At 54.8% G+C, this 104201-nt stretch overlaps 3 protein-coding genes across 5 annotated transcripts; 2 read left to right on the forward strand and 1 right to left on the reverse strand.

Moving 5' to 3' along the window:
- The first annotated feature begins 23813 nt into the window (after positions 1-23813).
- On the forward strand, positions 23814-50754 carry ZBED4 (zinc finger BED-type containing 4). 2 transcript variants are annotated; one of them, XM_060025844.1, is made up of 3 exons: positions 23814-23902; positions 25855-25933; positions 45335-50754. In XM_060025844.1, exon 3 carries the CDS (start codon positions 45675-45677, stop codon positions 49200-49202), a length of 3528 nt encoding a protein of 1175 aa, XP_059881827.1. In that variant the 5' UTR covers positions 23814-23902; positions 25855-25933; positions 45335-45674; the 3' UTR covers positions 49203-50754. The 2 variants fall into 2 exon arrangements, with proteins under 2 accessions (XP_059881827.1, XP_059881828.1); XM_060025845.1 differs by lacking the exons at positions 23814-23902; positions 25855-25933 and adding an exon at positions 32880-33045.
- An 8770-nt stretch (positions 50755-59524) lies between these two features.
- ALG12 (ALG12 alpha-1,6-mannosyltransferase) lies at positions 59525-72396 on the reverse strand. 2 transcript variants are annotated; one of them, XM_060025846.1, is made up of 11 exons: positions 72339-72396; positions 69660-69884; positions 69454-69586; positions 67914-68103; positions 67118-67312; positions 66562-66665; positions 65770-65993; positions 65445-65509; positions 65094-65263; positions 64931-65006; positions 59525-64854 (listed from the first exon to the last, which is right to left on the reverse strand). In XM_060025846.1, the coding sequence occupies exons 2-11, from the start codon at positions 69825-69827 to the stop codon at positions 64623-64625; spliced, it is 1557 nt and encodes a 518-aa protein (XP_059881829.1). In that variant the 5' UTR covers positions 69828-69884; positions 72339-72396; the 3' UTR covers positions 59525-64622. The 2 variants fall into 2 exon arrangements, with proteins under 2 accessions (XP_059881829.1, XP_059881831.1); XM_060025848.2 differs by lacking the exon at positions 65445-65509 and having other exon boundaries at positions 67914-68087.
- A 317-nt stretch (positions 72397-72713) lies between these two features.
- On the forward strand, positions 72714-82585 carry CRELD2 (cysteine rich with EGF like domains 2). Its single transcript, XM_060025849.1, has 10 exons — positions 72714-72984; positions 73304-73386; positions 73925-74035; positions 74328-74419; positions 75119-75295; positions 78270-78365; positions 79288-79371; positions 80383-80478; positions 80902-81048; positions 82313-82585. Exons 1-10 carry the CDS (start codon positions 72862-72864, stop codon positions 82360-82362), a joined length of 1059 nt encoding a protein of 352 aa, XP_059881832.1. The 5' UTR covers positions 72714-72861; the 3' UTR covers positions 82363-82585.
- Positions 82586-104201: the final 21616 nt, after the last annotated feature.

Genomic DNA, 104201 nt, shown 5'->3' on the forward strand with positions numbered 1-104201 from the left:
GCCAGAGGGGCCACCGGCCGGGCGATGGGGCGCCGGACCCCGGGGCTGGGGGATCATCGGAGGTGGCGCGGGGTTCAAGGGAGAGGGGCGCCGGGCGGGCGATGGGTTCGCCGGCACCGGGGCTGGGGGGGTTATCTAAGGGGGCGCCGGACACGGGGGCTTGGAGGCCTGAGGGGGCGCGGCGTTCAAGGGAGAGGCCAGCCGGCGCTGGGCAGAGGGGCTGGGGCGCGCCTGAGGGGGCGCGGGATTTGAGGGAGGGGTGCCGCACACCGGGTCTGGAGGCATCTGAGGGGGTGCCAGGCGGGGGAAGGGCGTGAGGGGAGGCCCCTGGGGAGGGGATGAAGAGGTGGGGGCCAGAGCGGGAGAAGGGGGCACTGGATGGGTCAGGCCCGGCTGAGTGTTCGGGGGACCTGGGGGAGTGCCGGGCGTGGGGCAAAGGGAGCCCAGACCACAGCGTGGTGGAGACCCGAGTGGGCGCCCCATGGGGTCGGGCTGGGCCAGGCAGGGGATTGGGGGGAGCCCGAGGGGCCCATGCTGGGCAGGATTATTCGCTGGTGGAGAGGAAGCAGGTGCTGGTAGGGGTGGGGGAAGCAGCGGGGCGCACTGGGGAATGGGGGCTGCAGGGCGGCCCAGCTGGCCCTCCTTCAGGAGTTACAGGCCTAGGATGGGGCCTATAGGTCCGGACCACCCGCTTGCGCTCCAGGTAGAACAGAAAGGGCCCCTGCGCAGCAGCAGTTTAGAGACCTGAGTCTTGGTCGCTGCCACTGGCTGCTTCCACTGTGGCCTTTGCTTCAACGCCAAAATTCAGAGGTTTCATGACAGTTTTCATCCCGAGATTAGTCCCGAAGGGCTTTGGGAGGAGGGAGAAACCTAGATGTTTCCTTGGTTTCGGTGAGGATTTGAGGTTAGTGCAGTGGCCGTGAAGGAGCCCAGCCCTGGGGAAAAGGAGCAGCAGGTGCCCCCCTCCCCGACAAGCAGGGGAGGCCCCTCAGTAGGAGGAACATGCCCCCCAGGCAGAGGCTGGGTCCTTCTGAGCCGGTGAGACCTTACCCCGCGTGGGCAGGCAGGGCGGGCTCCGCTGCTTAGGCTCTTCCAGCAAACGCGCTATCGAGAGCAGGCTGGCCACGTCCACCCAAGTGTCCTAGCTGGGGGCCCTTTGCTGACCAGAACTTGTGCCCCATTGCATCCAGTGTACAAGTAGGAAAGTGAAGGCTTGGAGGGTCACTCAGCCAAGGTCACCCAGTGGTCAAGTTCCTGAGCAAGGTCCCACCTCCAGACACACCCTTGAGCCAAGGTGAGGCAGGCCCAGCAGTGGGCCCCGACCACGTCTGCACCAGAGGCAGGAGCCGCAAGTATGTCCTCCGCTCTTCCAGATGTCTGCTATCTGAGTCAGTGGAGAGCAAGCACACGGGGCCTGCACCCTTCTCCACCCCAGGCAAGGCAGATGCAAACCAGGAAGCTGGAGGCCGTGTTGTGAAAGAAGAGAGACAGGAAACAGGAGAGAGGCGGAGAGGATGGCTTCTCCACCAACCGAAGTGACGCCCAGGAGGAGTGAAGGCATGTCATAGTGGCCTTCTGGAATTCCAAGGATGAAGAGACTAGCCTAGTCAGAGAGGGACTTCTCTGGTGGTCCAGTGGGTAAGGCTCTGCGCTGCCATGCAGAGGGCCAGGGTTTAACCCCACATGCATGCTGCAACTGGAAAAAAAAAAGATCCTACACGCTGCAACTGAGACCTGGTGCAGCCAAATAAATGAATAAATTGTTTAATTAAAAAAATTAAATTGGAAAGAAGAGTAAAGTTATTTTCTAAAAACCCTTCAGAGAGGAAGGATCTTCTTTAATCAGACTGAACCTGATTGTCAGTTGGCAAAGGGGTGAAACTGTCAAAATCCTAAGAGAATTTTTTTTTTTTTTGGCCGCGTTGGGTCTTCATTGCTGCGCTGGCTTTCTCTAGTTGCGGTGAGTGGGGGCTACTCTTCGTTGCAGTGCACGGGCTTCTCATTGCAGTGACTTCTCTTGTTGCGGAGCACGGGCTCTAGGCACACGGGCTTCAGTAGTTGCAGCACGCGGGCTCAGTAGTTGTGGCTTGTGGGCTCTAGAGTGCAGGCTCAGTAGTTGTGGCTTACGGGCTTAGTTGCTCCGCTGCATGTGGGATCTTCCCAGACCAGGGCTCGAACCCATGTCCCCTGCATTGGCAGGTGGATTCCTAACCACTGCGCCACCAGGGAAGCCCATCCTAAAAGAATGGAACCTACAATTCCATACACAGTGAAACTAGCATTCAAGTGAGACAGCAAAATAAAGGTGTCTTCACAACCTGAAAACACCCATACACTAAGTCTCAAAGAGGACGGAAAGACATTCCCAAGCAAAATGAGACGCGAACCCAAGAGAAAGACCTGGACGCCAACAAAGAAACTAGCTTAGACTGCTCAAAGAAAGTCAAATAACAACTTGAGAGAAAATCCCGCATGAGCTCAACATGGCATATGGCAAGGGGAAGGAGGAGCAGGAAGGAAAGGCGCACGGAAGTTCTTGTATAGCTAGAGGATTTTAGAATCGATAGAAAAAAAGTCTGAAATACCCAAGTTTCCATGAGAAAAATGGAAACAGAATTTACAGATTTCAAAACAGCTGGGAGAAAACTGAAATGAAGAAAAATTGACAGTGCCAACAACAAGCAGAAAAGAGAGAAAGAAAAATACATGATAAATGAAGAACACAGCATGAGGTGACAGTAAATTGAAACGTTTGAGTAATCAGAGACATGATGGAATTAAAAATTCATCTATTAAAAGCAGAGACTCGGGCTTCCTTGGTGACGCAGTGGTTGAGAGTCCGCCTGCCGATGCAGGGGACGTGGGTTCGTGCCCCGGTTCGGGAAGATCCCACATGCCGCGGAGCGGCTGGGCCCGTGAGCCATGGCCACTGAGCCTGTGCGTCCTGAGCCTGTGCTCTGCAACAGGAGAGGCCACAGCAGTGAGAGGCCCACGTACCACCAAAAAAAAAAAAAAAAAAGACAGAGACTCTCTAATTAGAATGTAAATACTGTTAAATACGAGAAACACACCTAAAACTGTGGATGGAAAGTATGTGTCATACAACTTATGTTCCTCAGAAGACCATAAAGAGAATGAAGAACCAAAAGCTAGGAAGTATTTGCAACACATACACCTTGCAAATGATTAGTATCCAGGATATATAAAGAACCCTTCCAAATCCATTGGAAAAAGACAAACACGCCAAAAGAATGATGGACAAATCCTGTAATCAGTCTCCTTGCAGAGAAGAACATGGAAAGGGCCAATAACCTCACTAGCAGCTTTGGAAATGCAAACTAAAACCACACTGAATGAGCACAACCATTAAAGTTGGACACATACCCTGCTAGCCAGAGCATCAGGTGGTACATTTATCTTGTAAACAATATGGCATTCTCCAAAGAAATCGGGTGTGTGCATCAGTTAGCTGTTGCTGCATAACAAACCACCCCCCAAACTTTGTAGCTCGAAACCACAATAATCGCTTCTTTCACTCATGGATCTGCTATTTGGGGAAGATTCAGCAGCACAGCTGGTCTACTCCACGCTGCAACCGCTGGGGCATCTCCACTGGGGGCTGGACAGGCCACATCCAAGACGGTGCACCCATGTGGCTGGCAAGCTGGTTCAGGCTGTGGGCTAAGGGCCTGGGGGACGTCCTCGAGGGAGGGTGGCCAGGTTCCAAGAGCAAGAGTCCCAAGAGAACCAGGTGGGCCCAGTATGACTTTTTATATCACAGCCTCAGACATCATGTGGCATCACTTGTGCACAAACCTGTCCAGATTCAGTAGCTAGGGGGACAACACCCCCTAGTTCCTGTGGAAAGAAGTGTCAGAGTCACATTTTAAGAGGAGCACGTGGCAGGGAGAAGTGACTGTGGCCGTTTGGGAAAATGCAAGCTGCCTCGATGTGCACACCTGTTCCCAGCTCTAGGGCTAAGTCAACATACATTCCTAGGTACATCCTCTGCCTACTGCATGCCAGAGAGACCTGCACTGACCCGTCAGACTGTCAACATTCAAAGCAGCGCTGTCTTTAATAGCAAAACCACTGCGGGGGAACCCTTAAGTGTATGTGGACAATAAAATGAATAAAGCGAGATACGTCTACACAATGGACTAGCACGCAGCGATAGAAATGAATGAATTGCACCACTTGGATCCACGTGGCTGAATCTCAGACGCGTGATGCTGAACAGGAGAAATATAATGTCATAATGATAATACAAAGTGTGATTCCGTTTGCACTCAGCAGAGAGAGCTCGGAGTGCATAAGTGTGTGCACACGCAAACACACACCTGTATCTTTTCCGATATCTATAAACAAGCCTTGAGCTCATACTGATAGCTTCAGTTCTAACATGACAGATCTCATTCTGTCCTTCCCCCTTTCTATGTTTATAACTCAACAGGGAGAAGCCTCTATGCTTTCACCTGGTAGCTCCAGCCCGATTGTCTGTCGGGCTATAGCAGCCAGACAGTTGGCCCCAGACGCGTCAAGCAACGCGGCCCTCAGTTAGATGCATCAGCCCAGAGCTCAGCTCTGGGGACGTCCCTGCCTCCTCTGGCTCCGTAGCCCTCCCAACCCCACCCCCACCCCATTATATCTGCAGCGGAAAGCTTGGGCCCGACAAAGGCAAGGACACAGGTATTGGTGCTTTTTCGTACGTTTCTATTTTCTGGCAGAAGTAAGATAAAATCCTTCTTCTTTCTTCTGTCTCTAACCTTACATTTAGTAGACTGTGCTTTTGCAAACAAATGAAACTTTTTTTTTTTGCAGTTCTGTTATTTATTTATTTACTTATTTATTTTTGGCTGTGTTGGGTCTTCGTTTCTGTGCGAGGGCTTTCTCTTGTTGCGGCAAGTGGGGGCCACTCATCATTGTGGTGCGCGGGCCTCTCACTATCGCGGCTTCTCTTGTTGCGGAGCACAGGCTCCAGACACGCAGGCTCAGTAATTGGGGCTCACGGGCCTAGTTGCTCCACGGCAGGTGGGATCTTCCCAGACCAGGGCTCGAACCCGTGTCCCCCGCATTGGCAGGCAGATTGTCAACCACTGCGCCACCAGGGAAGCCCAAATGAAACATTTTTTAAATGGTACTTTCTTACTTCGGAATTCAGGAAAAATCGTTTTTACTGACTATTCAATTTTAATAGAAACCTAGTTACTTGCATAGGTTCAATAGAAATCAGTCCTCTTTTTTACCAGTATATAATTAGACAAAATGATTGTGCCGCTGCAGCCTTAAGCGGGTGTCATATTTGAGAGCACGTCTCCTGTGATTCAGGGTGACACACCCACCTTCGGAACAAGGATCGTAACCTCTGCGTTGACCCGGTGCCCACAGACCCACACCAGTGCCCGAACGACGTTGTATCAGGTCTCAGCTTCACAAGTAGTCAGGCAGACAGGAACTGTGGCAGACACCTAGGTCCTTGTGAAAAGAGAAACTCACCTACACGCACAGGTGCTGCAGGCAAGAGCAACGTGAACCTCAGACATGCTAGCGGCTCAGCCGTACATTCCTCATGGTGGCGTCTCCAGACAGAAGTGGATTTTGCGGCCTTGGTCCTTGGGAAACCCCACGTGGCTTAGTTGTACCGGCCCCACAAGGAGGCTCAGACGTGCTAATTGCCACTTCTTTCAGCACCTGTGTAGACGAATCAGGTCCAAACACAGTAAGACCAGCTTTCTGTGAAGAACAACCTTCGTCCCAAGGTGTGTCTGTGTGGGGGGACTCATAAAAATTTTCCAAAACGTGAATGGGTAAGAGGATGGCGGTGGGTCCTTTCGGTGGGAGGCTGAGTGTGGTCCAGCAGACCCACCACGGGCACTTTTTGATTCTCTAGGGTGTGCCTCTGTTTTACCGCCTACTTACTATTATGATTTTTAATAACACGGTAAGGGTAGATTTTAACTTGTAGAAAATGGAAGGCTAGGCAATGTGATTCTTGTCTGATAGCAATGCAAATGAACTTTGCCCAGCGGTAAGTGACAAAAATTATCTCTGTAGAAAAGATTAGTTGGAAGAGGTTGCAGTTTTACGGCCCTGTAGAACATTAACCAGCTTTTAATCTACATTGGTGAACTTACTCAAGCAAGCTTTTCTTCAGCCACTACAAATCCTTCCCTCTCCCCAGTGTTTTCAACCAGCCTCACCATTACACTGGTTTCCTTGTTAATGATTTCAATAAACCTTGGACACATCCTCACTCTAGAGCCGCAGAGCCATATTTTTAACTTTTGAAAATCGTGCTTTGGCAGCTCCTGCATCTCGCTGCCTCCTCAGCATCTCCGCTGTGATGGCTGACGGACATCCCAAACTTAACATGCCTGATGCTCAGCTCTTGGCCCCCATCCCCGAACTGCCCCCCTGTTGTCTTCCCCATCTGTTACGGGTTGAATTGTGTCCCCCCCAAAAAAAGACAGGTTGGCATCCTAATCCCCGGTGCCTGTGAACGTGACCCTACTTGGAAATAGAGTCCCTGCAGGTGAGCAGGTTAAGAACTCACTGGGGTGGGCCCTGACCCAATGGCTGGTGTCCCTATAGGTAGAGAGAACTTCGGACACAGGCTCCAGGGAGAAGGCCATGTGACAAACAGAGGCAGAGGCTGGAGGGACGCAGCTGCCAGCCCAGGAACGCCAAGAGTGACAGCCACCAGAGCCAGAAGAGGCAGGAAGGATGCTCCCCGACAGGCTTCAGGGGGAGGCAGCCCTGCCGACACCTTGATCTCAGACATCCAGCCCCCAGGACTGGGAGACATCGCGCCTCTGGGGTTGAAGCCGCCAGGTCTGTGGCGCTTTGTCACGGCTCCCAGGGTACTAATCCACCTTCTCAGCTAATGGTGATGCCATGCTTCCCGAGTGAGAGGCAGTCCTACTGTTCACATCTGATCCATCGGCAAAGCCCGATAGCTCCCCCTTCAAAACATGTCCAGAACCAGTCCTCTGTCACCACCTCCTGTTACTACCCCAGGGCCAATCACTGTCATCCCTCACCTAGATTATCTAGGTGTCCAGACTGGTCTGTCTGCTTCCCCCTGGCATCTCTGTAGCTTTTCTCTGCAGAGCAACCCACGTGATACTATCACTCCTGTGCTTGGAATCTCCCAATGGCTCCCCACCTCTCTCAGAATAAAAGCCAAAGTCCTCAACTCAATAACCCAAAAATAACCAAATTAAAGAATGGGCAAAGGACTTGAATAAACACTTCTCCAAAGAAGACATACAGATGGCCAATAAGCACGGGGAGAGGTGCCCGACATTATCAGCCATCGTGGAAATGCAAATCAAACCACAGTGAGGTGTCACCTCACACCCTCTAGGATGCCTACAATCAAAATGTCAGGGCAATTCCCTGGCGGCCCAGTGGTTAGGACTCCAATGCTGGGGTGTGGGTTCGATCCCTGGTCAGGGAACTAGGATCTTGCAAGGCAAGTGGTGCAGCCAAAAAAAGTCAGATAATAACAAGTATTGGTGAGCATGTAGAGAAACTGGAACTTTCTTGCATTGCTGGTGAGAATGAAAAATGGTATAGCTGCCTCAGAAAACAGTTGAACAGTCCCTCAAAATGCAAACCACGTGACCCAGCAATTCCACTCCTAGATATGTGCCCAAGAGAAAGGAAAACACACATCCACACAGAACTTGTACATGAACATTCATAGCAGTATTGCTCATAATAGCCAAGAGGTGAAAACAAACCAAATGTCCATCGACTGATCAATGGATAAATAAAATGTGTCTATTCATAAATGGAATATTATTTGGCAATAAAAAGAAATGAAGTACTGAAATGTGCTACCACAGGGATGAATCTTGAAAAACGTCCTGCCAAGTGAAGGAGACAAAGGTCACATATCATATGATGCCATTTATATGAAATGCCCAAAGCAGGAAAATCCATGGAGACAGAAAGCAGGTTAGTGGTTGCCAGGGCCTGGGGCAGCGGGAGGGAATGGGGAGTGACTGCAAGTGGGTGTGGGCTTTCATCCTGGGGCAGCGGGAGGGAATGCGGAGTGACTGCAAGTGGGTGTGGGGTTTCTTGGGGGATGAGGAAAATGTTCTAAAATTGACTGTGGTAAGAGTTGCACAACCCTGTGCATATACTAAAAACTATTGAATTTTAGTGTTTGTTTGTTTGTTTGTTTGTTTGGCCACACCACATGGCTTGTGGCATCTTAGTTCCTTGACCAGGGATTGAACCCAGGCCACAGCAGGGAAAGCGCTGAGTCCTAGAAACTGGACCGCCAGGGTCCCTTGAATTGTATATTTTAAATGAGTGTACTATAGGGTATGTGAATTATATCTCATTAAACCTGTTTTTAAAATACATTGAATAAATAATTACATAAATTAAAAAATTAAAAATAACACCAGAGAGTAGATAATGTAGACTCATCTCTTCCTGCTCCTCCAATTAAATATAACTTTAAAAACAGGGAAATAATACAAGAGACCAATCATAGACCTCTGGTAGGAAGAGAAAGGTAGGCTGGCTGAAGACCTCGGATTGAGGAAAAACACTGCAGCCCAGAGTCTCCCATCCCCCCACCCCCCAGGAGTATAAGGCTGCCCAGGTCCAGCAACTCCTGGCCAACCAGTGGCTGAAAGCAGCCCAGGCCCAGTGTCTCCCCACCCTCCCACCCAGCAGCTAGGAGAAGTCCATCTATCCTCCCATGGGGAAGTCAACGGAGGTGGAGCAGGAACCCTGGAGGTACCAGGTCTCAGAAGCACCTCCATCCCATGGGTGCAGCCTCTCCCACTCCCCACCCACTGGCTCTAGGCAGCCTGGAGAATCTCTGTTCCCACAGGCAGCACCAGCTGAATTAAGTGGAAGCTCCAGTGGCACAGATGAACAGAACATACCAGAACAGAAATGCAAGGGCTCTGAAAACTAAATTACCATTGGAACCACAACCCACAAAAGGAGGCCAGGATGTGCTGCACCTGCACACAAGCAGGATGACTGCCTGCTAAGATGGAATGTTTCAATAGGACCCAGAGGCTCCCAACATAACTTCCAAACTGTTTAGATGACAATTGGGAAACCACTTGTCAAACCAAGAATTTAAATGAGAGGAAAAACCATCAACAGATGCCAACGGTGAGATGAATCAGATCCTGGAATCATCTGACAGAGATTGTAAAGCAGCCACCACAAAAATGTCTCAACAACCAGTTACAAATTATCTTGAAACAGCAGAAAAATAGAAAATCTTAGTGCATAGAAACAAGTCATTAAAAAAACAAATGGAAATTATAGAACTGAAAAATACACCAACATTTAAAACTCAATGAATGGGCTCAATAACACAGTGAACATGACAGAAGAAAGAGTCCATGAACTAGAGGACAGAAGAGCAGAAATTACCCAATCCGAACAACCAAAAGAAAGTAGACTGAAGGAAACAAATAAACAAACAAACAAAGCTTCAGGGACCTGTGGGAGTATTAAAAAAAATAAAATAAATCTAACGTTTGTGGAATTGGATCCCAGAAGGAGAGGAGTAAGAGCAGCAGGCTGAAAAAAATATTTGAAGAACTTATGGCAGAAACTTCCCAAATTTATAGAATAGATAACCAACAAGGACCTACTGTAGAGCACAGGGAACTGTACTCAATATTCTGTAATAACCTATAATGGAAAAGAATCTGAAAATATATATATATATATGTATGTACAACTGAATCACTTTGCTAACACAACGTTGAAAATCAACTATACTTCAATTTAAAAAAAACTTTCCAAATTTAGCAAAAGACATAAACCTACACATTCAAGAAATTGAGTGAACCCCAAATTAGATAAATCCAAAGAAATCTATACCACACACATGATTAAACTTCTAAAACCCAGTGACCAAAAAAAAAAAAAAAAACCTCTTGAAAGCAGACAGAGAGAAATAACACATTGCCTATAAGGGAAAAACAATTGGAATAACATTGGATTTTTTATCAGAAACCACAGAGGCCAGGAGGAAGTGGCACATTTTTCAAAGCTGAAAGGAAAGGACTGTCAACCATGAATTGTATATCTAGTGAAAATATGCTTCAAGTATGAAGGGGAGGGAATTCCCTGGTGGTCAAGTGGTTAGGGCTCTGTGCTTTCACTGCTGAGGGCACAGGTTCAATCCCTGGTCCAGGAACTGGGATCCCACAAGCCACACGGCACGGCCAAAAGAAAAAGAAAAAAAAAAAAAATGAAGGGGAAATGAAAACATCCACAGACAAAGAAAACTAAAAGAATTTGTCACTAGCAGAGCTGCCCTTAAAGAGTGGCTAAAGGAAGTCCTTCAAACAGAAAAGAAATGATAACAGAAGGCTCAGAGCTTCAGAAAGGAAAGAAAAACAATGGAATGGGTAAGATAGAGGTAAATATAATAATTACCCTTCTCATCACCAGTTTCTTATGTATGTTGGGTGACTGAAGTAAAACTTGTAACACTGTCTGATGTGGCGTTAAATGTATGTGTAAGAAATATTTCAGACAGTTATATTTTGTAAATGGGGATGGTAAAGGGAGTTAAATGGAAGGAAGGTTTCTACACGTCACTCAAAGTGCTGAAATTATATCAATAGACTCTGATACCTTAGGTGTGTATAGTGTAGTACCCAGAGAGTCGTTGGGAAAACTATACAAAATGTTATACTCAAAAACACTACAAAAAATCAAAATGGAATTCTAAACAATGTTCAGTATCCCACAAGAAGGCAAGAAAAGAGAAAGAAAGGAGTGATTAACAGAGGAAACAAACAGAAAACAAATAATAAAAGGGCAGACTTGAGCCCTTATATATCAAAATTGTAAATGTAAGTGCTCTAAATACACTGAACAAAACACACAGATTGTTAGAACGAATTAATAGAAAATCACAACCCAACCATATGCCGTCTACAGATGGCAAACATGATGACATACGTAGGGTAAAAATGAAAGAATGAAGAAATATTTATAATTCAAATATTAGCCAAAAATGTAGGAGTGGCCATAGTATTTTATTTTTTACATATTATTATACACATTATGTATTATTTATTATACATTAAAATCAGATAAAGTAGATTACAAAGCAAAGAAAATTACTAGGAACAAAGAGGAACATTACATAATGGTAAAAGGATCAATCCAGTTGGAAGACATAATGATCTTAATTATTTGTGCACCAAACAACAGAGTTAAAAATATATAAGGCAAAAAATGATAGAGCTGAAAGAAGAAATAGACAAATCTAAAATTACAGTTAGGGATTTCCACATCCCACTCTCAGCAACTGATAGAACTTCTAGACGGAAAGTCAACAAAGATCTGGAAGAACACGACACCATCATCGAGCAACAGGATCTAAATGACATTTACAGAACATTCCACCAAACAACAGGAGAATGAACATCGTTTTCAAGCACGCATGGAGACCGCATCCTGGGTCATAGAACAAACTTCAACAAATTTAAAAGGATTGAAATCATATAGAACATGTTCTCTGATCATAACAGAATCAAACTAGAAGTCAATAGCAGAATACCACAGGAAAATATCCAAATACTTAGAAACAAAACTAAATAAACTTCTAAATAATCCATGGGTCAAAGAGCATTGTTCAAGGAGATTTTAAAAATATTGAACTGAATAAAACAGAAATACACTATATAAAAATTTCTGGGACACAACTAAAACAGTGCTGAGAGGGAAATCTGTAGCACTAAATACATATTTGAGGAATGAGGGAAAGTCCCAAATCAATAATCTGAGCTTCCACCTAAGAACCTACGCTTGCACACACCAAAAAGAGCAAAATAAGCGTAAAGCAAGCAGAAGGAAGAAGATAACTAAATAAGAGTGGAAATCAGGACTTCCCTGGTGGTGCAGTGGATAGGACTCCATGCTCCCAATGCAGGGGGCCTGGATTCGATTCCTGGTCCGGGAACTAGATACCACACGCGTGCCGCAACTAGGAGTTCACATGCTGCAACTAAGGAGCCCACGTGCTGCAACCGAGACCTGGCGCAACCTAATTAATTAATTAATTAATTATTTTAAAAAAAGTAGAAATCAATGGAATTGAGAACTGAAAAACGAGAGAAAAATATTTTTTTTAAAAAGCTGGTTCTTTGAAAATATCAATAAAATTGTCAAATCTCAATCAAGACTGACAGAGAAGTAAAAAAAAGGGAGGACAAATTACCAATATCAAGAATGAAATAGGAAGGACTTCCCTGGTGGTCCAGTGTTTAAAACTCCACGCTCCCAACGCAGGGGGCACGGGTTCGATCCCTGGTCAGGGAACTAAGATCCCACATGCCACACAGCGTGGCCTAAAAAAAAAAAAAGGGATGAAACAGGAGATATCACTCCAGACCCTACAGATGTACAGTAACAAGAGAGATGTGATGGTTAATTTTATGTGTCAACTTGGCTGGGCCACAGGGCCCAGATATTTGGTCAAACATTATTCTGGAGGTTACTGTGAGGGTGTTTTTGGATGAGATTTAAATGCAGATCAGTAGATTCTGAGTAAAGCAGATGGCCCCCATAATGTAGGTGGGCCTCATCCAATCAGTAGAAGACCTGACTAGAACAAAAGGCCGCCCCATGCAAGAGGGACTTCTTCAGGACACCGACTGCCTTCTGATTTCATCTGCAACATCAGCTTTTCCTGGTTCTATGGTGGACTACCTTTGGACTTGAACTTTAACTCCTTCTTGAGTCTCCAGCCTCCCTCATCAGATGTTGGGCTCACCAAGCCTCTGCAATCTCATGAGCCAGTTGCTTAAAATAAATAAATAAACACACACACACACACACACACACACACACACACACACACACACACATCCTATCGGTTCTGTTTCTCTGGAGAACCCTCATACAAAGAAGAAGAAAAAAAGAAAGACAAATTAACAATATTAGGAAGAAAATAGGGGATGTCACTATGCGCCCTCATGCAGTAAAAAGATAAGAAGCAAATACTATGAACAACTCTACAGACATAAACTTGACAACTGAGATGAAATGAACTAATCTCTTAAAAAACACGAACTACCACTATTCACCCAAAATAAAGGATAATTTAAAGAGCCACGTAACTATTAATGAAGTTGAATTCATAATTTAAAGCTCAGAAAAGAAAAATCTCCAGGCCCAGATGGTTTCAGTGGACACTTTTCCCAAATGTTTAAACAAGAATTAACACCAATGCTACACAGTCCCTTCCAGAAAACAGAAAAAAAGGGAACACTTCCAAATTCATTTTATGAAGCTAGTATTATCCTGATACCAAAACCAAATGAAGACAGTATCAAAAATGAAAACTACAGACCAAAGTCCCTCATGAGTATAGACACAAAAATCCTCAACAAAATACTAGCAAATATAATTCAGCAATGTGTGTGAAAAAAACTATACACCATGACCAAGTGGGGTTTATTCCAAGGCTGCAAAGATGGTTCAATATTCAAAAATAAATTAACGTGATCCATCATGTTAACAGTCTAAAGTAGAAAAATTACACAATATCAACCAAATATATTTGATTGATAAGAAAAGGCAATTCAGGGCTTCCCTGGTGGCGCAGAGGTTGAGAGTCCGCCTGCCGATGCAGGGGACACGGGTTCGTGCCCCAGTCCGGGAAGATCCCACATGCCGCGGAGCGGCTGGGCCCGTGAGCCATGGCCTCTGAGCCTGCGCGTCCAGAGCCTGTGCTCCGCAACGGGAGAGGCCACAACAGTGAGAGGCCCGCGTACCATAAAATAAATAAGTAAATAAAAATTAAATAAATAAATAAACTATAGCTAACATATTTCATGGTGAAAGACTGAATGGTTTTCTCCTAAGATCAGGAATAAGGTACGTATGTTGCTCTCACTACTTTTAATCAATCACAGTCATGCTGGAAGTATCATCCAGTGCAACATGACAAGAAAAGGAAAAAAATGCGTTTATCTCTGAAATGAAGAAATAAAACCACCTCTATTTTATTTGCAGATGACATGATTATCTACATAGAATATCCCAAGGAATCTACCAATAAAACTCCTAGAAATAATAAGTGAGTTCAGGCAGGTCTCAGAAGACAATATAAACATTTTTAAAGAATCATTTGGGGACTTCTGTGGTGGCACAGTGGTTGGGAGTCTGTCTGCCAATGCAGGGCACACAGGTTTGAGCCCTGATCTCAGAAGATCCCACATGCTTCAGAGCAACTAGGTCCATGCACCACGACTACTGAGCCTGCACTCTAAAGCCCGTGTGTCACAACTGCTGAGCCCGCGTGCCACAACTACTGAAGCCCGTGTGCCTAGAGCCCGTGCTCTGCAACAAGAGAAGCCACCGCAACGAGAAGCCCGTGCACCACAACGAAGAGTAGCCCCCGCTCGCCGCAACTAGAGAAAAGCCCAGGCGCAGCAACGAAGACCCAACACAGCCCAAAATAAATAAATAAATATTTTCAAAAAATCATTTGTATTTTTACATACTAGCAATGAACACAAGGACACTGCAATTAAAAATATAAGGCCATTAACAGTGTTTCAAAATAAAATTAAAATGCTGAAAATGATAAAATCCTGATTTGAAAAATCACAGATCTAAATAAATGGAGAGACATACCACTTTCATGGTTAGCAGACTAACACTAGTGAAAATGCCAGTTCTCTCCAAACTGATAGACAAGTTAACACAATTCCTATCAAAATCCTAGCAAGGTTTTTTGTAGATACAGACAAGATTATCCTCAGATGTACATGGACTGGGAAAGGAGCTATAATAGCCCAAAATTTTTTGAAAAGAAGAAAAAAGTGGGGGGACTCAGTCTAACCAATTTCAAGACTTATTATCGCTATGGTAATCAAGACGGTGGTATTGGCAGAGGGATAGACACACAGATCAATAGAACAAAACAGAAAATCCAGAAATAGACCCACATAAATGTGTCCAACGATTTCTGACAAACGGGTAAAAGCATGTCAGTGAAGGAAGGATAGCCTTTGCAACAAATTGTGCTGGAGCAATTCGACATGCATAGGCAGGGAGGAAGAGGGGCCGGGGTGGGAAGGAGAGGAGGGGAGGAAGAGGGGAAGGAAACCCAAGCGTTTCACAACTTATACAAAACTCAAAATGGATCATGAACTTTAATGTAAAGTTATAAAACATTTAGGGAAAAATGTAGGAGAAAATCTTTGGGATCTCGGGCCAGGCAAAAAGTTCTTAACTTGACACAAGGCAAAAGACGTAAATGAAAATATTGATAAAGTAGATCTCACAGAAATTTAACACTTGCTCTGTGAAAACCCTGTTAGGAGGAAAAGACAATCTGCAGACTGAGAAAAAATATTTGCAAGCTGCCTACCTGACAAAGGACTAGGATAGAGAATGTATAAAAAGTCTAAAACCTCAGCAGTAAAAAAATAAGTAATCCAACTTTAAAAATCAGCAAGCGATATGAAGAGACATTTCAAGGGAGAACACATACAGATGTCAGTTAAGCATATGCAGGGATTCCCTGGCGGTCCAGTGGTTAGGACGCCACGCTGCCACTGCATGGGGCACGGGTTCAGTCCCTGGTCGGGGAACTAAGATCCCGCATGTCGCATTAGCCTCTAAAACACGATGAGATATCACACCTATTCCAATGGCAAAGTAAAAAGTTATGACACAAGTGATGCTGGCAAGGATGTAGAGAAACGGGATCACTGATACATGCTAGTAGGGATGTGAAAAGGTAGAGCTTGCAGTTTCCTCAGGAAGTAAACATGCAACTACCATATGACCCAGTTGCTGCCCTCTGGGCACCTATCCCAGAGAAACGAAGACTTCTGTTCTCACCAAAACCTGTACACAAATGTCCATAGAATCTTTATTTGTACTAGACCAAAACTGGAATCAACCTAGATGTCCTCCAGCAGGGGATGGCTGAACCAACGGTGGTCCATCCACCCCACGGAACACTACTCAACGGCCATGCTTGAACAAAGGGTGATCCATCCACATCACAGAACACTACGGAGCATCGCAAAGGGATGGGTATTGACACTCACACGACGCGGTTGAGTCTCCGGGGAATTATGCTGAGCAAAGTAGCCAATCCCAAAAGGTTACTTACTATCTGATTCCATCTATGGAACACTAAAATGACACAGTTTTAGGAAGGGAGGACACGTTAGTGGTTGCCAGGGATTAGTGACAAGGCCAGGCAGGAGGGAGGTGGGTGTGGTTATAAAAGGACAAAATAACAATCCTTGTTGGAACTCTTCAGTATCCTGATTGAGATTTCACAAACCAACCTGGCTGATAAAATTGTACAGAATTTAATACACACACACACACACACACACATAAAAGTAAAACTAGGGAAACTGGAATAATATCAGTGGATTGTATCAGCACCACTCTCCTGGGTGTTAGCTGCCACTGGGGAAACCTGGCTAAGGTGTCCAAGGGCTCCTTTGTATTATTTGTGAGAATTGCATGTGAACCTCTAATTATCTCTGTAAAATTTTCAATTAAAAAAAAATCCTAGGGCTTCCCTGGTGGCGCAGTGGTTAAGGGTCCGCCTGCCGATGCAGGGGACGCGGGTTTGTGCCCCGGTCCGGAAAGATCCCACATGCCGCTGAGCGGCTGGGCCCGTGAGCCATGGCCGCTGAGCCTGCGCATCCGGAGCCTGTGCTCCGCAGCGGGAGAGGCCACAGCAGTGAGAGGCCCGCGTACCGAAAAAAAAAAAAAAGAAATCCTATTGCTAGTAATGTTTTCTGAAGAAATAACCAACAAGCAAAGAGCACAAGAGCATCGTGCTCCTCTGAGAACTGTTGATGCCGGGGTACAGGGCACAGTTGGCATCCTCCCGCAGAGTCGTGTGCTCGCCGTTAAAAATTACCCCATGCGTGGCCATAATCAGTGTGTCTACGTGTAAAGAGCTATTTTGTTAAGCGAAAACAGTAGCTTCAAAAAGAGCATATAGTAAAATCTTTTTTTTTTTTTTAATCAACAGCCTTGTATATAAAACCTGGTCAAGATATAGTCTAGTTGTTTTCAAAGTTATCTTGTCGGGGGTATGATCATAGTTAGTTCTCCAGTTTGCTTTATTTTGGTGTTGGCGGGACCGTTAATAGGGGTCAGCATTCCTATTATGATTAGGCCTGCTAGATGAAATACAGTATACCAGGTTACTTTTTTTTTTTTTTTTTTTTTTTGGCTGCGTTGGGTCTTTGTTGCTGCGCGCGGGCTTTCTCTAGTTGCGGCGAGCGGGAGCTACTCTTCATTGCCGTGCGCGGGCTTCTCATTGTGGTGGCTTCTCTTGTTGTGGAGCACAGGCTCTAGGTGCGCGGGCTCAGTAGTTGTGGCTCGCGGGCTCTAGAGCGCAGGCTCAGTAGTTGTGGCGCACAGGCTTAGTTGCTCCGTGGCATGTGGGATCTTCCCGGAGCAGGGCTTGGACCCGTGTACCCTGCCTGCATTGGCAGGCGGATTCTCAACCACTGAGCCACCAGGTAAGTCCCCTGGTTACATTTTTAAATCAAGACAAACAACAGTTTTTTAGTATGAGGAGGTCCCAGGCAATACTTACACTTCTATCTGCTAATCCTGCCACTCCTAGCTATGATCATAAACTCTGAGTCATTTCCATCTTGGGAAATAAAACACAACTAGCCATCATGGACTGGTGGCCTCCATGCCTGACGTCTGGGGGCCAGGGTGTGAGCCTGCCTGAACCCTCTGCCCCAGTCAGGGCCTGCTCCCACCTGGGCATCCCCTTCCCAAGCCCTGAGTCCCATGTGCTCTCCCCAGGGACGCCTCCTGGGATTCCCTCGGCTCTCTCCAGCAGCCTCTCTCCCACGAGGTCATCCTGTCTCCATCTCTTGCCCTCCCTGGACCCCAGGGCCCTTGGCCCTCAAGTCCTTCAAGCCCCTCCTTGATCTGGCCCCTTCCTACCCGGCTCACCGCCCCACCATTCACACAGATGTCTCCCCTGCCCCAGGGCCTTTGCACCTGAGCACTCTGCATGCACCTCCAGCACCCCATCCCAGCCACACTGCCCCTCTTTCCCGACTGGTGGCACTTCTGCTGTTATGTTTCCCTGCCGCCTCCCCTCAAAAAGGTAAGTGAAGCTCTGTTCCCACGCACTCCTGTCCCACCGGGGGTCATCACCACTTGCTAGGCATCCCACCTGCAACTTCTCTCCAGATCAGTGCCTTACTGAACCCTGCCACTTTCTCCCTAACGCCCTCTGGAGTGCCTCCTGCAGGGACTATGGTCCGCACCTCACTGCCACCCCAGTCCTTCAAGTCCCCTCCTCTGCACCCCAGGAAGGGGCCAAACTCCAGCTGAGCACCCCGGGACCTGTCCCACCGCCACTCCCGCGTCCTCACCTTCTGAGCCGGCTGGGTGGTTCCACCCTTGGACCCCGACCTGGGCGGGCTCTCCCCATCCTCTGAGAGGGGGCACCGGTCTGGAGGAGCAGGACACCTGGCAGATGCGGCTCTCCCCCCCCACCTCTCACTGTCCTCCTCTGCCCCATCCAGAGGTGGTTGGTTCAACCATCATTCCCACTTCTCAGGTGGGGGAGCGGGGCCCCCAGAGATCCTGGCTGCAGGGTCGACCGGGGGCCCGGTGGGGGGCCCGTCACGCCATCAGTAAGGGCTCGGGGTCACTGTTCCTTGCATACCTACCCTGCGCCAGGGGGCCCTGGATCGCCTGTTTCCGGTCTTCACTCCCCAAGCTGGCAGCACCATGACATCAACAGCACCTCCTGCGCGGAGACAAGGACCATCTGGTGCCGCCATGAGGTCCCAGGGCCGGAGGAGTTAAGTGCAGGCCCTGCAGCTCCTTAGCCCCAAGGGAGGAAGGCCACGCCCGGCCCTGCGCTCCCTCCGCCCCAGAGAAAAGCCACCGGGACACATCACACGTCTACTGCAAGGGCTGGAGCTCTCCTGCCTCCCACAGCACAGCACGAAGTGATGATGAAACCAGCTCAACAGTGGAAGCCGCAGAGGCACTTCCTCTCTGCTGGGCCTGGGGGCCTGGAGCCCCACTCTAGGCCCCGCCCACCCCACGAGGCCGGAGGGGTGCTGAGGTGATACCTGGATGCAGTGGAAGCCGCAGAGGCTCTTCCTCTCTGCTGGGCCTGGGGGCCTGGAGCCCCACTCTAGGCCCCGCCCACCCCAGGAGGCCGGAGGGGTGCTGAGGTGATACCTGGATGCAGGGGTACCTGCGTGGGGATGGTACGGAGCCTGGCCCCCTCCCCGGCTCTCCGGCTGACTTACTGGGGTGTGGAGCCTGGAGCAGGGTGGGAGCGAAGCCATGGGAAGGCAGGTGGGCCGGTGGGCGGGCAGGAGTGAGTCTGTGGCCTTGGGGTCCTCCCTCCCATCCCCTCAGTCCCTCCCGTAGCCCGGACCCAAGCCCAGGAGGGCTCACTCTCCCCCCGTCCCTCTTCCACCCCGCCCCCCCACTCCAACCTTGCAGCCCTCCAAACCCTGAGGGCATCATCCCAACTGGACTGGGCAGCCACAGAGCACCCAGGGAAAACTTCTCCTCCCCAACCCAGGCTGCCCAAGGCCCCCTTGGGCTCCGACACCCCTGCACCCTTCCTTCCAACCTGCCAATGCCCCAGCTCCTGGGAGGCCTAGGGTGGGCGCAGGGTGGGGAGGGCAAGCCTGGCCTTGAAGGGCCCGCCCCCAGGTGAGGAGCTGGGGTCAGTGTTGCAGAATGACTCAGGGGTTCCGTTCAGAAGAGCCTTGTGGAGGGCCCCCCGGGGGACCCCGCTGATGCCTGCATGGCACGGGTGGTCCTTGCAGGGGTTCCCAAGCCCCTGCCCACCTGGACCCAGAGTCACACCCGAGACCGCCCGTGGCTGGGGCTGTTCTGTTCCCGCTGCCCCGATTCCACACCAACTTCAGGGAGACGCCTCAGAACCTCCCCCTGGGGCCCCAGCATGGCGCCCCAGACCTTGTGTGTACCAGCTCCGCCCCTGCCAGCTCTGTGACCTCGGGGAAGCCCTCACCCCCTCCAGCTCGGGGTCCTCTTCCCCGACGTGAGCAATGACACTGCCTTCTGTGTGGGGTGGGGGGTCCCACGGACAACGGGGACAACGTGGTAGGTGCTTGGCACCCTGGAGCCCCCTCCTGCAGGCTGACGGCTTCCCTTCCACCTGGACCCACCTGGGGTCTTGCCCACGTGGCCTGCTGGCAGAGCTGTCCCCCTCCTGCACACACACACACACACACACACACACACACACACACACACACACACATTCTTGCTGCCCTGAGGGAAAGGCAGGGACGTGTGCTGAGGACAACAGAGGTGGACCCCTTTCACGGTCCCGGAACCACAAAGCCCTGCACTCCAGGAGGTCCATGGACTCTGAGTTCTCAGCTGCAGGGCTGCCCACGGCACCCGCAGCAGGAGACAGGCAGGTGTCCACCCCCAAACCACGGCGCTCCACGGTGCAGCTGCCCTCACTTCAGGCCTGGCCCTCAGGACCCTAGATGCGGTCACCAGGGCCGGGGGCCCAGCTGCTTCCACACGTGACACCATCAACCTCACAGCCCCCGAGCTGGGCTTGCAATCTCAATTCACATTTGAGAAACTTGCCCAAGGTCACGTGACGGGAAGCTGAGCATGAGGTGAACCCCCTCCAAGGACCACAGTGCGGCCCACACGGACAGAGAGCCATCAGGGCCACCGAGGGTGCTGCAGGTCAGTCCTCTGCCTCGGTGGCCTCAGTGACCTCAGAGCAGGTGGTCGGTCACTCTTTATTCCCCATGTTGCCTGAGCGTAGACTACACATCGCGCCCAGTACCAGGCAGGGCACAAACCCCTCCCTCTTTCCCGGGGCTCCAAGTCTGTGCTCAAACTCGGATAAAATCCAGGAGGTCACACTTTTGTTCAGTTTAAATTAAAAATAAGATCCAGCATCTTGGGCACACAGAAAGTGCTCATCAAGGATTTGACACATGAATGCCCCGCAGCAGCTGGCAAGGCCACACGTTGTCCTGACTCACTGGAACAGTCCAGTTTATGTTGGTGCCAGTCTCATGAGTATAGCGCCCCATTTCATGCCCACGGTGCCCCATTTGGGCATTAAGTTATATGGCCACCCTGGGTTCAGAACAAAAATCCTTCCTAGGTGAGGTCAGAGCAGGCCACACCTGACCGAACTGCAGGATGTGAAAGGTACATGTGGCTGAAGGACAGAGGGTGGGCCTGGTGAGTCCCTCGGGGAAGAGCTGCCATTCTGCCAGGAGAATCTTTTATGTCCACATCAGATCAGTGCCGGGCAATGGTGGGGACTCAACCAACCCATCCCGCCAAGACTCAGGGGGTGTTTCCTCTTCTCAGCGCTGGGCATCGTACATCGCACAGGAAGAGAAGGCCCTGCTCTCCTGGAGCGTTCATTCTACTCAGGGAGGCTGACCATGAACAAGTCAACGTCAGAGAAGAATGAGGCTGGGTGGGACACTGCTTTACAGGGAAAGAGCAGGGAGAGCCCCCCGTCCCAGGACAGTGACGTGCGGGCAAAGATCTGAAGAGGTAAGGGGTGAGATGGGCAGACATCTGGGGAGGAGCATTCCAGCGGGGACACAGCCAGTGCAAAGTCCCTGAGGTGGGACCCAGAAGAGGACGGTGTGGCTGGAGCAGAGTCAACGAGGGCCGGGCAGTGCCAGGGCAGTAGGAGTCAGGCAGTGTGGGCCTGGCCACCATGGCTGTAAGAACTCTGGCTTTGACTCTGAGACAGGGACCCCCTTGAGAGAGTCAGTGGAGGAATGACCAGCGGGGGAACCAGGTAAGAGGCTGCTCGTTCATCTAGCGCAGGAGTTGGCAACTTTTTCTGTAAAGGGCTGGATAGCAAATATTGCTAGCTTTGCCAGTCATAGGGCCTCTACTGCAGCTTTTGCCTGCATGGCAAAAGCAGCTGCAGGTGGCCCGTGAATGGGTGGGCACGCCCGTGTTCCAGGAAACCTCGAGCAAGCACACCGACATTTGCATTTCACAGAATTTTCATGTCATGAAATATTATTGTTTCCCCCAGCCATTAAAGACTGAGAAGACATTCTTAGCCCGGAGTCTGAACCAAAACAGGTGGCGGCAGGATTTGGACGGTGACCATAGTCTGCTTCCCCCTCAGCTCTACAACAAACACCCACCACTGCCCTGGGCCAGGCAGCGCCAGCAGGCAGCGCCAGCAGTGAGAACAAAAGAGCAAAACCCTGCTGCCGCTGAGATTTGTAATAAATAAGTGAATTAGAGAGGGTGTGAGAGGTCCTAAGTTCTCCCCTGCCTGGCTCAGGCACAGAGGTCAGGTCCCTGAGGCTGGAGTACAACCAGTGGCCAAGGAGGCAGCCAGAGTTGGGAGCGGGTGGTGGTCGCGGAGGCCCGCGGGAGGGTGGCGAGGGGAGCCGAGCCACGGAGGAGAGGGAGTCATGGAGGCCGCGGGAGGGTGGCGAGGCGAGCCACGTGGGGGGGGTCATGGAGGCCGCGGGAGGGTGGCGAGGCGAGCCACGTTGGGGGGGGTCATGGAGGCCGCGGGAGGGTGGCGAGACGAGCCACGGAGCGGGGGGGTCACGGAGGCCGCGGGAGGGTGGCGAGGGGAGAAGGGCCCCTTACACGTCCGACTCACCCCTCTGAACTAGTCCAATAATTGTTGAAAGACTTCCTAATCATTACATTAAGACTTAGGAAATGAACATATTTGTCTCGTTTTCATTCAAAATAAGCTGTAGTCTAAAACAGGGTGACAAAGGAGAGGCCTCTGGGCCAAAATCACTCTGCAGAATTTATTTGGTCTGCGCATAAATTTGTATTAGGAAACTATACGTGAAATGTCCGGATCTTACAAATACCGAAAGCGAGCCCGAGTTCCGTGTGTTCAGCACCTGCTGCGCTGGGCCTCTCCCGAGCGGCTGCTCGGAAGCCCCTGCCCGCCGGCCCGAGGCCCCTCCGGCGCCGGCCACTTCAGAGGAAAGGGCTCTGTTCACCCGGCCCCCACAGGGGTTAAGTTTTAATCCCTGTTCTCCGGCGAACGAGGCCGCGCATGGCAGCACCTTATCGCCTTAGACTTAAGGGCTTAAGTGCACCCAGCACGTCGCGCAGAGCCCTTCGGAGCCCCTCTGCGTGAAGGACGCGCGGCGCTGTTCCGGGGTAAGCCGAGCTCAGGGCTCCCGCACAGGTGGGCTCCCCGCCCTCTCACCTCCCGAGGCTCCGCGGCCGGCCGCTCTGGGGGTCGCGCCCCGCGCACCTGCCGGCACCTGCGCGCACCTGCAGGCAGAACCGGGCGCCCGTCACGCCGCAGCCCTCGGCGCCCCGGCACGTATGCGTCCGGTCCGCCGCCAACGGCCGAGCTACCAGCAACACCGCAGCAACCCAACCCGCCGACGACTCCAAACCCGCAGCCGCCCGGCTGGCCTGACCCGGGGGCGGGGCCCGGCGCGCTGGAACTGCGCCTGCGCGGTCGGCCCGCAAGGGCCGGGGGATGGGATTGCGCCTGCGTGGTTGACCCGCACCGGCCGGGGGCGGGACTGCGCCTGCGCAGTCAGCAGCACGTCGGCCCCTCGAGCGGCGGGACTGCGCCTGCCCCGTCAGCACCGCCTCGGCCCCTGGAGCGGCCGGACCGGCCGGGCCCCAGGGAGGGACGGGCATATGGGCACTGCGCCTGCGCGCGCTGGTCCCGCCCCCTTCCCCGCCCCGCGCCGCGCGGGGCCCTGGGAGGGGTGCAGCGTCCGGCAGCGTCGCGGGCGGGCGGGCGGTGGTGGCGGCGGCGGCGGGAGGGGCGCGGGGGCAGACAAAGCCGCGGCTAATGAATGGGAGTGAGTCCGCCTGCGCGGCCGTCGTCCGCAGCCGGGCGGGAGCCGCCCCACGCCCGGCGCCCGCGGTGAGTGCGCGGCCGGCGCCGACTCTGCCTCAGCCGCGAGCTCGCGACCCGGGCCCGGCCGTCCTGGCGCGTCGTCGGGCCGGGGCCGGGGTCGCGGGGGTCGGGGCCGGGAGTCCGGCTGGGGGCCGGAGGTCGCGGGGGTCGGGGAGCCGGGCCGGGGCCGCGGCCGCGGCCGGGGTCGCCGCGATGTCGCCTGAGCCGGGCCGGGGGTTGGGGGGCGGGGGCGCGGCCTCCCGTCGCCGGGACCCCGCCCGGGCCGCTCGACTCGACCACGGTGCCCGAGCGCCGGGCCCGCGCCCCCGGCCCGGCTGACAGCTGGCGCGCGGTGGGCCCGCGGACGGTCGCACCCGGGGCGCGTGTTCCGGGCTGCAGGGTTTGGTGGAGGAAACACCTGAAGTGGTGGAAAGTTGGTGCGGACACCCGGCCCGGCCGCAGCCGCGGGGATGGGATAGACGGAGCACGGGCCCAGGGACTCGGGAGAACGCGGGGGCAGAAGTGCCCGGCCGGTGTGAAGTTTACGCGCTGACCACGCGGGCGCCTGTGCGCGCGGGGCGGGACCGGGCGCCGCAGTCGTGGGGGAAGCCCGGTGCTGGGGTGGGGGGCGCCGGACGGCGGCCGGGCGGCTCCGCGCAGCAGCAGACAGGTGCTCTTTGGGCGTCTTTCCTGAAGTCCTTTGCCCTCCGCCACTACAGCGAATCGCCTTACAAGTTACGTTTTTAGGATTTTCCTCTAGATACAGTATTTTATTTTCAGTGCACTTCCAGGAAGAGGCACCCAGGGGCCTTATTTACGTTTGTCTTAGGAAGCAGATGAGACCTTCCTTATTACTACATGCTTCTGATGCTTTTTAGCTATTGTACGTGTTTCTGGGTAGGACCATCCAAGTTTAAGTAGTGAAAATATGAATCAAATTGCAAAGCATAATTTCAAGTGTTTTTTCCAATTGCGGTTGTTTTTCTAGACCGAAGTAAAGGTGGAGTCATTTGTGTATCTTCTTTTGTGTTTTTTCTGTGACCCACACCATCCCTGTTACTTAAGAGAATTGCCAGCCCCCTTGACTCTCCTTGTATTTTGGGTGAATTTCAGTAGACAAATACATGCACCTCTCTGGAAGCAAGTCCCTGCCAAGCTGAGCCGTCAGGAGAAACTTCTGTTGGCATTCTCATATTCCTAAAAAAGGGAAGTTCTTTGCTTTGAAGTTAACTCTGATCAGATCAGTCCATAGGTTTTTTTTTTTCTTCCAGCTTTAAGATCAAGTCCATAGTTTTGAAGAAGCCACTTTAGGTTTTCATGAGACGAGTGTGGTCACGCACCAGTATGATAATGGCGCAACCTTGTGACTTTTTATATTAATTTTTGAGGTTTTCTCTATATCATGGTGATAAAATTAGGAGACGATGAAGGATTTAGTTGGAGTTTTTAGAAAGTGCTCTGAATAAGCCAAATTTCAATTATGAATTAATTTCCATACAAAGTTATCTTGTGAGAGGAAACCGTGTACTCAGGGTTTTCCAATGGGCTGTCTGTGCAGGGATGCACACTTCCTGTAATCCTTAAACAGATCATATCTGCTCATCATGATTTACATTTTCTCAGGAAAAGATCTAGAAAACTTAAGAGAAAGTCTGTGACTCTTCAAGAAGGTAATCTCCTATCTTGGAAGAAAGCTCAGACTTGCGTTCACGTCACAGGTGTTTGCTTGACACCCCTTCCTCCTCCACTGTTCTGGCTAATTCCCGATGGTTTTGGACATGAAAACTCTGCCCTGTTTTTCAGTGTCACCGCACAGAGGAGGAGGTTTGTGAGTAACTCAAGCTGTGCAGAGAATGTTCCTGACGCATGGGGAAAGGTTTTAAGTGAATTTTTAGGGTCACCGATTGAATTCTGTGTTTGCGCGAAGGAGCCGATGCGGAATTTACGTAGCAAAGGAAACGTGTGTACCTATATTTCAGATCCCTGTCTGGCGAGGAGTTTGGAGCGTGGCCAGCACCGGGCAGTGGAGCTGTTGCGGCATGAAGAGCGGTGACGGCGGTCAGTGCTGTCCTTCCCTCTGTGTGTGTGTTTCTCTTTGCCTGGCTTCCGCTCCTTCATCATCTGAACTCTGGTCTGATCTCCTCCTTCAGTGTGAGGTCTGCCTGGCGAGGGGAGGGGGGCAGGTGAGCGACTCTGGGGCACAGTGAGGAGCTTCTGATGGTTGGTTGGGGGCCCCCGTGACTCTCCCTCACCAGCATTGTGTTTCCTTCTGAGCTTCTCTGCACAAGGCTTGCGACTGAGAGACAGCGACTGTTATTCTTCTAGTTACTGTTTGATATTTAAGGTGCTGTTTACATCTCAGTACTTGACATAAGCTGTAGGAAGCATCGTTCGTATGTACGTTTTGTGTTGGATGAATTTAGCTGCATCAAAAGGCACAGTTTGCCTCTAGCCCCGACTGTCCTGCAGCCTCTCGGTCAGCCCTCCCTTCAGTGTCTGGGTGACAGCGGATTTCTTGTCAGTCACCTTCCAGGTGCTCAGCCCTTTCCACAGCCCTGTCTCTCCTGCCCTTCTCCCTCACCCTACTTGTCATTGCCTGACTTTGCATCATTCTGGAATAGTTCACATCACTTCCTAGCTAATTGTTTGATGTGTGCTTTTGGTAGTTCAAATCCTGGAAGGCGTTGTTAGGAATAAAATAAAGTCTTTTCTTCTCACGCCCCCTATTTCTGAGGTAGAGGGGACCAGGAGAGACAGAGGTGCTGGACTCTGCATGAGGTTTTCTCACCTCTCTACTCTGCACCTGGCCCTGTCCTACCTGCTGGGGGCAACGGTGGCTTTTACAAGAAGGCCCTGCCATTGGAGAACTTAACGTAGTGATGGTGGGATGGACTCCAACCAGAGAAGGGAGCTCCAGGAGGAGCACGGGCAGGCGAGGGCGGGGGTGATGGCAGTGTGAGAAGCGTGCTCCAGGAAGACCTCTTTTAGCGGGAGAGGACCTCTGAGCCCCGCCCTGCAGGGTCTGGGGGTGATGGAGTGGAGGCCCTGAGTAAGAAGCAGCAGGGCCTCCACTGCTGTGGGAGAGGTTGGCCCCTCCGTTTGAGCCCATGTCCTGTCGTAAAGCCCCCTTCCCAGCCTTGATCAGGTGCCCGCTGTGCTTGGTTTCTGCTCGCATTCAGGTGAAGGCCTTCCAACCGCCGGGCCCCGCCCTTCCCCCCCCCCCCCCCCCCCCCCCCGCAAAGTCTGTGTCGTAGAAACCACTGATGCTGGGCTGGGCTGGGGTGTGCCCTGCTGACCCGCCGGGTGCTCTGTGTGATGGCTCTTTGGTCTGTGTGCCTGCACCCCGCCCCCACAGATGTAAACCAAGGGACTGCGTTTTCATCCAAGGCCACGGCTAACTGAGCCTTACCTTGTGGCTCTCGTGCCACAGAGACAGCAGCGGAGGGAGCTGTGTGCTGTTTGGTGAGAGCTCCGGTTACTCTGCCGCAGGCCATGTGCCCCATCTTGGAAGTAAAAGGACTCCAAACACTCTTCCAGCAGCTTCCAGCCACGGCAGCAATTTCAAACCTGTCACTGGTGGGACTGCCCTGTACGCCGGGGAAAAGGTGCTGGTATTGGGTAAAGGGACCCTCAAAAAGACAGAGCGGAACAACCCAGATAGCCCTGGTCTGTGACCCAGAACGTTTCAGGGGTAGAACAGGGACCAGCCGCCCCGAACGGAGTCTGTTTGCCTCCTCTGGAATGTGCTTTGTTTCCAGGGTGGCCTTATCAGGTTTTCTGGCCATATCTCGTGGAAGTGGCTCCGGTTCTAGGTCTCTGAGTTCGCCTCTCTGCGGTGGGCTCTGGCTCTGGTCTGGGTCCTCCGCCTCAGCTCGGCCAGGCCTGGGGGGTGGCTTCTCCATGTGAGTGGGTGCTGGTACTTCTGCATGGGAGGCAGTTGACGCTGTTGCCACCCCTGGAATATGTGAGTCATGGCTCTCCACCCTCAGAAGGTGCTACAGTTACTCAGACGTGGACCAGATCTTAATTTATAGCCTTGGTGGAAAGACTACCACGTCCAAGGGCGAGCCAGGCAGGGGTGCCGGCGGCGGCGCTGATGCCCTCGGTGTACTTGCAGCTCTTGGGGAGCACGTGGACTTTGAGCTGAAAGCAGATACACTTCTGTGTTTTAAAGGCTGTGCTGTGGAGAGTTGGAAGAACAGTCCGTGGTGCTCTCCGACCTGCCCCAAGATGGAGCACGTGTCGCGACGTTGCCGTGGCACTGCCGTGGCTGCCGCCTCCGCCTGTCTGGTGCTTCCAGACCTTCTCTAAGGAGATTGCAGATGTCACAGCACTTCACCTCTAAGTGTCCTTTTGTTCTAAGGAAAGGCAAAGGGAGGAATTCCCTGGCGGTCCAGTGGTTAGGTCTTGGCGCTTCAGCACTTGCATTGCCGTGGCCTGGGTTCAGTCCCTGGTCAGGGAACTAAGCTCCCGCGTGCCGCAGAGCGTGGCCCCCCAAAAAAGAAGAAAAGGCAAAGGGATGTTCTTCTCTCTCACCAGCAGTCCAGCTGTGAAGGAAATGAACGATAATCCCTCATCACATTCAGTGGCCAAGCCGCAGTCCGATTTCCCTACTTGTGTTTATTAGCTTGTTTGTTCCAAACCAGAATCTAGTCCAGGTCACTGCACTGAGTCTGTCTCTTTAGACTTTTTTTCTGGAACAATAACCCGCCCCCTTTTTTTTCCGTGACACTGACTTTTTGAAGAGACTAGGCCAGCTGTCTCGCGAATGTCCCATGTTCTGGGTTTGTTTGCCATTTTCCTTCTTTGTCGTTTACAGTTGACCCTTGAACAACACGGCCGGCGGTTGGGGGCGCCACCCTCCGCATAGTCAGAAATCCAAGGATAAGTTATAGTCAGCCCTCGGTGTCCACAGCTGCTTCCCATCCTCGGACGCCACCAGCCGGGGACCTGCATGTCTTCACGCGGGTGGTGCCGGGCTTCCTGTTTGCCGCCCTCAGAGGCTGTCCTTTTGGGACTGACGCCCACTTTCTAGGGCTGTTGTTCTTTCTTTCTGTATTTCATCTGTGTTTCCCTTGCCCGTTACATTCAAGGAAGACAGGAAAAGTGCTGAATTCTCTCCTTGTATCACCTCTTTCTGGGGAGCAGTGGCTGTAATATTCACCTGCATTGTGGCAAATGTTTTTGTTTGTCCTTTTTCTTCTTTGAGTATCAGTGCCGACTAACAGGTTTTCATTTATTCATTACATTGTAATCTATTAAAGTCCTCTGGTTCTGTTTCTCTGGTGTTCAGATGGTTGTGACTCACCCGTCGGGAGCCCCGGCGAAGCCGGCTCCGGGTGCTGCTTTGGCATCATCCTGGCAGCACTTCCCTTCCGCCACCTTCCGTTCCTTTGCCAGAGCTGCAGTCAGCTCTTTCTGCAGAGCACTTTGGTTCCCTTTAGTGCAGAAGGTATTTAGAAACCAAGATCTAGGTATTCGATCTGTTTGTTGTCTTTGGGTATTATTGCAGCTTTAAGTGTTGGTCTGGTGCACAGAGCTAGGAAATGTATTTTTACAACATCAAGAGTTATATTTTCAATGCAGATTTAAAATTATATAGTTTTACTTAATTTCTTTGATTTTTAAAAAATGTCTTTTTCTTTTCTTTTTTTTATTAATTAATTTATTTTTGGCTGCATTAGGTCTTTGCTGCTGCACGCGGGCTTTCTCTAGTTGTGGCGAACGGGGGCTACTCTTCGTTGGCGGTGCGCAGGCTTCTCATTGCGGTGGCTTCTCTTGTTGCGGAGCACGGGCTCTAGGCGTGCGGGCTTCAGTAGTTGTGATACACGGGCTCAGTAGCTGTGGCTCGTGGGCTTTAGAGCTCAGGCTCAGTAGTTGTGGCACACGGGCTTAGTTGCTCTGTGGCATATGGGATCTTCCCGGGCCAGGGCTCGAACCTGTGTCCCCTGCATTGGCAGGAGGATTCTTAACCACTGCGCCACCAGGGAAGCCCCTATAGGCAACTTTTTTTTTTTTTTTGCGGTACGCGGGCCTCTCACTGTTGTGGCCTCTCCCGTTGCGGAGCACAGGCTCCAGACACGCAGGCTCAGCGGCCATGGCTCACGGGCCCAGCCGCTCCGCGGCATGTGGGATCCTCCCGGACTGGGGCACGAGCCCGTGTCCCCTGCATCGGCAGGCGGACTCCCAACCACTGCGCCGCCAGGGAAGCCCAGCAACCGTTTTTATTTCTGCTTTATCCTGCAAAAATAAGCACACACGCATATATTTGTAACTAGCCCATGGAAAGGATCCTCTGATTAGCTACCTCTACTTTTAGGTGTTTTCGGCTTTGAAACTAAAAAATGTAAAGTGAATTTCAGAAAATGTGGGTTTTGGATGCCTCCTTTCTACCCCTCATCATCCTCTCCCTCCAGTCTCTGCTCATAATTTAGGATCGCCGTGCTCACTGTTCAAGTGTACCTGTATTTTCTCAATCTCCTCGGTGCTTCAGAGCGGTCCTCTAGCTATCAAGAGATAAGTGGGGCTGAGTGAGACGGGGCACCCTTCGCCCTGGGGGCCAGGGGCTGCGGGCAGCACCCACAACAAGGAAACTGATGGGATTTGTTCTAGAAGGACCATTTCCCTTATTGTCATTGATTGCCCTATTTAATACTCATGCTGATTGATTTTATTTTAGACTAAATCTGATTTGCTGGAGAACAAAAGCAGAACCACGGAAAGGCTGGTTCCAGATGCCGTCCAGACGCATGGTGAATAGGTAGCCCTCGCCTTTCAAGGCCAGAGTAGCCTCCAAAGTTTTAGGACAGGTGACAAAAACCAAATTGTTATTCACACACATAGAAAATTATCAACAATGCCTCAGCAACATAATCCTTTTGTGGTTGGAAAACTAAAGCTAACGTGCTTTTTTGTCTTTTTAAAACTTTGGTGCTAAAATAGTAGAAAAATTATTTTCTTTAGTAGTAAGCTGCTAGAGCAAATGACAGCATTTTTCCTAAAATAGAAACAACAGGGACTTCCCTGGCAGTCCAGTGGTTAAGACTGCATGCTTCCAATGCAGGGGGCCCTGGTTCCACCCCTGGTCAGGGAACTAAGATCCCCCATGCTGTGCGGTGTGGCCAAAAAGAAAAAGAAACATCATTGTTATCTATGATTTTGAAATAATATGTACAAAACTAGCCCAGTAGTAGAGAAATACATAAAATAGAAGGTGAAAGTCTCTCCTGATGACCACGTTCCAGATGCACGTTCACATGTGTAGGTGCGTTTACACCCCAGGCCCGCCTGACCCTCCCATCTGTGCCGAGGACAGTGGGGTGGGGCCTCCCTCCTGCTGGGATGGTCCTTGCCTGTGTCACGATAGTTTCATGAGGTGTTTTTTTGTGTGTGTGTTTTTTTAAAGTTGGAAAAAATATTTTATTTTATATATTTATTTATTTTGGCTGCGTTGGGTCTTCGTTGCTGCACACGGGCTTTCTCTACTTGTGGTGAGCGGGGGCTACTCTTCGTTGCGGTGCATGGGCTTCTCGTTACGGTGGCTTCTCTTGTTGCAGAGCACGGGCTCTAGGCGTGCAGGCTCAGTAGTTGCGGCTCGCGGGCTCTAGAGCGCAGGCTCAGTAGTTGTGGCACACGGGCTTTGTTGCTCCACAGCATGTGGGATCTTTCCGGACCAGGGCTCAAACCCGTGTCTCCTGCATTGGCAGGTGGATTCTTAACCACTGCACCACCAGGGAAGCCCCTCATGAGGTTTTTAAAAACCTTTTTTTTTTTTTTTTAAACCTTTTTATCTTAAAGTATAGCACAGGGGGACTTTCCTGATGGTCCAGTGGTAAAGAATCCACCTTACAATGCAGGGGACTCAGGTTCGATCCCTGGTCAGGGAACTAAGATCTGACATGCCACGGGGCAACTACTGAGCTCGTGCGCCTCAACTAGAGAGCCTGCGTGCCGCAGACTATAGAGCCCACGCACCCTGGAGCATGCGCGCCACAACTGGAGATGAGAAAACCCGCACACCACAACTAGAGAGAAGCCTGTGCGTCGCAACGGAAAAGATCCTGCATACCTCAACAAAGATCACGCGTGCTGCAACTAAGACCCGACACAGCCTAAGATAAAAATAAAGTATGGCACAGAGACAAACTGCATAAATTAATAGCTTGATGGATTTTGATAAGGTGGACACTTTTGTAACCATCCCTTGGGTCAAGAGAGAAAATTCTGCCCTCCCTGGCATCCTTCCACGTGCCCTATCCCAGCCACATCCCTCCCTTTGATGCCAGATACTTCCCTTTCTTCGTAGTTTTATGACGGGATTGCACGTCTTTAAGCAGTAGTTAAGTGTTGCCTGTTTTTCACGCGACGTTTCAGTCCCTTACCTACAGGGCACCCCCTCCTCCCGTGGGAGTTTGGTGTGGAAGAAGCCAGGTGGCTGCACTCGTGTTTCTCAGTCTGGATTTTGCCAGCCACGGCCTAAGGTGTGGTTTAATGTGTTTGCCTGCTCTTGCCTGATTTCCTTTAAATTGGTGGTGGATCTAAGGCCTGATGAGGTTCAGCCTCCTTCCTGGCTGCTGTGATGCTCCCTTAGGAAGGACCTCGTGTGTGAGGCTCTCGCACTCTTTGCTGTTGGCAGCCAGCGATGCACAGACCTGCAGGCATTAATCAGTAAAAGTTATGGGACAGGGACGTTCCGGCTCAGTTACTGCGTCTTTGTTCACGAGCTGGGCTTGGAGTAAGAGGACCCTGTCCTTAGCTCCTCCGTGGTTATCTGGTGCTGTAGTTTATGTAGGAAACTGAAGAAAAACTCTTGCTTCTTTATCAAGTTTCCCATCATCCTCCAAAGGTGACCAATTGAGCATTTTATTTCGGTGATATGCACTCATAGATTTAACATATTTGATGTGCTTTAATGCATTATTATGACGGTCCTTATTTACGTTCAAATTATCTCATTTTTTTGGACAGTGGGAGCCCTTACAAGTTGGCACCTAGATCCTTCTGACACAATTCTCGTCCTCTCTCAGAGGTTCCTTGCTCTCTGGTGTGCCAGAATATTCTAGGCTCATTTTGTATTCTTCCTTCCCAAGACCTGCAATCAGCCATTCCTTCAAAAGCCCTGGTCTTCTTTAATGGGAAATGATGTTTCACAACTATAGTCTGGATGTCAGGTAAGCTCATTCCCATTGGGTTGGTCACTGTTTTTAGGTCTTTGCAGTGAGCAGAGCTGGGGTAGGTGTTCTGCTCACCGACTGTAGGATGTGCATTTGACCTTTCTTGCCCTGGGTCTCTGTCTCTGTCTGAGGATGCCGGTTCTCAAGGACATGGGAGGTGAGAGTCTTGTGCTATTGCTGGTCACTCCTCTGCTTCACTTTCACTGTACACACCTCAGTCTCCGAGTAACAGTGGCTGTGTCGTTACTGAAAACAGGTTGATACTTTTTGCCAAAGACTTCCCATTGTCTTCCCATCCCTCTTTGCAGTGATTCGGGCTCTACGTGGAAGCACGGTGACCATTGCCTACTGTGCTCTCTCCCGGAGACCCTCACTCGGTCTTAGTCCTGCGAGGAAGTGTATACTGAGCACTCACACGGTCCTTTCATCAGTGTTTCTCTAGACTTTTTGGTTGAGGTTCGTTCTCTGTTAGATTTCTCTGGGAGGACTCAAGGAAAAATATTTCCTGAATTCTTGCACGTTGATAATAGTTTTTCTGTGTCTCTTATACTTGTAAGCCAGGTTGACTGGATATAAAATGCTTGGCTCACATATTTTTTCTTCAGATATCTTAAATATGTTATTCTGTTGTCTTATAGCATAAAACATTGCTGTCAAACTCATGACAATTTTATTTTCTTTCCCTTGTACGTGACCTTGGTTTTCCCCTCAATGGCATTTCTTTTCTTTTTAAGTCCAGTGGTTTTCCTAGAATATACCTCAATGTTAATTGTTAAGGATGGATTTTCTCAGCTTTACGATATGCTCTTTCAATATACGTAGTTTTACAATTTTTATTTCAAAGTGTTTAGTGTTCTCTTCTTTTGCTTTGTGCCCTCCTTTTTCTGTGGGGGATGCTCTGATTATACATGTGTTAGATCTTCTTTGCGTGTGTTTTCAATTGGCCAGCTTCTCCTGAGTCTTTTTTAGCTCTTCATTTCTTCTTCATTAAAAAACTTTATTTTCTAAACTCTTCTGTTTATCTTAAGAAATCATCTGTGGGGTTTATTTGTTCTTATGTTGCTTCTAACTTAGTCTTTATTCTTAAAATGGCATTTTACTTTTTGTTTTTGAGCGTGTGTGTTTATTTTGCTGAAGATTTCAGGTTACAGGGAGGCCGTATACACAGCCCACGGCCACCACCCACCCTTTTTGCTGGCTTCGTTCTCTTGTTTGAACAGATAGGGCTTTCTCTTTCTTCCCCCTCCAACTTTCCCCTTCTTCTCTCCTAGCCTCATGATTTGCAATTTGTAAAATGACATTTTACTTTTATTTGTAATATTTTCTTAGGATCCATAACCTCATTTCAGTGTTTTTCTATTCTGATTTATTTTGTTCTTTTGTATTATTTTCTTAATTTCTTTAGCTTCTTTTGAAATAAGTTATAGTTTTCATGTAATTTGTGCTTATATTTTTCTAGTGTGCTTTCATTATCTATAGAGATTTTTTCTGGTCTTCATTTTTTTTCTCTTATCCTTTTGTAGGATTTGACCTTAATTCTTTCCTGTTGCTTATTGTTTTAGTTTTCTAGTGCTGCTTTAACAAATTATCACAGAGTGGTTGAAAACAGCATAACTTTGGAGGTCAGAAATCTGAGATGGGTCTCACTGAGCTTAAATCAAGATGTTGGCAGGCTGCCTTTCTTTCTGGAGGCTCTAGCAGTGAATGCTTCCTTGCCTTTTACACTTTCTAGAGGCTGCCTGTGTCCTTGGATGTGGGCCCCCCCCCTCTGTCTTCAAAGCCAGCAACACTGCATCTCTCTGACCTTGTGAAGTCTCTCTTCTGCCTCTTCTTCCCACTTTTAAAGGTCCTTGTGGTAACATTGGGTCCACCCAGATAATCCAGGATAGTCTTCTTATTATCCTGGATCAGTAACCTTAATTCCATCTGCGTCCTTTTAATAATCCTACTTTGCTTTGTAACCTAACACAATCACAGGTCTGAGGATTAGGACGTGCACTTCTTTGAGGACCGATTACTCTGCCTGCCACACTCATTTTTATCTGATACTAGTTTTGTTTTGTTTTTTAAATAAATGTATTTATTTATATTTTATTTTTGGCTGCATTGGGTCTTTGTTGCAGCGAGCAGGGGCTACTCTTCATTGTGGTGCACGTGCTACTCATCATGGTGGCTTCTCTTGTTGTGGAGCACAGGCTCTAGGTGCACGGGATCCAGTAGTTGTGGCTCACGGGCTCAGTAGTTGTGGCTTGCGGGCCCTAGAGTGCAGGCTCAGTAGTTGTGGCTCACAGCTCGGTAGTTGTGGCTCGCAGGCTCAGTAGTTGTGGCTCGTGGGGCTTAGTTGCTCTGCGGTATGTGGGATCTTCCTGGACCAGGGCTTGAACCCATGTCCCCTGCACTGGCAGGCGGATGCTTCACCCCTGCACCATCAGGGAAGTCCTGATACTAATTTTTCACATTCAAGAAGGAGAGGTGGCTGAGGATGACTTGTCCTAACTCATGGTGCTTCCTAGTCTGCAGTCTTTATCTACTACTGAAAAGGTGGCGGCTTCCACTTTCATGTTTTACGTTGTGTATCTAGGAATATCTGTAGTTTTCTTGTTATGTCTTTGGCTTTGGTACCCAGGTGATACTGACCTCTTAGAATAAACTGGAAAGTATTCTATCCTCTTTCAAAGAGTTTATGGAGTATTGATATCATTTCTTCTGTAAATGATAAAATTCACCAGTGAGGCCATCTGGGCCTACATTTTTCTTCATGGGAAAATTTTAAGTTACTAATTCAATGTCTTTACTTGCTATAGGTCTATTCTGATTTTGTTACTTCTTGAGTCACTTTAGTTAATTTGTTACTTTGTAGGAATTTTTCCATTTCATGTAAGTTGTTGAATTTGTTGGTAGACAGTTGTTCATGGTCCTGTCTTACATTTCAGTTAGTTACTTTTTTTTGTTGTTTTAAGGTTTTTTGATGTGGACCATTTTTAAAGTCTTTATTGAATTTGTTACAATATTGCTTTCTGTTTCATGTTTTGGTTTTTTTGGCCGTAAGCCATGTGGGATCTTATCTCCCTGACCAGAGATCAAACCCACACCCCCTGCACTGGAAGACAAAGTCTTAACCACTGGACCGCAGGGAAGTCCCTCATTTAGTTTCTGAGGAGGCAGTGGTAATGCTCCCAGGTTTTCGCAATCTATGTCTTCTTTTTCTCTTGGTTAATGTAGCTAGGGATTTGTCAATTTTGTCAGTGTTTTCAAAGAACCAACTTTCAGTTTCATTGAAGTTCTATATCACTTTTCTGTTTTCTATTCCATTAGCATCCACTCTAATCTTTATTATTTCCTTTTTCCTACCTTGGTTTGGTCTGTTCTTTTTCTAGTTTGCTTTTGTTTTCTTTTTATCTGGAGGTGAATGTTTACATTATTGATTTGAGATCTTTCTTCTTTTCTAATATAGGTATTTAAAGCTATAAATTTCTCTCTGAGCACCAATTTAGCTGCATCTCATGTATTTTGGTTTGTTGTGTTTTTATTTTCATTCAGATGAAAATACTTCCTAATTTCCCTTGTAGTTTCTTTTTGACCTGTGGGTTATTTAGAAATGTGTTATTATTTCCAAATGTTTATTGATTTTTCAAATTTTCCTCTGTTACTGTCTTGTAATTTAACTTCATTCTGGTTGAAGGATATGTTTGTATCATTTCAGTTCTTTTAAATTTATTAATATTTGTTTTATGGCCCAGCCTCTGGTCTGTACTGTGGAATGTTTTGTGTGCAGTTGAAAAGGATAAGTATTGTGCTGCTGTTGGATGGAGCCCTGTGTAGATCTGCCAGTGCAAGCTGGTTAACAGCACTGTTCAGGTCGTCTGTATCCTCACTGACTTTCTGTCTTGCTGTTCTAGTTGGCCTCCCTTCAGGTTTGCTGATTCTTTCTTCTGCTGGCTACCACGCCCCTCTAGTGAATTTTTCATTACAGTTATGCATTTCAGCTCCATAATTTCTAATTTCATAATTGGTTCTTTTTCATAATTTTTCTCTCTATACTGATACTTACTTGGGGAGACATTGTCCTACTTTCCTGTAGTGTCTTTATATGTGGTTTCCTTTAGTTCTTTCAGCTTATTAGAGTAGCTGATTTAAAGTCTTTGTCTAGTAAGTCCAACCTCTGGACACCCTCAGGAACAGTGTCTTGGTTCATTTTCCCCCATGTGTGGGCCACACTTCCCTGCTCTTTTTTTTGCGCATCTTGTCACTTTTTTGTTTTTGTGGAAAACTGGACATCATTTGTTATTGCTGGGGGTTTGTTCTGGTTTTGCCTGCTTGTTCCCTTAGTGACCTTCCTGGACTAATTCTGAAAAGGCTGTACTCCTTGTAGTGTTTGGACACTTCAGTCTCTGCCTGGTTAGCTTGGTGTCAGTGATTTCCTGAAATCCACTGAGCTGAACGATTTCCTTAAACGCTGCCGACAGATGCACTTGCCATCTTTGCCAAGAGCTGCGTGTGCCTGTGCCTGTGCATGTGCGTGTGCGTGTGTGTGTTGGGACAAGCATTAACCTTCTCCTTGCACAGGGCTTCAAGGTCAGCCAGAGGTGAGAGATGGGCTGGCCCCGCAGGTCTCTCCTGGGCTTGTTCTTCTACAGCTGCAGGGACGTGTCAGAGCCTTTCACAGCTCCCTGCAGACGTCCTGTCCCCCCCATCTTCCTTCTCAGCCTTCGGCCAGGCTCTTGTTTGCCCCGCTGGAGTTGCAGGGTTAGGCAACTGTGGTGTTACAGAAGTGCAGCTGTTTGCTTTTCAGCAGAAGCCCAGGGAGAGGGCTTTTCCCATTGAAGGCTCTGAATCGGGTCAAATAACTACCATGCCCTGTGAGCAGGGCTTTTCCAGGGACCTGTGACAAAGGTCACATGGTGACAGTGCTGCAGACAGTGGGACTTTCTGAGGGACCGCAGGCCAGGTCTGCCCCTCTGGTGGCTGCAAGGCTGCTGTTCCTCACAGCTCCCGTGGTCCTGTGGTTCCTGTGGGGAAGGAAGGATGGGAGTGAAATGTTCTAACGAGCTCCCACAGTTCTTCTTAAATAAATGCTCCTCGGATTGCTGCAAGCCTTTGCTTAACCCCCAGGGTTGTGAACAGTTTGATGTTGACACTGCCTAGCGCTGCCTTTGCTGTCCTGCAGCCACTGGGTCATGGAGGTCCTCACCTACCACTCTGAGCAGTGCCTGCGTCATGAGAGTTCTCCTTCTCTACCCTTCCTTTGCTGTTTCTTTTGTCCCTGAACTGCTCAATTTAGAGTCTGTTCCCAGCAGTTCCTCTTTGAAATGGGTCTTTGTCCTGGAGGAGGCATGGGCTGGGTGGTTTTTCTCCAGCCTCTTTGGACCTTACGCTGGACCCCTGACATACGTCCACTCTGCTGAGTGCAGAGAGCCCCTCCCAGTCTCAGCAGCTTGGTCCTCGGGGCTTCTGGTGAGTATCTGTTGGCTCCTTTGGGACTATCAGTAACCACATGCCCAGGGCTGCTTTCTCTTTCCGCCTGTACAGATCTAGTACCGCATGGGCCGTGCATACATTCTTGGTTTGTCCTGTTGGCTTATATTTTGGAGGGAAGGAAATCCCTCGTCAGGTTTGTCTTCTTGTTGGTCTCATCCATGAGGTTGTGGGTTTGCTCTTTTAGTCCTGTGCTGTATTGCCAACTGAAACAGTGAACTTAACTGAAGTTCAAGTGCATGAATAACTACACTTAAGAGGAAAAACTGACCCGAGAGACTCTTGGACACGGTGCTTGTTTGTATACCTCAAGCCCCAAGACAAAAAGTATAAACTGATATTTCTGTCCAGAAGCTTGTGTTTCCTCGGTGGTATGGGTCAGCGTTCTGAAAGTACTTTCTGAATATTGAAGGATTGAGCAAATGAGCAAGTCTTTTAAGGCTAGTGGGAGCCAGATTTCTTGCAATTGGAGAAAGAAGTTACAGATACGGAACAGGGGAGGCTCGGGTGATCCTGGGATGTTGGATTGAAATTGGAGGCGTCAGCGTGAACATGTGGTTTTTATCCACCTGTGCGTGTGCATGTAGGCGTACGTGTGTATTAATGGTTTTTACTTAATTCCATTGAAAGGGCCTAGAAACAAAGGCACCGCAGTGACAGCGGGCGCAGCAAGCACCTCACTCTTTACCCACCATTGCTGTTTTGTTAACTCGTGTCGTTTTCTGTGCGTCACTGAATTTCCAGGTGGGATTATTTCTGCCTGAAGAACACTCTTGCATTTGCTTCAGTACAGGTCACCTGGTGACACATTCTGTGTTTGATTTGTCTGACGGTGTTTTTATTTCATATTAATTCCTGCAGGAGTGTTTTTGCTGAGTATTGAATTCTGGTTTGGCTTTTATTTTTTCCACAACTATGAAGATAGCATTCCTTTGTCTCCTGGTTTACGTTGCTTCTCTTGAAAGGTCAGTAGTCTGTCTAGTTATGTTTTCTTAAAATAATTCCTATGGAAGTGGTGTAATATATACTAGTGTGATGACCTGTGCACTCATCACCTGGCTTTAACAATTACCAGCTCAGGGCTGCTGTTGTTTCATCTGTGTCCCTCCCCCCACCCAGTTATGTTAAAGCAGGTACCGGAAACCATATTTCATTGGGATAGTTTTCAGTAAGTATCTTGAAAAGATGGGATTCTTTGAAACGTTTTATCTACAGTATCTTTATACCTTGATAAACGAAGAATTACTTAATATCGAATGTTACTTCAGTATCCAAGTTTCCCACATAGTCTAAAAAATGTTCTTATACAGTTTGCTAATTCAGACCAGAATTCAAGTATAATTTGTTAAAGAAGCTGGGTTGTTTGTCCTGTAGAGTTTCCCAGAGTCTGGATTTCGGTGGTATTTACAGGTGCGCCTCCCTCCCTGGTCACTTTTATCTGCTTTATCTCTTGTTTTTAACACTGTTTGTTTCTTTTTCTTTAAATCTTGCTTGGGGTTTGTAGGGACTCTCGAATCTGTGCTCTGAAGTCTTTGATCTGAACTGCCTTTTTTTTTTCCTGGTTTTTCTCTGTTGTGGTTTATCACAGCATACTGAATAGAGTTCCCTGTGCTGTACAGTAGGACCTTGTCGTTTATCCATCCTATAGATGCTAGTTTGCACCTGCTACTCCCAAACTCCCAATCCTTCCCTCCCCCGCCCGCCCTCCTCCTTGGCAACCACAAGTCTGAGTCTGTTTTGTAGATAAGTGCACTTGTGTCGTATTTTAGATTCCACATATAAGTGATCTCACGTGGTATGTGTCTCTCTCTCACTCACTCAGAGTGATCATCTCCAGGTCCGTCCATGTCGCTGCACTCACAGCCACATCTCTTCTTCTTCCTGCACTCCTGTCTTCTGTGCACCGCTCTGGCCCCCCAGGGCTTCCAGTACTCACTTCTGCATGTGAGCAGTGGCCTGTCTCCACCCGTGTGCCCTGGACGTGTTTCTCACCCTCTCTAAACCTCAGGGTCCTCGTGTGTAGAAGGAGAAATCGCAAACTGAATCTTCCTCGAAAGATTTTCATGTGGTTTAAGTGAGACAACGCAGGTTGAACCCACGGTAAACAGTCACTGTTGGCTCTCCCATTCTCGTCACGCCGTGCTCTTGCCCCAGGAGCGTCTCCAGAGAGAGTCAGAGTCAACCGGGGATGTAATGTTTGCCATGAAGGGAGAAGAGCTGGTTTCTCCCAGACCCGGAGAGAGGAATGAGGACGAGCCTGCCCAGGACTGAGAAGACATCCGGGCACCGAGGCCGTAAGGGAAGGAGCTGCAGGGCAGAGTGACCTTGAGCCTGTGACCTTCCTAAGCATACTGAGGTCCAGCACTTCCTCACAGAGGCCTTATAACCTTTATTACATAGGGGACTGTGTCTTCTGTGACTAAAGCAGTGTGACCTTTCCTTCCTGACCTGCCTCTTGCCTGGACCCCCAGTGTGACACTGGGTGCAAGTGTGAGGCGGGGGTGGGGGGTCCTTGCCTCGTTCCTGAGCTTTCCCTGCCCAGCGTGATGGTAACCGTAGAGCGCTCCTAAAAGCCCTCGTAAGGTTGAGGAAGTTCTCCTCTCTTCCTACCTTGCTGAGAGTTTCTGTCGTGAATAGGAATAGAAATGATGTTAAATGTTCTTCTGCATCTAATGACATGACTCTATGGTTTTCCTCCTTTTTTCCATTAATGTGGTGAATTCTGTTGGTTGAACATTGAAGGTTAAACCAGACATGCTTGTGGTGAACCCCTCTTACTCACGGTGTATTATCTTTAATGTGCTGAATTTGATTTGTTAAATTTTTAAGAACTTGCTACATTTTCTTAAGGTTTTTCTATGATCATAGGGGTATGAATCTGATTCTTGTCTTCTAATGTCTTTGCTTGCTTTAGAGCCAGGGTCATACTGCCTCATAAAAAAGACTTGGGACGTGTTCCTTCTATTTTCTGGAAGAGTTTGTGTTTCACCAGGTTTTTTTTCTTTAATGTTTGGTGAAATTCACCAGTGAAGCCATCTTGGCTTGGAAGTTTCTTTAAGGGAAGGTTTTTAATTACAAGTTCAGCTCTTAAAAGAGATAGAGGGCTGTTCAGGTTATCTCTTTCGTGAGTTTTTGTAATGTGTGTCTTTCCAGGATTTACCCGTTTCATCTAAGCTGCTGAATTTACCATCATAAAGTCACTCATCTATTTCCTTACTATCTTTTTGCATTTGTAAGATCTTTGGTGAAAAATCCCCTCTTTAGTTCCTGCTATAGGTAATTTTATGTCTTTACCATTGTTTTCTTTAATCAGTCTGTAGAAGTTTGCCAATTTTGTTGATCTGTCGAAAGAACCGGTGTTAGGTTTCATTGATTTTTTTTTTTCCTCCCCTGCCTCTTCCCCCACGCCCCCAATTTCAGTGATTTCAAATCTTTTCTTTATTGTGTCCTTCCCTTTGTTTGCTTTGGGATTAAATTTGCTTTACTTTTCCTTGTGATTTTTTTTCTTTAACCCTCGGCTTAATATAGAAGTGTTATTTATTTGAAGATATTTAGGATTTTTCCAGATGTCATTCTGATGTTGATTTCTCATTCTGTTCCCTTATTGTCAGAGACCATTCTTCGTTTGATTTCAGTTCTTCTAAATGTATTGAGATTTGCTTTACTGTCCAGAGAACAGTCTGTCTTGATGAATGTTTTGTGTCCACCTTTAAGTGATATTCCGTTGTTGTTTGGACTGTTCCATCAATGTCATTTAGGTCAAGCTGATGATCGTGATTTAAAGTCTTCCGTTATCTTTACTGCTGTTCTGTCTAATTGTTCAGTTAACTACTGAATGGGGGTGTGAAATCCCATCTGTAATTTTGGTCAAGTCTCCCTTTAGGTCTGTCAGGTTTGCTTCATGCATTTGGAAAGTCTGTTGGTAGCTGTGTGCATGTCTGATGAACTGACCCCTTTGTCATCCTTCTGTGTTGTTCTTGCATCCCCACCTCGCGCTGACTTAGGCGCGCCAGCTTGCTCCTGGTTGGTGTTAGTGTGCCGCACCTTTTCTGTCCTTTTGCTTTGAACCTATTTGTGTCTTGATGTTTAACGTGTTTTTTGTAGACAGCATATAGTTCGTCTTAGTTTTTTACCCAACCTGACAATCCCTGCCTTTCTTAAAATACAACTTCGTTGGTTGTGTAGGCTGTGTCCTGTGTCTTCTTTCCTCTGATGCTCTCCTCCCAGAATGCTTCACGTCTGGCCACCGATATGTGGTCTTGTGTCCACACTGGCCGTTCTCCAGCACCAGCTGGCTGTCCCTCAGTTCAGTTCTGACACCACCAGCTGAAGTCATCCTCAGATCCCCCAGGTCAGGGCCTAGTCCCACAAGACCGCTCCCATTCAGACACCAACCCCAGTTGTCCCCTGTATTTCTGACCAACCGGCTTAAGTCTGGGTTCCCACAATAAAGTGCTAGGGTGGCTCACAGAACTCAGGGAACCCTTACTGACGTGTATTGGTTTATTGTACGAAAAGGATACGATAAGGGACACAGGTGAACAGCCATGTGAAGATGCACAGGGCGAGGTCTGGGAGGGTCCTGAGTGCAGGGACTTCTGTCCTCCCGGAGTTGGGGTGCGTCACCCGCCCGATACGTGGTTGTGTTCACTAGCCCAGCAGTTCCCCTAACCCCCGGACCATTGGGATTCTATAGTGGTTTCATCACATGGGCGTGGTCAGTATTAACTCAGTCTCCAGCCCATCCTGGGGGGTGGGGGTGTGGCTGAGAGTTCCAAGTTTCTGGCCGCGGCTCTTTCTGGTCATGGGCCTCCATCCAGGAGTCACCTCGTTAGAACAAGAGATGTTCCTGTCACTCAGGAACTGCCAAGGGTTTTAGGAGCTCTGTGTCAGAAACTGGGGGCACAGACCAGTGTACATACATATTTCATACTTTTTCACATTGGGTGTAATTGACGTACAATAAACTGCACTTATTTAAAGGGTACAATTTGTTCAATATACACACACACTTATATCATGTTTATATACATAAACAGTTTGCTGCCAACATTCGTGGACAAATCATATGAGCATAGGCACTCACATGCAACTAATTTTCAGCGAAGTTTCAAAGGCATCCTTTTGTTGAGAAGGATGGTCTTTTCAACAAATGGTGTTTGAACAATTAGATATTCATATGCAAAACAATGAATTTGAATCTTTCAAAGATCTAAGTATAAAATATAAAACTTCTAGAAAACACAGGAGAAAATCTTCCTTAGATACAACCCCAAAAGTACAGTCCATGAAAGAACAAATTGGTAAATTGGACTTCACTAAAATTAAGGGCATTTCTTTTCCAAAAATACTGTTAAGAGAATGAAAAGACAAGCTACAGACTGGAATCATATACCTGATAGAGGGCTTCTTTCCAGGCATGTAAAGAACTCTAAGAAAATACACAGTCTGTGAAAACGTGGGCAAAACACGTGAACAGATGCTTCACCAACGGAGAGAAGCAAATGGCAAATACACACATAAAATGTTCAACATTATCAGTCATTAAGGAGATTGCCAATTAAGGCCGGAATAAGATACCTTTACACACCTGTTAAGTAGAAGGGCTAAAATTAGATGGGTGGACCTTACCAAGTCTTAGTATTTTCTCTTTACCATCTTTTTCTCACTTTTTGGATATATAGTAATGTGTATATGTTACTCCCAAATTCCTGATTTTCCCTCCCCCCTACCTTTCCCCTTTGGTAACCATAAGTTTGTTTTCGATGTCTGAGAGTCGATTTCTGTTTTGTAAATAAGTTCATGTGTATCATTTTTTTAGATTCCACATATAAGTGATATCTTATGATATTTGTCTTTCTCTTTCTGACTTCACTTAGTATGATCATCTCTAGATCCATCCATGTTGCTCCAATGGCATTATTTCATTCTTTTTTATGGCTGAGTAATGTTCCATTGTGTATATGTACCACATCTTCTTTATCCATTTTCTGTCAATGGACATTTAGGTTGTTTCCATGTCTTGGCTACTGTAAATAGTGCAGCTATGAACATTGGGATGCCTGTATCTTCACCTATGGTTTTCTCTGGGTATATGCACAGGAGTGGGATTGCTGGATCATATGGTAACTCTATTTTTAGCTTTTTTTTTTTTTTTTTTTTTTTTTTTTTGTGGTACGCGGGCCTCTCACTGTTGTGGCCTCTCCCGTCGCGGAGCACAGGTTCCGGACGCGCAGGCTCAGTGGCCATGGCTCACAGACCCAGCCGCTCCACGGCATGTGGGATCCTCCCGGACCGGGGCACGAACCCATGTCCCCTGCGTCGGCAGGCGGACTCTCAACGACTGCACCACCAGGGAAGCCCTATTTTTAGCTTTTTAAGGAACCTCCATACTGTTCTCCATAGTGGCTGCACCAATTTACATTCCCACCCACAGTGTAGGAGGGTTCCCTTTTCCCCACACCCTCTCCAGCATTTATTATTTGTAGACTCTTTGATGATGGCCATTCTGACAGGTGGGAGGTGGGACCTCACTGTAGTTTGATTTGCGTTTCTCTAACAATTGGTGACGTTGAGCAGCCTTTCACGTGCCGTTTGGCCATCTGTGTGTCTTCTTGGGGGATTATGTCTACTTAGAGGGTATTTTCATTGTGTAACTGGTTTGTAAAAAAAGTCAAGGAACAAACTTTTCTGTTTTAATTTCCCATTACGGAATTCCTTTCTATGCATACATCGAGGCTCGTATATCCATGACAGTGTAGATTTGAAGCGTGACTGAGTCCAGTGTCTGACTTGATCTCCTCTTCTGTAGATAACGCAGAAGGATCGCTGTGCCACCAAGATGACGGCGATCCTGCGTCTGAGACAAGCAGGTCCCCGCTGCGCGAACGCGTGTCTGCACCGTGGAGTGTTTAAGAGTAGAACTTCTGGAAGGCAGCGGTCCGCACCCTGATGACGTGCTCACCAGTTCCCTGGTCTACTCCTCAGTGAGATTTATGATTGGCCATATTCATAAACATCCCGGAAGATAGGATTCTCCTGAAAGAACTGAAGATAATGTACATTTGGGGGCACAAAGGAGCATTTGCATCAGTTTTCTACCAACGCAGGCGGTCAGCATCGTGAGGCAGCCAGAATAGTTATGGTCAGTCATGGAGAATCACCAGGAGACGCGTCCGGAAGCGGGCAGGGATTTTGTTTCTGATCAAATACATTTTAAAATAGAAGAGGAAGATGACGATCACATCGCTGATCACAGTTTGGAAAGAATGGACTTTAGAAATGAGCAGGAGAACAGGAAACGGGCTGGCAGCGGGGATGAACGGGCAGAGGGCAGAGAGGCGAGCTGTGGCTGCCAGCCCCCGGGGAGGCGCGTCTCTCCTGACCCCGAGGACGACTACGGGGCCCTATTGTCACAGTATAACAGCACCCTGTACAGCGTGGCCATGGAGGCCGTGACGCAGAGCCTGCTCTCCGGCCGCGGCATCAGCTCCAGGAAGAAGTCCCCGGCTTGGAAGCATTTTTTCATCTCACCCCGGGATAGCACGAAGGCCATCTGTACGTACTGCATGAAGGAGTTCAGCAGGGGCAAGAACGAGAAGGACCTGAGCACCAGCTGTCTGATGCGGCACGTGAGGCGGGCGCACCCCACCGTTCTTGTGGAGGAAAACGGCAGCGCGCCGGCCCCGGCCCCCCTCCCTGCCCCTCTGCCGCAGCTCCCGCCGCCGCCCACTGATGCCGGAGACCCGGGCACTGTCCTGTCACCTGGCAAACTCGTCCCCAGAACGGCCTCTAAGAGCCCGTCTCCCCATCAGGTGACAGAGGAACTTGGCTCTGTGGTTTCTTCCGAAGAGGCCCCCTCCGACGTGTCAGTCTCTGAGAGGTACAGCAGGGATGAAGTCCTGGCGGGGCCGCCTCCCCAGCCCCCCAGCCTCCACTGCGACGAGCCTGCAGAGAACGGGGCTGAGAAAAACCTCCCCCTGCCCAGGAGCGCATCCGGGTCCAGGAGGAGGTCTGCCGTCTGGAAGCACTTCTACCTGTCGCCCCTGGACAACTCCAAGGCCGTGTGCATCCACTGCATGAACGAGTTCAGCCGGGGGAAGAACGGGAAGGACCTGGGCACCAGCTGCCTCATCAGGCACATGTGGCGGGCACACCGCTCCATCGTGCTTCGGGAAAACGGCGGGGGCGCTGGCGTGCCGCCCCCCTACTCTGCACCCCCAACCCTGCTGCCCACCCCGCCACCGCCTGACGGAGAGCCCAGCCCCACGTCCTCGTCTCCGGGGAAGCCGGTGCAGGACTCCACCTCTGCGCCCTCCTCCCCCGACCGGCTGGCGGAAGACCCGCCAGCACACTGGAACCTCGGAGACACGCAGGTGGAAGACGCGTGGGCGTTGTCCTCCTCCTCTGACGTGGGTGAGGCCTCATGGGCGTCCTCTCCCGAGAAGCAGCCGGGCGACACGCCCAGCCCTCGCCCCCTCGAGTCCGGTGCCGTGTTCCAGCAGAACAAGAAGGTCATGAGGAGGCTGAAGTCGGAAGTCTGGCATCACTTCTCGCTGGCCCCCACGGACAGCCTCAAGGCTGTGTGCAGGCACTGTGGCTGCGTCATCAGCCGGGGCAAGAAGGGTGACGTGGGCACGAGCTGTTTGATGCGGCATCTCTACAGGCGCCACCCGGAGGTCGTTGGGAACCAGAAGGGCTTTCTGGGGGCCAGCCTGGCGAATTCGCCATACGCCACCTTGGCTTCTGCAGAAACTTCCTCCTCCAGATTAACTGACCTGCCGACCATGGTCACAAAAAACAATCAAGTTATGTTTCCCGTCAACAGCAAAAAGACCTCCAAGTTGTGGAATCACTTTTCTATCTGCTCCGCAGACCCCACGAAGGTCGTGTGCTTGCACTGTGGCCGGACGATCAGCAGAGGCAAGAAGCCGACCAACCTGGGCACCAGCTGTCTCCTGAGGCACCTGCAGAGGTTCCACGGCGGCGTGCTGAAGCCCGACGCCCCCAGGACGGCGCCACCCTCCCCTCCTGGTGCCCGTGGGCCCCTGAGCTCAGAGTCGGCAGGCGCCTCCTCCTGCGATGACACCAGCGAGAAGTTTTATGATTCGCATCCAGTTGCCAAAAAAATAACAAGTCTCATTGCTGAAATGATCGCACTTGACCTCCAGCCGTACTCGTTTGTGGACAACGTTGGCTTCAACAGGCTGCTCGGATACTTGAAACCTCAGTACTCTCTGCCCCCTCCGTCCTACTTCTCCAGGACGGCCATCCCAGGTATGTACGACAATGTGAAACACATCATCATGTCACATCTCCAGGAAGCCGAGAGCGGTGTGGTCCACTTCACGTCTGGAATCTGGATGAGCAGCCAGACCCGGGAGTACCTGACCCTCACCGCCCACTGGGTCACCTTTGAGTCGTCGGCCCGACCGCACCGCGAGGACCACCACTGCTCGGCGCTGCTGGACGTGTCGCAGGTCGACTGCGACTACAGCGGCGGCAGCGTCCAGAAGCAGCTGGAGTGCTGGTGGGAGGCCTGGGTGACGTCCACTGGCCTGCAGGTGGGCATCACAGTCACCGACAGCCCCAGCATAGGGAAGGCGCTGAACGAGGGGGCCCGCTCGAGCGTGCAGTGCTTCAGTCACACGGTCAGCCTCATCGTCGGCGAGGCCATCAAGAGCCAGAGGATGGTCCAGAACCTACTCAGCACCGCACGGAAAATATGCGAACGGGTCCACCGGTCGCCCCGGGCGAAAGCGAAGCTGGCAGAGCTGCAGAAGGAGTACGAGCTGCCGCCCCACCACCTCCTCCAGGACGTCCCGTCCAAGTGGAACACGTCGTTTCACATGCTGGAGCGGCTTATCGAGCAGAAGAGGGCGGTGAACGAGCTGTCTGTCGAGTGTAACTTCCGGGAGCTCATCAGCTGCGACCAGTGGGAGGTGATGCAGTCCGTGTGCCGTGCGCTGAAGCCCTTCGACGCCGCCAGGCGGGAGATGAGCACCCACGAGTCCACGCTCAGCCAGGTCATCCCCATGATCCACATCCTCAACAGGAGGGTGGAGATGCTGTTCGAGGAGACCATGGGCATCGACACCATGCTCAAGTCCCTCAGGGAGGCCATGGTGAGCCGCCTGTCCGCCACCCTCCACGACCCCAGGTACGTGCTGGCCACCCTGCTGGACCCGCGCTACAAAGCCTCCCTCTTCTCCGAGGAGGAGGCGGAGCAGTACAAGCAGGACTTGATCAGGGAACTAGAAACGCTGAATTCTACCTCAGAGCCCACGCCCGTCTCCAACGGATGCGACCCGGGCTCCCCACCGCGAGACTGTGCCGGCGAGGAGAGCCTGTGGTCACTCATGGCCAAGATGAAGAAGACCGAGCCCAGAGGGAGGACGAAGGTCCCGGAGGACATGGTGCTCGCGTACCTGGAGGAGGAGGTGCTGGAGCACAGCTGTGACCCGCTCGCCTACTGGAACCTGAAGAGGGCGGCCTGGCCGGGCCTCTCCACCTTGGCCGTGCGGTTTCTGGGCTGCCCCCCGAGCATCGTTCCCTCCGAGAGGCTGTTCAGCACACCCACTGAGAACGGCAGCTTTGGCCAGTCCCGGCTCACGATGGAGCATTTCGAGAAACTTATTTTTCTGAAAGTGAATCTTCCCTTAATATGCTTCCAGTATTGAAGCTCACGGTGGAGCCACCGGACGAGAAGCAGCACCGGCCCCGGGCTGGCGGCTCGCTGCGGTCGGGGCCCTGCGGGACAGCAGGCCGGGCGCTCAGGTCCACATCCACGGGAGGTTCCCGTCCCGGCCCTCGCCGTCACGTCCACATGTGCCTTACCCAGTCCTTCAGGCCAGGTACCACAGTGTGTGTTTTTTAAGAAGTCCAGTAGAAACAGCCTGTCTTGTCAGTTATGAAATACAATGATTAGGTTTTCATTAGTAACTGTAAAATTGTTTAAAAGTTGGGGGTTAGGAGTTTGTTTTACTAGAATGGCGGAGGAGATATAAGCAGTTTTATTCAGTAGGCTTCTTATTGGATTATGTAAAAACCACAAATCAGGTACTGTACTTTAGTTTAAAATTGCTTTACTTGCAACAAAACTGCTCTTGTGGCTGTCAGACAAAACCTGTGTACAGGAGGTGGAGTTCAAGCCATCCCGACCGAGCAGTTGCTGGCTGCGGGCTCCAAAGTACGTTCAGGGGACGGTGAGTGTTCTGGGAGGTGACTGTTTACACGACAGAGACGTGGCTTTCGAAGACAAGCCTGCACTCACACGTATCCCGGAATGTCAGTCATGTAGGGTTCAGGGGAGAGAGCACTGCCGTTTCAGGGGTTTGCCCTCGGTGCCACGTGGGCTGTTAGCTCGGACACATCCCCGCCATTCACAGTGAGCGCCGGTGGTGCCTGCTGTGTAGCTAGTGCACAGCGTGACGCGTTTACAGCATCCTGTTGATGGAATCTCCAAGCCTCTGACTCAGTGGCTCTACACCATGAAGCTATCTTGAAATTTGTGCACTGACCCCCAATTTGATCAAATTATGTATACAGTCCTTTTTAGAAGAGGTGGCTTATTAACAGGGAAGAAGATTGCTATAATACAGTTGTAAGAATAGCCTTAGGTGTTTAGATTTTCTTTTTGATAATAGGGAAGATTCAGCCATCAATGGGATATTTTAGAATCCCAAGGACATCAAAATGGAGTATCAGTCATCAGGTTTTTTTAACAATAATACGTCTTCAAAGTTTTTGCCTCAGTGTCTAGAAAAGGGTTCATTTTCTTATTTCAAACCAGGTAAATATTCTGGGTGAAACAAGCCACTGATTTGCCTGTGACCTTTTAGAAAAGTTGTCGTTTTGTTAAAATACTGTACCTGTTATTAATCTGAATTTGCATTGACTACGTTTTAGTGTATTTATAAATGGTGAACCCAGTTTCTGAAATTAAACTTTTTATTTGCAATTTTCTACTGCTGGAGGACACTGGCTTTTTATTCTTAGGATAATAAAACAGTCCTACTCTTGGGGGCCAACATACACAGAAACCACATTCATGCAGCCTTTGGACTTTCACCTTAGCCCCAGGTGGGACCCAAGGGAAGTGGAGGAGTAATTCTTACAACAGCATTTCTGATAGCGGCAGTGATGTATGAGAACTTTCCGGGTCTTGTGTTCAGAGCGAGCGCTGTGCAGCCTGTGGTGCTGGAGGGGAAGAGCAGCCACTGTGGAGAAGAGTATGGAGGCTCCTCAGAACATCACATGCTACCGTATGACCCAGCATCCCACTCTTGGATATTTTCCTGAAGGCAAAAACACTGATTTGAAAAGATATATGTACCCCCATGTTCATAGCAACATTATTTATGATCGCAAGATATGGGAGCAACCCAAGTGTCCCTCAACAGATGAATGGATAGAGAAGATATGGTGGGTATATATATATATATACAATGGAATATTACTTAGCCATAAAAAAATCTTGCCATTTGCAACAAAATGGATAGATCTGGAGAGTGTTATGCTAAGTGAAATAAGTTGGACAGAGAGAGACAAATACCACATGATTTCACGCAAATGTGGAATCTAAAAACAAAATGAAACAGGAACACACTCCTAGATACAGAGAATAAACTGGTAGTTTCCAGAAGGGAGAGGATGAGGGATGAGTGAAACAGGTGAGGGAGAGGAAGAGGCACAAACTTCCACTGACAGAACGAGCCACCAGGTTGTAATGTACACCATAGGGCATATAGTCAGTAATATTGGAAAAGCTTGGTGTGGTGACAGATGGGAACTAGACTTATTGTGACCATTTTTATAACGTATAAAAATATCGGATCACTATGTGGCATACCTACATCGTATGTCAGTTACAGTTCAATTAAGAAAAATCCATTAGTGTCAGAATGAGAAAGGGTCTGGGGAGATGGCGCAGTAGGGGCACCGCAAGCCCCCATCCCCTGCCGGAACCGGTCTGCCATCACTGTCGGGAACGCTGGAGAATGCAGAAGGCTTGTAACGCCCAGGCGAGACTTGCAGGGTGGCAGCGCCCCTCCCCCAGCCCCCCGGCAGGCAGCTCCCCGTCTCCCACCCTCGTGGCAGGCGGCTGTGCATGGGTCCTGGAGTAGCGTGCACACAGCTCGCAGGCGCCAGGGCGGGGAAAGAAAGGACCCTGTCCTCCAGATCCTGGGGATCTGTGCTCTGATAGCTCAGCACTGCTTCTGATCTCACAGGTGCAGAGAAAGAGGCAGGCGCCGTTGTTGTACCGACCCCGACCCCGCACCCCTGCATTGTTGCAAGACCCTCTGCCTCTTCTCTTCCAGGGGATTTAAAGGGCCAGAGCCCTTTTTTTAAAAAAATATTTTTTATTTATTTACTTTTGGCTGCATTGGGTCTTCATTGTTGCGCATGGGCTTTCTCTAGTTGCGGCAAGTGGGGGCTACCCTTCGTTGCGGTGCATGGGCTTCTCATCACGGTGGCTTCTCTTTTTGTGGAGCATGGGCTCTAGGCACACGGGATTCAGTAGTTATGGCACATGGGCTCAGTAGTTGTGGCTCACGGGCTCTAGAGTACAGGCTCAGTAGTTGCGGTGCATGGGTTTAGTTGTTTTGCGGCATGTGGGATCTTCCTGGACCAGGGACCAAACCCGTGTCCCCTGCATTGGCAGGTGGATTCCCAACCACTGTGCCACCAGGGAAATCCCCAGAGCCCTTTTTTAATCCCCTGTATTTTTTGCTTTTCCCCTTTCAGGAGCCAGACATTAAAGACTAAGGACATATAAAAATAACTGCATATATGGGGAGAATTAGAATGTGACTACTTGTGCCCAGGGAACGGCTCAGAAAACGCTTAAGAAGACATTAACTTTACGCCTCAGGCTGACCCTTGGCACAAAGACAATCAAAAACAAAACCTAGGGAAAGCACAAAGCCTAGGGAAGAGGAAGAATCTGATTTCCAGAGTCACCAAGTTGTTAAATGAAAATGTCCAGTGCACAACAAAAAAAATCGCAAGGCATCACACAAAGGCACACAAAGAAGCAGGGGAGTGTGGCCAAAACACTTCTTACCCGAGGGAGAAAATAATTCAACAGCCTCTCCCTGAAAATGACCTGGTGGTGGACATACTGGACAGAGACTTTAAAACAGCAGTCTTAAAGATGCTCAAAGAACTAAATAGGACATGGAGAAAGTCAAGAAAATAATGTATGAAAAAGGTGGAAATATCAATAAAGACATAGAAAACCTAAAAAACCAAAATGAAATTTGGAGCTGAAAAGTACAACTGAGATGGAAATTTTCACTAGAAAGATTCAAAGGCAGATTTAAGCAGAATGAATAAAGAATCAGCAACTATGAATATAGTACAATGGAAATCATCAAGTTTGAGAAACAAAAAAAGATTGAAGAAAAGTGAACAGAGCTAAGGGATATGTGGGCACCACTAAGCAAGCCAACATACGTACTGTGGGAGTCCCAGAGGAAGAAGTTATGGGTGGGGGCAGAAAGAATATGTGAAGATATAATGGCCGATAACTTCCCAAATTTGATGAAAGACACAAATATAAACATCCAAGAAGCTCATGAACTTCAAGTAAGATGAACTCAAAGAGACCCACGCTGAGACACGTTATATAATCAAACTGTCGAAAGGCAGAGAATCTTGAAAGCATCAAGAGAAGTAACTCACCACACACAAGGATCATCAATAAGATATTAGCAGATTTCTCACCAGAAACCTTGGAGCCCAGAAGACAATGGGCTGATACATTCAAAGTGCTAAGTGAAAAAAAATTGTTGATCAGGAATTTTATATCTGGCTAAACTATCCTTCAAAAATGAGGGAGACGGATTTCTCTGGCAGTCCAGTGGTTAAGACGCCACACTTCCACTGCAGGGGGCATGGGTTTGATCCCTGGTCTGGGAACTAAGATCCTGTATTCCGCGTGGCGCAGCCAAAAATAAAACGAGGGAGAAGTTAAGACAATCCCAGATACGCAAAAGCTGAGGGAGTTAGTGACCACTAGACCTGCCCTGCGAGAAATGCTCAAGGGAGCCCTGCAGGGGAGATGAAGGGACATCAGGCAGTGACTCAAAGCCATGTGAAGAAATAAAGTGTTCAGAGAGGCAAATATATACGCAGCTACAAAACCTAGTATTGTTGCGAAGTGCGTTGTGACTCCACTTTTGGTTTTTCTCCCCCCATGTTTAAGAGACTAATACATTAAAAAAGAAAAAAAATTATATATATATATATACATTCACACACACATATATATACTTCCAGTTTTGATATCTGCATGTGAGGAGCTTGGAAATTGCAACTCCATCCTAACAAGTAAAAAGCAGAACAATCTAAAAAATCAAGAACTCTTCCTGGCGGACACAAGTCAAACTGTTACATCCAAGACTGGGGAGACAGGCAAGTACAGTGAATCATGGTTTACCAGAGTAGAGAGTCAGGAGTGCAACCTGGCCTGGGAAACCAGTTCTGGGGCAGAAAAACTTAAACTGCAGTTGATGGATTTCAGGAGACTCAAAGTTGTCAGCAACTGTGAGAGTTAAAACCTATGGGGGGCCTTCCCTGGTGGCACAGTGGTTGAGAGTCCGCCTGCTGATGCAGGGGACATGGGTTCGTGGCCTGGTCCGGGAGGATCCCATATGCCACGGAGCGGCTGGGCCTGCGCATCCGGAGCCTGTGCTCCGCAACGGGAGAGGCCACAACAGTGAGAGGCCCGCGTACCACCAAAAAAAAAAACAACTCCAGGGGACCCAGTCATGAGGGAGCCCACACGGTACTGTGAGATTTACCCCTGGAGCCTGAGCAGGTTCCCAAGTAAATATCAGCAAAGCCCCCTCAAGCTTTCTGCAGGGGGAGGGAAGGAACCATCTCCTACCGCGACAGAGCACTCTGCTCTCCTTAACAAGGCTGCGCTCAAGGGAAACTCGTTAACCAGAGCCTGACCTGCTGGGGTGTTATCAGAGCCTAACTGACCAGGGGAAGGGAAATGCCCAGCTCCAGCCTCTCTGGGCAGCCCGTCCCAACCAAGGGGAGATAAAGGACTGAGAAACACTTGTGAAGTTCACAGTCCAGAGGCACAGGCTCAGTAAAAGAACTGAGGCCTGATCACAGGACCGTAGAAGGCGTCTCCTCTCCCACACCTCACCTCCACATTATTAAGGCCTATCTATAGCAGTTCCTTTCACCCAGTACATCATGTCTTGCTATCAGGAAAAAATTACAAGGCAAATTACACAATTAAAAGGCAAAAAAACACAATTTGAAGAGATAGAGCAAGGTTCAGAACCAGATATGGCAGAGATGTTGGAATTATCAGACTGGGAATTTAAAACCATTAAGTTCAATACGCTGAGGGCTCTCATGGGTAAAGTAGACGACATGTAAGAACAGATGGGCACTGTGAGCAGGGAGTTGGAACTCCCGGAAAAGAGCTGAAAAGAAAAGCTTGAGATAAAGAAACACTGTAACAAATGAAGCCTTTGGGGGCTTATTAGCAAACTGGACATGGCTGAGGAAAGAACCTCTGAGCTAGAGGATGTCTCAATAGAATCCTCCAAAAGCAAAAAGTAGGGAGAACAAACACTGGAAAAAACAATGTCCAAGATCTATGGGACAATTACATAAGGTGTAACTTGTATAACAGGAATATTGGAAGGAACGAAAGAGGAAGAAACAGAAGATTTAAAATAACGACTGACAATTTCCACAACTGAAATGTCAGACCCCAAAACAGGAAGCTCAGAGAACATCAAGCAGGATAAATGCCAATAAATAAATAAATAAAACAAAAAATCTACACCTTTACGTATCATTTTTAAACTAAAGAAAATCAAAGACAAAAACCTCAAAGAAACCGGCAGGGTTGGGGGGGGGGGGGAATACCCTACCTACAAAATAACAAAGATAAGAACTACTTCTCAGAAATCGTGCAAAAGAAAGAGGAAAGTGGACTGAAATATTTAAAGTGTTGAGAGAAAAACCCCACCAACTTAGAATTCTATACCCTTTGAAATTATTCTTAAAAATGAAAGAGAAATAAAGACCTTCTCAGAAAAACAAAAGTCGAGGGAATTTGTGGCCAGTAGACTGCCTGGCAAGAAATGTTAAAGGAAGTTCTTTAGAGAGAAGGAAAATGATACAGGTCAGAAACTTGGGTCTACATAAAATAAGGAAGAGCTCAAAGAAGGAATAAATTCATTTTTAAATTCTTAATTGATCTAGGAATTAACAGTTTGTTCAAAATAATAATACCAACAATATATTCAATTCTGAATGCTTATACATGTATGAATATATCTGAGTGTATATTATATATATATGTATATATGTGTGTATGTATGTGTGTGTGTGTTCGTGTGTAGCTGCTATATAAGTGAAATGAGTGCCAACAATGATACAGGTGATCCGAGGGAGGAACTGTAAGTCTGCACATGGACATTAAAAAGATAATAAAAGAATACTGTGAACATCTCTGTGAACACAAATTTGATAACCTTGATAAAATGGGCCAATTTCTTGGAAGACACAGTCAGCCAAAAGTCACACAAGGAGTAGACTATCTGAATAGGTCTATATCAGTTAAAGCAATTGAATCAAGAATTAATAACCTTCCAAAACAGAAAGCACCAGGGCAGATGAGTCACTGGTGAATTCTATCAAACATTTAAGGAGAAATTATACAAATTCTCTACAACCTCTTCCAGGGGATAGAAGCAAAGGGAATACTTCCTCTTTCTATGAGGCAAGTATTACCCTAATATCAAAACCAGACAAAAATATTACAAGAAAAGAAAACCACAGGCCCATATCCCTTAAAGAAACTATAAAACTCCTTGAAGATAACATAGGAGAAAACCTAGATGACCTTGGGTGTGGGGATGACTTTTTAGATACAACATCAAAGACATGATCCATGAAAGAATCAATAGCTAGACTTTGTTAAAATTAGAAACTTCTGTTGACAATGTCAAGAGGCAAGCCACAGACCGGGAGAAAACATTTGCAAAAGACACATCTGATAAAGGACTATCATTCAAAATATACGAAGAACTCTTAAAACTCAACAATAAGAAAACAAGCAACCTGACTAAAAACAAGGGGGCTTAAAAAAGCAGGAAGGGGCTTCCCTGGTGGCGCAGTGGTTGAGAGTCCGCCTGCCGATTCAGGGGACAGGGGTTCGTGCCCCAGTCCGGGAAGATCCCACATGCCGCGGAGCGGCTGGGCCCGTGAGCCATGGCCGCTGAGCCTGCGTGCCTGGAGCCTGTGCTCTGCAACGGGAGAGGCCACAGCAGTGAGAGGCCTGCGTACCGCAAAAAAAAAAAGGGAGACTGCTTCACCAAAGAAGGCTCTTCACCAAAGAAAACATATAGATGCCAAGTAATAATATGAAAAGATGCTCCTCATCATACGTCATCAGCAAAATGCAAATTAAAGCAAGACACCACTACACACCTATGAGAATGGCCAAAATCCAGAACACTGACACCACCAAATGCTGACGAGGACGTGGAGCAACAGGAACTCTCACCATTGCTGCTGAGAATGCAACACGGTGCAGCCACTTGGGATGACACTTTGGTGGATTCTTACCAAAAACTAGGCATACTCTTACCACACGATCCAGCAATCGTGCTCCTCAGAATTTACCCAAAGGAGCAGGAAACTTACGTTCACACAAAAACCTGCACACGTTTACAGCAGCTTTATTCATAATTGCCAAAACTTAAAATGTGGAAGTTCAGTTTGTGGCTTCAAATCTCAGAGGCCAAGATGTACCTTTAATAATGTACGTTTAGAAAAAGATACAATTAGGCCTACCCCTCACACTGCACACAAAAGTAAACTTCAGGGACTTCCCTGTGGTCCAGTGGCTAAGACTCTGCGCTCCCACTGCAGGGGGCCCAGGTTCGATCCCTGGTCAGGGAGCTAGATCCCACATGCCGCAACTAAAGATCCCATGTGCCACAACTAAAGGTCCTGTGTGCCACAACTAAGACTGGGCACAGCCAAATAAACAAATAAATAAATATTCTTTTTTCTTTTTAAAGTAAATTCCAACTGGATCAGCAGGTCTACATGCAAAAATGAAAATATACAAGTACTGAAAGAAGGCAGAGCTGAGCTCCTGAGTGTGGGGAAGCTTCCCAACTAGGAGCAGGTAAAGAAAAGACTGATAACATGAAAACATACAATTGACAAAAATTCTGCATGGGAACAGGACTTCAGAAGCAGATTCAAATGACAAACGGGGAGAAATTATTTTCAATATATATTGGATATAAAGGGCAAGTACCCCTATTAATTGAAGAATTTTTATAAAGTGAGGGGGAGATGACCAAAAATACAATGGAAAATGGACAAAAGCTACAAACAATTTACAAAGACAGATGGCCCTTAAACCTATGAAGACATTCAGCTCCACTCATAGGGAAATGAAGATTAAAACTATACGGAGATGCTACTGCTTACCCATCAGACAGGCAGACTGAAAAAGGTTAACATATTCTATGGGCCCTGTGGAAATGGGAAATGGTACCACCCTGTGGAGGAGAATTTGGCAATACCTAGCAAAACTACCATGCATTTACCCTTGGCCCAGCATTCCCACTTCCAGGAATTTGCCCTAAAGATGTACCTCAAACAGTTTGAAAATACAAATGCATAAGCTTATTCTTTGTAGCATTATTTGAAGTTGCAAACTATGGGCAACCACCTCAATGCCCACATGCAGGAGATTGACCGAGTGCATTAGTGCACGTCCGTATAAATGCCCACATGCGGGAGGTTGACCGAGTGCATTGGTGCACGTCCGTATAAATGCCCACATGCGGGAGGTTGACCGAGTGCATTGGTGCACGTCCGTATAAATGCCCACATGCGGGAGGTTGACCGAGTGCATTAGTGCACGTCCATATAATGAAGTACTGTGGTTCCAAAGGATGCGAGAAATCCCTGTGAATGGACGGAGCGATTTCTAGGAGATCCCCAGGAGATGTGAAAAAAACAAAGAGCGTATGGAATGCCACTACCCTTCGGGAAGAACGAAGGGGAATAAAGAATATGTGTATCTGCTGGTCTTTACAAAAAGAAACACATGAAGGATAAACCAGAAAACAATGGCATTCGCTACAAAAAACGGGGAGGAGTTACGGGAGGGAGGGAGCGACTTCCCTGAGCACGCCTTCAGGAAGAGTCCGGACATCTAGAAGAGTGTGTGGTCACGTTCTACCAATGAAACAGGAGGGGGAATCGGATCCTGGGGCTGAAAGCAAATGAAAAGTGAATCAAAAGAAAAACGTAACACACTGAGGTGGGTAATCCAAGGAATTTATAAATGCAGTATTGACAGTCGTGGGCAAGGGAGCAAAGTGCATGAATCCAGACGTCTTGTTTGTATGGCAAAGGGATCCCGAAACTATTTATCATCTTGAGCAATCACAGTTGACCCTTGAACAACACAGGTTCGAACTGCACGGTCCACTCATACGTGGATTGTTTTCAATATATTGGAAAAGTTTTTGGAGACTTTCGACAGCTTCAAAAAACTCACAGATGAGCCATGTGGCCTACAAATATTGAAAAAACTAAAAAGGTGTGTCGCGAATGCATAAAACATATGTAGACGTTAGTCTATTTTATCAGTTACTACCATAAAACATACATGAATTTATGATATAAAGCCAAAATGTATCAAACCTGGGGCACAGGACTTCCCTGGTGGCGCAGTGGTTAAGAATCTGCCTGCCAATGCAGGGGACATGGGTTCAATCCCTGGTCCGGGAAGATCCCTTATGCCGCGGAGCGACTAAGCCCGTGCACCACAACTACTGAGCCCATGTGCCACAACTACTGAAGCCCGTGTGCCTAGAGCCCGTGCTCTGCAACAAGCCACTGCAATGAGAAGCCCGTGCACCGCAACGAAGAGTAGCCCCCGCTCGCCACAATTAGAGAAAGCCCGCACGCAGCAATGAAGACCCGATGCAGCCAAAAATAAATAAATTTATTTAAAAAAAAAACAAACCTGAGGCACACAACACATGGCTCCACTTGAAGTGCAGAGGAAGGAAGCAAACGTAAAGATGCCGCACGAAGTCCTCACTGCATGAAGTAACTGTAGCACGTACAGTAATAATGCTGCAGCCACCCCTGCTGCTGCTTCCGGCGCGCGTATTCCCCGCGTCCGCCTACAGCGAGCGCCGTGTGCGCTCCCCGCCTCCGGAGCAGGTGGTCTCTCCAGTAAACCGCAGTCTCTTGTGGTTCTTGCGGATTATTTCATTGTATTTAGTGCAACACCGGGAACCTTGACCACCACCACGGGACCCACGAAGTGCCCTGGCAATGCTGCAAGCGCTCCCAAGACGCAGAGAAGAGGAAGACGTGAAGAGAAAAAGCTGAATGGCTTGATGTGCGTCGCAGAGTGAGGTCTGCAGCTGCGGCTGCCGCCACTTCAAGATGAATGTAAAAAAGGAAAGGAAATCCATGAAGCTGGCACTGCAGCTACACCAGCAGGCAGAAAGCCTTGCACTTCTTGTGAAATACCTTTTTATTTGAAAAAGCAGCTTTTAGGCGGGCGCGGGATTGCCATAAGAAAGGTGCACCTATATAGAATCTAAGAATGATTCGAGAAAAAGCAAAGTCATCACACAACTTAAGCGAAAGTGAGGGGAAGGTTGTAAAGCTGGAGACTTGAATGCCAGCAAAGGATGGTTTGATGATTTTAGAAAGAGATTTGGCTTTAAAATGTCAAGGTAACGGGAGAGGCGGCGCAGACACGTTCTCAGACGCTGTGAAGAAAATCATTGGGTAGAAAGGACATCTGCCTGAACAAGTTTTTAATACAGATGAAACTGCCCTATTCTGGGAAAAAATGCCACAAAGGACATTCATCAGTAAGGAGAATCAAGCAGCAGGATTTAAGGCAGGAAGGAATGGGCTGTCTCGATTATCCTGCACAAACGTGGTCGGGTTTACGGCCAGGACTGCGCTCATCTGTAAAGCCGCTGACCCCCAGCCTTGCAGGGAGAAGAGGAGCAGCAGCTGCCAGTCTTTGACTGGACATCAAAAGGGCCTGGGCAACCGGTTCCATCGATTCCTTGTCCCTGAATTCAGGAAGCACCTTGTCAGGAAGGGACTGCCTTTTACAGTTCTTTTGATACTGGGCAACGCGCCTGCCCGCCCAGAACCCCATGAGTGCAACACCGAAGGCGCTGAAGTGGTCTGCTTGCCCCCAGACACGATGTCTCTATTCAGTCTCTAGGTCAGGGGGCCATAGGACCTTCAAGGCTCATTACACACGACACTGTGTGGAAAGGAGCGTCAACGCTATGGAAGAGAACCCTGATACAGAGAACGTCGTGAGAGTCTGAGAGTCTGGGAGGATCATACCACTGAGGATGACATCGCTGTTATTAAAAAAAAAAAAAAAAAAAAAAGCCGTGAGAGCCATCAAGCCCACAACAATACATTCCTGCTGGAGAACCGTCCAGATGCTGTGCATGACTTCACAGGATTTATGACACAATCAAGGAAATCATGGGGGGCTTCCCTGGCGGTGCAGTGGTTAAGAATCCGCCTGCCAGTGAAGGGGACACGGGTTCGAGCCCTGGTCCGGGAAGATCCCACATGCCGCGGAGCAACTAAGCCCACATGCCACAACTACTGAGCCTGCACTCTAGAGCCCGTGAGCCACAGCTACTGAGCCCACATGGCACAACTACTGAAGCCCACACGCCTAGAGCCCATGCTCCGCAACAAGAAGCTGTTGCAATGAGAAGCCCACGCACCGAAGCTAGAGGAACCCCACGCACAGCAACAAAGACCCAACACAGCCAAAAATAAATAAATCAATCAAGGAAATCATGAAAGAGATTGTGGGTTTGGCAAATAAAGTGGGCGCGGGGCGGGGGTGAACGGTTCCGAGATATGGGTCTTCAAGAAATTAAAGGACTGGGACTTCCCTGGTGGTCCAGTGGTTAGGACTCCGAGCTTCCACTACAAGGGGCCTGGGTTCGATCCCTGGTTGGGGAGCTAAGATTCCACAAGCCACGTGGCACAGTCTAAAAAACAGAAAAAAATTCAAGGGCTACTAGGCAGCACACCGGAGGAACCCACAGAAGACAACCTGATGGAGATAGCCAGAGGCAGACGATGAGACAGGCGCAGAAGAGGCAGCGCCAGGAAACAAACCGACATCAGACTGCCTGGCAGAAGAGTTCCAATGAGTCAAGACGACTTGACTTGTTTTACAACATGGACCCTTCCGTGATACGGGTACTGAAGCTAAAGCAAACGGTGGAAGGATTGGTAGTAGACAGAAACACTCTAGAGAAATGAGAAAGCAAAAAAGTCGGGCAGAGACTGATGTGTTTCTGCCAAGTTCACCGAGTGCACCGGCCTCCCCTGCTTCCACCCCCACGGCTCTGCTGCCCGAGACAGCAAGACCTCCCCTCCGCTTCCTCCTCCCCAGTCTCAGCGTGAGGACCAGGGGGATGAAGACCTGTGACGACCCGCCTCCACCTAGCGCACAGTGAACAGTCACACGCTGCGGCTCAGAGACCTCTGTTGTGTGCCTCGACGTGAAAACCTAACAGCTGTACAGCGTGTAAGACACACATTGAAGTGGACAGTCCGTCCTCACACAGGCATAAGCTGAGTGATACTGAAGTTAACAATGTGCTGTTTATAACCTTGCTTTCAATGAGTTAGGTAGTCTCCCTCCCTCCCTGACTCGTAATTGGAGAAACTGTGTAACAGTCTATCATCGTAGGTTTTCTTTTTAATGTAACAGTGTTCCCAATACTGTATCATGAATATGACTGCAATACTATAAGCCATAAAATCTTATGACGACCCACCCATTAGTGTACAGGCCGGGCTGCCTGGGAGCGATCGTATCGATCACACTAGGCAGCCATAAAGCAGTCACGTTGCTGCTGCTTCATCATCAATGCACATATCGTTGTGCCTGGAAATAAACGTGAATTTCCTTTTCACGTTATCCTTTCCTCATTGACGTCTAGCATGAGTTACATGTGCAACATCTACAGCCTTTCGTGTCGTCTAAGACAATAATGATGTAGGTACTGACTATTCATCTTGGAAACAGATGACAAAAACTCATGCTGTTGATAAACACAGTACAGTACTACAAATATTTTCTTTTTTATGATTTTCTTTTTTTTTTTTTGGCCCACCGCGCAGCTTGCAGAATCTTAGTTACCCGATCGGGGATCAAACCCAGGCCCCCAGCAGTGGAAGCACAGAGTCCTAACCACTGGACCGCCAGGGAATTCCCTATGATTTCTTTTTTTTACTGAATTTGTTACAATATTGCTTACGTTTTTGGTTTTTTGGCTGCGAGGCATGTGGGATCTCAGCTCCCCGACCAGGGATCGAACCCGCACCCCCTGCACTGGAAGGCAAAGTCTTAACCACTGGACCGCCAGGGAAGTCCCCCTATGATTTTCTTAATTAACGTTTTCTTTTCTGTAGCTTACATAATTGAAAGAATACAGCATCTGACATATAACATATAGATATGTGTCATCGACCGTTCATGTTATGGGTAAATCTTCCACTCAACAGGAGCTATTAGTAGTTAAGCCTTGGTGGGGGGGTCAAAGGTTATATGCGGATTTCCGACTGCGTGGGGGTCGGTGTCCCTTGACACGGGTCAAACGTACGTTGATGTTTTCGGGGTCAGGATTCTCACTGCAGGGAGAGGACATGCAGACGTGGAATGAGGGAGGCAGACACACGCCCACAGAGATGGGGTGGAACTAGAGGTGTCAGCATGATGCCGTGACCTCTCACGCCTGTGCACGTGCATAAGCGTGTGCCCACGTGCAGGCGCGCCTGTCCTCTCGCTCCGAAGGGCCTAGAAACACGGGCGTCCTGATAGCAGTGAGCACACTGTGCACATGGTGCACAGATATCGTGCACTGTGCACCCAGATATCGGTCTCTGAAACCAGTTCCTGCCAGAAGGAGCCCGGGCCCTCCGAACGGCCGACTCCAGGGTGGAGACAGAGAGGCCCGAGGAGCCTGGGTGGGACTCCCTGTGCCAGGAAGCAGGGAAGTGCTCAAAACCTTAACGACGGGGCACGCAGCCGGGACAGCACGGCTTGACAGGCCCCCCGGGTGAATCTGCAGTTTGAACACCAAGGCAACCGACAGGGCAGCTCACGGCCCATCGAGATCCGGCAGCAGTCCACGCGTGCAGGCTGACGACTGGGGGCCACATCTAAACACTGAGAACTGCCGATGACAGGGAAGTAACAAACGCTCATGAGAAACAGGCAGGAATCACCAGCGGGTGCTGTGTCGGGGAGGTTTGGGGAGGGGCCCGCACAGACTGCTTGTCAGCTCCAGTGGAAAAAACAGTAACTAAAGGTCAGGTGCAGGCAACTCCCTCTGGAATGGCTCAGGAAAGACTGCCTGTGTCTACGCACACGTGTGTAGCGTGTGCGTGCATGTGCACGGTGTGTGTGCACGCGGGCAAAGCACGCTCCGTTCCCTGCATCGTCTTCAGTGCCTGGTGAAGTCAGACACGTGTCAGGAACTCGGCAAACACTGTTCAGCGACGTGGGCAGGTGCCCAAATCACTTAAACAAAACCCAGGTGGAAGCAGACTCCGGCAGCAGCACCTGAGATCAACAGTAAGGAGACGTTTACAATCTGACTCTCACTCTTTTTGAACGAGTTTATCTCCTAAAGCCTCATCTGAAATGGAAACGGCTGCCTGTGACCACAAAGGAGGCCCCACCCCGAGGGTGGGTGCTGAGGTTCTGCGGTTACGCTGCCCCAGGGGGACGACCTTTCAGGGGCCGAGAGGCCACAGCCTGCTGCCCAGAAGCAGCTCCGCGGGAAGATCCACACCCCGCTGCGGTCTGGACGGCGAACAGCATCCCACCCGCCGTCACCCTGGCAGGGGTGCCAGGCCCCTCGTTCTCACAAGTGGTGGGCAGCGTGGACGTGGGTGCCCCGGCTGTGGCTGTGGCCGCGCCCCCGTGAGGGCACACCCGTGGTCCTCTGCGCGCTTCCGCCTCGTCCTGCCGGTGTTTCTGGAGGGCCCCTGGCTCCTCCTCAGGGAGGCCCGAGAAGCCTCTCCAGGAGCACCAGCTTGGTCTGCAGGTTCACGTCAAAGGGGGGCAGCCTGCTCAGGTTGAGGCTCAGCCCGGTCGTGCCTGGGACGCTGGCCAGCACCCGGTGCGTGTCCCGGTAGGGGGCCAGCTGCGCGGGGGCGGCCTCCACGAGCAGGTGCGTGTAAGCCAGCATGCGCTCGGAGCCGGGCTGCACGTCCTCTCTCTTATCGTACCTGCAAACGAGAGCAAGGCTGTGCACCGCCGGGTCCGTGGCGGCCCCGGGCGCCCGTGCACGAGACGAGGACGTACCTCCAGGCACTGTTGACTTCCAGAAACCGGGACACACCTGTCTGGGCAGCGGCCACATCGATGTGCACAACGACATCTGTGGAAACCGCGTCTGCTCGGTTAGCGCTGCGAATCCGGCACCTCTGGCCAGAGCCGCAGCCGGTAGCGGGGGCCGAGCGCCTACCTGTGCGGGAGGGCACCAGCTCGTGCAGCCTCTGCATCGCCACGCCGCCAGGGTAGTTGAAGTGGGACACGTACAGGCCTGTGGCCGAGTATGTGGCGTTCACCACGAGGTGTCCTATCACGAGGAGGGACCCCACTTTACACAGCCAGGACTTCTTATAGTTAGTCAGCCTGTAAAGAGCAGTGCACCTTGCGGAAAGGCAACGCAGCAGCGGAGCAGAAGCCCGCCGGCCGCTGTCATCCCCGAGTGGCAGGCGGGCAGAAGCCCGCCGGGCGAGTCATCCCCGAGCCGGCAGGCGTGGCGCTGCCTCTCTGAAATCCCACCCAGACGCCAATTTAAACCTGAGATTACGTTTTCAAGCATCCCACGTCATTACTTGGGTCAGAGCGTAGCCTCCGGGCCAAATACCGCGCTGCCTGTGTGGAGGTGAAGCGGACGGGATAAGGCCGCCGTCACAGTGCACAGGCAGGACCGTGGAGCCCACGGAGCGAGGCACTCAGCATCTGTCCTTTACAGGCCAGTTGTGGGCCCTGTAGACTCGGGCTGGACCCTTGACCAAAGCCTGGCCAGGCGCCCAGTTAAACACATTGGCTCACCCTAAGCACCTTCCCCTCTGTGAACCAGTAAACCGCCCCCAGGGGAGCCCAGGCAGCAGCGTCTCGGTGGTGGCACTCACACGCGGGCGCAGCCCCTGGCGGCCACGATATTGAGCACGGGGAAGGCATAGATGATGAAGCGCAGCTCCTTGTGCGGGAGAAGCGAGTACAGAGCCACGAAGCCCAGCGCCGGCAGGAGCAGTGCCAGGGCCCTTCTGTCCACGGCGCCCAGGGGCACGAAGAGCAGGCTGCAGCCCAGGCCGCGCGGCAGGGCCGAGTAGAAGTACCAGAGCAGCGGCGAGGTCTGCGGCAGGAGGGTTAAGGAGGCCACGCACCAGCCACAGCTGCCCGTCCCCGGGCCGAGCTCAGGCGGGAGCCAGGAGCGTGCGGGAGATGCAGCCCTGATGACGCCCCTGCCTGCAGCACCCAGGACCCCCGCGCCTCGGGCCACGGCGTGACTGCTTCAACACGCGGACAGAGGCTGGGACTTGGGTGTCGGTGCCAGAGCCAGGCCGCAGATGGCGAGTGGGGCTGTGCAGAGTTCTTTAACTTTTCCCTCCATTTTTCACCGTAAAAACAGATTGTCCCAGGGTGATGGGCCCACTCGGGACTCAGTATTCTATTTGCGTGCGTTTAACTACTCCAGAATAAAAAGTGAAAAAAAGCAGATCACCACGAGGACAAAGGAGACACCTCGGCTACAGACAACGGGTGGCGGCCACTGGACCAGGGGAGGCCCAGACTGCGGGGAAGAAGGCGCCAGTGCCGGCGCTGCAGCAGCCGCCGTGCTCCATCAGGTGCGGACACAGGAGGAGAGTGGCTCAGCGCACAGCCCCGCCCCGTGGGCCACTGTGCAGACACTGGAAGGATACGCCCCAGTTGGAACTTTTGTTCAGGACGGTGTTGTACCAGAGCACCTTTCCTTCTGGCCATACGAGGTAGCGCCAAAAATAGGAGTCCACGGCCACCGTCAGCCCTACGAAAAGAAGACCTCAGGAAAGAACACGGCCACCTGGGAAGCTCGGACCTCGACGCAGCTGGCTGGACGGCAGCTGCGGAGCCCTGGTCACAGTCCGAGACGCAGCCCCGTCAGCACAGAAACCAGGAGCCACCAGCAGCTTCACGTAAAGGAGCTGAGGCGTCGGGACCTACCCCCGAACGAGCCTCTTCACGCAGGTCCCTCGTGGCCGCCCGGCCTGGCTGAGACACACAAGGAGAAGAGCCCCTGATGGAGGCCCCGGGCAGCAGGGGGTGGGGGACCTTGGGCAGAGCAGCCAAGGACCTGCACCGAGACGTTTTACCACCACTGAAGGTGAAGGTAATTTCATTTAACGAAAAACAAAAATAAAACCTCCCGAGTTTCGTCTCCATAAAACAAGACAAAGAAAGCACAGGCCCCCGACAGCGCGGCCGCGGTGACCAACTCACCTAAGCAGAGGATCCCAGCCGGCACGGCGCAGCGCAGGGCCCGGGCCACCGAGACCTTCCGCAGGCACAGCGGCAGCAGCAGCGCCAGGCCCAGGAGCAGGCTCAGCTCGGCTCTGAGGACCAGGACGGCGAAGGCCGAGAGCCGGACGAAGCGCGTCCACCTCTGCTGCAGCCAGGCTGCGAGGGCTAGCAGGACTGTAAGGCACAGGCCAAGAGGCAGGCCGCTTACTCCTCCCTCGGGAAAGCCACACAGAACCCCCCAGAAGACAGCCAGCACCTCTCAGAACCAGACCCGCCAACGCGGGCCTGAGGCTGCACCGCAACAGTCCCCCCCGCCGGCCCGCGTCCTGCGCTGTGACATAGCCCGAGGCACTTCCGCAGGCCAGACGGCCCCAGACGGCCCCAGACGCCGGCGTCCATGCCACTTCCCGCCTCCTCCTCAGCCTCGCACTCGCACGGCCAGTGCCAACCTCGGCCGCCTCCTCCCCTCTCCTGCCGGCTGCCTCTCCCGCCTGGTCCCTCCAAGGTCCCTGCTCCCCGCACTCGGCCTCCCGAGGCTCCCGGAGCGTCCGCACCGGCCCCGCACGCGGCTTGCCCTCCTCCCAGCTCCGCGGACCAGCTCCAGCTCCAGCCCTGCTCAAGAGAAGCTGAGCCCTGGAAGCCGGGCCTCAGTCCAGCACCGAGGACAGGGCCCTGCTCCCCTCGCAGGGTTTCTGAGACGCCTGGTGGGGAGCAGCTTTCAACGGGCAGACACCTCGGAGGGACCCCCGGGCAGGCCGGCCAGGTAGCTACATACCCACAGGCAGGGCCAGCACGTTGGGGAGTGTCCGCGTGCAGTAGAACATCAGGTGGAACTGCGAGGCCGTCACGCAGCAGAACAGGGTGGCCACCGTGGCCCCAAACTGCCGCCTCACTTCTTTTTGTAAAGTCCAGAGTCCAAAGATCACGCCGAGTCCAAGGACGGCCCTGACTGAACAGAGAGGGCGCTGTGTGCGCGACAGCGGTGAGGCGGGGCCCTTAGCACCACCGGGTGTCGAAATGGCCCTGAGGGAGGGGAGCTGCCTTCGGTACTAAAAGCAGGCTGGGTGTACACGGCAGAATAGTACTCAGCCATAGCAGAGGAAACCCTGCCACTGCAGCGACGTGGAGGAACCCAGAGGTGATCAAACTAAGTGAAGTCAGTCACACAGAGAAGGACAAATATCACATGGACTCACTTCCGTGTGGAATCTAAAACATGCCACAAATGAATCTATATACACAACAGGAGCAGACTCACAGACACAGAGAATAAAGGTATGGTTACCAAAGAGGAAGGAGGAGAGGGATAAATTAGGAGTTTGGGATCAACAGACACACGCTACTGGATATAAAACAGATAATTAACAAAGGTACACTGTATAACACACGGAACTATACTCAGTATCTTATAATAACCTATAATGAAAAGAATCTGCAAATATACATATAACGGAATCACTTTGCTGTACATCTGGTACAATGCCATGTTGTGAACCAACTACACTTCAATTAAAACAAACAGACGCGTAAAATGAATGAAACTAAAATACGTTAATTTAAAGTGACAGTATATTTTTCACTGAAACTAGCATTAGGTGAATTTGTTCATTTTGTGTTTCACTCGCTATTAACTGAATTCTTTTAATTTTGAGTGTGGTGGGCCACATTTCGTGTCCTGTCACATCGTTTATTAAACTTTTGAAACTGTCAAAAAAATGGGCTGGCTGTGGAAGACGGACAGCCTAGACCCTGGCCCCCCGGATCCCAAGGCGGGGGCCTGCGGCACTCAGCTGCTGGGCAGGCCAGGAGCATCAGGACGACAGCCCAGCACTGACCCCAGTGGCCCCGCCACCTGGCCGATACCTCCAGGGCCACGTTCACCAAGGACCTGATGCTCAGACGTGGCCCCCAACTCTCCCATCGAAGGCTTCCTGGCCCCCACCACGTGACCACAACAGCCTAGAGTGAGGGTGGATTTCCGTTTCCTCATCTTTCAAGAAGCAGAATCGCTTCTTCCCCAGGAATGTGCAATTCTTAACGCTCTCCATACAGGCCGCACCAACCAGCCGTGAGATGTGTCTGCCTCAGCTGGGAAACGCGCTGCTTCTGCTCGGGGCACGGGGCTCGGCCCCCACTGCAGTCACGAGGGCACAGCCCGGCGGGGCTGACGCTGTCCCCACTCTGAGTCCCTCTGCCGAGTGGCCGAGATTCCAACAGGTGGACCCTCCTGCACGAGGGACCCTCAACCTGGGAGACTGAGACCCTCTGACAACACTGCAGTTCTCCACCCCGTCCCCACTGGAAGACCCCCTTACCTACTAGCTGAGAATAGAACTTGGACGTTTCCAAGAGCGAAAGCACGTAAACGGCGGGGCTGGAGAGTGCCGCGATCACCAGCGGCCCGAGGAACGTCCTGGGGACCACGCCGGGGAACTCGAGATGGTCAAACTGCGGGGAGAAGGGCAGGTCAGCAGAGGCCCCAGGAAGTGGGGGTCGATGCACGGCTTGGGCGGGAACTCACCTTGTCCACATCCAGCCGGTGGTAGAGCAGGTCGTGCACGGCCTGCAGGTTGAAGCTCTCCTCCACTTTGGTGTAGGGGCAGGCAACCAGGTGGACGGCGGCTACCGCCACCAGCAGCGCCAGGAGCCGGCGCTGCTTGCCCAGGCCCGACAGCCTCTTCCCGGCCATTCTGCACGTCAGCCTCACGGACCTTCATCCACCGTCGGCACCGCCACTCGAATTGTTCTGAGAGAATAGAGTCACAGGTCCCCAGGCTTCAAAACTCACACTCGAGTTAACACCTGGGAAATGTGTTTGAAGGGTAATGGGAATCCTTTGAACCGCTGCAGCTTCTGTAATCTGAAAACCATCAAAATAGAACGCTGAAAGAAACATCACGCTAGAGAAGCTTTCGTGCTTTAAGCAGCCTTCTTACGCTTGTAAGTTGTGCGAATACTTTTCCAGCAAGAAAGACCTGAGTTGCAGGACACGAGTTTAGTCCACTGTGCAGCCGGGCCCTGGGCCAGCCCGGCACTGGAGGGCAGCAGGACGACCCCCGTGCTCGAGAAGCTGAAATCTGGCGGAGAGTTAGGAACAAGCTGGGCTCGGCCCGCACGGTACTGGCCGAGGGAGACGGGCCGGGAGGCTGTGAAGTAGAAGGGCGGGAGGGGTGCGCCTGGAGAACTGCAGAGGGACAGCCACGAGAGGACAGGAGGTGAGGCGCAGGGCTCGGGGCGCCAGCAAAGCCCTGCACCCCAAGGATGGCGAGACAGGGCCGCGGACACCCACCCGCTGTGCTCTGAACTTCACCCCCTGAGCCTCTCAGAGCCCCGGGGAGCACCACGCTGGTCGTGAGCACAAACTCGTGGATACGGCAGAAAGCAAGAGTGTGTTCCTGGGGGGGTGGGGATGCAGACAGACGTGCCTGCAATGGACCACCCAAACACCGACAGCGCTTTGGGGGGCACCCCATGCCACGAAGCTTCCTGAGAAAACCATGCAAGTGTCTGGGGCAGTTCCTACTCGTGGAAGACCTCCATCTTTCAGTCTGGCGAGGGAAGGAAGACGGCAAACTCTTCCTGTTTCTGGCTTGTCTGAAAACAGGTTTGCTTTTATTTGATCAAAACCAGAAGGGCAAGAAGTGAAAGGAGAGAACCACGGTGCTTCCTGTTTGTTAAAACTACTTTTTGGTTCGAGGGAGAGGTATGAAGTCTGTACTCTCCTAGGATAGCAAGTGGGGAATCAACAACTGGGGGAACAGGAATCCTGTCTGATATGGTGGTGAGGTGAGGGAAGTAAGGGGGTCAAAGGGCTCTAAGAATTACCAAAATAACGTGCAGTTCCCAGGGAAGTAACAGAGCTTTTCTCTTACCAAATGTAAGGGCGGGATTTTTCTGTCCCCCGCTGCCCACTGTAACCTCAGCAAGGATGGACTCTGGTCATCACAGGGGCCATCCGTCTCCCCTGCTGGGCTCACAGCCTGAGGGCAGGGCTGACTCACTGCTGTATCAGCACAGCCTGGCGCATAGCAGGTGCTCAATAAACTACTTGAAGAAGAAACTCATAAAAACTAAGCGTGGATCTCATCACCCCAGTTTACATTTCATTAAAGAAACGTTCACGCTTTAATGTCCAGTGAAGCCGAAGAGCCCACGGAACGTTCGTTACTCCTCTCTGTTCTCTTACTGTCCGAGGAGAAAAGAGCCTAAAGAACTAGGAAGCATCTCTAAGGCCAGGCGGTTGGAGCAGCTGCGCAGGTGCTCCGTGGCAGGAACCTCGCTCGGGCTCACAGCTGTCCCAGGCCAGTCCCTGCACACCCCACTCCACACCTCTGCCCAGAGGAGGTTCCCCTGCGGGAAGATCTAGACTCTGTTATTTCACGAGCTGTGGGGTGAAAAGGTACCTGCCAAACCCCGCTCCGGGCCCCAGGAGCTTCTCACCCAGATGAGAGTGTGCTCTGTGCTGATGACCAACGGCAGACACCAACCGGCAAAGCGGCTTATGTTGGACGGCGCTAGCGGCACCCTGCATGCCCACCCGGGACCACGAGGAGACAAACAGGACATAAGCAAGTACTGAAACCGTGGTCAACCCCCACCGGGCCCGAGACGGTGAGCAGACGCACGTGCACTGGTCCACACCTGCTTGCAGCTGTTGGGGTTGTTAATCTCAGGCACCCACAGGCCAAAACAGGCCACGACTTTAAAACACGTCGTTTATAGGACGGTGACCCCTCAGATTAGGTGCAAAGGACTTCTCGTCCCCGTCTACTCGGATTCTAAGGTCTCTACTGAAACTGGTCAAGTCAGATGTTCACGTTATTAATCCCTAGCTGGAAACACAAAGGAACTGGTACAAATTCGGCCAGAGAAAACTCTATCATTTGTACTGCTTCCTTCTGGCAGTTCTGTCCTACTAGAAACCAGGTAATGCCCACCTTCGTTCTTCCTAACTTAAACCACGGGTTCCAGTGCCAATTGCCTCGGGCACGTGGGGAAATGCAGCTGTCTGGAACCCCAGAAACACACTCATCAGGCCCCGGGCAAGGAGCCCCAACCCTAGGTGAGGAGACTGCCCCCAGGTGAGGAGCCCAACGGTCGTCCCGCGTGGCCACGCACGGTGAGGCCCAAGGAGCACCGCGAGAGCGCCGGCCCGGGGTCCCCGCATCCCGTCCCGAGAGCCCCAGCCGCGCACGCTGACCTCGCCAGCCCACGGCGCGGTCCCTCGAAGCGCGTCCGCCTGGGCTGCCCTCAGCCGGAAGTCGGGTGGCGGAAACCGAGAATAGAGGCGACGCCCTTGCCCGAACCTAACATGGCCACTAAACCCCGGCTGCCGTCGCGGCGGGCGCCCTCTCTGACCGGAGTAAAGATGGCCGCCGCGGGCGGTGCAGGCGAGAGGCGGGCGCGAGGGGTGGGCTCGGGTCTCCACGCCCCCTGTGCCCAACCTTCCCGGCGGGACGCTGACCCGGGGCCTTCCTATTGGTCGCCTCTCGTGGCGAGCCCGGATTGGGCCACATGGGGACGGGGTGGGCCCAGCCGACCAATAGCGATGGAAGGGCTGGCGCGGGGCGGGGCCCCGGCCGGCGCCGTCAAGTAGCCCCGGGAACGGCCGGCTCTTCGGAGCCGGTGGGCGGCCGGAGGCCGGAGCGCTCGGCCGGTTCCCGCTGGACCTCGGCCAGTGCCCGTGCGGCCGCGTTCCGCAGCGCTGTCCACGTCGGCCAGCCATGCGCCCGCCGGCCCCGGCCGTGCTGGGGCTGCTGCTTCTGACGCTGCTGTCGCCCGGCGAGGCCACCAAGAAGCCGACGCCCTGCAAGCGATGCCGGGAGCTGGTGGACAAGTTCAACCAGGTGGGCCGATCACCCCGCGGGGACACGAGGCCAGGGGTCTGGCCGGGGTCGCCCCGCCGTGGACCAGGGTCACCCCACCATGGACTAGGGCTGTCCCGCCATCTACTGGGGTTACCCCCTCCGTGAACTGTGGTCACCACACCAGGGACCCAGGGTTGCCCCACCATGGACTGGGCCATCCCACCATGGATCTGGGGTCATTCCACCATGGACTGGGTCACCCCACCATGAACTGTGGTCACCCCACCATAGACCGGTCACCCCACCATGGACGGGGTGAGGCAGCAGTGCTGAGCTCTGTGCGGCCATCTCCCCGCAGGGAATGGTGGACACAGCAAAGAAGAACTTTGGTGGTGGAAACACGGCTTGGGAGGAAAAGACGCTGTCCAAGTATGAATTCAGGTGGGCGCCCTGCTCTTACTGGCCCAGCGCCTGCCTTTGGTGCCTGACGTGTTCCTGGGAGCGTTGACAGACACAGAGCGTCTCTTGGGGCTTGTCACCTGTCCTTGCCCGGGGCTGGCACGCTGGCTCCTGGCTGGCCTTTTGGCTCGCACACTTGTCCCACTCGCCCTCCACTCGGCAGACACGGTGGTTTCTTAAAAACATAGGTGGCGTAGATCCCTCCTGCCCCCCCACCCCGAGCCCCGGCCTCCTCCGGCCCCATTGCAGGGCTTCCCCTGGCACACCCCACACCCGAAGTCCCACCGTGAGGACGGACAGGCCTCCCTGACCAGCCCCACCCTCCATGTTTAGTTCTCTGCCTGGCACTGACTACCCCCGGCCCCAGTTGGGTGTTTGCTGAGGGTCTTTTTCCACTGAAGCGCCACTGTAGTCGTGGCCTGGCCGCAGGTGGGGCCTCGGGACATCCCTGGGGAGTGGACGCTGACCACTGAGGTGCCCCTTGCCCCGGCCTCGCCGTGCTGACGGCCTTGTGTTTCAGCGAGGTCCGCCTGCTGGAGATCATGGAGGGCCTGTGTGGGACCAGCGACTTCGAGTGCAACCAGCTGCTGGAGGAGCACGAGGGGCTCCTGGAGACCTGGTGGCTGCGGCTGTGAGTGCCTGCGTCCCCGGGGACCAGTGCCAGCGACTCCTGGCTTTTGAAATGATGTCAGGTTTAAAAAGCTACAAAAACAGTAGGGGTTTCTTCCGTACCCATGTTCCCATCCTTTATCACCAAAGTGCGACCCTCCAGACGAGGGTGTCAGCTGGAAGAGTCTTTTGGCGCCCAGACCCTCGTCTCCCAGATCCCACGATCCTCAGAAGCACGTTACATGTTCAACTGTGTTTCTGTTTTGAGGAAATCTGCCGCGTGAGATTTACTGAACACTCTTAAAAATCCTCAGGAAGAAGAAGTATCCTGACTTATTTGAATGGTTTTGTGTGAAAACACTGAAAGTTTGTTGTGCTCCAGGAACTTATGGGCCAGACTGCCTGGGTGAGTTTTCTGCGGGGACTCGTGAGCGTCCTGTGTGTTTCCGGTTAGCCCTGTCGTGATTCCCGGCTGGGCAGGAGCTCGGGTGGGAACGTGGGCCCTGTGCAGCCTCCTCCCAGCTGCAGAGATCTTCGCCTCTGGGTGTCTGGTCCCAAGTATGCTCCTAATTCAGGGCTCCACAGACCCCTGGTCGCCCACCTGGGTGCCGCCCTCTGGGTGCGGGGAGGTGTCCATAAGCAGCGAAGCCCGTGTGAGAGGCCGGGGCCAGGGGCGTCCAGCCTCCGGGGGTGAAGAGACTGAGTGAAGCCATGGCCGCCGCCCAGGCGTCACCAGAATGTTCACGTGGATCAACTGGGCAAGGGGCATGATGCCGGCGCTCAGGCCCCACCCTGGCCGAGGCTGCCCCTGCCTGTCCCGCCGGTGTGGCGTCACAGCACGGGCCCTCACTGTCCCATCCTTGGCCCCCGTGTCCCGCGTGAGGCGAGCCGACGCGTCCTCCAGACCCCTCGCCAGCGTGGGGCTCCTGCGCTCCCAGACAGAAGGGCTGAAGCGGGACGCAGAGAGCTGCCAGCGTGGGGCTCCTGCTCCCAGACAGAAGGGCTGAAGCGAGACGCAGAGAGCTGCCAGCGCGGGGCTCCTGTGCTCCCAGACAGAAGGGCTGAAGCGAGGGGTGCGCTCTGAGCGGGCTCGGGGTCCCCGCAGCGTGCCAGGGCGGGTCCGAGCGGCCCTGCAGCGGGAACGGTCACTGCAGCGGAGATGGCAGCAGACAGGGCGACGGGTCATGCCAGTGCCACCCGGGGTACCGGGGACCGCTGTGCGCCGACTGCATGGACGGCTACTTCAACTCACTGAGGAATGAGACGCACAGCATCTGCTCAGGTACCCAGAGCTGCCTGTGTAGATGGGAGGGGGACCCGGTGACCGCTGACCCAGGCTTCTGGGAGCTGAGGGGGAAGGCGTGGGCCCTTGTACGACGTAAGAAGGGACATGACAGGACCAGCAGCCAGGAATGGTCTCGCTTCCTGTCTCCAAACAAGCCCCAGGAGGGACGTGTGAGTTGCTTACCCGCGATGTCCTTCTGGAGAAGGGCTCGGAGGGTGGACGTGTGAGTTGCTTACCCGCGATGTCCTTCTGGAGAAGGGCTCGGAGGGTGGACGTGTGAGTTGCTTACCCGCGATGTCCTTCTGGAGAAGGGCTCGGAGGGTGGACGTGTGAGTTGCTTACCCGCGATGTCCTTCTGGAGAAGGGCTCGGAGGGTGGACGTGTGAGTTGCTTACCCGCGATGTCCTTCTGGAGAAGGGCTCGGAGGGTGGACGTGTGAGTTGCTTACCCGCGATGTCCTTCTGGAGAAGGGCTCGGAGGGTGGACGTGTGAGTTGCTTACCCGCGATGTCCTTCTGGAGAAGGGCTCGGAGGGTGGACGTGTGAGTTGCTTACCCGCGATGTCCTTCTGGAGAAGGGCTCGGAGGGTGGACGTGTGAGTTGCTTACCCGCGATGTCCTTCTGGAGAAGGGCTCGGAGGGTGGACGTGTGAGTTGCTTACCCGCGATGTCCTTCTGGAGAAGGGCTCGGAGGGTGGACGTGTGAGTTGCTTACCCGCGATGTCCTTCTGGAGAAGGGCTCGGAGGGTGGACGTGTGAGTTGCTTACCCGCGATGTCCTTCTGGAGAAGGGCTCGGAGGGTGGACGTGTGAGTTGCTTACCCGCGATGTCCTTCTGGAGAAGGGCTCGGAGGGTGGACGTGTGAGTTGCTTACCCGCGATGTCCTTCTGGAGAAGGGCTCGGAGGGTGGACGTGTGAGTTGCTTACCCGCGATGTCCTTCTGGAGAAGGGCTCGGAGGGTGGACGTGTGAGTTGCTTACCCGCGATGTCCTTCTGGAGAAGGGCTCGGAGGGTGGACGTGTGAGTTGCTTACCCGCGATGTCCTTCTGGAGAAGGGCTCGGAGGGTGGACGTGTGAGTTGCTTACCCGCGATGTCCTTCTGGAGAAGGGCTCGGAGGGTGGACGTGTGAGTTGCTTACCCGCGATGTCCTTCTGGAGAAGGGCTCGGAGGGTGGACGTGTGAGTTGCTTACCCGCGATGTCCTTCTGGAGAAGGGCTCGGAGGGTGGACGTGTGAGTTGCTTACCCGCGATGTCCTTCTGGAGAAGGGCTCGGAGGGTGGACGTGTGAGTTGCTTACCCGCGATGTCCTTCTGGAGAAGGGCTCGGAGGGTGGACGTGTGAGTTGCTTACCCGCGATGTCCTTCTGGAGAAGGGCTCGGAGGGTGGACGTGTGAGTTGCTTACCCGCGATGTCCTTCTGGAGAAGGGCTCGGAGGGTGGACGTGTGAGTTGCTTACCCGCGATGTCCTTCTGGAGAAGGGCTCGGAGGGTGGACGTGTGAGTTGCTTACCCGCGATGTCCTTCTGGAGAAGGGCTCGGAGGGTGGACGTGTGAGTTGCTTACCCGCGATGTCCTTCTGGAGAAGGGCTCGGAGGGTGGACGTGTGAGTTGCTTACCCGCGATGTCCTTCTGGAGAAGGGCTCGGAGGGTGGACGTGTGAGTTGCTTACCCGCGATGTCCTTCTGGAGAAGGGCTCGGAGGGTGGACGTGTGAGTTGCTTACCCGCGATGTCCTTCTGGAGAAGGGCTCGGAGGGTGGACGTGTGAGTTGCTTACCCGCGATGTCCTTCTGGAGAAGGGCTCGGAGGGTGGACGTGTGAGTTGCTTACCCGCGATGTCCACCTCCAGCTGTGTGACGTCCACGCTGGTCCCGGGGCCCCGGACCTGCACCCGGGGTGTTGGCCCAAGCTTGCTCTCCCCGCGGCTGTCCCAGCAGGAGGCTCGGGTGTCCTTGGGCGCAACTCGGGGATCAGAGGCTGGTGTCCCCGCTGTCACTCAGGCTTAGGGTCTCGGAGTGAGCAGAGGCAGGCCGAGTCTGGCCACGTCAGGGCACCAGCAGGGTGGGGAGGTGGCCCAGGTGAGAACCGGGACAGCGGAGGCCACGCAGTGTGACCTCCTGGCCCCAGGTCCCTGTGTAGAGGACGTGCCGTCTTGGTCACCCTGGTGTCGGGTAAGGTGGGCTCTCCCACCTGGGTCTTCAGAGGTGCCCTGGCTGTCGTTCTGGGCGCCCCCGTGAGTTCTGAGATGGGCCGTCGGGTTGCACGGGTGGAGCCTTCTCGGCTGTGATGGGCATGCTTCTCCCTTCTGGTTGGGGAGGCCCATGCCCTGCTCGTGAGGCTGCGTCAGCCCAGGATGGCGTCCTCTGACGGGGTGTAGATGTGCAAGTCCAGGGAGGAAGCCATGAGGCGCACCCTGTCTCGATGTGTTTTCTCGTTGGTTGTCACTGATGTACAGGAAGACCTTTTGGGCGTCAGCAGTCGTGTTGAATTCTCCCGTCAGGGTTGGCGGTGAGGCTGCACTCCCTTGGGCATCCCCGTGGAGAATGTGCTGGGTGCCTGGGAGGCCAGCCTCTCCGATTCCTACCCCCAGGCCTTTCCCGGGCCCAGAACGTCCGCGCGTGTTGGCGGGCGGCATGCACACACCCACCTGGGTGTGGGCTCCAGCATTTGGGAGGCTACCTCTGCCAGGTTACGAGCAGTTCCTCTGGAGTCCTCGTTTGCCGAGAATTTTATCACCCCTGGGCGTGGAAATCCCCGTGTGCTCTCTTCTCTCGTTAAGTTCAGGGATGTTGTGAATCACACGAGTTTCTCTGTCGTTGAACGTATCTTGCTCCACTGGGATTTTTTGCTGGTTTGCGGTTTTTGTTTTCACCCTATGAATGTCAGCTCCTAATTTCCGAAACGCCCTTTGCATCGAGTTCACTCCTGAGACGGGATCCCCACGTACTGATGGCCATCCCCCCTCTGCCTTCCAGCCTGTGACGAGTCCTGCAAGACGTGCACAGGCCCTACCAACAGAGACTGCGGCCAGTGCGAAGTGGGCTGGGCGCGGGAGGACGACACCTGCGTAGGTGAGGCTGGCGGCTGCCCTCCCCCACCCCTTCCCCCTACTCTCTCGTGGCGTGTGCACAGCCCCCAGCTACCCTCAGGACACCCCACTCCTGCCCCCTGCCCCCTCTGACCCGTGGGGACGCGGCCTCCGACGTTCCAGGCTGTACTGTACCAGCCGCGGCGTGGAGGCTGGGCCTGCCTGCCTGTGGGCTGGTTGCTGTACATGAACCCTCTGTGGCCTGGACTCTGGGCTGGGAAGGTGGCCCCTGTCCCCCGTCCTTGCCATCAGGTGGCCCCGGTGGTCCTGTTGGCTCAGGGCCCAGGAGGGAAGCCTGGGACTTAGGCCCAATCGTGTGTCCTCGGGCCCTGGTTTCATAAAAGAGACAGACGTGGGGTGGGGGGCTCTGGCCGGCAAGTGGACACTGCAGGGCGTGGGCAGCCTCTGACTGTGGTGGACTCTGCACGGCCCCTCGGTCTAGAGGCCCTAGCCGTGGCGCGTGGCTCTCCCTGTCCACCGTGCCCAGCCAGCTGGGGCCCCGCCTGTTGCCGGGGTGTCTTCTCCTCGAGCTGCAGCCCTACAGCCCGGCCGCCAGCATCTCGGCCCTGCCCGAGTGCACGCAGGCCCAGGTGCTGGCGGGGGCGGTGGGAGGCGTGAGGCCTCCCGCCAGGGCCTCGGTTTTGGTCTCATTCTCACAGCTGCTCAGCTGCAGGCAAGTCGGGGGCCTCACGTCCCGCATTGGACGGGGAGGGTGGGGCCCCCCCAGCGCCCCGGCCCCGCCTTGGAGCTTCACCGAGGCCCCGGGGAAGCACTCACGGGTCAGCCGCTGGTCCCACCTGCACGCGGAGGCCCCCGAGGATGACTGACCGTGTGTCCCCCACGGCGGTCCCTCTGGCCAGCGGTCGGGGCGCGGCTGCCGCCCACAGCTGTGCCGTCCTCTCCAGATGTGGACGAATGCGCGGAAGAGCCGGCCCCCTGCGAGGAGCAGCAATATTGCGAGAACCTCAACGGCTCGTTCGTGTGCCAGGGTGAGCGCGCCGCCCGGCCTGCCCGCTGCAGCACTCCTTCCCCCGAGATGTTCGCGGCGTGTCTGCAGGACCGCTGTATGCGCTGCCTACTTAAACACTGAAGGTGGCAACACAAGTGATAGATGTTTCCTGAAGAAGAATCAGAGAATTCAGATAAGTTGAGAAGAGTTGACCAGCATCCAGTCCCTGGGGAGGGCCCCTGGCAGGCCGGTCGAAGCAGCGCTGGTCTGAGCGGCGCCTTGCTACCTGTCTGTTTTTCATTCAACGGTACCGTGACCGCCTTTGCACGTCACATTTCTGTACATCGTGGTAATTATTTTGGAGCACGCTGTTATTTCACAGTTTCTTCAACAATCTGTATCTTTGAATATTTGTCATACACGGTTTCCCACAGTCACAAACTTTGAAGACCCCCGTAGGTAAAGCTTTTTACATTCTTCATTATTTTCTTTGGATGAGTTTCCGAGTCGGTCAGTTCAAGGGAATGTGGATTTTAGGGCCACCCAGCCCCCAAAAGGTTGAAAGGTGGTGCCGATTCCTCGCCTTCCCCCCCACGTGCCCCCTCACCGTGTCCGCGGCCATGCCGTCCTGTCCCCATGTTTGTGGACACACAGCTTCAATGAGATGCCCCCAAAGCATCACACGTTCTCTGCCATTGTTGGCACCAAGCTCCTAGCAGTGTCACAGCTGGAGGCGGGTTTTGTTTGAGAGAAGACGCTGCCCCCCATCCTTCCCGTGACAGAGGTCATGGAAGGGCCCCATGCCTGCTGCTCCCGCAGCCCGGCCTGCACCGAGGTCCCTCAGCAACACAGGACCAATGGTCAATCGGTCAATCGCAGCTAGTGCGCACTTTGCCTCAAGCGCACGCTGTCTGCTCCCCAACGCCCCCAGGATGGGGACACTGGGCTCTCCCGGCCGCAGAGCCTCCACCATCTCGTGTGTGGTTTCAGGTCACACTTTGCCCACAGGATGGGGGTCTCATGTCGTCATCTCCTCCCCTCTTGTTTCCAGAATGTGATTCCACCTGCGTGGGCTGCACAGGGAAGGGTCCTGGACAGTGTAAAGAGTGCCTCCCCGGCTACTCGAAAGAGAGCGGCCAGTGCGCAGGTCAGTGGGCGCATCTGCGTTCAACTCGGGGGCGGGAACCTTCCCAGAGGCCATGCGCGCTGGTGGGGACGGGACCCTGGGCTGCAGACGCTGATTCTCACGCGCCCATGGGGGTGGGGGCTGAGCAAGGGCCTGCAGGCTCCGTCTGGGCGTCCACCTCGACAGTCGAGCCCGGCTGGAATCCGGCTGGAGAACCACCGGGCTCCCGCCCTCACGTTTGCCTGGACCGTCTCTTCTTCCCGCCCCCGACGGCCTGGCTCTGGGGCTCCTGTTAAATCCTCCCCTCTGTCTCCTTTCTCTAATGGGATGGTTCCGTCTCTGCGCTTTCTGTGTGTGAGGGAATCATGACGTGTGCATCCCTCGATCCCCGGTGTGCATGTTTGCTGAACGAAGTCACCTGGTCAGTGGAATGTGTTTATTTAGACATTGACGAGTGCTCGCTGGCGGAGAAGCCCTGTCTGAGGAGGAACGAAAACTGCTACAACACACCCGGGAGCTTCGTCTGCGTGTGCCCCGAGGGCTTCGAGGAGGCCGAGGACATCTGTGTGCAGACGGGGCCGGCGGGGGCCGGTGAGTGACCGCTCACCCCACGGCCACCCTCTGCCCTCTGCCCTCTGCCCTCGGCCGCGGGGCCTCGGTGCGCTGCCACCTGTCCCCAAGTTAAGAAATTTACACAAAAAGTGGCCCTGGGATGATGGGAGCCGGGTTCCTGGAAGGCAAGAGCGTAAAGTCCTCTACGGGGACGAAGCCCCGGGGGACTCCCTCTTGTATGGACGGAGGGAGACGCAAAGGAAGGTCAGCAGACGGGCCGCCAGCTGAGCAGGCCCCGGGTCCGCCTGAGACAGACGTGCAGGGAGGCGGCGGGAGGGGCAGACGGCTCCACGGGGGCTCCTGGGAGCCGTTTCAAAGCGCCACAGACCCGGCGGCTTCAACCCCAGAGGCGCGATGTCTCCCAGTCCTGGGGGCTGGATGTCTGAGATCAAGGTGTCGGCAGGGCTGCCTCCCCCTGAAGCCTGTCGGGGAGCATCCTTCCTGCCTCTTCTGGCTCTGGTGGCTGTCACTCTTGGCGTTCCTGGGCTGGCAGCTGCGTCCCTCCAGCCTCTGCCTCTGTTTGTCACATGGCCTTCTCCCTGGAGCCTGTGTCCGAAGTTCCCTCTACTTATAGGGACACCAGCCATTGGGTCAGGGCCCACCCCAGTGAGTTCTTAACCTGCTCACCTGCAGGGACTCTATTTCCAAGTAGGGTCACGTTCACAGGCACCGGGGATTAGGATGCCAACCTGTCTTTTGGGGGGACACAGTTCTTCCCACAGTCATCTCATACAAGTTCTAGAACAACACGGAGAACAGGAAAGAAGCCACGTTAAAAAAGACAATGGCTCAGAGTTTTCCCAAAGCAGTAAGACTTGGGAGGTTCCAGAAGCTCCCTGGGTCCCGGCAGGATAAAGAGAAGCTAATGCACACGTAGACGCCCTGTAGGAACCGAGGGGCCTGACGGTCAGCGAGGGCCGCGGAGGGGCCGCAGCCGCAGCCGCACACTGTCTGTCCCCACACATCACGCAGGCTGTTGTCTCGTCCCAGCTGGTTCTGGGGGCACCCCATCGGCTCCCATCGCCCGTCTCTCCCACAGTGGTGTGGCGGCTCTGGGGTGCCGTCGGGACACCCCAGCCGTGGGGTGCTTGGGGCTGCTGCATCCAGAGGGAGCCTGGCGCCACCCCACGGCCATGGGCAGCGTGTCCACGCGTTACCACGGCCCCAGCGCCCGCCTCGTGCCCGCGTCCTCAGGACCTTTCGTGCTAGGATTTTACGGACCGATCTGTTTGTTTTCTGACAGAAGTCACGGAAGCAAGCCCAACACAGCCGCCGTCCCGGGAAGATTTATGATGTGCATCCAGGTCAGAAGTCACACCCGCCCTTTAAATTATCCAGACTGTCGTCCTGGACGTGGCCCTTCATGTCACACCGTCGCTCCAGGGGAAGCTGCTTTCATTGAAAGGGCTGATGCCTATTTGACCCTTAAAGCTGCATTTCTTGGTTGTTCTTAAACAGATTTGTATATTTTGATACCGTTCTTTATAATAAAATTGGCCACTGAAGGTAGTTGGGCAGACAACAGGTGTGCGTTTGTCTCCTTGGAAGCGTGTGGACCTTTAGAACGGAGTTTGCCCCGTCCTGCTGGAGCCCCCAGGCCTGCGGGGGTTTTTGAGGCAGCACAGCCAGGCTGTCCCCAAGGGGCTCCTGCCACCACCCCCCAGGCTTGCAAGCACCATCAGAACCTTAACTGGGTGAGTTTCAGGGCCCCACCTTTGGGCCGCTAGAGTGTTGCCAGGGACCCTGGGGGCTAAGCTGGAGAAAAAGTCAGTCGTGAGCCCCAGGGCCAGGTCGTCACGTGGGAAGAAGGCTGCATGGACCCCCCGCAGCCCAGCCCAGCCCGTTCCCACCAGTCTGTGTGGCGGTCAGACCGCGGCTTCCGCCCCAGCCCCCCAGGGCTGCCCCCCAGTGAATGCCCAGTGGCCACCACCCCACCCACTCCCCTCGCTCATGCTCCCCCAGCCCCTCTGGCCTCCTGTCCCCCCCTTCCCAGCCAGGCCTCACGTCATCCCTGTAAACGTCTCCCACTGTCCTGGCGCCAGTGGCCATCCACCTGTCCCCGTGCTGCACCTGTGCTCTCCGAGCCCGAGCTGGGCCCTCTCACCTGGGCACTGGGACAGGGCACCTGCAGGTGGGACTCTGCCCCAGGGGTCCCTGCTGGCCGCACCCCGGTGCGCCTCGGGCTCTCCCCGGCCTCTCGTCTCTGCCATGGCAGGGGTGGAGCTTCCAGTGCCAGGCCCGGGGGGGGGGGCCCGAACCCCTAGAGGGGGCGTGGAGTCCAGTGGGCTCAGCCAGGCCAACGAGCAGCACGGGCTGCAGGCTGCTGTCGTCTGGTCCAGGCCTGGGGGTCCACACTGGGGGATGGCCAGTCATCAAGCTGCCACAGTCCTCTCGGAGATGGACATGGCGGTGCCGGCTGAGGGGCAGGGCACATGGGAGGGCGCGGCCACCAGCGGGGGTGATGGGGGTGACGGCCGCGTGTGGAGGGCAGCGAGGGGCCAGGCGGAGATGAGGGGACGGGGGTCCCTGGGGAGCCTGCAGTTTGGGGGCTTCCAGGAAGCCGTGTGGGCTGGGGCCCTGCGGATGGATGTCAGGTGGGTGTGGCCAGGTGCGGTGGAGGTGCTGACCAGTGGGTGGACGAGAAGAGGGAGGCTTCTGGCCTGGGGCGCCTCAGGGAGGCGCGGCTAGAAGGCTCCCAGGAGGTGGAGAGAGGGGAAGCCTTCCCTGTCAGCTGGGGGCGGGGGCAGCTCCAGGCCAGGGCGGGTGGTCCCTGCCCGGCTCAGGTCCTGCACGCGGGGCCCAGGCTCAGGTGCGGGTGGGGCCTTGTGACTGCACTGGGGAACTGACCCCCTCTCCAGCTGGAACCGGATGGCCCCCGTCCTCACTGCAGGCCCTGGGACCGAGCGCACGGTCCCTGGGTGGCACTGTCCCCCCACACACGGTGGGGTCACCTGGGTGGCTGCCCTCCCCCCACCGGAGCTCTGTGGGTGCCATTGCCCCCTGCCCCCTACAGGTGGCATCAGTAGGTGTCCTGAGGGGGCCGGAGAGTCACTTGGCAGTGGGGAGGGGGTGGGCCCCGCTGCTTTGGACACTCGAAAGCTGGCCCCGGCCTGAGCCCTGCGGCTGGCTCCCCTGCGACCACTACGCTGACCCATGGGGCCCGAGGGGTCCCCTGCCCGGCCCCTACGCTGCCTTCCTGCTGGTAGACCACCTCCACCATTGGGCACTATTGGCCCTGGGTGGCTTGAAGAGGGATGAGGCCACAGCCCAGGGGGCTCCCTTGGCCCTCACGTCGTTCTGCTCTGGGACCCCCGCTCAGGCCCCCCAACCCTGCCCCTGCCCCACTAGGGCAGCGCAAGTCAGGCTGAGCTGGTTCCTTGACAGCGCCGTGCACGGTCCCCCCCCCCAGAGCCTTTGCACTTTTGTCCCTCCTGCTGGGGACACGTGGGAGGGCCCTGCTCCTACCGCTCCCTCCCTCCAGGGGGTCCCTGCTCAGCTGTCACCCTCAGAGGTCGGCCCTAGCCCCTTGCCCACATTGCACCCTTCTGTGAGCCCCCACCGCTCCCCAGGGCCGTGTCTCTGCACCCAGCAGGGGATCCTGGCCCCCTCTGAGCCCGAGGTCTGGAGTCAATGGTGGAACATCCCGTCTCGGCTTTCTCATCTGTAAACGGGAGGATATTCCCAGCCCAGGAGCTGGGCCGGACAAAGCGGAGGTGGGTGCCTCGGCTCGGGCAGGGAGGGGGACTCGCTCCCAGCAGGGCCGCACCAGGCCGGGCTAGGGGCTCAGGATGCAGGCAGGGTCCCGGGACTACCGTGGCTGGGGGTCCACGTGCAAGGGTGTGGGGATGTGGGCGCGGGGGCTTGAACGATGCTGTCCTTTCAGAGGCTTTGGCTCCGCCTGGGGCGGGGCGGGGGTGTGACTTGGCGGTGACCCCTGCCCAAGTCCTGCGTCCTCCCCTCTGGCCAAGCAGATGGACAGGTCCGGCCCCCTCGGTGGATCAGCCACTGGGCCCGGGCCCGGAGGGGCGGGTGCGGCCAGCAGGTGGCGCTGTGGGACCACCCCGGGCCCCTCGCTCTGGACGGCCGGGGGGTGGGGTGCTAGCCCTGGGCCAGGAGATCCCGGGAGTAGAAGGAAGCGGGGCTGGGGCGGGGCTGGGACAGAGCCGAAACGTCACACTGGAGCCTCAGAGGCACCCCCGCCCCGGGAGCCCGGACCCCTGGCCGCTGGAGTGACCCGGTTCCAGGAAGGGCCGCGCCTCTGCTCCCTCACCCCACCTCGGGTGCTGCCCAGGGACGGGAATGGACGGGGCTGCCGGGGCAGTGAGTCACAGCGCCCTCCACGGTCCCACACTGCAGGGACCCCTCCGCACACCTCCTCAGGGTCACGGCATGCAATGCCGTCCTGCCAGTCAGGGTCAAGGACCGTGCCCCGGTGGCAGTTCTGCTCGCCCACGGGGCCCTGCACGAGGTTCCTGGCAGCCCATAGGGGGCACTCTGCCGCGGCCCTTGAGGGAGCCAGGACCTCGGCTCTGCGGGCCCTGGAGGCCCAGACTCCCGGGGCTGCTCCCACCCGCCCGCGGCACCTGGGCCCAGGTGCGCACCATATGCAGGTCCTGGGGTGGCTTCCCTCCCCACAGAGCATGGCCGTCCACCTGGTCTTCAGCAGGCTGTTGTGCACCCCGTGGGTTAGGAGCTTCTGGAAGTGTGGTGCCTGAGTGCCCGTGGTCCCAGCCCAGCCCGGTCCTGGCTTTGCTGTGAAGTGGGTCCCTTGGTCTGACGTGGGAGCCTGTGTCACAGGATCAAACGCTTTGGAAGCCAGCAGTTCTCAATGGGTGGCGCCGGGGACATAGGCCATGCCTGGGGACACTCGTCTCACGGGGGTAACGGGGTTTCTGGCTCAAGCGGGTAGAGACCAGGGATCCTGCTCGGCACTGGCCAGAGCCCAGGACACCCAGCCCCAAGCGTCGGCCTCTGGGGAGACGACGGCCGCAGCCCGTGGCCAGGTGCCCCCTCTCCCAGGGGGAGCCACGGCCTGCAGACCGCCTGCCGCTCTGGCCCCCGGGGTCACGTGGAGGGCCTCCCCTTCAGCCACCCACGCCTCTGCCCCCCGGGATGGGATTAAATGCAGCGGCAGGGACACCGCGCTGCAGCCTTCCTGCTCTGGGCCGCGTCCAGCTGGGGGCCGTTAGGGGCCCTGGGCATTGGAGCAGAGCCGGAGCCCGGACGTGCTGCTCCAGAACCCGAAGCCTCCAGACCTGCGCGTCCTCCTTCATGGTGGCACGCACCTTGCTTTGGGGGGCCCCAGGCCTCTGCCCCTGCGCGGGGCCCACCTCTCCCCAGAGCGCACGTGTCCTACAAAGGCCCAGTGTGTTCGCCACTTCCTGGTCACCTGGCCTGTTGATAGGGAGGATGGGCAGCCGGTCCAGGTGACCGCGGGCTGGAGAGTCCCCGTGGCCTGGGGGCCGTGAGGACACTGTGGGCCTCCAGGTACCAGCATCACCTGTGTCTAGCAGTCCTCAAACGCTCGGCATCTCTCCTCCGTGTGCTCAGTTACGGGGTCCAGGGAAGGGCAGGGGTAGGTGTGCTGATGTGGCAGACTCCGCCTGCCGGGGACCCAGCCTGCCCTTCAGTGGGGGTTCTGGGTCTGAAGCCTGCCTCGGGCCTGGAGACGGGGCAAGGGTCACGACCTTTCACGGGGGCCTCCTGGTCACGCACCCGTGGCTTCTCCTCCTCGGCCGCCAGTCCAGTCCCCGGGAACACAGTGTTCTGTCAACCACGACCTCAGGCGCCTCGGGCCCTTGGCCCAGCTTCAGCCCTGCCGCTCACGGAAGTTGCACGCACCGGCCCCTGACGACCAGGCGCCACCACCCCCGTCACCCTCCATCCTGTGACAGCCTCTCCCACTGGCAGCGGGGCCCGCGGGAGCCCGGGCAGGCTGCCTCTCCCCGCTCCAGATGGCTGCGTCCGCCGGGCCTCACACCTGTCCCGCGCCCGAGGGCGAGGTCCCAGCAGCTGGGCACAGGCCTTACCTTCCCCCCCGCCCCATCGCCAGGCCCCAAACCCTGGCGCCTGCCTAGAGCCTGCTGCCCTTCTCACGCCCGTGTCCCTGTGTGAGGCCCACAGTGGAAGTGGGGGGCTGCCCCTCCCCAACTCCACTACACCGGCTCCCTGAGGTGCCCCGGCCCAGGGCCAGCCTCTGCAGGTGATCCTTCCTGGGCTGCTCACTGACCACCCGCCGGGGGCCTGGAAGAGGGCTGGCTCCTGGGGCCTCCTCAGCCACGGCTCCGGCTCACAGATGTTCACCCCAGCTGCCTTCCCAGACCCCGCTGGCTCTGCCCTCTAGCCCCCCAGGTACTGCTGGGCTCTCCTGCCTCTGCTCTTCATCCCCACCCGGCGGTGCCAGGGTCTTGCAGACAGGCAGGCCTAGGGGTGGGAAGGGGCTCCACAGCCAGCCCGATGGGCCCCGGCATGGGGGTGCCTCAGGGACCAGGCAGAGGGGGCACTGGAATCCTGGGCGGGGAGCACAGAAGGCCTCGGTCCTGGGGGCAGCCATGGGGGCAGACGGCTCCATGCCGGGGCTGGGTGGGACCGCCTTGGGCCTCTCTGGGGACGGGCTGCTGTTCAGGCCACACGCCCCCTCCCAGTTCAGGGTCCTCAAAGCCCTCATTGTGCTGGGGTCATCCCAGACGCCAGGCTGGCTGGCTCCACACCACTGGCCTGACGGGGCGTGTGCAGTGCGGGGCGCCCACCTTCTTAGAGAGGGGCGGCCCGTGGGCTTCAGTGTCCCTGCTCCGGACTTGGGCGCGAGCGGGCAGAGGACCCTCTGGGCAGCTCAGCCCTTCGGGAGACCCGGCGCCTAAGAGGGCGCGGACAGGGGCACACCTTCCCCAGCCCCCCTCCCCGCCTCCCTCCAGGCCCGACCCGTCGATGCCTTGCCCTCCCCCCCCCCCCCCAACCTCCCGGACAAGGGGAGGGTTAGCCGCCACCCCTGTGTCCGCCCTCGCAGGGCAGGCGCTGCGGCGGGGCGGGGAAGGGCTCGGCCTGCGGGCGGGAAGCGGGGCGCGGCCATGCCGGGAAGGGGGCGGCGCCGGAAGCGTCGGCCAGGCTTCGGCCGCGGGAGGGGCCGCGGGGCGGGGGGAGGGGTGGTGGGGGCCGGAGAAGTCGGGGGAGGGGCGCGATCGTCCCGCGCGTCGCGTCCGGGGTAGGGCGGCCGGAAAGGCTGGGGTCCGCCCGCGGCCCGCCCGCGCGTCCGGGCCCTGGGAGCCCCCTTTCCCCTTCCCGGAGCTGTAGTGATGCAGGGGTGATGACGCCGACGGTAAAGCCCGAGGTTTCGGGGACGTAGGCACGGCGCGTGCGCGGTGGGCCGCGACCTTCTTGGAAAGCGCTTGGCGCCAGGTGGCCGCGGGCGGGATGCTCGTGCCCCGCTTGACGTCATCGCGGGTGGGGGGGTTCCCGAAAGAAACAGGCCGGGCGGAAGCAGGCGGGTGAATTAGATGTGAGGTCGAGGGTGAGCGGCCCGGCAGATCCGTCCCCGCGTCCTCCTATGGGGGTGGCGGCGCGGGGTCTCAGCCCCGGAAGGAGCTGGCGGGGCCCAGGGGCTCGGGCCTGATGAGCGCCGCGGACCCGCACTGGCTCTCGGGGCGTAGAGATCCCGTCCCAGGCACTGAGGGTCTATTCCCCTGCCGTCCCCCGCGTGTCCTCCAGGACCTCAGGTCAGGCCCTGCCTTGGGGAGGGAGGGGGCCGCGCCAGGGCTGGTCTCAGCAGGGCCTGCGCCCGCACAGCTTTCCCTCCCCGGGGAGCTACGGCCGGCCCCTGGGCCCCTGGACCACAGCCCACCCTCCCGATGGGCGCCTCGGGGGACCTCCGACTGGGCTCCGGGAGAGGAGGGGAGCAGCCCCCGCCCCGTGAGGCTGGAGAGTGGGGCTCCAAGTGACGGCCCGCAGGCAGCCCCACTCCATGCTGCACCCTTTCTGGGGTCAGGTCTGACCTTTTTACCAGGAGCTGAGTATCCCTTTGTGGTTTCAGAAAACAGTCAAAGAGAATGAAGCTAAATCGGGCAGACCCGGGGGTGAGCAGCGGCTCCCCATCCCTTGGTGTGGTCTGCTGCCCCGCCCCCATGTACTGCTCCCTGCTGGAGGCGGGGTTGACCTGCGAGGTCAGCGGGGACCCTGTGTCAAAGCCACTTCCGGTCGTGGACTAGAAATGAGGTGACAGAGCACAGGGCTGGGGCTGAGGGCTCCAGCCCCCTGCGGCCCCTCGTCCACCCTCTCCCGTGTTGCCACCTGACGCCAGGTGTGGGGGCCCATCTAAGCACCCGCTCCTCCATCTGGGGCCCCTCCTAGCCCTGCCCCTCCCATCTCACACTCCCCAGCATCAGCACGTCTCTCCTTGGGGTGAAGGGTGGCTGGCCAATGGCCCCCTGGGAGAGCAGGGCGCGGGGCACCAGCCTGGGCCCCCCCCAGCCTGCTGCCCCAGGTGAACCGCAGGCCCTGGCTCAGCTGCTGACTGGATAACAGTGGCCCTTGTCCAGCCGCCGGGGTACCAGCCCCGGGTGTCTCGGGCAGAGAACGGCGCCCGCCCCCCACCCCACCCGGAGGCATATTGTTCATTCACCCGCCACCCTCACTATTAATAGCGCCTCTCGTCAGCGGAGCCGCTATAAATAACCCCCACCAGCCCCTCACACGAGCCAGTCCAGGCGCCCGCCGCCTGGGAGCACACAGTCACCCACACACGCCTGCACACGGGCCCCCTCGGCCGCATGCCCGGGCGCTGACTCCTGGCCGGCTGCATGGCCAGGACACGGAGGCCGCTCCCGCCGCCTGGCTGGGGCTGCCCTGCACCCCTCAGGGGTCCTCCCCGAGCCAGGGCCAGCCAGGGGGTGTTGCTTCTGTCCCCATGTCGGTGACCCTCTGAGGCCACCCGGCCAAGGGGCCTGGAACCGACATTCCGGCCCTTCCCCTGCAGGGCCTGGCCTGGCCTTCGTTCTCGGGGAGGGAAGCGCACCTGGTCTTCTCCCGAGGGCCATACTCAGGGGCTTGGGCATGTCGGAGGCCCTCTCTGACCCTTGAGCTTTCGCATTCGGGGAGCAGGCACTGTGGTGGTGTCCACCTGGCTGAGCACCCAGGGGCAGCTCTCCCAGCCAGCCTGGAGGGAGAGCCACTTGCAGGCCAGGCCGGGCCCCTGCTGCTACCTCTCAGAGACCCAGCTCCCGTGGGGACTTAGCCCTGCCTTTCTGCTTCCAGGGCTGCTGGGTCAGGGCCTGAGGGTCACAGAGCCCTGCCAAACCCCAAGGGGGCCTAGGCTCAGCACAGCCCCTGCCCACCCTGATTCTGGCTTTCGTGGACCCCAGGCTGCTCTGGCCTCCCACCTGTCCCAGGGGGCAGGCACCACTGAATTCCTGTCCCCTGCTTGTTCTGGGGGCCTCATCGAAGCCGGCCAAGCCACAACCCTCATTCGCACGGTGGCAGGTTGGCCCCTGTCCCAGGACCGTCTCCCCTACAGGATCCTGTGGCTGGTCGTGCCCGTGGCTGGGATGGGGGGCTTGGAGACCGCCGCTCCTGTGCCATGAGGAGAAAGGAAACAGCCCTGTTTACGGAAAAGGCACGTCCGCCGCTGCTGGCCAGCAACCTCCCCGCGGGACAGAGGCCCTTTGTTGGAAAAACAGGAAGCGAGGATTTCCAGGACCCGTCGGGCCACCCGCCGGCCACCCGCCCGGCTTCCGCCAATTCTCAGCAGCTTCTGCCCGTCACCAGCTGCTTGTCTGTCCATCTACTTGTCTATATGTCCCTCTGAGCTGGAGGCCCAGGCTTCCAGCTTTGGGGCAAATCTGTCATCTCAGCCCGTAGTCAGGGAGGTCACCTGTCTCCTGCACGGTGCACCCTGGTCGCACAGGGACGGACACCCGAGAAACACCCCTGGGTGCCCGCCTTCCAGCAGAGCTGGGAGCACAGCAGGCCCAGCCAGGCCCTCTGAGTGCTGCCACCCTGGAGCCTGAGACCCATGCGGAAACCCTCAGAGAGGTCAGCCCCACGCTGCAAGCCGCCACGAGCCAGGAAACACACGTCGGGGTGGGGCCTCTGTTAGGTCACAGCCAGCAGGGGCGCCCCTGAGGGCATCCTTGGACCTCAGACCCAAGGGGCACAGAGAAGGACAGTGCCGACAGGACAGGACGTGGGGGAGGAGGTTCGGGGAGGAGGGGTTAAGGGGGAGGGTTAGTCAGCTTAAGGTATCCTTCCTCCACGCACTGCCCCTCCCTGCCCAGGGGCCCTGTGGGTCTTGGGGTCAAAGGTCACCATGTCGCTGCTACCCAGGCCAACGTCCAGCCCATGGTTCACACACTGCTCACGAGCTGGACCCCCCATAGCACGGGCAAGTGTGCACTCACACGAGCACACCCACGCACATGCGGTCACATGCATCCACACACGTGTTCTCACACACACAGGCACCGATCGTCAACATAGTCCCCGCGTCCCCATGTGCAGGACACCGCAGCTGCAGCCACCCCTCCCCCCACCTCTGATGCACATCTGCTGGAGGAGCGGGGGAGGTGCCGCTGGCTCACCCCGCAGCCCACCCCGCGGGCACTGGCCCGAGCTGGCCCGTGAGTCTCCCAGCCCGGCGCAGCTGTGAAGTACCACAGGGTGCCTGGCGCAGGGCGGGAGCCGGGCCAGCACCGAGGCAGGGTGCGCGTTCCCCACCCCCGCCCCAGCACGGCGCCAGCCCTCCCTGGCCCGGGGCTCGTCTGCCTGCTTCGTGCCCTGTCTGTGACCGCAGTCCTGTGGGGTGGGTGTCCAGGGGAGTCAGGGAGGAGGGACGTCGAGTCCGTGGGAGGCTGGGCGGGCCCTGGAATCCTGGCCTTCACGCAGGTGCCCGATAGCCCTCGTGCCATCCCTTGCCCACCTGTCCTTCCCGCTGTCCACGTGCCCACCTGTGTCCCTGAGGGTGGGCAAGAGGTGATGCTGTCCAGAGGGGGAGGGTCTTGGACTGGAGGGGCAGCCCCAAGCCGGGATCTGTCTGGGCCTGGAGGCCAACCCCTGCCCCTCCCTTGTCCTGATGCTGCCGCGTCCTCAGGCTGCTGGTGGGACGGTGTTTGGACCCCCACCCAAGCGTCCTGGCGTTTTCCATTGTTCTTCCTTTTGTTCAACCATTGAAAGAAGGGTGCTGAGCCAGTTCATGCCAGGCCCTGGACCGGCGGGGTGTGGACTGAGGCCTGGAGAGCGACCCTCCCAGGCTCACGGGCAGCTGGACACCAGCGACATCCCTGGTCCCGGTGCCTGGGTCTGCCCCCTCAGGAACAGCCCCTGCAGGGGGGCTGCCCAAAAGCCCGCAGGGGTAAGCAGACAGGTGAGAGTTCCCCCGACACCACTGTCCACGTGGCCCTCGGCTCAGCTCTGGCCCTGGCACGGTCAGGGCTGAGGGACAGTGTGGGCACAGAAGACAGCTGGGCGTCCAGGGGCCGAGGGTCCCTCCTGGGGACTCCTGCCCCTCACTCACCATCGCTCTGCTGCCCACCTTGGTCTCCGGCGGGTGATGGGTGCCAGGAGACCTGGCAGAGGTGGGGGGCACACGAATATAGGACCCTGGGTGGGGGGAGGGGACAAAATAGACCCCGGCAACGTGGCCTGTGAGTTAGAGGCCAGGGTGGCGAGAGCAGACTGGCGGGAGGAGGGGTCCGATGGGGGCGGGTCTCGGAGGACTTGGCTTCTCCCCTGTGGGGTGGGAGCGCAGGGGGGCCGTGATCTGACCGAGGTTCAGGGGGTCCTTCTGCTGCGTAGTGCGGGGCTGGGCGGGGGCGCTGCTGCGAAAACCCCGCCTGGAATGAGGGCTCCAAGCTTTGGGTCAGAGGGCCAGGTTCAAGGTGGAGGCTTCAGTTTGGACCTGTTGCCCGTGGCCTGGGTCCAGCGTCGTGGTCCCTGCGCCCAGACCTCTGCGTGCTGCCGTGGCCACGTCCTCCATGGGCGTGCTGATGCCACGTGGGGAAGAGCGGGCACCAGGGGACTGGCTTCAGGTGACTGCTTCAGGGATGCCTCGGCAGGAACCCCAAGCCAGGGAATTTATGTGTCCGTGTGTCTGTCTGTCCGTCCATTTATATGTCTGTGTGTCCATTATAGCCACGTGTCCGTATGTCCATGTGCCCATCTCTCCATCCATCCAGCCATCTGCAGTTCTGCAGACCCATAGGCCCTCCAGAAAGTTTTGTTTAATGGTGAATAAATGAATAAACCCACCTGCCTGTCCAGCCACTGCCCCACCCGTCTGCGATCTGACCGTGGTCCTGAACTGGGCTCTCGGGAAAGAGCTACTTATTGAATGACTGAGTGAGTGAGAGTGATGCGTTGGCTGTCCAGCCCCGAAGCTGCCCGCTGCTGACCCCTGTCCAAGCCCCAGGTCACACTCCCAAGCAGCAGAGGAGACGCGGCCTCAGTGCCGCTCCTGTAGCTTCTGAGGACGCAGCGGGCCTTGTGCTGGGCGGCCATCAGGCTTGAGCCCTGCCCAGGGCAGCTGGACCCAGGCTGGGCTCCGAGGGGTGTGGGGCAGCCCCCTGGAGGCTCCTCCGCCCTGGGCCGAGGGATGGGTGATGGGAAGGCCCATCGTCACCCACCAGAGCCCCCAGACCTGGAGTCAGCCCCACCGGAGTCCGGGCCAACTGTCGCAGTGGGAGGGGAGGCGGGGAGGGTGCTGCCCCTGCGTGGGGGCCAGGCATCTGCCGCCCACCAGGCTCAGGCCCTGGGGGCCCAGGGAGACGTGGATGCAGGGGAGCCCTGGGAGCAACCTTGGCAGTTTTGAATGCTTTCCCTGAAAATCAGTTTCCCTAAAAATCACCCTCAGGTACCTGCCCTGAAGCCCCACACCCAGAGCAGAGCCCCTGAAGCGGCAGCCGTCTGGGGGCTGATGAGTGGGTAGGGGCACTGTGGCTGGAAGGGCACATAGCCCACGGCCACCCTGACCTTCCAGGGCCTCCCTGCCTGCAGCCCTCAGCCCCTGCCCCCTTCCTGCCCCAGGTCTTCGGGGAAGCACCCACAGACATGTCAGGGACGGAAGGTTTTCTCCATTAACGAGGATCCCTCCTTTGGGACACTCCGGCCAGTGAGTCCTCCCTGACCCAAGCCCCCGTCCCTGAGGGGTCTAGCCTTGGTGGTCACACTGGGGCGGGGGTGAAAGCAGCCCCACCTCCCGCCGGTCAGGGCCCGCCTCCTCCGGGGCGGGGTGAAAGCAGCCCCACCTCCCGCCGGTCAGGGCCCGCCTCCTCCGGGGCGGGGTTGAAAGCAGCCCCAGCCCCCGCCGGTCAGGGCCCGCCTCCTCCAACGAGGTGGCCGCCGGCTCACCTGCTGCTCTTGGGCAGCTCGGTTGTGTTCCTCGCTGCGCGCCCTGGAGAGATTGGGCCTCCTTGGGCACCAGGATCTCTGACCTGCAGAGCCTGGAGCTCCGGGGACAGGAGCATAGACATGGGGGTGGGGGGACGACACCGGGAGTGGCCACTCGTGCTCCCGTTCGTGGACCCTGGCACAGCACCGCCCAGGTCCCATTGTGGGAGGCAGGCTGTGCTCCAGAACCTAGGGCCGTGCTGTGACTCTCCCACCGTGGGGACAGTGCGACTTTCTGAGGGGTCCCCGTCCCAGAACCTTACTATACCAACGCAGGAGCCTTGACACAGCCCTGGAACAGGCCTGGAGCGCACACACGGCCGGTCCTTCGTGGCAGCTGTGCCTGGTCCTCTTTCTCCATGGGGACAGCAAAGGACACGTTCACCAAATCAGGGGCGATGCCCCTCCACAGAGGCTACTGACTGCCCTGGCCTCCCCGCCGCACTGCTCAGCAGCTCCTTGGCAGTCTCTGCCAGGAGTTAGGGTTAGGGCCAGCGTGGTGACTGGATGGGACTGGGGTGGGGACCACCTGCACCTCAGGGCTGCAGGGTGGCACTGGGCTCTACCACATCACCTCCCCGGGATGTGGCACTGTTTACCGTCTTGGCTGGGGTGAAGTTTCCACCTGGCTGTCCCCGCCACGAGAGCTCTTCCCTCACAGGCTGAGAATCTAGTTCAGGGGTTGCCCCAGCTGGACGGATGTCCCCCCGGTTATACGTTCAGGGGCTGGGGTAATGGCCGTTGTGGTCCGTGGGTCTCCTGCCCTAACTAGGGCCCCACTTGCCCCTGCTCTAATGGGCCGCGACACTCTTCAGGTTTCCAGGCACCAACGTCAATGCAGACCCTGTGTCCGCCCTACAAGATACCCCGCTGGAATCCTGCAGGGCTGCACCGTCCTCCCCCCCAGCACCGGCCACTTCTTCGGAGCTGCCAGGGGCTTCAGCCAGAGGTGGAGCTGGGGTGGAGTGGCCCCTGGGAGGACTGGGGGCAGAGCAGTGGCAGGACAGTGACTCAGTCATCGCAGGCACCCTGGCTGTCCTGCTGGGGTGGAGGCGGGGAGGCCAGTGGGGAGGGGCACCGGGGTCATCCAGGCGACACGGGATGGTGACAAGGACCGGGGGTGGGTGGTGAGCGCCAGGCAGATTCTGGATCCCGGCCTCCCGGTCTCCTGCCCTGTGCTGTCGCCTCCCATCCAGCATGGACCCGGCGGCTGGTTCCCAAGGCTCTGGCAGTCGCTCCGTGGAGGGGTCCACGTATGTGGAGCTGAGGGCGGCCCCGCCGGCGAGGACCTGGTCCGGCCACACCGATGCCTTCATGGTCGAGCCTCCCCATGAGACCGCAGCCCTGCTCAGCACGAGGGAACGGCCACGCCTGGATTCCAGACCCACAGGAGCCGTAAGACAATAAACCTGTGTTGTTGTTGCCATTAGGGCTTGGGGTAACTCGAGACACAACAAAAGATGATGTTGCAGGCGGAGCCAGCTGCAGGTGTGAGAGGAGACCCAGGTGCCCAGGCGAGGGGGCAGCGCCCGCCCCCGCACAGGGCAGCAGGAGGGAGGCCCAGAGAGGCTGTCGGATGAGGCGGAAGCCACACAGGTCTCTGTCGGCCACGGTCGGGGGGGACTGATGGTGGGGGAGGGAGGGGCCTGTGAGGGGCTCGCAGGGCGGGCGGGAGGGGTGCAGAGGACGAGAGGGCTCAGGGTTTGGGAGGGGGGGAGATGGAGTAGAAGGGGAGGGCAGCGGGGAGGGTGTTCCTCCATACACATCCAGCTGCCCTGAGTCGGGGGTAGTGGCCCGAGAGGGGCCGAGGGGGAAAGGGGGCGCTCAGGGGGCCCAGGGCTCTGAGCTGGGCGAGAAGGACAGTGAAGACAGGGAGAGGGTGTCAGACAGTGACAACCTGGGGCGACTGCAGATCAAGACCCCCCTGAGACGCCACATCACGCCCACCAGGATGGGTGCCACCAAAGAAACGGAAAGTACCAAGTGTTGGCAGCCTGTAGTAAAATGGTACACTCGTGCACACAGCTGACGCGATTGTGAGATGGTGCAGCTGCGTGGAAAACACCACGGACGTTCCTCAGGATGGGCTTGAGTCCCACACGACCCAGGATTCTGTTTTCAGAGATCTGAAAGCAGGGTCTCTGACAAACCCTTGCACACCCGTGCTCATGGCAGCATCCTTCACAACAGACAAAGACAGGAGAAGCCCACGTGTCCATCAATGGATGGAGGGATTTAAAAAAATGTGGTCTCTACACACAGTGGAATATTACTCAGCCTTTAAAAGGAAAGGAATTCTTTTTTTTTTTAAGTAATATTTCCTAGCTTATTTATTTAGTTATTTATTTATTTGGCTGCGTTGGGTCCTCATTGCTGCGCACGGGCTTTCTCTAGTTGTGGCGAGCGGGGCCTACTCTTTGTTGCGGTACGCGGGCTTCTCATCGTGCTGGCTTCTCTTGTTGCAGAACACGAGCTCTAGGTGCGCAGGCTTCAGTAGTTGTGGCTCGCAGGCTCAGTAGTTGTGGCTCACGGGTTCTAGAGCACAGGCTCAGTAGTTGCGGCGCACGGGCTTAGTTGCTCCGCTGCATGTGGGATCTTCCCGGACCAGGGCTTGAACCCGTGTTACCTGCATTGGCAGGCGGATTCTTAACCACTGCGCCACCAGGGAAGCCCCAAGGTGGGTGTGCTTAATGCCCCTGAGCTGTATACTCAGTGGTTAAACGGCAAATTTTACGTTACGCATATTTTACCACGATGAAAAATAAAAACAACTGAGTTAGTTTGGTGCAGCGTTTCACCACTCAGGTAGGAACGAGATACACCCCCACGAGCTACGAAATCCTGTGTGGCTTCAGCGCCTGCAGTGAGGTCACCGCCCTCATATCTGCTTTAAAGCTTGCCCTGCACAATATTATAATAAAGGGTAACGTTCATGACAGTGATTTTTTTTAGTGATTTTTAAGTTTAATCTTTCTTTATTTAGAACATTAAATAAACATATTAAAAAAAAGGACCATGACAAATCTGTGCTCTTTTCTGCATGCTACATTTAACAATTAAAATGTTAAAATATGTATTTTTTTTAAAAAAAAGACATTTCCTGGGTATATCTCCCCACCACCAAGAGGCCTCCGGCCCCAGGCTTGGGAACCCAAAGGTGCCCTGGGATCACCAGGGTGGCCAGTGAGTCTTTGGTTGGCGTTCTGCATTTCTAACAGGCTCCCGAACCCCAGCAAGGGTCCACAGCGGCACCACCCGTAGGGCCCCTCCTCGCCGGTGAGAACTGAGCCACCTGCAATATGGGAGGCACAGGCGGTTTAGGCTTCAGTAGGAGAAAAGATGTAAACTGTCTCATTAATGCCTGTTTATACTAACTATATGTTGAAATGATAATATTTCGGAGATACAGGGTTAAATAAGATCAACAATAAACTTAACTTCACCTGTTTCTTGTTACACTCACTTATTCATGTGAATTCACTTTTTATTGCGTGGAGCTGGTCTTGAGGGCTCCTCTCCTCTGAATCAAGACCAGATCGCCTTTATCTTTTTTTTTTGCCTCTCTTCGCAGCACGCGGAATTTCCCCAACCAGAGATCGAACCCACGCCCCCTGCAGTGGAAGCGCAGACTCTTAACCACTGTACCACCAGGGAAGTCCTTCTTTTCCTTATTTTTAAAAAAAATTTATTTATTTTATTTATTTATTTTTGGCTGCATTGGGTCTTTGTTGCTGCGCGCGGGCTTTTCTCTAGTTGCAGCGAGCTGGGGCTACTCTTCGTTGCGATGTGCGGGCTTCTCATCGCGGTGGCTTCTCTTGTTGCCGAGCACAGGCTGTAGGCGCATGGGCTTCAGTAGTTGTGGCTCACGGGCTCGGTAGTTGTGGCTCACGGGCTCTAGAGCACAGGCTCAGTAGCTGTGGCGCACGGGCTTAGTTGCTCCGCTGCATGTGGGATCTTCCCGGACCAGGGCTCAAACCCGTGTCCCCTGCATTGGCAGGAGGATTCTTAACCACCGCACCACCAGGGAAGCCCCTCTGCATCTTAAATGTTCATGCCTGTGGCATGCTGGACACCTGACTCTGCGAGCTTTCGCGGTTCCTTCTTTTCCTTTTTTGAACGTCTCCCAGAGGGCCTGCAGAATAACAGAGTTTAGACAGCAGGAGACTCTGGACCCTAAGTGTAAGCCCAGCCTCCCCAGAACACAGCCAGGCCTGCCCTCCCCGAGGGTCCTGGCGAGCCCCATTTAACCACGCTCCCCGCAGCCAGACACCCCCCGTCCAGTCTGACCCAGGCTGACCTTCGCCTGTTCCTTGGCACCATCACCGGTTCCTCAGTTCATCCCCACCTTGGTCTCCCCACGCCCTGCCACCCCCCTGCCCATGCTCCCCCCACCTTCCAACCTCCCCTTACCCAACCTGGCCAGGTCTGGCCCCCTTGAGCCCGTCCCAGAAGCTGGGGACCAAGAATCTGGGAGGAAGCCCTGGGCATCTGCTCAGAATCCCCCTCACCGGTCTCACAGCCCTGTAGGCCCGACAGCAGACGTGGCCTGTCCTGCCGAGCTGCGGGACCACCACCAGGGTATAGGGACACGGGGCCTGGGTGAGGTCTTCCTAACTGATGAGGAAACTTCTGAGCCCACTGGGGCTAGGCCCCGGCTCTGTGGCCCAGATGGGGCTGCCTCTGTGAGCAGGCCTGCGAGGACGGCCAAGCTGTGCACCCTCATGCAGGAGGATGCTGTGAGCCCATGCGGAGCGCGGTCAGGCCTGCCGTCCGCAGACACACACACGTAGACACACACGCACAGACACATACACGCACACACACACAGGAGCGCCAGCTTCCAGGGCCCAGCAGCCTTCCAGGGAACCCATTTGTCATGCAAATGCCCTCTCCTGGGGCCTCCCCAAGGGAGCTAGAGAGCTGTTGCCTGTCTAGGGTGGGGCCTGAGATCGAGACAGGACCCCTGCTGGGCTCTGTTGGGTCCTGCAGCCGCTCCCCTGCAGCGGGTGGGAGTTGGGGCGCGGCAGAGGGGCCTCAGCTGCAGACCCACACTGGCCTGAGATCTGACCGCCTCTGCCCAATGCCGGCTCCACCCTTGCGCAGCTTACCCTCCCTCCTGGCTTCCCGGAACATGGCTGGAGGCCTAGGAGGGCCAGGCCTCTTCTCTTTTCTCAGCTGCCTCTGGGGCTGTGAAGCAAGAGCGAGGGCGCTCTGCTCTGTGCCTACCCCCGCCCCCCTGCAGGGCCGGGATGCAGCCCACATGCCCTCCCAGCTGAGCCTGCAGGGCCGTCTCCCCACAGAGCATGTAAGCCCCGCCCCCCCCACTCCCGCCCGCAGACCCCAGTGGCCGGGCGAGCCCGCCAGACCTGGGCTGGGCCCTGTGCCGGGTCGGTTGGCCTCTGAGCCCAGTTGCCATTGCCACACGGAGCCAGGATGGCCAGGCCCTGGGACAAGGGCTGAGGGACACAGGCCACGGCCACCCTCTGAGAGAGGAGCCGGAGGGCCTGGTGGGGCGGCCGCAGTGGAGCCGCCGCAGTGGAGCCGCGGGGAGCCCGGCGGGCGGGACGCTCCAGCCGCCGCGCGTGCCCAGCCCCGCTGCGCCCTCCCCGCTGGCCCGGCGCCGCGGCCGCCCGGCCCAGGACACGGTGTGCGGCCGGAACAGGGCGGTGTCCGCTCAGGGCGCCGGCTGCCGCATCGGCACACAAGCGCCCATTGTGTTCCCGGGCGCCCCCGCCGCGACCCCCACTTCCCGCTGCTCCGGCCCCACCCCGAAACCCAGCTCCCCCGCCCCCCAGGGCCCCCTCGCCTCCCTCTGGCCTTTCCCCCACCCCCGCCGCCCCTCGACTCCGCCCCAGCCCCCCTTGCTCCGCCCCGTGCGTCCTGCCCCGTCTCTAGCCCTGTCCCCTGCTGGCCCCGGGCCCCAGCCGCCCCCCAACGCCCGCACTGCCCACCGACCTTTATACCCCTCGACATGCGCCCCCCGACTGCCGTTCGACCGCACCGCCCTACAGGTCTCCCCGTAGTCCTCCGGCCCGGGACTCCCCAGCCTCACAGATCAGGATTTCTGGCCCTGCTCCCCCTCGTCCCCTCCCGCCACCCGGACTGGACGTTCCCCAGGGCAGGAGACCCTCCCCACCAGCCACCCCAGGCCTGGGAGAAGGTCCAGAGAGCAGAGCCCCTCGGGCTGCAGGGGGTTGGCTTCCTGCTGGGGGGCGCTGGGAGGATGGCCTGGAGGCAGGATGGGTCCAGGATGCTTCGCGTTGGGTCCGCGTCTTGGGGGCAGGTGCAGGCCCTGGGCGCTGGCTGCCAGGGCTGGCGCCGGGGCCCTCTGTTCCGTGGGCCACACTTCTGCCCGGTGCTATGGTGTGGCCTGGACATGAAGCCGGTGGGTGACCAGCGTCCACACTGGTCCACGTGGGCCCTTCCAGATCCTGACTCAGCACCCACGTGGGCCCACCCAGGTCAGGACACAGGGGACCACAGGCATCTTCGCACTCGCCATCCTGCTCGCAGGCACACGGGCTCACAGATATCCCAGCAGCGCTTGCGCACGCTTCTGGCGCCCCCTCTCCCCCAACCCCGCTCGCGCACCGCCCCATCGCACCTCTCCAGCCCCACAGGCTGGCTTAGGGGCTCACGCAGAGCGCTCTCCTGGGGCCGGGGCACAGCTCCGGGGCACAGCTGGTGCGTACCAACCATCTGGAAGGGCCCCGGGAGGTGGGGTAAGGTGGGGGGGGGGGCCTCTTCCCGCTCCCCACCCCCACCCCCGGCCGTGAGGCCCCTCTGTGCGCCCAGACTAGCAAGGACCTCAGGTGGGCAGGACTGCCCAGCTCACAGGTGGGGAAACCGAGGCTGGGGCCGGGGAGGGGGGGTAGGGCAGTGTCTGGGCAGGCCTGGCCTACACAGGCCAAGAGCCTGTGGGACTGGTCTTTCCAGGTGTGTGTGTGTGTGCGTACACGTGTGTATGTGGACTGGAGCCCAGCCAGAAGGCAGGTGGAACAGAGGCCACAGCCTGCGTCATGGGTAGCACCTCAGGGCACCAGCCCAGCGGGGGGGGGGGGGGGGGGGGGATGGGCAGGCAGCGTCCACTCCTCTCCTGTTCACGACTCAGAGACACAAGGAGGCCAGATTTGGCCTGGGGCGTGGCTACCGGGCGGGGCCGAGACCCAGCTCTGCCCCCCGGCCCTCGGCCCAAGGGCAGTCTGGCCAGTGCCCTCCAGAGCCCTTGAACTCACACTGAGGGCAGGGCCGGGCTGCATGTGCTGCTCAGATGGGCGGCCCTGCTCCACGTGCCAGGGCCCCAGCCGCCAGGCCAGCTGATGCTGACCCCAACCTGCCTCCCCCAGGGGCTCGGGGCCCAGGCAGGCAGGCAGGTCACCTCTGCTGGGCTCCCCAGTGTCCCGGCAGGTGGGATTGCAGGAGGGCAGACCCTCCGCCGAGGCCCCCTGGCCACTGCTCAGCCCAGCCTGCCTGCTGTCCTGCCCCCACTGTGGGCTCCTTCCCGCGGGCGCTGTGCCCAGCAGTCCTCACCGACTCCAAGACTCGACGACTCGACATCTCTCTGCCCTGGCCACCCCTCCCCACCTCCTTGACCCCAAGTTCTTACACAAGGACTGGCACGGGGCCAGCCTACGAAGATGCCCCAGCCCCTCCTGCCCGGCCTTAGGCTCTGGGTCGCCCACCCAGCTCCCCTGCCTGTCCCCCCTGCCCCTGTCCTGGTGACCCCTAGCCTTGGTTCTCTAGCCTGTGAGCAGGGCAGCATTGCCCAACCTCAGCTGACACTTGGGGCCTGGCCAGCCACTTGCGTCCCCGAACCTCAGTTTCCCCACCTGTAAATGAGGACCAAGAGGACGACCACATGGCCCGGCTCTGCCCTCAGAGCCCGTGTGGGCAGGTCCTGGCGGGACACGCTCCCCTGCTCCCCCGCATGACAGGCCTCTGCTTTAGGAAGGGGGCCAGTACCTGGGATCCAGGAGCCGGACCGAAGCCCCCCAGGCCTGAGCTGCAGGCAGTACGGCAGGCGCTTTGAGGCTTGCCCAGCCTGAGTCGGCCAGGGGGCCCAGGGCGGCTGGCAGAGGGGTTCCATGCCACCAGAGGTGGGAGAGGCAGGAGCAGGTCGCACGGGGCTTCGAGGTGCCACCACCTGCCCGTGGCCCAGGTGCCTCCCCGCACCTCCCCGCCGCAGTCCTACCAGGGGCAGCTGCTGCTCCCTGAATACCCATCCTGCAGCTGAGAGGACTGAGGCCAGCGGCTCTGCTGCTTCTCCACAGGCAAGAGGGAGCCCTGCAAGGGTTTTCAGTGGGGAGTGGTGTGTTCGCAGAAGCAGTCTCCAGGTGCTGCTTCGGAGGGACTGGAGAAGCTGCCAGGCCTGGGGGCTGGGGTGGGGGCCGGGTGGGGCAGGATGGATACCAGGGCCAGGGCAGCGGTGGGGGCCCTGGGTCCGCTCGCTCTCCTGCTGCCCGTGCAGCTGACTTGCCCACCTGGGTGTGGCTCCAGGGCGGGGTCGAAACCCTGCACAGGTGTGTCCCCGAAACCGCGAGTCAGCGGCTCCCTGGTTGCCAGGCCGCCAGAGAGCCACGCGGGACCGCCAAGATGGGGGTGGCGGAGACAGACCTGGTGGTAAGGAGCAGAGGGCTAGAATGGGGCGTCGCTTGGGTCCCCATAGGCCCCAGCTGGGAGGTAGGAGGGAGGCAGTCTGGCACAGGTTCAGGAAGGGCAAGGGCAGAGGCTCCTCGGCCCAGCTGGGGTGGAGACACCTGCAGCCCCCCATCACATCCCCCACCAGCAGTGCTGGGGAGTGACCAAAGGCCCCATTTTGCAGATATTAAGCTGGGCTCTGCCTGGAACCCCCCACGCCCGGGTCCCAGCCCCCCCCCAGGGGGCCACCTGACCCAGGACCCCGTTCCTGAGCCCACTCAGACCCTGGGAGGCCAGGCCCCCAAAAGGAGGCAGAGGGTGCTGGTACGGGGTCCTCTCTGGGCCAGGTGGGCGTCCTGTCCACCGAATACCGCAGCCCAGCAGGGCCCCAGCTGGCAGGACGCCAACGCTGCTCGAGGTCAGGGTCAGGCGGGGAGCCAGGCCTGCCCAGGGCAGCTGGAAGCGGGAGAGGCTGGTGGCCGGGGATGGGGAATTTCGTGGGGGTGGGGAGCCTAGCCAGAGAGGAAAAGTGCAGAATTCTTTCCATTCTTCCCGTTTCTCTGTGATGACTCAGCAGCTCTGCCCACTGGTTCCATGGCCCTGAGGCAGGCGAGGCCCACTGGCGGCCCAGGAACGTGCCCACCCCGGGGTGGGGTGGGGGGAGTGTCCCAGCACCCCTCCCTGTGGAGTCCCCGCCCCACCTGTCACCCGCAGGCGCGCTCCCACTGCTGTCTCCTGCCCCAGCCCTGCCTCCTCCGCCAGGTCTTCTAGGGAGCTGGGCGCCCACTGCCCCAAGGGGAGGTGGCCCTGGGCCCTGGGGTAGAGCACCCGTCCCTGCAATGGGCAGGTCTGCAGGGGCTTTGAGGCCCTGTCCTCAGCCCCACTGCGGTGGTCAGGGCGGGGCGGGCGGGCGGGAGGGCCTCTCCTGGGCTTTGGGCTCCTGTCCGGACAGTGGGTCCAGAGTCCCCAGCCCTTGGCCACACCCTGCCGCAGCCCACTGGTCTCCTTCCTCCGGAGGGGGTGGCCCCGGGGGCAGAGGGGGCCGGTGCTGCAAGCCAGAGGGACACGTGCACTGAGGGACCCGCTGCGTGTCCGCACGGGTGGGCTGCTACCTGGGCCCTGAC

Source organism: Delphinus delphis, chromosome 11 (genome assembly GCF_949987515.2).
Source record: "Delphinus delphis chromosome 11, mDelDel1.2, whole genome shotgun sequence".
In the NCBI taxonomy this organism is placed as follows: domain Eukaryota; kingdom Metazoa; phylum Chordata; class Mammalia; order Artiodactyla; family Delphinidae; genus Delphinus; species Delphinus delphis.

What these genes read in the sequence shown, in the direction of transcription:
- CRELD2 (XM_060025849.1), top strand. Translation starts at nt 72,862, where the DNA reads ATGCGCCCGCCGGCCCCGGCCGTGCTGGGGCTGCTGCTTCTGACGCTG. An exon ending in TGGTGGACAAGTTCAACCAG is followed by an intron (nt 72,985 to 73,303) that starts GTGGGCCGATCA and finishes ATCTCCCCGCAG; the next exon opens with GGAATGGTGGACACAGCAAA. An exon ending in CTGTCCAAGTATGAATTCAG is followed by an intron (nt 73,387 to 73,924) that starts GTGGGCGCCCTG and finishes CTTGTGTTTCAG; the next exon opens with CGAGGTCCGCCTGCTGGAGA.
- ALG12 (XM_060025846.1), bottom strand. Translation starts at nt 69,827, where the DNA reads ATGGCCGGGAAGAGGCTGTCGGGCCTGGGCAAGCAGCGCCGGCTCCTG. An exon ending in GCCAGGGGCTGCGCCCGCGT is followed by an intron (nt 65,510 to 65,769) that starts GTGAGTGCCACC and finishes ACCTCCACACAG; the next exon opens with GCAGCGCGGTATTTGGCCCG. An exon ending in GAAGTCAACAGTGCCTGGAG is followed by an intron (nt 64,855 to 64,930) that starts GTACGTCCTCGT and finishes TCTCGTTTGCAG; the next exon opens with GTACGATAAGAGAGAGGACG.
- ZBED4 (XM_060025844.1), top strand. Translation starts at nt 45,675, where the DNA reads ATGGAGAATCACCAGGAGACGCGTCCGGAAGCGGGCAGGGATTTTGTT.